The 144,179-nt window shown below is 44.6% G+C and overlaps 3 protein-coding genes across 9 annotated transcripts; 2 read left to right on the top strand and 1 right to left on the bottom strand.

Moving 5' to 3' along the window:
- Positions 1-45,400: 45,400 nt before the first annotated feature.
- Positions 45,401-49,209, top strand: GJA8 (gap junction protein alpha 8). Its single transcript, XM_074349076.1, has one exon. The coding sequence runs from the start codon at positions 46,065-46,067 to the stop codon at positions 47,406-47,408; it is 1,344 nt and encodes a 447-aa protein (XP_074205177.1). The 5' UTR covers positions 45,401-46,064; the 3' UTR covers positions 47,409-49,209.
- Positions 49,210-56,848: 7,639 nt separating this feature from the next.
- Positions 56,849-102,427, top strand: GPR89A (G protein-coupled receptor 89A). 3 transcript variants are annotated; one of them, XR_012501259.1, is made up of 15 exons: positions 56,851-57,072; positions 63,768-63,827; positions 64,822-64,925; positions 68,293-68,399; positions 68,981-69,082; positions 75,491-75,611; positions 76,246-76,326; positions 79,480-79,589; positions 81,508-81,602; positions 82,535-82,627; positions 87,289-87,384; positions 89,232-89,321; positions 90,234-90,299; positions 90,439-99,133; positions 101,653-102,427. XR_012501259.1 is itself a non-coding variant. In XM_045505273.2 (14 exons), the coding sequence occupies exons 1-14, from the start codon at positions 57,031-57,033 to the stop codon at positions 90,409-90,411; spliced, it is 1,170 nt and encodes a 389-aa protein (XP_045361229.1). In that variant the 5' UTR covers positions 56,849-57,030; the 3' UTR covers positions 90,412-90,581. The 3 variants fall into 3 exon arrangements, 2 of the variants coding, with proteins under 2 accessions (XP_045361229.1, XP_010966522.2); XM_045505273.2 differs by lacking the exon at positions 101,653-102,427 and having other exon boundaries at positions 56,849-57,072; positions 90,409-90,581; XM_010968220.3 differs by lacking the exon at positions 101,653-102,427 and having other exon boundaries at positions 56,852-57,072; positions 81,514-81,602; positions 90,439-91,084.
- PDZK1 (PDZ domain containing 1) lies at positions 91,653-121,422 on the bottom strand. 5 transcript variants are annotated; one of them, XM_045505264.2, is made up of 10 exons: positions 120,629-120,692; positions 105,378-105,458; positions 104,844-105,055; positions 103,815-104,061; positions 100,723-100,859; positions 98,813-99,008; positions 97,573-97,769; positions 94,681-94,917; positions 93,790-94,080; positions 91,653-92,154 (listed from the first exon to the last, which is right to left on the bottom strand). In XM_045505264.2, the coding sequence occupies exons 3-10, from the start codon at positions 105,051-105,053 to the stop codon at positions 92,101-92,103; spliced, it is 1,569 nt and encodes a 522-aa protein (XP_045361220.1). In that variant the 5' UTR covers positions 105,054-105,055; positions 105,378-105,458; positions 120,629-120,692; the 3' UTR covers positions 91,653-92,100. The 5 variants fall into 5 exon arrangements, with proteins under 5 accessions (XP_045361220.1, XP_045361221.1, XP_010966519.1 ...); XM_045505265.2 differs by lacking the exon at positions 120,629-120,692 and adding an exon at positions 106,443-106,477; XM_010968217.3 differs by lacking the exons at positions 105,378-105,458; positions 120,629-120,692 and adding an exon at positions 121,152-121,422.
- Between the last annotated feature and the right edge of the window lie 22,757 nt (positions 121,423-144,179).

Raw genomic sequence — 144,179 nt, forward strand, 5'->3', positions numbered from 1 at the left:
GTACCCCTTCACCTGCCGGGACACCCACTTCACTTGTGCAAAGGACATCAGCTCAGCATGAAGGGGCCTGCCAGCACCCCCCCACCCCCGCCACCACGTGAGACCCATGAAATCCCCTGTGCGTCTTGCCAGCGGTGCTCAAACTCACTCCCACCTGAGGCCACTTCGACTTTGAAGCAACAGTAACAACCCCTCATTGAGCTGTTTCTACACATACTGAGTCCCTGCGTGTAGCAGACCACACATCGGGCTGTGATATCTCAGTTAATCCTCATGAAAATAAGAGTCAAACAAATGTGCCCAAAGGCACAGTTAATCAGTGGCATGTTTCTGACCCAAACGAAGGCTTAACCCCTAAGCTTCTGGTCTCACCACTACGCACCCCTGCTTCCTTGCTTGTTGGAAACTGTCCATAAGTTTTATCATTATGGTGGAAGTTGCCGCATCCACCCAGTTGTGAGTTTGACCCTGAGACCACCAGGACATACCTAACTCACCTTTCACTTTGCAGCCCACAGATCATTCAGAGCAGGTGGCCTGACTCCAAGCCCTCCTGACACCCTTCAGCTGTTGTCTCTTCTACAAAGTGGCTTCAGACCCGCACCTCTGAGCGTGTCGCACTTTGTCCCCGTTGCTCTTCAAGGCAACACCCCGAAGCAGCCACGCTCTCCAGGTGTGGCCTGAGCAGCGGCGAGCCAGGCAGAGTTCTTGCGCCCTCGGTCACATCGTGCCCCCGCTCCAGGGTAGTTCTCCCTCAGCTGTGCTAAGTCACCGCCAGCCTCTCCGCGTTCAGCTGGCATCTCAGGACTAAGTGTGAGCCTTTCCACTCACCCCTATTAAACCCCGTCCCCTCATGTCTGGGCTGTCCTTCAGGTGGCTGAGCGCTTTCTAGATCCTGAGCTGATCGTCCAGCATGGGGGCTAGCCCTCTCAGCAAATTTGATCAGTATGTTCTGCGAACCCACCCAAATCCTTAATAAAAATGTTGACTGAGACCCTGCAGCAAACGACTGGAGACCCCCCTTAAAGCTGACCCAGATTCATTAATCATTAGTCTTTGTGTGTGATTGTTCAGCCAGTTACAAATCCACTTAACTGTACCGGCCTCACAGGTCTGCATCCTGCTGACACCCAGCAGCCTGGTAGCCCCATCGACAAAGGAAATGAGCTCAGTCTGGCAGAACTGGCCCTGCGTGAGCTCCTGTTGTTTTACAGAGATTAGTCTGGTGGGGTGGATCCTGAACCCACACGGCTTCTCCGGACGGTGCCTGTACACAAGCTGGGACTCGCGATAACGTGATAAATCACCTGTAATCGCTCCCAGAGCTCTTTAACAGGCCGGACCTCCCAATTACGTATCCTAACACAAAACGAAAAACACTTCAATGCAGAAGACCAGCCTGAAGTTAAGTTGCAAAATCTATCTTTGGTTCTCCGACACATTGCCCTGAGCCCTTTCCTGCTTCACGGCACCCTCTTTTCCTCACCCCGTATGAATCCTCTGACCTCATGAGACCCTCTGAGCTCCCCAGGCCCCCACCTTGATATCTCACTCCCGCCCTCTCTGAAATGCCCCACGTTCCAAAATGAACTTGTCCTGAACCCCCCCTCCTCCACCCCATTTTCTTTCTTTCTTTTCTTTTTCTTAAATTGAAGTATAGTCGATTTACAATGTTGGGTTAAGTTCTGGTGTATAGCATAGTGATTCAGTTCTATATATATATACCTTTTCATATTTTTTTCATTAGAGGCCATTACAAGGTATTAAATACAGTCCTGTGTACACAGTCGGACTTTGTTGCTTATTTTATCCTGTCTTCTTAACATTTTCCTCTTAGATGTAAGGGATAAAGCAGCTAGATTTGAAACAAAGTATGAATGATTAATTGCCCTGCAAGAATGTTGGTATTTTTGAAATAGGAACAGAGTTAACTCCAAATAATCTCTAGTAAGTGAATGAGAAGCCATGTGATAAAACTGGGGTAAAGGATTGCAAGCAGAACTGAAAATCTCTTTTGCTAGGGGAGCTTTTGTACTGGTCGAGGTTCTTGAATGCAAATAACAGAAACATACTCTGGTTCCCTTAATCAGAAAAGGTACTTAGAAAAGGTATCGGGTGTTATCCTCAAATGATGAGTAGGCTTGAAAGTCAGGCAGAACCCAGGCAAGGCTGGGTACCTGGGAACTCACTTAGATCAAGCAACGAAGACAGGTTACCTAGAAAGCTGTGGCAGCACCACTGCTGATGGACTCTTGCTTTTACTCGACCCTCAACCCCAAATCCCTAGGCATCTGAATCTCTGCCTCTGGTGCCTTAAACATTTTCCACTCCCCTGAAGATTCAAAGGCTTGGCCATACCCCAGCCACATAGCCACACCCCAGTGCCAGGGAGCAGGAAGACTTCCTTCCCCTCTGGCTTTCCTACTGGGAGAACTGGCCTTCTTAGCCTCCCCCTTATTTAGGATTCAGAGGTAGACTATCCAAGAGCATGAGGAATGCCCAGTATAGTTCCTAGAACTCCTTAGGTTTTACTATACACTTTAAAAATTGTATTTCTTTTGTTTTTATTGGGGGGGGGTGGCAGAGGTAATTAGGTTTGTTTGTTTGTTTGTTTGTTTAAATGGAGGTACTGGGGATTGAACCCGGGACCTCACGCACTCTACCACTGAGCTATACCCTCCCTACAAGTTTCACCATATAGCTTTACTGGGCATCTTGCCCTGTGATGGCCGTGTGTGAGGGTAGCAAGGGACTTGCCACCTTCAAGAGCCATTGAAGTAGATAATTTAATACATAGGAACATAATGTTCTCATTTCACATTGCTCCCAAGCACAGGAGCCAGAACCTTGCCAAACCACTTTTTAAAAAAACTTTTTTATTGGACTATACCACACATACAGAAAAGTGCACAAATCACAAATGTACAGCACTATGAAACTTCACAAAGTGAATATTCCTGTTCAGGAAATATTAGCAGCACCCACGACACCCCCATATCTTGTGTCAGTCACTGTCTCCCCAGGGTAACCACTAGCCTGACACCTAGCATCATCTTCCTGCTTTTGAATGTTAAAACATGGGCTCGTATGGCATTTTATCTCTTTCTCTCAATATTTTGTCTGGTTTGCTGGGCCCATATTGTTGGATATGGTTGCAGCTGACCAGCCACTTTGGAAAAATGACTATTGCACCAGCTGGATGTCCCCAGGGCCCTGGGAGCTGCTGACAGCATACACTGAGGTCAGCTCTGAAAGCAAAATCTCTAGACATTTGTTCCATTCTCAAGAAATGTGGATCCAACCACGGCTCGTCCGGGTGCACTTGAGGAAGACTGCCTTTGCTGCTCCAATGAACTAAAGCCAGGCTGAGCTGAGGGGTACTAGGAGGGGTAAGGATATAAGGAAACCTGAGATTTACAAACACTTCACGTGAGCGTAAAATATTCTAAAAAAGTGTCCTCTCAGCTCCTGAAGGTGCTTGCACCAGAACCAGAGTTCAACTTCACAAGCAGTTAGAGGACTTGGCTTATCTGGGAGTATTTGCAGTGCACGGCGTGTTGGGATCGTTTCCATGACAGACCAGGGATGGCTGTGCACCCGGACACGCCCAAGCGAGCCATCCTCATGCCCAGCGCAGCGGTCTCTCACTCATGGGTGATCTGGGGGTAAAGCAGGCTTAAGGAAACATGATAGCAAGGGAAGGGTTACTGGCGTGGCTAGAGATGAAAAGAGACGGCTGATGGAAAACAAGGGGACACATTAATAGAGTGTCAGGATAAGGAGTGCTGGACGATCAGACCTGAAACATCTATGGTCTCCCAAAAATGTGCTCCAGAAAAGCAATCTCCTTGGAGAAACAGGTTGAAGATTAAATTGCACCTCCCTGGGGTGCCCACAGTCATATGATAGTGCACTTGTGGGGCAGAGGGACCTGGAGGTGAGGAGCAGGGGGAGGAAGGGCATGGCCAGCAGGGCTTTGTGGGGAGCAGAATGCCTGATGCTCAGCTGTTTGTTCTGAAAATGGAAGAAGACAGTACTTTGCATTCCACGGGTGTCTGTGAACAAAGCCGTTGCTTTGAAATCCTCTCCATTCTTGGTTAATTCAGGCCAGCAGGACAGAGAGAGGTTGCTGCAGGTCTGAGGCGTCTGAGTTAGTGAGAAGGGCAGCGAGGTGACAAGGGGGAAGCCTGGCGCCACTGGAATGGATGCAAGGATGAGGCCCAGTGGGACAGCCTTTTGAGTCTGATTCTCTATGTTCTCACCCCCAGCCCAGCCCCAGACTCATTTACAACACTGGACAGTGATGGGGAGGGTGAAGCAAAGAGGGAAAGAAGAGGGAAAGAAAAAGAGAGAGGAAAGAACCTGAGTAGAAAGGAAAAGTTGAAAGACTGCCAGAATCAGGAAGAGAAAGGAGTGGGGTGGGCGAAGAGGTACGTCTCAGGGTCTCGGGTTCACAGTTTCCCCCCAGACAGTGAGCTCCCCCCAGGGTGGAGCGCAGGCCAGGGGAAGCTGTGAGAAGACATTGACAGGTGCAGGTGGGGTTGGGGGAGGCAGAGGGGGGCCCCAGCAGGCTGGGGACAAGGCTCTGACAGGACACCTCACTGCAGGATTCATTCACCTTTTGCCCTGGGACTCCACCCATTGAAGTCCTTTTGAAAATGCAACTTGATGTGGAAAGCTGAGTCCTCTTCAAGTCAGGTCAAGATTCCTAACAATTATGTGTCTTTATGTGTATGAAGCACTGTTTTTGAAGTTGCAGGATGTGTGAAAATGAGACAGAAGATTGTTTCTGCCCTCTCGCCTACTAGGGAATACAGGACTGGCTGTGTTAAGGCCCACGGGAGGGGCAGATGTGAAATAAGATATTGAGGGCCAGTAGAGGGAGAAAAGTCATTGTTCAGGTGGATCAGAGAAGCCTCCCAAAAGTAAAGTAGATTTAAGAAGAGCATTGAAAGATAGGAGGTGGAATAAAGCATTCCAGTTAGAAGGAAATATCTTAAACTAAGACCCACAAGTGGAAAATCCCTGGGCACATTTGAAACAATTAGAATTGGTTCTGTGTAGTCAGATTCTAGGGGGCTGCAAGGAGATGAGGCTAGAAGGAAGAAATGCCATTTTACAAAGGCATTTGCACGCGCGAGTTTGGGTTTTATTTGGTAAACAACAGGGAGCCATTGAATATTGTGCTGCAGGAGAGTTCCATGATCAAGTTGCATTTTAACCTGGCTAGCTGGGCCTCTGGGGCTCCGCCCACCCATCCAGCAGCAGTTAAGCATCTATCTGCCGGTGGGTGGGGAACGCTTCTGCGAAGACTAGCATGCATGGCGTGAGACTATGCCAGGGAACCCTGCTCCCAAATTTCTGGCCCCCACAGCCATCCCAACGTGTTACTTCTTTCTTTGAGGCCCCAGACAGCTTCTGTCTCTCTTCAAAAGGCCCCTATGAAAATGTAAATATTTCTGGGCTGTTAAGCCTATCAGCTAACACTTTCCTTATCAGCCACAGCACCTTTGTTATCAGCAAACACCTTGGCTTAAATTATTTGACAACTTTCCAAGTGTGTGTGTGGGAAAGAGACCCTGCTTTGCCCCTGGTAGGGAAAGGTGAAGAGTGGAGATAGGTTTAGGGAATGCAAGTGGGAGGAGAGAATTGTCAGAGGAGACCCAAGATAAGCCTGCACAACTTGACCACGCGCTCTACCTGCCGTATACTGTGGAAGAGGGGACGGGGGTGGGGGTGTGTGTGATGTAATCTGTGTAAGGACGCCTGGGAAGCGGACTGCAGGGAAGTTTGTGAGGCCTGAGTGGACCGTATAGGCTCTCAAGGGATGGTTGATCTGTTGTTTGATGGACTTACATTAAAAAAAAATTTAACAGCCAGCTGGTCTCCTAATACCCAGCTTGTACTTGCTTCCCTCCTGAAAGGCCATTTGAGAATTTACCCTTAGCCACTCCGGATCATGCTAAGTGCCCAGCGAGTAGTTATAACACGACAAGCTTGTTGACCTGTATGAGATGCTGCAGGTTCCAACCGGCGCCTGGTAGTTGGGGACAGTGAGCTAGGATGGATGCGGGAGGATGGGGTGTGCTGTTGTTAGGGGCTGACCGCTGAACCAGGCCCTGCTCCCCAGACCACGCTCCCAGCTCCCAGGTCGGCACGGATGGCATGCCCTCTCACCCTCTCCCCCAGCGAGACAGTCAGTGGTACCTGCAGGTGTACACTCCCCTACCTCTCAGCATCACTCATTCTGTTTTTCTCTCCTGATTTCTGCTAGGTTAATATGTTTTAGTGTGGCTCCAGGGACCATGAAAAAGGCAATCACTTATTAAATGTCATGTTTTAAAATAATATTTAATACTTCAGATAGTTGATCATAACAAGATAAGGGTAATTGTCAATATACAAAATTATAAACACAGTGTCATCCCCTCACTGTAAAAATAGAGTATTACAGATATGTGGGTATAGAAAAGGAAGACAGAAAGAAAACACACCGAAACAGTCACATGGCTAATAATACTAACAGTGGCTGGTTGTCTCTGGGCCCTGAAGTTGAGCGTGACTTCGATTGCCTTTCCTCAAATCCAGCCCATTCCCCGATTCCTTGCCATCTCTAGTCACGTCATTGCTATCCCTTTCTGGGACTTCTACAGCAGCCTCCTAACCGGACCCCCTGCAGCTGGCCTTGCCAACTCACTCACCACATAGAATGAAGGGCAAGCTTCAGTTGCGAATCTGGGGACCATGGAGACAGGGTAACAAACTGGTGCCAGCTGCTGGCTCCTTCCGTGAAGCCCAACCCTGGAGGTTCCCAAGAAGCAAAAGCGAGCTTGGTGACCCCAACACTCACTGCGAAAGCTGCTGGTTCGTTTCCATGCTTGTCAGTTGGGAGGAAGTCCGAAGCGCAGCAAGCGCAGAGGGTGGCAGCCAGTAGCAGACGAGGGCGACACACTTCCGGTGGGATTAGTCTTCTATTGCTGTGTAACAAATTACCACAAACTTAGCTTAGAACAACACACGGTATCGCTTGGTTCCTGTGGGCCAGGAGTGCAGGCGTGGCTCAGCGGGGCCCTCGGCACAGGGTCTCACAAGGCTGCAATCAAAGCGTCGGCTGGGCCGCACTATGTCACGCAGCGCTGGGTTTCCTTCCAAGCGCGTGTGGCGGTCCATGGAGTTCAGTTCCTTGCGGCTGTAGGACCGAGGTCCCTGCTTTCTTGCCCGTGGGTCTGTGGTGGCTACTCTCAGCTCCTAGAGGCCGTCCCAGGTCCCTGCCATGCGGCTCTCTCGCGGCCCAGCCGCTTACTTCTTCAAGGACAGCAGGAGAAGCTTATTCTCGCCAGTCTGCTAAGATGGAGTCTTGTAAAACACAAGGTAACCGCCACAGTGACTATCTCATCATATTCATCGGTCCCACTCAAATTCAGGGGGAAAGGATTATACAGGGTATATACCCCAAGGGGCAGGAATCTCGGGACCCACCCTGGAATTCTGGCTACCACAGTCGACCCCACAGTCCCCAGTGATTGACGTCCCTCCCACATACAAAATAGCCCGTTTATTATGGGCCGAGTTGTGTGCCTCCAAAATTCTTATGTTGAAGTCCTAACCCCCACCCCGTACCTCAGAATATGACTGTATTTGGAGACTGGGTCTTTAAAGAGGTAACTGAGTTAAAATGAGGTCACTAGGGTGGCCCTAACGCAATAGGATTGGTGCCCCTATTAGAAGAGGAAATCTGGGCACAGGCATGTACGGGGGAGACTGTGTAAAGACACAGAGAAAACAGCCTTCCACAAGCTAAGAGGAGAGGCCCTCAGGAGAAGCTGACCCTGCTGAGCCATGGCCTTGGACTTCCAGCCCCCAGAATCACGAGAAAATTCATTTCTGGTGTGAAGCCACCCAGCCTGCGGTGCCTGCGGGCCCCAGCTGACTGGTACCCCACCCCATGATCTCCATCCCACTGCATCATGAACAAGTCTCTTCATCTAAACTTTAATCTCATCATCTCAAAGTCCAAAATCTCATCCTTTAAACCAGGCGTCAACAAGGATCCTGGGTGTAACCTGCTAAGAACCTCTTCTGGGGCACAATTCCTCTCTATCTGGGACATGTGGAACGCAAGAGACAAGTTACCCGCCCCCAACACACAATGGTGGGACAGTCGTAGGATGATAGCACAGAAATTTTGGTTCAAAAATGGGGAAAACAGAAGGTGAAAAAGAGTCCCCGGCCAATCACAATTCTGACACAACGAAGAGGCCCCCTTGATTAGGTTTCAAGGCACAGGAATAAGTCCTTCACAGCCCTTCACCCTCTGGACTCTGTGTTCTGCCCTCCGAGTCATCCTTCCTTTTTCGTGAAAGGTAGCACACGTTTGCAGCTGAGTAGCTTTATCAGTCTCCTTCCTGCCTCAGGACTCTCTCCAAGCCTGGTGTGAAAAGCTGGGGTAGAGTGAGGGCAGCATCTTTGCAGGGGAGGGGAGGGCCCTGGAGATGGGAGACTGGTTTCACACAGAGGTATTGATCAAGTAATGAAATATGTTACAGACTGTGGAAGGCAGGTTCCCCATCGTCAGAAAACAGAGTTCTAAGTAAAGAAAAGAAGAAAATTAGAGCAAACTCTGTGATGTTGGATTGGAATTGGAGGTATAATTTGCAACATGTATAGCTATATATAGAAATAAATATAGAGTTGTGTGTGTGTGTGTTTGTGTGTGTGTGTAAAACCATGTCCATTGAGAGGTCTTGGGAGCAGCAACACCCCGACAGCAATAAGCACACCTGTTGCCCGGATCCTGGCTTCTAAATGTCATTCTCCACTTAAAAGCACCAAAGCTCCTTAGAGAAATGTCTGTGCTCAAGGCTGAGGCAGGGAAAGTATAAGTTGTGCCTGTAACATCTTTTTTTTGAAGAAAGTACTCAAAGAATGACAGGGAGCACACAAATGACAGCATGAAGAGCCTTCCAGTGGCCAAATTAGGGACAATTTGAGTATCAAAATAAATAATGACAGTAAGAAATTATAATTCATTTAATAAAATAAGAAACAATGAACCCTTACAGATATAAGATAATAAACAAATTGGAAGTCTGTTAAGGAATAGGATAGTTACATAGTTTCATTTTTCACACAAAATATTTCTTAGTTACAAAGAGGAATTAAGTACCTTGAGCCTGGAGAGCCTGGGAGACATCATCGAGACATCATCGTAAGTAACCGAAGTTCACATCATCAGTAACTGGAAAAAATGAAACTTTGTACCACCTGGTATGATGCACTAAGAAGAACACAGCATCACTTCTGCGTTATTCCTTCCGAAGATAAGTGACCCGAATCTAATCTGAAGAAACAGCAGACTAACCTAAATGAAGAGACATTCTACAAAGTAACCAGCCTGTAATCTTCAAAAGTGTCAAGGATGTGACAGTCAAACAAAGATTAAGGAAACTTTCCAAATGGAAGTTAACCAAAGAGAGCTGACACTTGCAACATGTGATTTTGAGCTGGATCCTTTTGCTATAAAGAAAATTACGCAACACTTGACAAACTTTGAGGTGGGTCTGATGGCAGTAACGTACTGAGGTTAATTTTCTAAAGGTTTTATGGATTGTATTGCTGGTATATAGAAGGTTGTCTTTATTTGTAGGAAATACATACCAAAGTTTTCAGGGTAATATGGAATCAGAGAATTATCAAAACTATTCCCAAGTGGTGAAGGAAAAATGGTTACTTCTACTATACTTGTAGCTTTTCTGGAACTTCATAATTCTTTCAAAAAATGTTTAATAAAAAAGTATGCCATTGAGGCAGGGAGTGGGTCTAGCTCAGAGGTAGAGTGCAAGCTTAGCCTGCATTCAATCCCCAGTACCTCCACTTAAAAAAAAAAAAAAAGTACATTATTGACAACGAGGCCGTGGTTCGCCTGCCCCCGGCAGGCTTGCGTCTGCCTTGCTAGTGTCTCCAACCTGAGGGGATGGGGAGACAGTTTGCTGCATCTCAGGCTGGGGAGGTGGGCTGCTCTGAGCGGGGCTCCGGGTTTTCCATCTGTCTGTATTTCTGCTTTAACTGCACTGAGAAGTCATTCTCACCATTCTCAAAATATTTGCCCTGTCTAGAATAGAGTCACCAAATCGAAGACCCAGGTCTGGCTCTCAAATCTCTCACATTCTTTTGACTACAGAACTCTGTCTGCCTCTGAGTCTTCCAAAACCAGCCAGGCACCTGGGGCTCCTCAGAACCAGATTTACTTGCTATTATATTCTGGGGAATGTTGCTGACTTTTGCATGAGATTTCCTGCTTTCTCTCAGCAAGTGATGAAACCAGTTGTAGCTAATTTTGCTGGGAGGTGACCAGCTGTTTTTGCACCATCCTGCAGCCATTTCCATGAATTTACTGGGGAGCACTGTAGACCCTGGGAAGTCCGCAGAAGGCTCTGGTACCTGACAGCTTTAGTAGGATTTAGCAGCCTCGGCAATGGACTGAATGTAAAGACACATCAAGTCCATTAACAGCTGCTCCTGAAAACGTCTATGCAGCCACGGGTGAGATAAAGAATCTCTCTATTCTTGTGGCTGGTACGATGATAGCACCTCTATTGTCAACCCACACCTATTGTCAAGCTGTATGTGGGGATAAACAGAGCGTGCTTGGAGGGTGTCTTGAGTTCTTTATTAAGAGAACGGAGTGTAGCCATATTGCTGTATTTACTCAGTGCTTAGTGGAAGGGAGCAATTTTAAACCCTAGCCCTGCAAGATTGTTATTTTTTTTTAACTTTTTCTTTTTATTTATTTATTTTTAATGGAGGGACTGGGGATTGAACCCAGGACCTCTTGCATGCTAAGCAAACGCTCTACCACTGAGCTATAACCTACCCGTCCCCCAAATTGTTATTATTAACAATCACATTATAGATAATAGTTTGTGTTTAGTCATTTGGTTATTTGTTAGACAAATACTCATTAAGCACATACACTGTACCAACCACCATCCTGGCAAAGGATACGGATGTGAACAGGACGGCATGGTCCCCGCCCTCATGCAGCATCGAGTCTAGTGGGGAAATACAGCTAGCCAGTCCTTGCATGTGTGATGAGTAACAATAAGAAAAAAAAAGTTCTAACTTTCAATGAAAATGGCTATTATTATTAGGTAAGTTAAAAAAAAAAATCAAAAATCACAGGTCTGGGAGTCAGAAGAGGTTTCTAAGAAACTTTCCCCAGTCTTCCCAGTTGTAATTAATCATTTTAAAATCCATTTTCCCATCGACAGACAAATGTATGTGAGTATGTGTGTGTGATGTGTGTTTGCACCTGTCTCTGTCTGGATGGGACTGTTCACTGTCTTGAATTAAATTCAGTTACCCTGCACCAACCAACTCTCTCGCCCCAAACTCAACTCTAGATCATAGCCTTTTGAAAGGCTATATGATCCAGGCCTTATACCTTGTGAAATCTTCAATTCTCTACCACAGAGATTTGCACATACTAGTTACTCGCAGATATTGGCAGAACTGAGTGGCTATAATGGAGCAAATGCTTTGCAGTCACACTGGAATTTGAGTCACTGTCTAGCTATTTACTAAGCTCCACCTAGTTACTATTCCTCTCTGAATTTTGTTTTTTTAATCTTTAAAATGGGTGTATAGTAACCACTATATAAGGGATTTTCTGACTACTAAATGCTAGCAAAATTCATAGGTTAAATAAATTTCAATTCCTGTCCCGTGTGACTTCTAGCTCATTGGCATTACTGAGGTCAGGAGGAGAGTTTCTTTAAGTGGAATAATAAGACAGCCTGGCTCTACTCTTCCCAAGTTCCTGTGCAGAGGTCAGATGTCGGTGGCCTCTAGTCCCCAGCAGCCCACGGTCCCTGATTATGCTCCCAGTCCCTGACGATGCTCCCAGTCCCTGACTAATCCCTGAGGATTACCTATGGTTCGTAGGAACTACGCTATGGAACAGCCCAGTTAATAAAGAACTGAGGGCAGCTTCTGACCCACAGCCAGTGAGGAACTGAGGCCCTCAGGTCAACAGCCCACAAGGACCTTAGTCCTGCCAACAACCACCAGGTGAGCTTGGAAGCTGACCCTCCTCTAGCCAAACCATGAGATGACTGCAGCCTACGAGACGCCCTGAGCTGGGGGACCCCTTTAAGCCACACCAAGATTCCAGACCCCCAGAAACTGTTAGATAATAAATGTGCACTGTTTTAAGCCATTAAATTTGGGGACATTTTGTTATGCAGCAACAGATAATTAATATATGTAAAAAGCATTAGACACAAATTTTGGAGGACATTCAGCAACAGACTGTTATCAATCTGACCGATGCCTGAGATATCTTGCCTACATCTTATAGCAACTGTGAAACATCAGAGGTTGTGAGTAATGATGCAACCAGAGGCAGGTTCTTCAAACACTGATCTGGCAGTGGTGCACAGAGGAGCTGGCAAATGAAGAGGGACTCCCAGGCTAAGAAACTCTACAAAACTCTTAAACAGCACGTGAGTCCCTGTTGAGGAGCAATGATGACCTGCGACAATGGAGTGAGAGGAGAGGGAAGACAGGGAAATATGAATTCAGCTTACCCGGTCCTGGCTGTGGGTAGAAGGTGAGGGTGAAGGAGAGGGGGGAAACTAAAAGAAAATCCCAAAGAATAAGGAATAGGAAGCTGGAAATATGGAAACATCATTTACAGAGATGAGGAGCAGAGAAAGAAAGGCACCAAAAATGTGAGGGAAAGATAATGAGTTCAGCTTCGGACCAGCGAAACATCCAGAAGAGTCTGATGCTCCAGGTGTGGAGGTGTGGGAGTCGCCCGCGTGGAGATCAGACTCTGCTTCTAATGAGGACCAGGGTGACAGGTCGGAGCTCAGGTGATCTATCAGCGACCTTAACACCCTGAGAAGGCCAGCTGCGGCTCAGAGATCACAACCCTTTTCATCTAAAATCATGGAGATCACAACCTGCGGGGATCACTGGCTTGTTGCTGGAGGTACCAGGGAGCCTGGCATCTTGCTGGGAGAACCCAGGGCTCCCTCAGCCCCGATTCAGCTGGGCCCTGACAAAGGTGTGTAGTTCTTGCATGAATGTCCCAAAAAGCAGCTCAGGGAGTGCCGTAAAGTCTTCAGGTCTCATTCCAGAGACCATTTAAGATGAATACTCATATTCATGTTATTTTTTTTTTAAAGGGGCTATCTCATAGCTTCAGAAAGTAGAATGGGAGTCTCAGGGGCTGGGAGGAGGGGGAAATGAGGAATTGTTTAATGGCCATAGCGCTTCAGTTTTGCAAGATGAAAAAGCTGTGAAGACTGGGTGCGCCACAATGCTAATATACTTAGCAATACTGAACGATACACTTAAAAATTGTTAAGATGGTGAATTTTATGTTAGGTGTATTTTATGTGATAGTTTTCTGATACCATCAGAGAATAGAATTAAAAAGCTACCATTTACTAACTACCTCCTACAGGCCATGTGGTTGTAAAGTAATTCTTATGAAAATTCATTGAGATGGTCTGTTATCCTGAGAGAGGCCAAGAAACGCGCCCGAGACGCGCGGCTGATGAGTCGCAGAACCAGCATGTGGGCTGAGAGCTCTGATTCCAGTGATGTGCTAGTTCCCACGCTACGCTGGCTGAAATGGAGGGAAGAACACGCTTCAGATATGGAAGACAGCTTTTGGTGGGGAGAACGAAGCTGGGAGGCTATCCTGCAGTTTGAGACCAGGAACCCCGTCTTACTGTTGTTCTAACTCCTGGAAAGCCCAGCACAACGTGGTGCCCTTTGATGCCTTCAGGATATGCTTCTGAATAAATGAGTGAATGATGAATAATCACTCCTTTAAAACACTAAGCAAAACAACCCTCCCCTTTACCTCTAAAAACTGAGGTAACTGCTTTCCTCTGGTTTTCAGACCAGCCAATCAAAAGTAAGTTCATTTCAAACAGGAAAGGCCCCGGGACTTCCAGTTTCTGGTCCAACGTGTAGAGTTTAGAAGTCATCACATGCCTCCTCGTATCACGAAAAAAAAGGCGAACAAAGTGAAAAATCAGTCCTTCTCCTTAGACCCATGACGGAATGAAGTGACAGAGCAAAGTGCTGCCCTGAAAACTGGAGAGGCCACCGGGCGGGCACAGACTCACCGCCTCCCGGGAGCAGAAGCCCCCGGCTGCAGCCAACGCTGAAATTACAACGGCTGAACTGCTGGGGGGTTAGCGAGGAACGGTGGGGAGTTAAAAACTGAAGGGATGTCAGTCTTACGGGGTCCCCCACACTTCCCTGAGTTTCACTTTCAGGAGCCCCACCAGGTTCTCACTGGGAACACTAGAGAAGACTCTCACGCTCCCAGCAAAGGGGCGGAGGGTGGCGAAAGCAGCCATTTCCACACGTGCCCAGGGCCCTCTGTTCTCCTTCCCTCAGGGAAGCTGTTTCACCAGAGCCTAACTGACCCGGGGAAGGAGAATGCCCCACTCTTGCCCCTTCAAACCTGCTATGACCTTATTTAAGAAAGAGTCTCCAAGGAAACCCAAAGACCATGGGAGACGCAAAAATAAGGACATTAGAGAACGTTTTATCCTCTGACACCAAAGCTCCAGCAAACAGTAAACATGGCCTAACTCCTGGCCAGATAAACATAAGGCCTCACACTGAAGACCCAGATGCCTTGTTTCTTTTTCCCCATATATATCACGTCCGACTTTCAAAAACAAATATTACAAGACATACTTAAAGGTAAAAAAAATCTTCTGTGGGGGGAGGGTGTGGCTCAGTGGTAGAGCACATGCTTAGCATGCCTGGGGTCCCTGGGTTCAATCCCCAGTGCCTCCATTAAAAAATAATAATAATGAATAAACCTAATTACCTCCCCTCCCCACCCCCAGAAAAAGAATTGGGTGACCACTTAAGTGATAGACCAGTTTGATAAAACAAACAACAACAAAAACGTTATCTGAAGAGACAAACTTTTAAGAAGTGTCAGAAACAGACTCAACACAGCAGAGATTCTGGAAAAGGCCTCTGAAGGGCCTGGTGGGCTCGGTTTCTTTGAGAGGAGAGTCTTCCTTCCCTCCTTGCCCCGGGGTCCCAGACAGGCTCCTCTAGAGCTGGTCCTGCTGATCGTTCCACCACAAGGGCTGTCACATCCACCCATTCCTTTTTGCTCTGTTGTGCCCTGAATCGAGGCCCCCATGCCACTCGGGTTATTGTGTCAGCTGCTAACTGTTCCCCCCGCCTCCCCTTTCTGGGCACCCTACATGCTGCTCCAGGCTGGTTATTCCCAACACCGCTTAGCACATCCCAGCTCCACCTTTAAGCCTCCACTGGTCCAGAGCCAAGTCCTGGAGGAGCCTCCATGCTGGTCCACCGCCTCCTCTGCCGCGTCCCAGAGGCGCTCATGATGTGTCCAGCACCTCACCGCTGCTTCTGCCCTCGTGCTGCCTTGTCCCCATTTACCCAGGTGCGGGGGACCTTCCAGGCACGGCTCAGCGCCTCCCCATCCCTACGCGAGCCTCAGTGCTCTATAACCACACCTTTCTCCATATTTCCGTAACTTTTTCCTCTTCTGCTCATTTAACCTTTATGATTCCTTATTAATGATACCAAAGATCTATGTAGGCTGTTTACTGACCACCACGTGCCAGGTACTTCACATATGTATACGCTTCACATACTCATTAATCCTCACAGAATTCCCACAGTGATGTTATTATTACCATACAGTAGTGTATTGTATCAGCAATGGTATCGTGATCCTCGTTTTTGAGGAAATTGCGACCCAGAGAGTTTACGCCCCTTACCCGAGGTCGCAGCAGTGGCAGAGCTGAACATCAGACTCAGGTCTGTGGCACCCCAGGGCCTGTGTTTTCTTCATACCGTGTGACTTCTCGTTCACTTGGTCATTACTAACTCTGCAAACCATCATAGTGCACCTGCCATGCGCCTTGTGTGTATGTACTGCAAGATGGTTGAAGTTCAATTAGACAAAAACCCAGCCTTCAGAAAGCTTTGCGATCTACTCCTTTTTGTTGTCACTTCTCTTTTTCTGTGTTTGCTGTCTTTCCACGCCTGGTATAACTACGCCTTCACACAGTGGAGGATCTTTTCTAATGGGCTACAATTGCACAAGGTCAAGGATGGGGGTCTCTTAAGCAATGCTGTATTTTTAATATTTAGCACAGTATCTCACACATAATAGATACTCAAGAAATATTTGTTGAACAAGTGAATAAAGGAGTGGATGAAAGAAAGAATATTTAAAGGGGATGAGGATGTGGAGAGAGGGGAGGGAGAGGAGGAGGCGGAGGATAAAGTCCTCCATTTCCATGTCCCAACGTTCCCAAGGGGAAAAGCATAAATATAGCCGTTTGAGAGCAAGAAGGAATTCAGTGCTATTGTCACTGCCGAGCTGATGGATGGGAGTCAAACTGTTCCCATGTTGGATATCTGGCCCACAGGGCTGACTGATAGACTGTACAATGTCCCTGCTCCCACACCAGGAAGAGAGGACTCCAGGTCCAGGGTTCCCAAGTTCAATAGCCTTTTCTTTTTTGCCTTAAAAAAAAAATTGCTGAGGCATGAGATACTTCCGTTCTCCACTGGCATCTTTTCACTGTGCCCAGAGAAACAATCATATCACATTCAGGAAGGCAAGGGCCTGCAAAGGCAGGGAAACAGGAACTGTCCCCACGGATGTCCTCCCTCGGGGAGGGCAGCCAGGGGCTGGGAGCAAATGCTGTGTGAAAAGGAAAGCTGGACTCCACACCAGAGGATCCAGGTTGAAGGGCTGGCCCTTCCCAGCATCCAGCAGGACCCTTGGCCACAAAGTCCAGGAACAGCATATTATTCTTAAAAACACACACTTTCCTTCCCTACCCCTAGTTTCACGCATTAAGTCCCGTGTGAAATCTGAACAGGGAGCTCTGTACTGGGAACTCCATCCTGACTCCTCAGCCCCATGCCAGGCCCTCACCAGAAAAGAATCCATCTCCCTCTCAAATACATCTCCGTAAGCCCTGCTCCAGCCTGGTGGCTCGGCTCACTGTCCCCAGACTTATGTGCTCCAAGCTGGTGGCTCAGCTCACTGTCCCCAGCCATGTGTGCTCCAAGCTGGTGGCTCAGCTCACTGTCCCCAAACATGTGTCAAGTCCAGTCTTGCTCCAATCCAACCTTCTCTTCCCCTTCCACCTACTCCCTTCCCTTCTTCTCTGATTAGCAAGTTCTTCCCCATGGGTCCTTGACCCAGAGCGTCTCAGCCGGAGTCCTCCACCTGCTCTCACCTTTAAATTCCAGCAGCACTCCCTGTCTCCGTCAGTGCTTCTGAATCTTTTTCATGGGACAGAAGAAAATATTTGTATAGGATTAAACATGTGGAGCCGATCTCAGCCAGGGCAGCTAGCCCAGGGACTCCAGATGCCGGTGGGACAAGGGGCTCAAAACCGTGGACACACCAGTAGTCCATTCAAAGTCACTGCACACAGGAGTGTGGGCCAGCCCAGGTCTGCACACGTCTGACTCTGTGACAGAGCATTCTGCAAGCTCGACCCAGAAAGTAGGAATATAGGAAAGCCCCTACCTTTGAAGAGCTTCCAAGTTGAAGAAACAGAACATGCCTGCATGTATAAATAATAAACACACATACACACACAATCATTTTAAAGTTCTTTACATAACAGAAAGATCTTGGCCTTTGGCATAAAAGACATATCGAAGTTTAAACGCTGGCTTTGCCACTTGCTGCATGAACTTAAGGAAGTTAATATCACCTTTCTGATCTCACTTTTCCCATCTGTAAAACAGGGATAATAATGCCAATCCTCATAAGATTGTGTTTTTAAATCATCTTTAGTGACGTATAATTTGCATACACAGTGAATTTCACCCACTGAAGCATACAACGGGCTAAGTTTCTGCAAGGGTGCAGTGTCATATAATCAGCACCACAATGAAGATACAGAGCATTTCTATCACCCCCGGAAGTTCCTCCAGTCCCTTTACAGTCAGTCCCCTCACCTGCCCCACCCTGTGGCAATCATGGACCCGATGTCCATCACTATCATTTTGCCTATTCCAGTTTTTTATATAAATGGACTCATGCAATCATAGTCCTTTGTGTCTGGCTTCTTTAACTTAGCATAATGCTTGTGAAACCCATTCAGGTTGTGCATATCTGTAGTTTGTTCCTTTTTATTGCTGAGTAGAATTCCATCGTATGGATGGACCACCATTCGTTTCGTCATTCTCCTGTTCATGGACACTTGGCTGTTTGTGGGTTTTGGCTTTTATGAATAAAGCTGCTATGAACATTCTTGCACAAGTCTTTTTGCCGACATGATTTTATTTCTCTTGGGTTAATACCTAAGAGTTAAACTGCTGGCTTATAGAGTAGGTGTATGTTTAACTTCTTAAAAAGCTTACGCTGCTGCAAAGTGGTTGTACCATCTGACACTCCCACCACCAACGTATGTGAGTTCCAGTTGCTCCACCGTCTTGCCAATATTTGGTGCTGCCAGTCGTTATAGTTTTAGTCATTCTGGTGGGTATGTGGTAATATTTCACTGCAGCTTTAACTTGCATTTTCCTAATGACTAATGGTGTTGAGCACATTTTCATGTGCATATTAGTCAGTTATACACCTTCTTTTGTGAAGTGTCAAGTATTTTGCCCATTCTATTTGTTAGATTACCTTTTTATGATTGATTTGCAAGAATTCTTTATATATGTTGGAAAGAAATTCTTTATCAGATACATGTTTTTCAGATGTCAGCTTTTCCTAGATTGTGGCTGGCCTTCTCATCTTCACGGTGCCTTTTGGCAAGTAGAAGTTTTGAATTTTGGTAACCCTAACTTATTAGCTTTTTTTTCTATTTGGCCAGTGCTTTTGGGGACCTCTCTAAGAAATATTTTCCACCCCAAGGTCACAAAAATATTTTCTCATGTTTTCTTCTAGAATTTTTATAGTTTTAACTTTTATGTGTGGGCCTATGATCCACCTTTGCTAATTTTATATGTAATGTGAGGTAAGAGTAACTGTTAATTTTTTCCATACATTTATCCAGTTGTTCTAGCATCATTTGGGAAAAGATTTTCCTTTCCTCTACTGAATTCACTTGATAATTTGTCAAAAATCAATTGACCATATATATATATGGGTTTCTTTCTGGACTCTATATTCTGTTCCATTGATCTATTTTTCTATGCTTACATCAATGGCACACTGTGTTAAATACTATAGTTTTAAAATATTTATTTAATCAGATAATGGGAATTCTCCAAGTTGGTTCTTTTTTTTCATATTATCTTGACTATTCAAGTCTCTCGCATTTCCATGTTTTTTTTCAAGTTTTAGAATCAACATGTCAATTTACACTTTTTTAATCCACTAGAATTTTTATTAAATTGCATTAAATCTATAGATCAATTTGCAGAGAAAGAATGGGCACCTTAACAATACTGATTCTTCCAACCCTTCCAATCCACGAACATGATACATTTCTCTGTTGGTTTGTGTCTGCTTTAATTTCTTTCAATGATGTTTTGTATTTCTCATTGTACACATTTCGCACTTTTATCAAATGTGGTCCTAAGCATTTGGTGTTTTTGACACTGTTGTAATAATATTTTAAAATTTTATTGTCCAATATTTTTGCTGCTAGTGGATGCACACATAACTGACCTCTGCATGCTGCCTTTGTATTCTGTGACTTTCTAAGTGCACTTATGAGTTCCAGTAGGGTTTTTTTCCTTTTTTAGATTCCTTAGAATTTTTTTTTTGCATACACGACAATCATGCCATTGGAGAATAAAGATAGTTTTACTTCTTCTTTTTCAAGATTTATGCTGTTTATTTCTTTTGCTTGCCCTATTGCACTGGCGAGGGCCATCGATACAATACTAACTAGAAGCAGAGGGCACATTTTTCTAATCTGAGGGGAGAAGCATTCAGTATTTTACTATTAAATACGATGTCAGCTGCAGAATTTTTTATTGTTGCCTATTATCAGATTGAAGACATTCTACCCCTACTGTGGTGAGCATTTTAATCATGAATGAGGGTGGGATTTTTCCGTTCTTTCTGTATTTATTGAATTGATCATATGGCTTTTCTTCTCTCTTCTGTAAATGTGGTAAATTATACTCATTGATTTGCAAATATTAAACTATCCTTGTATTATTGGGGTAAGCTCCACTTGGTCTTAATAAATAATCCTTAATAAATTTTTTAAGAAATCCCTTTCATACATTGTTGGAATTAGTATGCCAATATTTTGTTGAGGATTTTTTTTTTTAATCTATGTTTTTGAAAGATAACAGTCCTCTATTTTCTTTTCTTGAAAGTCAGTTTTCTGGTTGGAATCAGTGTAATGCCAACTTCATCACGTAATCTGGGCACGTGTCCTCCCCTCATCTATTTCCAGGAAGAGTTTAAGCAGGAATAGTATTTTTCCTACTCAGATGATTGATAAAATCCACCAGTAAAACCATATGGATTTGCGGTTTTCCTTGTGAGAAGGTTTGTAATTAGAGGACTTTTTTCTTTTTTTTCCTTTCAGTTTTTGGTTTTAAGTCAATTTTACTAAGTTATTTTTTCAATGAATTTGTCTGTTTTAATCTAAATTGTCATATATATTTATTGGCATAAAATTGCTTATAATTTTCCTTATTGCCCTTTTAATATCTGAAGCATCTATAATTATGTTTTTTCTTTTATTCCTAATTTTAGAGTTTTCTTCTTTGATCAGCCTTACCAGGGATTTACGAATTTCATTAATCTTTCCAAAGAAATTTTAGATTTATTAATTTCTCTATTGTTTATCTTTCTATTTAATTGACTTTAACTTTGTATTATTTCCGGCCTTCTGTTTCCTTTGTGTTTAATTTGTTCTTCTTTTTGTAGCTTCTTAAGGTAGAAATGTAGATCATTGATTTTAAACATTTCTTCTTTAAAAAAAAATGCTTTAAATTTCCCTTCAGGCACATCTTTAGGAATACGCCAACATTTTGTTTCATTCAGTGAAAACTTTTTTCTAATAACATCTGTGATGTCTTTTTTGAGACACGAGTTATTTACAAATGTGTTATTTAATTTTCAAATATCTGAGGATTTTTCTTGACATCTTTTTGTTATTGATTTCTAACTTAATTTTATTGTAGTCACAGAGTATATTCTGTGAGATATTAATCTCTTGAAAGTACTGAGAGTTATTTTATGGCCCAGCATATGGTCCAGCTTGGTGATGCTCCCTGAGCTCTTGAAGAGAGTGTTTATTCTGCTGTGGTAAGAGTGGAGTGCTCTATAAATGTCAATTAAGTCAAGCTGTTGGTTGTATTGTTCAAAGCTTTTGATCCTTACTGATTTTCTTATTTCACTCGTTCTATAAATTACTTAGAGAAAGTTATTAAAATCTCCCGCTACAATTGGATATGTGTGCTTTTTTCCTTTCAGTCCTGTCTCATTTTTCTTCTGTTATTAAATGCATTTATATTTAGGACTGTTATGTCTTCCTGATGAATTGACCCTTTCATCATTGTGAAATATCCCTCTTCATCTCTGGAAATACTCCCTGACTTAAAGTCTACTGGTACTAATGTATCCATATCAAATTGCTTATACTATTCTTTAATTGGTTAATCTTTTTTCCATCCTTTGACTGTGGGCCTCCATGTGTATTGTTTGTATTTAAACTGTGTCTCCTGTGGTATATGTAGACATCATATACACTTGAGTCTTGATTTTTTTTCTCATCTAAAAAAAATCTATCTTCTAAATAAAGTATTTAGTCCATATTCATTTAATGTAATTATTGAGAATGTTGATTTAAATCTATCATCTTTATATTTCTTTTCTATTGGTCCCATGTGGATTTTTCCCCCTTTGTTTCTCCATTCTTGCCTTTTAGTTTTTTTCTATTAATTGCATTCTTTGTCATTCCAACTTATTTCTTCTCTTGGCTCTTTGGGGGGCTTTCTTTTCTTAGTAGCTGCTCCAGATATAACCATAAGTATCCTTACTTACCACGGTCTACTTAGAATTACTATTGATCTGCTCTGCATGAAATGCAAGAATCTTACACCATTATACATCCATTTACTACCACATCCTCCGTGTGATTATTGTCATATATTATACTTTCACCTATATTATATACCCCACAATGTATTTTTATAGTTTTATCCTCAGTGGTCACTTACCTTTTAATGAAATTAACAGAAAAAATTAAGATCATATTCTATCTTTACCCACATATTTATGTTCTTCATTCATTCCTGTAGATCTGACTTTTCATATGGTATCATTTTCCTTCAGCCTAATAACTATCCTTCAGCATTTTGTATAATATAGATCCGCTGGCAACAAATCCTCTCAGCTTTCATTTAACTAAAAATGCTTTATTCCACCTCAGATTTTTGTATTATCGCAGAACATTGAATTTTGGGTTGAAAGGGTTTGTTTTTCTTTCCACCTATTACCTATGTCATTCCGTTTTCTTCCAGCCTCCATTGTGTCTTATGAGAAGTCAGCTCTGATTTGTCTCTTGGTTCCCCTGTATGTAATGTGCCCTCTCCCCACTTCTGGCTGCTTGAGAATTTTCTATTTATTTTGGATTTTCATCAGTTTCACTGTAATTTCCTGAACAGGAATTGAATTGAGGAACACTGAACTTGGGCCAGTGTGTTCAGATTGCAGATTAAATCTTCTGAAACATTTCTTATTATGCTGTGGACTGCTTCACGGCTTCTCAGCTAACGAAGGCACTGAACACCTTGGCGAGGATTGGGATTCGATATCCAGAATAAGGAGGTAGAGAAATAAAGCCATGAGAAAAGGTTAAAGTGTTTTCACACTAGAAGATAAGATGTCTGGAGGGACTCAGGACGAGAAAATATACAAATACGTAACAATAATTAAATAAAAATTTAGCTCCACCTAAGTAAAAGTCATTTAAATAATCAGAGTTGTTTAATAATGAAACAAGCTGAGTTAACTGTCACTGAAGTATTTTAAGTAGGGGCAGCAAAAGTCCTTACCAAGAAGCTGGAGAAGATGGTTCTGTCTTTGGCTCAGGGGTGGGGGGTGGGCGATGTTTTCATCAAACTCTGCACTCTAGTATTCTATAATTCAATTTCAGAATTTGGGGTTCTCATTTATTCAACAAATACCAAATGCCTATTATGTGCCAAGTCCTGGAGATATCATAGTGCGCAAAATAGACTTGGTCTCTGTCCTTAAGGAATTTACCCCTCTGGCAAAGTGAAGAGAAGAAATAAATCTGGGCTCCAGCACAAAGGTTGTAGGTTAGCTCTAAAATAGGGTTCGCTCAGTTGTTAAACACAGCAGTTTTGTAATTTGTATCTCTTTCCCGTAAATCTTGTAAAATATAATAGATTCTCATCTATCTGGGACATTTTAAAATGTAATTGGGAAATACTTAGAGGAATATAGTCACTTGAAATCTTTTCTATTCTTGTGAACCAATTATCATCTGAACATTTGGGAATATATTGTGTCAACTTAGAACATTTCATTCAAGATCCTCATGCTACTTCGCAGTCTCGATTAAGCCAAGCTTGGGAGGTGGACCTGTTTCTCCCTCTGTTTAGAAGGGAAACTGAGCAAGATGAAATGATGGCCTGAAACCAAAAGCCAAACTTAGAAAAGCAGACTTTACCTCCACGGGTATTTACTGGGTAGCTGCTGTGTGCCGTGCGTGCTCTGGCCTGGGTACCTCAAGCATATTAGATTACTTATACCTTCCAGCAACCTTAGGGCTGGGTAGTATTATTAACACTTCAAAATGAGAAACTGAAGCCCAGAGAGTAAACATAATTTGCCAGCGAGCAGCGGGGTCCGGACTCAAGCCCAGATCTGTCTGATTCTAAAGCCTCTGCTCTGAACCAGCGTACTGTGGGCTGATCACACACAAAGCACACGGAGTGACTGAGCTGGTCATTCTCCTGGCTCTGCTGGTCAGGAAACATCCATGGCCTGCTCTCTCACTCAGCGAAGGCGCGTCTTGCCCCAGAACCTGGGGGATCCTAGCTACACAGTTTGGAAAAGAGAACAGCAGAATCCAGGCCTCTGGGGCCAACAAGCGACATGTCCCCACGTGACTGAGCCGCAGGCCCCGATGAGGGGTGGATGCTACAGCCGTGGAAGTCTTCATTCTGGCTGGGGCCAGCTTCCTCCCACGGCTGCAAGCCAGCACATTAAGCCCCTGACTGGGGTGAAGCCAACTTGCTTTCTGATGCCAGGATTCCCCCAAGATAATTTGCTGGGGAAATTAATTTTTTAATAATTTTCCATTTGCTAACTGGATACTAAAGGGTTATCCTCCTCACCAATTCTATAGGAAACCACTGGCATGATTGCATTTATCAGACTCTTCAAAGTCTCCTGGAAGATACGTTTTACAGGAGAAGGCAGAAGTGGAAATCCCTCAGGAGTCAGATACCAAAGCATGGCTGCGTCCCTCAAGAAGCCTTCCCTAGTCCAGACTGTGCTCCGTTATTACAGTTAATTGTATGCTGGCTTATAATATAGCTAGTAGTATATGTTTCCCACCTACTCTACCAAAGTGCAAGTCCTGGTGAAACAGCCTTTGGAGACAGGGAGATCTGGATTCAAATCCAGACTCCATCACTTACTTATTACTTCTATTTGGAGTTGGGCAAGTTGCTGAATTGCTGAATTTCTCTGAATCTCCATTTCCTTGTGTTAAATTTGAGTTAGTAATATTCCCCATTAGAGAGTAATTCTTAGGACTAAAACAGATGATGTGTATAAAAAAAAATATGTATATAACTAATAGGCATTTGGCCCAGGTTTCTTTCCACCTGGAGAGCAGGGACCATATCTTTGTCATCTTGACATCCCTCCAAGTACCTAACTTAGCATCTTGAACTTGCAAAATACTCAGCCACTGTTTGCTGAGTGAGGCGAGAGCTCTGGACTTGTAATCGAAAGACGTGCGCTTTAAATCAGATTTACTGGCTGTGCAACCATGAGCCAGACGCTTTCCCTTGATGAAGCTCAGTTTCCTTCCTTATCTCACCTGGCTGTTGTGAGGATGACTGTGCCCAGTACAGTGGCTCTCAGCCCTGAGCATACGTCAATATAGTAACCGTTAATTCTGGCTCATTATTATATATTATAGTTGTCAGGTTAGTTCATCTTTGGCCAGGATTTGTTGATATGTTGTGATGACTCCGTTCTGATACATCTGAACATGCTTTCTCCAACACACTACATACAAATGTCTGTACAATTTTTGCCAACATAATTGGATGAATTCTGTGGTCCCAGAACCTAATAATATATGTTTAAAAAATAGAGGTCTGCTTTTTCTTTCATCATCATTTATTTTCTGCTCCTACCATCAGCCACGTTGGATGCTTTGGTACACTTTGCCCTGTTTCAGCATCAGTTATCCAATCCTGAGTCGCAAGCACACCCACCTTCAATTTCACCCAAATGCAAGCCTCCCTTTAAGCCAGAATTAGGCACAGTTTTAACTATGAAGTTCAGGCTGATCTGGTATATGTGCAATGCAGTTCTTTCAATTTTTTAAATCTAGGCTTACGAGTGGTCGTGGCACCTTAGTGGCCGGTCTGTACTCTAGATACTCAAGATTTAGCGGGACCAAAGGTTGATCTCTTTTATTGGCTGTTTATACCTTTTTTTGTCTAACCTTCAAAGAAGTTCAAATTAGTGCTTGGTGACATTGAGTGAAACAAATTATATTTATTCATTCATTCAGCAAACAGTTTTTGAGCTCCTGGTGCAGTAAAACTCCTGCAATGATGATGAATTAGAATTAAGACAACTGGACACTGGCTCCTGTCCCCCACCCAGCCCCCATTCTCACACGTAGCAGTCCATTTTGATTATTTGGGGTAAAAAGAGGGAATGCGGACGGAAGGTGAAAGCAGGATGGGGGAAATTGGGGAAATTGTGGACAAATTTGGAAGCCTTTGGAAGCAGAGATGTGAAGGGTGTATTCCAGCCTCCCCAGCAGCTTCTGGACCTAATTATTTGAATTGGCCAACAAATGGGTACCACTAACCAAAAGACTTCTAGAATTCTTGCTCTTGCCCTGGAAATTCCAACAGAACCCCAAAGCATCCCCATAAATATTTAAGGTCAAAAAGATAACTGCCACTAGGAGTTGCCAAAACTCAGCCGGGTGGTGATAAATTTGGGTGGGACCTGGCTAGCTATGCCGCCTAGCCCCAATTATTTCATTAAACTAATTAACTTGACCCTTCATTTTGTATTAGTGAATTTTTTGACACTATTTAATCAAGGATCAGCAAGCTGTTATTGACATTAATTTTAATTAATATGTCCTCAAGGAACTTAGGTTTTATTGGAGGAGCTAGCCAAGTTAACCAATAATTATAATGCAATTTAATAAATTCCACAGCAGAGGTATAGATAGGATGGATTACTCCAACCAAACAAGGGCATACTTCATTGTTTTTCTTTCTTCAAGTTTTTCAAGCAGCTAAAGTGATCATCTTCATCGTAAACGCTCAGACTTTGAACAGGTTGTCAAGAATGATGGGTTTTAGATCTTTGTTGGACCAACAGATAAGTGTGTTGACACGAATACGACAAATCATCAGTCACCCTCCCTACTGACCTACAGTTTTCTTTCATTGATTATATTCAGTGTTATCATTATTGTGGTGATTGTTTCTCAAGTTACAGTTAGAGCCGCATTAAGGCCACTCTTAAACTAAGCTAATTAACGCCTAAGCAGGTATAAAGACAAACTCAATTTGATGATGCTAGTGGGAAAAAGGCCAGTTAAAGAGGTTATAAAAAATGGCTAAACTTAAAACTAACATGAGGGAGAAAAAAAATCCCTTTGAGGCGAAAGCTTTTTTATTTCTAAGAATAAAAGAAATGGCAACAGGCAAAAACTCCTACAATTGGAATTTAACGTCTCATAAGGCAGCTGGAGAGCCTCAGAGGCGGCTGTCCAAGGTGGATTTCTTATGGACAGTACAAAATGCAGGAAGATTGAGACCAAAAATCCCCGGGGCACGGGTCTTCTCGAGGCTCCTGCCTCGTTCTCCCTACACAGCGCCTCTGCGGCCTCTCCTCCCAGTCTGCTCCAGCCGTCAGCCCACCAGCAGCCCACTGGTCTGGTGACAAAGGGAGTCCCCGCCCCCAGGGCTGGTTACAATAAGGTTTCAAAAATGCAATTTATAAGCAAAAATTTACAGCAGGAAACATGAAAGGGACTGGGCTATGCATAAACCATGAGACATATCTGCCAGAGCTCTCTTCCTTAAAAGGCTGGATCTAATTATACAGGGAGCCGTAAAGGGGATGGAGTTCGCGTGAATGAGCCCCAGAGCCTCACGTGCCCCAGACTAAGGGACAAGGGCTGGGGGAGGACTTCGGTGTCTAAACAGAAAGAACTCGAGCGTGGCGATGAGCTGTGTGGCCCTTTTGTCTGTGCTCCTCTGGGTCTTGGTCCCCTTTATGCTCTTTTACATTTGCCAGTTACGTGTCTCGGTTTCTTTCATCCAAGGCCCCTCCTGACTGATTATATCTTCTCTCCGGCTTTCACGGGCGTGTGAGAGTGCGAGCTCTTCCACCCCCACCTCCGGGCAGACGCCGTGCTTCCGAGCCTTTCACTCCAGGGCCCACCCAGTAAAACATGCTGAACTTCAAACGACGGGGGACCTGCTTCCACGAACCCCCAGCTTAAGGCTCAGTTCTAGACTCTTTCCTCCCCTCCTTGTCTCTTTATCCAGAGAAAGCAAACATTCCCACTAGAGCCTTGAACTCCGGCTGTTACCTGTCTCCACATTCTCCAAAGGAGAGGTACCACGTGATGGAAAAGACGCAGGCTTCAAAGTTCAGGGGGACCTGGGTATAAATGTCAATTCTGCCACTTCTTAGCACTGTGACCTTGGACAAGTCAATCAATACAGTTACCCTCCATTCCCTCATCTGTAAAATGGGAATAAAAGGGCTACGTTATAGGGCTTACATGATTAAATGAAATGATATATGTAAAGGTGCAAAGCATGTCATGTACATTTAGTAAGTGCTAACTGCTAGAAAAAAGATTCTTGAATTTTCGGTGTGTACTGTTTCCATTCTCATAATAACATTGACGTTCGCATCCACCTATGTCTAACTCTTAGGATGTTCTTGGCAGATGAAACTACCTTGTGTCCATTTCTGACTGCATGAGTGATGGACGGTGGTGATCTTCCTGTTTAGAACTTTGATCAACAAGTTGTTGTGCTCTCCTTTTTTGGATCCGATTTCCAACCCAGCTGGATGAAGACTTAATAGAGCTGAACCTGTCTCTCTGCTCCAGTAACTGACAGAACCATTTCTCAGCCTGACCCCGCCCAACCCGGGGACTTCTCCTGTTCACCATGTAGAGTTTGGAGAAGGAAGTTGGCCTCCTTCAGGAGAGAAAGTTCTGGCAGAAACAGCGGGCCAGACTTTAAGCAAGAGCACTCTTCTGTTCATTCAGAGACTAAGCATGAATCCAGACGAAGCAGACAGCAGGGGATTGCTCTGTCTGCCAGCTCCTAGGCCGGTGCCTGGCCCAAATTAGGTACTCAGTAAATATTTTGTAAATGAAAAGAAGTTACAGCACACGTATGCCTATCACTCTAATAAAACATCTTTAATCAAGCTAACATGTTGAGTTGGAAAATTAATTTACTGCCAAAACAAATGTCATGACACTTCCCAAAGTCCAAAGTAAGTAGCTTCTAGGATAATCCAGGCTCCTGCGCCACAGACCACCAACAAAGGACTGCAGACCCCCAGCTCTCTCTGCTACGGAATCATCAGCCCGTTTAAGAAGGCAGCAGAGTCCTTTCTCCCCAGTCCCCTTCTACCAGTTTTACTTAAACAGCTGTCAATTCTAATAGGTTGTTTCTCCAGATTAATTCTGCTCACTTTAGGGGAAAGATTGATGACACATCGCCCCCATTCTGATCTTTCTGTTCTTCAAGATCTTCCTCCTGGAAGACAGCAAGATAATTTAGAGATTACCTTAACAAAGTGGTTCAGAACCTAGAAAGCATCCTAAAAATTATAGTGTATGTTTTGAAAAACTAAAGAAAAATTTAGATTATTCTAGATTGATCTTTCCTGATTCCTACCTATAGCTTTTTCCTTTTTTTCCCCCCCTTAATATTTTCCTGTTGGAGACTCTCAAAATAAATAATCGGGCAGTGTGACAGAAGCCCTGAGATGTGCTTTGTTCCTGGCGTTACCCCCCGAGGCTGCCAACACAGCTGAATGACATGTCAAACACACTGTCCACGACCTGTCCTGTCAAGCAATGCCAAAAGCTGCTTTGATTAATTTTTATTTTTAAATGCGATTGGTGTGTGGGTGGAGTACAGATCCTGCCTTTGCAAGTTTGGGGCAAGACACATAATCTGACTTTCTCACCTATTTGTCCACTTGCAAAATTGGAATGACACCAAAATCTGCCCCTCCACGTTGATACATAGTAAAACAAACTCCAGGACCACTGGCTGAATGGCGCCCCGCAAGCACCTCAGCGTGATCTGCTTTCTGAACCCTCTGCACCACGTCTTGTATCTCCAACCAGCTTCCCTCGTCCGCGTTCTGAGTCCCTGGCCCCGGCATTTACCAGTTGGACAAGCAACAAGTACAGATTCATCGCAGTGCAAAGTAAGTCAGACGAGAAAATAATTCTCCTGAAACACACACCATAGCATTCCAGAGCCCAAGGCAGATCACTCTGGGATAATCGAAGCCACAGCTCCGCGGGCAGTGGGGGCCAGCCTCCTTTGGGCACTTGCCACGTGCCAGGAGCCGTTCTCGGCGCGCTACGTGCATTGGCTATTCGATCCTAACAAGTACCCTATGACGTGGGTGCTATTATCAAACTGCATTCTATACGTCAGGAAACTGAGGCACAGAGAGGTGAAATGGCTTGCTTGATATCACACAGCTAGTAAGTGGTAGAGTCCAGGTCTCAGCCAGCTGGCTTAGCCACCACCCTCTACTGCATTTCAAGATAGTGGCAGCAACCGTTTATGGGCCAGTCATTAGGCCAAGCACTTCGCAGACATTATCTCATTAAATCCCCATGACCATCATCCCCATCTACAGATGACAAAACTGAGACTTGAAAGAGTTAATCTGTCAAATATCACATAGCTAGTGAGTGGCTGGCTCAGAGCCAGGCTGTCTGATTGCAGCATCTGAGAGCAAAGAAAATACTAGACCACGCTGAGGAAGTCAGTGATGAACTCTAACTGCAGGGTCTTCTGTGCAAGACCCCCGCATCCTTCAGAAGGTCAGGAAAGCGAGCTTGCTGGGTCTAGTGAGGAGAGAAATTCCTCTGGAGTCTCCCCTCTAGTGGGTTTGCAGACAGGCCGAGGGGAGAATGAACGCCCAAGGAGAAGCCTGGAGGCCCTACTGATACAGGCTACCACTTGTGGTCAGCCAGCAGGCGTTCGGAGGGCAAGGCTAAGGGTGAGCAGCTCACGGCAGAGCAAGGCCCCTGCTAACCACTGTCCATGGCCCCAGGGCTCCGCCAGCCCTGCCCCTGGCAACAGAGGCTTCAGGTGGCATTCCCATCGGTGAGTTAAATTCACATTCAGCCATAACTCTTAGAACGGACTCTCAGTTGCTCTAACCAGAGCAGCCCCAGAATGTTTCTGTCTCCTGTGCCTCCAGTCTCCGAGACTGGGTCTGCCGTCTGATGGAGTTTACTCTCTGTTTTGCCATCTCATGAACCAACACTCTATACAATCTACTTTTGCCCTTTTATGCTCAAATATTGCCCCTGGTACAATCAGGGACACAGCAGCCTTGTGCAGGACCAGAGGAAACGGGGACAGGCCTGGGAGAGGGAAGGCAGACGGAGCAGAGAAACTCTCAGGTGTGGCGGTTTGGGGTTTGGGGCACTGCGGGACACGGGGCAAATATTTCAGTGATGAAAAGGGCTAGTGAGTAGGAAAAGGCGGGGAGCAGGGACATCTGGGGCATCCAACTCCACCAGGGAGGGCACAGGAAGACCAGCCCAGGAAATGTGGTCACACAATAAACAATAACGGCCCAGGTCCCCCAAATAATGGCTCAGGTCTTGCCCCTTTGCATTTCCCATCATCTCAGCCCCTCCCACTAGGCTGTGCCCACCTTTTCTGGTGTGATTTAAAAAAAAGCTTTCTCAATTGAGTTGCAGACCTATAATTGGCCTCTTCTTGACCCACTGTTTTGGCTCACTTGTCCTAAAAACCATGCCTGGAGCAAAAGGAAGAAATCATCGCCCCCTAGTGTCGCAAAGCCAATCTCGGCGGTGTTCTGGAAGCTTTCCTGGACTGCCCAGGCAGAGGCACGCCGCTGGAATGGAAGGGACTTCCTTAGACCCTCTGACTGTCAAATGACGTACGTTTTGCCTGAATGGTGAGGTCTCCACATGTCATCACCCTGCTCCCACTACCGTCCCAGCCAGGTTCCCGCACGGACCACCTAGAGCCGTCTGCAGGGTCTATTCTGAAACTAGGTTGCCTCTGAAAGAAAACCCGTGGGTTGGGCTGGGGAGGAAAAGAGCGCTGATGTCTTTGCTTCCATTTCGGTCCCTTCTGCCAGGTTGAAGCTGACGGATTCTCATTCAAGTCCAAAACAAACAAACAAACAAATAAACCTCTCAAATCAGACACCATCTCCTATTACCCCTAAGGAACCATGAATTTACCTTTTTAGGCAGAGGAAAGAAAGGCCCAGAGAATCCTAGCCAAGTCTAGGCTGGATGGAAGGAGGCAGGGAATAATTTTGGTGACTGGGCACATGTCTGGGCCTTGCGCTCAGAAGCCAGGAGAGGGGCACCGAGCCCTGGGCGCCCAGGTCGGTGCCGTCCCCTCTGAGCTGCCCTGCTCGTCTTCCCAGGAGCCCTTGGCAGACAAATACCCCGCCCGCTGCACCGGCTCCCCCGGGACTGTCTGAGGCTTTGCCGCCACCCTGAGGTCCCCTCCTCCCAGCATGTCCGCTGCCTCTGGTAGGAGGAGGGAGGACGAGGCTTGGAGCCTGGAGTCTAGGCCCCTCCTGGCCCACACGGGAGCGGGGAGTGAGAGGGGCAGAAGGCGCCAGTCTGTTTCCATAGATACAGATTTCAGTTGCGTTTTATGACAGCCATGCCAGGCGGCCTGGAGAGGCATTGTTTGGATGCCTGGGGACCCGCTCAGAAGGAAAATGAAGGAACAATTCAACAAAAAATAAATTCCAAGTGGCTCTCCTTGCAGTCTCAGGCCGAGAGCCCCCTGTGCCCTCTAGGGAGGTTCCCATTTGAAATTAAGAGAGGAGGGCATTTGCCTCCCTGGAGCCTTGGCTCAGGCGAGCCAAGCTGGCCATGAGCTGCACTTACAGCCAGCAGGATCCCTCCTTTTGAAGGATTTTGAATCCCATCTCTGCCCTTTCCACATGCTTCTCCATCCTTTGGCAGCTCTCACACCAAGGTAAAGCAGGACTTGTTACCCGGATGTCCCCCCTACACAGTTTGGGGGAGCAACAGACATGCCGCTGTGGGTCCCGGGGGCACACCTGAAGCCCTATGACGTGGTAACGCCGGGAGCCTAGGAGTTGCTCCCATGGGGTCCCCCACCTCCCTGGTACGTGTCCAGAGCCCCTTCCTGCCCGGGGTGTATGATCTGGCTTTGACTAATTTTGGCGGACAGACGACCTGGAGAAAGAGGACCTGTGCCTCCGGACATTGGTCTTGGCAAGTCATGTCAGAGGCACAAAAGTTGAGGGAAGTCTCGGCTTCCCCAGAAGCCTCAGTATCTGAGGAAGCACGGAGCCCTGAGGTAGCAAGCTTTCAGAAACAGGTCAGCCTCTTTCCCGGTGTCACCTTGGAGGGTGGGGCAGGGTACAAACTGGCCATGGACCCTCAAACTGGCTTTTTTCAGTTCTTCGGAACCTCACAAGTGTGAGCACGTGGAGACTCCAGCTTCAGGGGACAGACACTGTGGCACCATTCTCACCGGAGAGGCTCGGGGCCAGGCAATGGGAAGGCCACATGCCACCTCAAAAGTCCCACCTGGAACCACCTGGCAGAGTGAGTCTGCTGCTTAGGGAGCACCATGGTCACGGAGCATCACGGTCAGGGAGCATCACGGCCAGGGAGCATCTCGGTCACAGAGCATCACGGTCACGGAGCATCATGGCCACGGAGCATCACGGCCAGGGAGCATCTCGGTCACGGAGCACCATGGTCAGGGAGCATCAAGGTTAGGGAGCACCACAGTCAGGGAGTACAGCGATTCCATTGCTGTTTTTAGGGGGAAAGCTCTCTGGGTGTTTTGAAGGCTTCGTGCTTTACAGGTCCAGGGGCCAAAGGGTGACAGCTTGTGCTCAGCTCTCTTGCTCCCCTCCCACCATTGGCTCAGCACTGATTCCCAGATCTAAAATCACCAGGAACCAGAACCTCCTACTGCCTCTCTGTCACTCCTTCCTTGCAGGTTTTTCCTCCTGGAACCATACTGGCTGCTCCCCCTATATCAGCTCAGCACAGAAAGGTCACCTTCCTCACCCCAAGGGCCCCTTCCTACCCTTCTCGGGTGCCCTCAGTGGACATTGTCAGGTGTCTTCCTATCTCAGACGAAGAGGGAAAAGAGATTGTGGCAGGGGTCATCCCTGGCAGCGTCCTTGCCTTTCAGTGCTGCCTGTCCAGCCCTAGACCCTCAATCCCGGGTCCCTGAAGACCAGAGTCCAACGACTCTTAGAAGCAGGCCACTGCTGGGGCTCCCTCACAGCTGCCGCGCGGCTGAAGGAGGTGCAGTCCCCCAGCCCCTGGTGGCCCCTCCTGGGGCTACCGCTGGGGCTTTGAGAGGAAAGGGCTCACCCCGGTCTCCTGTGGGAGGCACAGCCTGGAGCCCGAAAAGGACTCCCCTTCCTCCCAGAGTCAGACCATCCATCCCTGAAATCATTTCCCTTTTCCACATCTACATCTTCATCTCTCCCATCTCATCTACCCGGCCTGTTTTCTCTCTCTCTGCTTAACACTCACTCACTTATTCATTTACCAAAAACCCACTGAGTTCTTTTATTTGCTCAGCCTTCCTAAAATACACATGAGTAAGACACATTTCCCGCACTCAGAAATCTCGTAGACTAGTGGGGGAGATATATACATAAGTGAACTATTAAAAAACAACCTAGATCGGGTCAGAGAAGAAGTCCTGGGGAAGGTAAAGCCCAAACTGAGTCCTAGCAGATGAGTCAGAGTTAGGGAAGGGAGGTTAAGTTAGAGGGAACAGCATGGACAAAGGCATGGAGGCAAGAACCAGGGTGACATGCACAGGGAACTCAGGAGATCGCGGAGGCTGAGGGACAGGTGCAAAGCTATGATGGCAAGGGATGGGCTGGAGTGAAAGGCGGGCTTCAGAGGGCAGAGGGCCCTACAGGCCTTGTTTAAGGCTGCAAGCGGCACCCTGAGCCTGGTTTCCTGGAGCTCCTGAGAGCTCGGGCTGACTGACTTGTTTTATATACTCAAGTCCAGAGCAAGGCTTAATAAACAGAAACGTTGAACAACAGCCCGAGTAACAGCAAGCCGCGGAGGGTTTAAGTGCTGGAAGGACAGGGTCCGGTCTGTGTTTCAGAAAGAACTCTCTGACGTCTGGGTCCCACTCCCAGCCATTCCTCAGGGCAAGTCTATCGCCTAAGAAAAGCTCTGACAGTAATAGATGACTTACAGCAAAAATGAAAAGTAAACTATGAGAAATGTTGCTAAACTTACTATATTCAGAGGGAAGGAAAGGAAGTGAGGCTCCCCTTTCTCCACTTTGACTTCAGACAGAACCATCTCGGCCGCTCGCTGTGTTGATGGCGCCATCTCGTGGTCTGAGCGCAGCATGACCCCAGAAGGAACCAAGCTTGCTTGCGAAGCATGACCTTTGTGTCACATTTATTTATAAAATTCTCTATTCTCTTACTTAACCCTCAGAACAAGTCAGCAAGGTGTGTCTCAGTGTTCATCCATGTTACAGGTCAGGAAACTGAGGGCTGGATGGGAAACCATACTTGTTTGGAGTCTCCTTTGGACTAGGAACCGTGTTAGATGATCTACATGGTGTTGGCATTATCCCACTTCAAAGCTGGAGAAACTGAAGTCCTTAGTGATTGAGAGACCAGCTAGACTAAGGCATAGACAATGAGGTTTTCCTGCCGCCAGAACCACGTTCTTCCTGATGAATCTGGTCAGATTCAAACCCCTTGCTTAAGTCAAACATAAATCAAGTGGTCAAGGAATACGTAAGAGGCAGGCTCTTTTGGAATTCAGGATGACCAGCTGAGATGATACCTTTCTCTGCCACACAAAAAAGGCAAAGTAAAAAGAAAAAGAGAAATCTCCTCCCCATAAAAGATTAGAAAATATGCCTGTAAAACAGAAGATAATAATATTGTTGCTCTCTCTTTCTCCACCCACACGTGATATCTGAATATAAGCACAACTCTGGCATCTAGAACGAGAAGGAGGCAAAAACAAAAACACCCACAGGAAGCAAAGGGCACAGATGATTCCCACGTTTCATTTTCCGATTTGCACATCAGAACAGGCCCTTGAAATGGTGATGGTGATGAAATCCGTTGCCAATTACAGCAAGCTGATGAAAAAAAAAATTGTATAATTCCCTTATTATTCAAATTAAAAGGCCAGCAGTGGGGAAAAAAGAGGCTAAAAACTAGGAGGAGAATCAGCAATAATCATAATGCTCTGATGATTCAGTTTTTCAAGGATCCAGGTTTAAATGCTGAGCTGCAACAGAATCTACTTCTTCTAATCGTTTCCTGAATTTTAATGAACTGAAGAGGCCTTTCTAAGCCAGGCATAAAATTAAGAAACCATAATTTTTTTAATGACAGATTTGATTAGGTAAAAATATAAATCCTCTGTATAGCAAAACATACTAAAAGCAAAGTTACAAGTGGTAGTTTGAAAAAATGTTACAACATACGATGACAGAGAAATAATAACCATAGTCTATAAAAAGAGTTTATAAATCAACAAGGAATAAGTCCACCAAGAAATGGACAAAGGATATGAGTAGGTAATTCAGAGAAAAAGAAATGCAAACGACTAGTAAACATGTAATGAGTCACTCCATCTGCCTAGTAATCAGAAAAAACGCAAATTAAAGTAAAAAAATATTTTCTGCCCAGCCTATTGTCAAAAACTGTGAAGACAGACAATAGCGAGTGATCGTAAGAACCTATCACGAAGGGCTCACTCACAAGCCGTACTGAGAGGACAGTCTGGTGCAGTCACTGGTAATCCCCACCAACTCAAATTTTACTCATATTTTGAAAAATCAGTTCTACTTCTAGGAATACATTCTACAAAAACATTCCTACATGGGCTCAAAAATATATACATAAGGACGTTTATCATTTTAAAATCTTGTCATAGCAAAAAAAAAAAAAAAAAAAAGAAGAAGAAGAAAAAGAAGCAACCTAAACACCCTTCAACAGAGAAGAGACTGAGCAAATGCACAGGACGTCCTTACGTCCTTATTACAGGGTACTACCGCAGACATTGAAAGGGTGCCACTGATCTGTGTGCAGACCACAAAGATAACACGATACATTAAGTGAAAAAGAGCTGAAGGGGTCTGGAAAAACACACAGCAAACCGTTCAGCGCGGTCACAGTGGAGACGGCACAGGAAGAAGGGGATGGGTAGTGAGAGAGCTTCACTCCCTGCTGCTGGATCGTTTGATCTTTTTTCCCTGCGCAGGTATTTGTGCCACACATTTGTAATTTTTTTAAAACGTGGATATGTGACAAGTGAATTCATCTACTCAGAAGGTATTTGCAGCTATGTTGGTTTGTCAGAACAAACAAACAAATTTTAAACACCCAAATGTTAACTGGTTAGCACAAAGACCGGAGTCCCCACCTGTTCTAAAAGGTCGGGGCTGCAGAACTGAGTCCCCTGATTAAAGGAGACAACGTGGGCTGCCAGAGCAAACCCTTTGCAGTCCAGCAGCTCTGGCTCCAGTCCTGGCCCTGCCCCCTTTCCTTCTGTGACTGCAAGCAAATTATTTAGCCTCACTGGGGCTTGAAAAAATGGAGAGAAAAGTATAGATTTTTTTCTCCCCTTCTGATTTATGATATGACAAATGTAGGATGGGCTGATATGGCAGCTGAGAGGCAGCCGGGAACTTACAAGGGTTGTTTGTTCTCTGGAGGGACCAGGGACATGTTTCTGGGGCCCTGTCTTGGCAGCAGAGTGTCGGGAATTGTGGGAGAGGGATGTGCTAGGAAAGTTCTGGACACCAGAGCCAGGGTGACCCATGCCAGTGGCTGGGGCTACCTCGAGGGGGGTCAGAATCACCTGGAGGGCTCGTTAAAACAGTATGTTGGTCTCCAAGCCCAACATACTGATTCCTGATTCAGTAGGTCTAGGGCAGGGCTTGGGCGTCTGCATTCCTAACAAATTCCCAGGCAATGCTGACGCTGCTGGTTTTGAGAACTGCAGTTTAAGACCCACTGACCCAGAGCATCAGTAACTGCTCCCACGCCAGTGCATTTTAGGCTGCAGCGGGCTCTTTCCGTACCCCTCTTCTGGGATGCTGTCGCTGCCCCTCCCCAGGCACCTGGAACGCCAGGGCGCTCCCCCCACCCCCTGGCCAGCCAGTGGCCGCCTCCTGCATCTGTGCTCCTCTAGCCAAGGTGACAGGGCCGCTGAGGAGAGCCCAGGACTTTTAGCAGGGAGAGGGGAAGAGCGGGGTGGGGGCAGGCTGACAGCCTGCACTAGCCCTGGCCTGGGTCCTGCCTGCTCTGTGTGCTCAGCACAGGGACGGGAAGTGTGTCCCCCTCCTGCCTAAGCAGATCGGGAAAGATAACTTTGTTAGCCGGAGAAGCCTGGGCCGAGGGGTCGTGCTCCACAGAGCTGGCATGGTCTGCTCTCACGCATGAGCTGCTCCGGTCAATAGAGAGCCCGGCCTCCTCCTGACAACTCGTCTGTGCGGGAAATCCTCGCCCCAGTCAAAGTGCCCCCCGATCCGCCCTCCACCCCACCCTGTGCCCCTGAGGGCACGGGAGCCCCTGAACCTCAGCCAAATGGCTGTGATGAAGAAGAACCAAGCTGGCCAGGGCGCGGGTGCAGAGGGCCAGGGCTCACCTCCTGGCCATCTCCATCTCTGGGCGACGCAAGCAAGAAGCGGCAAGGACTGAGCCCTGTGCTGCTGAGGCAGGGAACCCTTGGTCTCGTTCCAGTAGTCTCCAAACCTTCTTCCTAACAGCGGCGATAGCGGTCGCTGCATGTCAAGTGCTCCCTGAACGCCAAGCACGGCGCCCAGCTGTGCCCACGTTGCTCTATTTAATCAGGACAGCTCCTTGCCACAGATGCCGGTTCCCATTTTGCACAAGAAGAAAACTGAGGCAGAGACAAGGAAAGTCACTTCTGCAGGGACAGCCGAGACCATCCGTTCCAAAGCCTGGCATCGCCGCGTGGCTGTTCAGTTTCCTGCAAGATGGAGGTCCCGGCCCCGAGGCCAGATTCAGGGGTGAGGGGGCCGTTTGGGGCTGGAAGACCAGGACCCCCACCCCCACCCCGTCCCCCCTCTCCTTGAGCAGATGTAGCTATGTTGGCATCACACCGGGGCCTGGGCCTTGCCCCACTGTCGTGTTCCCAGCACAGCGCCAGGCACGGAGTGACGGCTGAGCAGAAGTGCGTGGTGGGGAGAAAGGGCCAAGTTGCATGTCGGCTGCGGGGTGGGGCTTCGTTCTTCATGGTATTGGAGTTTGAAAGACGGGAAGTGAACAAGCCTTACGTAGATAAACAATCAAGAGACAAAAGTTACATTTCCCAGCAGCCCCGGCCCTCGCCCTGTGTCGCGCCCCCGGCCGGCCTGTCGGCGGCTGAGAGCGTCCCCGGACACCCTCCCGCCTCACGTCCCTGAAAGTCGCTCGAACCTCACCTTCTCAGCGACGTCCCATCGGCACCACCTCCCTCCACGGCTCTCCCACCCCCTCACCCTGTCGTGTCGTGCTATTCTGAGTGGCACTTGTCACATCTGGCGGATGACTTGCGTTCGGTCAGCCTTGCCTGCCCCCCGCTCTGCTGTGGCGGGGGTCTCTCTTGCACTTACTCACGTGTCCCAGGGGCCTCAGAGGGCGGGCGCCTGACAGACCCTGCTGCATGAACCTCCAGACACGGCCCACTACGTCAGAGCCAGGCCCTAGGCACGCGGGGAGGGGACCCGGCTCACCCACAGCCCCTGGTCCTGGGTTTCTCGAAGGCCTATTCCCCTCACAGCTCAGCAGCGAAGAGGGAGACTCTGAGTCTCCCGAGTCCCGTCACTGGGACTGACTGAGGACGGTCCCCTCAGGCCCCATAGATCTGCCCGCCCTTCTCCTCCTGCCGGGGCTCACCTGCTCCCCCCTAAAGAACCTGCTGCTTAGTGAGTCCCTGCCCCTCCCGCCGCAGTGCCGTTCCACCCCGGGGCTGCGTTCCCTGCCTGTAAGATGGGGGGAGTGGAACCAGTGGTCCCTTCTGGTCTTTCCTGGCTCTGACACTCCCTATGGGAAGAGGGGAGTGTACAACCTCGGTCAAGGCATGCTTAGGAGCAAACCCAGACTCACAGACATAGAAAACAAACTTATGGTTACCAGGGTGGGGAAGTGGGAAGGGATAAACTGGCAGCTCGAGACTTGCAGACACTAACTACAATATAGAAAATAGATAAACAACAGGTTTCTTCTGTCCAGCACAGGGAACTATATTCAATATCTTGTAGTGATCTATAATGGAAAAGTATATGAAAACAAAAATATGTCTGTATATGTATGTCTGAGCCATTATGCTGTACACCAGAAATTGACACAACATTGAAAACTGACTATGCTTCAACTTAAAAAAGAAAAGAAAAGGAAAGGAAAGGAAAGGAAAGGAAAGGAAAGGAAAGGAAAGAAAAGAAAAGAAAAGAAAAGAAAAGAAAAGAAAAGAAAAGAACCTAACTAAGCTGTGACCCTGGTGTGCAGGACACTGCACCCATATTGCAGCCATACTGAATGTTGTCAAAAGAAAGAATGATGGGGTCTCTTTTCCTCTCTCCTCTGACTTCTGGCCTTATTGATACTGGGAACAAACTTGACCAGCTGTTTTTAACTGAGGGATTCCCTAGAGGGCATTGTCAGTGTGAGCCCTCAAAATCAGAAGTTCAGAAGAAATCAGAATTAAAAGTAAATAAGGCTGTTGGCTAGTGAACATTCTAATAAAAATGGAATTTGAGACCCCCACACGTTAGTACCATCCTCCTTCTAACTGCCACCACTGAATGGGCAAAAAAGGCCAGGAAATAAGGGGTGTGGCTGAGGCACGTGCCTTTTTTTCTGGCTCACTGTCAAAGTTGCCTTCGATTTAGTAATATGTTGCAGATTTCCTAAAACAATCCCAGTTTCAGTTATTTTGGCTCCATTGTTTCCACAAGCAAGCTTGTAGAATAAAATACCTCGATTTTTTGTTTGGAAAATGTGGTCAAAACAACCATTTTTTTTATACCAGTGCAGTAGACAATCCTAGCCAGTGGGGAGGGAGCAGATTCAGAGAGGCAGAGAACATGCATCTGTGCCCTCCACGCTAGCTTCCCAAGATCACCCCTCATTAAGCCATCCTGCTGTTTCATCCAAGAGCCTCTTGGTGACCAAACACATCCTACCCCCACTCCAGAGAGGGAGGCACTGACGTCTGTTACTGACATTGCATGATCCCCCCTGATTTTGTGTCTCTTCGAGAGTATTTGGAATTACGAGTGAAACAAAGTGGGGAATGTCATTACCTTGACAAATGGTGCCAGAATTCTTTGGAGTCTTAAGACTGCTTTTCAAGAGGGAGACTGCCCTGACGGAAGCTACGAGACGCAAGAACAAAGCACCCATGGAAGATGAAATACCATCCTCTGGCAGGGACCAGCCTTTCCGGGGTGACTTTGAGCCAGCTTGACTTGGGGCCGAGGGATGCACACAGGTGGCCTCTGACTGCCCTTTCATCCCTGAGACTCTCTAAGCTGATAACAAGGCACCGGGAAACCCCCCCGGGCTCGTGCCCTCCGGAGGGAAGCCGAAGACCTGTTGTAGAGGCCGGTCTGCGGCTAAAAGAAACTTTGGGAGGCTGCACGGGCCAGCTGAGCTTTCCCACATCAGCTTTTCCCCTCTCCCCTCCCGTCAGCGCCCAGCACAGCTCTCCCATTCTCTCCCTCCTATTGTTTTCCAAACATCCCTCCCTTCATAAAAGCTGTCTGGCTGGGAGCTTAAAATATTGCTGGACAGTAAAACCTACCCATCAGGGCCAATCCAGTCATATCTGCTCAGCCGTGCAGCACAGGAGGGGCGGGGTAGAGAAGTGGGAGGTGGGCTTTTAGGTGCCAAAGGAAAGAGGCCGAAGTTGCCATTTTGCTGCTGAGCGCCAAGAGAGGACGAGAGCCTGTATTTCTCCGGGGGACCCTGCTCTTACTGGCAAGTTCCTCCTGGGTGATATTAGTGTGTGGTCTGCCCCACCCTCCCACCCCCCACTTCCTTCCCAGCCTAATCTCAGGGCATATCTTGGCTCCTCCAAAAAGAAAAAGGTTGCCACTAAGGTTCGGTCCTCAGTGGGGGTGGCTGGACTTAGAGTCCAGTACTGAAAATCTCCTTTGAATTGGCCTAAGTTGACAGAGGTTTGGAAGGAAAAGACATGTAGGAATTAGCCGGGGGTGGGGGGTAGAGATGTCCAAATTCTAACTACAACTTGATTTTTTTAAGGCCTTTCATTTTCCCGAATGAATTAACATGCCCACAGGAATTCTGAGCGACCTCAACCATGTAAACTTGAGGTTTATGAAAGAGTTTTGCACTTTTTCACTCAAACTCTGCAGTAGGAGTAATGGTGGTGGTTGTCGGGCTGTGGTGGGGGAGGGGCTTCACATGCAGCATTTCGGTGTTGGGGCATCTAGTGCTGCCCAGGAAGGGCTCTGGCTGACGACCATTAAACTCTCCCTGGGAGCAGGCTCCGTGGTCCCTACCAGAGCCGGTGGTTGGAAGGGCTGCTCTAACACGAATGGAGGCACATTTCTACCCCTTGACCAACCAGAATGGGAAGCGGTCTAGTCCTCTTGGTGGAACTTGCTAACACGGCTGTGTATGTGCTGTTCTGCATCTTCAAAGGCGGGAGAAGGCTATACTCTACTGGAAATCTCCCTGGACTTGAAACTGAAGACCAGGGCTCCCACGGCTCTGTCCTCACTGGCCGGGCCCCCGTGGGAGGCTTACTTAACTCCCCAGTCTGCCTCCCATCCTGGTAATGGGGGCTGGTAATGCCTAGTTCACTGGTTCGCAAACAGCCATCTCTGGACCTGTCAGTTCTGGTCAAGATGAATTTTTCAGCAGCCTGCGACAAAAATGTGACAATAATGTAAACAATGCAGTGACTTTTTCACCAAGTTAAACATGTTTGCTCTAAAGGCCTGTCTTTTATTCTGAAGTTATGTCTTATCTATGTTTGTGGTATTAAAATTCCCCTTTTATGAAATGATGATGAAAACAGACTGCAGTCATAGCTAGTTTAATGGTTTGATAAGTTTCTTATTTTTGTGTCCTTGCTTGGCAAACGAAGGAGCTGGTAGCCCTATGAGGGTTACCCTGTTTTGTTGTTGTTACTGTACTGGGCCCTGAACTCTAAGTTGGAGAACCACTGGCTTACTTTGCAGGTTGTTATGAGGACTGAAATAAGATGTGCTACAATGTATCATTTATAAATAGATAAGAGTTACCCAAACACAGGTGTTATTCTAATCATTACCTAAGACCACAGTCCTCGGGGGAGGTGCACTGGTGGATGCCCTGGGGGTGGAGGCTTGAACTCCAGGGGTTTATTTTCCACCCGTAATAGATTTTCACAAGCAAAATAAAACAGGGAATTGCCTCTTTGAAGAAGAGATGAGAAATCCTTTGGTTTAGATGTCTCCCTGCTCCAGGGGAACAGCTGGCTCAGATATACTCTAATCTGACTTCCTTTAAATATAATTTTCAGTTTTAGAAGTCAGAAACCCAGGGCATCTTTCCTTAGCACCTCTAAAGTTTTTCTCAACAGTATAGTTGGCCTGTTTTGATAGCATGGAATTGGAAAGATTTTGTCCTAAGTTAGTTTCCCTTCTTCCATGATTACAAGAAACTTTGTAAGTAGACATAAAAAAAAGAGCAAACCACTCCAACAGTCCTAGCACAGCAGGATGGGGTGTGGATGGACACAGCCCTGTCTGGCTTTAGTTTGGAAACTACTAATTGGGTGGTTAGGAGGGTCTTCACGTGATACGAATGTGTGTCATGACTCTCATGTGTCAAGAATCATTGGCCTCCCAGTTTATGTCTTTAATTTTACACAAAACAACGCCTCAAAACACCTAATTTTAGATCAATTTACTGTCCTTTTTTGGAATTTACCATTTCTTTGCAAGTTCTCAATCTCCCTCCTGCCAGCTGAAGCAAAGAAGACTAGAGTTCCCTAGCCTGTATGTAATACTGGTATTACATGCACTCAGGGATCAAGAATTTCAGATTTCAAATGACGACCACTGGTCCCATCCACTGTTGTCTTGGAGCTTCTACTCTGTGAAGGTCTTTGTTTAGTGTCATGATAGTTCACAGAGGATGGAAACAAAATGGCCCCTGTCCTCCAAGAGCTTTGGATCCTAAAAGGGGGAAACAAGACTGGTAGATGTCCAGTCCTGAGAGCTTGTGCTCGCCACACACATTCACGTGGGTCCATGAGTGAAATACACCTGAAATTCCAAAGGGATTAATATGGTACAGTACAAGTAACATAGTAAACTGAGCTGATGTATCAATGGGGGTAAGACATTAGCAACACTACGTTTAGAGTGCATTAGAGCCAGACTTGATCTCATAGGAGTAAATTACACAAATTGTTGTTTTGACATGAATTTTAAATTGAACTATTTGATTAAAGAGAAAAACAAAACAAACAAAAAAAAAACCCTTGGGTTTACCTGGCTCTGCCACCAATCAGATTTATGCTTGGGCTGCTTACCTGATGGTGTTTCCCACCTTTTTTCCAGAAGCTGATGGGAATGGTCACCACTCTTAATAGGGAAAATATTAGATTTAACTGTAGTTTGAGGTCTGTTAAAGGTGGAAGTATAACTAGATACATGTGACTGGGCTTCTGAACTGCTGGGTTTGAGCAGAGGGCCCTCCCCAACTCTCAATTCCCCATTCCTAAAAGGAACCCTTCCTAATGGCGGAGGCACGGCTGGGGCTGCCACAGCTGCTCTCACCTTCCCGGGGCAGAGAAGCTGCTGTCAGAAGCCTGACATCATTGGGAGTTTCTGGGGCTGCTCTTCAACAACAAGAAGCAGAACTGAGAGCACAGGCTGGGCATCGTTCGAGCCTGCCTTCAGTATCTGCCACCAAATACTCTGGCCGGGCTCCAAACTGCAGGCTGGGAAGAAGCTTTCCATTTCATTTTGCTTATCCTTTCCTAAAGATGAAAACCCCACCTAACTGAAGATTCCACTTCTCACCGCTCATTCGGGTGTTTAGCAAATACCACCCTCATTAAATGTGGTGAGCAGAGTCCTCTGGCTCCACGGACTTCTGACCCTGTAGGGTGCGGCATGGCTGAAAGAAGCCCAGCCCAGCGCCCGCAGCACGCGCTCTCACCCTGGCCTGAGTGCAGGGACGAGTACACGCCACAGCACTGCAGAGTTGCCCAAGCTCGGGGAACATCTGTTGAGGTGGAGGCTTCGATCATGGTCTTTCAGAGATCACCAGCTTGCACTACAGGTTTGCCCTGGACAAATGACCCAGTTTGCACACATCGCCCCTGTCAGTTCAATCCCACGTCCATTAGTCATTGCTGTTGCTAGGGGCGTTATATACTATCATGTTTAATGGTATTTTTTTCCTACAGACCAAAATTTAGCTCTATTAAAATAGCCACATGTTACAGACCCTAAAACCTTTCCATTCTGTGGGACACTAAAACTGACTTAGTAGACTCTCCTCACCCTGTAACATGATTTCTTCCCAAAGCACTCTCCCCATTCTTTGAGTTTAAAAGAGTAAATATATACATCTCTCAATTTTTAAAGCTATTGAGAAAGGTTTCCAGATTTCACCCTAGAAGAGAGGAAACATAAATTAAGTACAGGAGTCCCAGAGCTGGATAGCTCCAGTCATGGGCAATATATCCCCATGGTGAAGTGGAAGGAACCCAGCCTTCGGGGTCAGGCAGACAGCACTGCTGCTCTCTGGCCGTCCTATCGCAGACAGCGCACTTCACCTTTCTGTGACTCAGTCTTCTCATATGAGGGAATCAGACTAGTTAAACACTTAACAAGCTCTCATTATGTGCTGGGCTCTGTGACAGGGGCATTAAGTATATAGCTTTATAAAACAGGTGTGGTCCATATCCTCATGGAGAGTGTAGTCTAGCAAAATCAAAAATTTTTTTAGCAGAATCAAATTTAATGAAAAAATGTAATGTGAAAGGTCTCACAAAATAGATATCCCCAAAATGCAAATTTCCTTCCACTTCCCTTCCAACATATAATCATTATACATCTCAACACAGTCAAAAGTAAGGTTGCTACAGACCATTTCATACATACAAAAATTTTGCTGGGGGCCCAGACACCCACGGTTTAGAGTATTTCTTCAGTGTTATGTCACCTGACCCTTAGTTCAGGCTGTGGTCTTGATCCAATTATCCACATAAACATGGGTTTCTCTTTGTGATCAATGAATCCTTATTTAGGGTGGAGTGCAAGGCTTGTATAGACACTGCCTCGTTTATTCTTGCAGATGGCTTGTGAAGTGAATGAGAACCCATTTCACAGAAGAGGAAGCTAGTGGAAGCAGGTTCTTTAATGCCTCTTCATCCCCTAGTACTGGTCTGCACGGAGGAGGCACCCCAGAGAGGCTGTTTACATGTTGGCTGTTCCAGCAACTCAGAAAGGAGAGGTACCCCAAGAGTTAGCACAGACAGACTCAGGATTGTACTGTGGCCGCTCAGTCTTGCCTTCTCCCTCCTCCAGGTGGGTAAGAAATGGGTGACTGGAGTTTCCTGGGGAACATCTTGGAGGAGGTGAATGAGCACTCCACGGTCATCGGCCGAGTGTGGCTCACGGTGCTCTTCATCTTCCGCATCCTCATCCTCGGCACGGCCGCCGAGTTCGTGTGGGGGGATGAGCAGTCCGACTTCGTGTGCAACACCCAGCAGCCAGGTTGCGAGAACGTCTGCTACGACGAGGCCTTCCCCATCTCGCACATCCGCCTCTGGGTGCTGCAGATCATCTTCGTGTCCACGCCGTCGCTGGTGTACGTGGGGCACGCGGTGCACCACGTGCGCATGGAGGAGAAGCGCAAGGAGCGCGAGGCGGAGGAGCCGAGCCCGCAGCCCCCGGGCGACGGCGGCGACAGCGCGCCCCTGGCGGCCGACCAGGGCAGCGCCAAGAAGAGCAGCAGCAACCCCAAAGGCACCAAGAAGTTCCGGCTGGAGGGGACCCTGCTGAGGACCTACATATGCCACATCGTCTTCAAGACCCTCTTCGAGGTGGGCTTCGTCGTGGGCCACTACTTCCTGTACGGCTTCCGGATCCTGCCTCTCTACCGCTGCAGCCGCTGGCCCTGCCCCAACGTGGTGGACTGCTTCGTGTCCCGGCCCACGGAGAAGACCATCTTCATCCTGTTCATGCTGTCTGTGGCCTCTGTGTCCCTGTTCCTCAACATTGTGGAGATAAGTCACCTGGGCCTGAAGAGAATCCGCTCTGCCCTCAAGAAGCCCACGGAGCAGCCGCTGGGGGAGGTCCCTGAGAAGTCCCTCCACTCCATTGCTGTCTCCTCCATCCAGAAGGCCAAGGGCTACCAGCTCCTCGAGGAAGAGAAAATCGTGTCCCACTATTTCCCTTTGACTGAGGTCGGGATGGTGGAGACGAGCCCACTGTCTGCCAAGCCTTTCAGTCAGTTCGAGGAGAAGATGGGTGCCGGGCCCCTGGGGGACTTGTCCAGGGCCTACCAAGAGACACTGCCTTCCTACGCTCAGGTGGGAGCCCGGGAAGGCGAGGGGGAGGAGCCGCCAGCGGAGGAGGGGGCAGAAGCAGAGGTGGGCGAGAAGAGGCAGGAGGCAGAGAGAGTGAGCACAGATGGGCAGGAGCTGGTGGCCGGGCAGGAGCTGGTGGCCGTGCTGGAGGGGGAGAAAGTGGTCGAGACCCCCGAAGTGGGGAAAGAGGCTGAGAAAGAAGAGCTGCAGCCCGAGAAGGTACCCAAGCAAGAGCTGCCGACCGAGAAGGCGCCTTCGGTGTGTCCGGAGCTGCCCGGGGATGACACCAGGCCCCTGAGCAGGCTGAGCAAGGCCAGCAGCCGGGCCAGGTCGGACGATCTAACCGTCTGAAGTGATACCAAAGAAAGAAAGAAAAGAAAACACCCGAGCTAACACAGGGCAAGGTGAAACCTAAAGATGCCAACATGATTTGACTCTTCTGTGCTTCCCCTGGCTCCCTCCCCTGGCTCCCACCCCTGGTTAGACAGGCACTGCACTAGAACGCGCATGGAAGGAAGCTAGGAAGCTAGGAAGCTGCCTGTCCCCTTTATAAAGGCCTCCCAGATAAACCCATTGTCCCTTTTGAGTTCCCAGTCTCATGACTGCCCTGCCCCTTACACCAACAGCCACGGGGAATTCTGCTTTCATCCCCATTTCCCCATAGGAATCCTTCCAATCAGAATTGGGGTTGCCTCATAGCTTTTTCCCTGTTTATCTCAAGCTCACAAACTCAGACAAACGTTATCAGCGTAGCACTGCCGTAGCAGACATCATGTGACCACATATCTGGGGTCTCAAACTTGAATGCCTGCAGGATCAGGCCTGTGGCTTACGTGGGTGAAGCGGGCCTGTTCTGGTCTCATGGCAGACTCAGCTGTGAGAACTGGACAGCACACGACAGCTGCTCCTCAGTTCCGGGCAGTGAGTACCAGGCAGCATTACCTGGCCATCTGATTTTTCAAGAGGAGCCAGAAATCCAGTCTTTTAAGTTAAACTTCCCCAATTTTGAATGTTGCCAACTAAATTTTAAACATGCCATGTAGGCCAGAGAAAACGTGTGCAAGCCAAGTTTAATGTGTGGGGCACCCATCTGCAAGGTCAACTTACCCCCGGGAGCCCAGCCTTCCTATGGAATCGGTCATATTATTTCTTGTCTCAACTCGTTTCTGTGGCTTCCAAACCTCGTTTCACCATTTTGGAGTGTTTGGGTTAAATCATCAGTCCAGGAGACGTCCGGAGTCCTCACTGGTCTCTCTTTGGGGTCACTGTGGCCCCTGGGTTCTGATGTAATTACATCCCTTGTATGGGTGGGAATTCTGCTCTGGGCAGCATCAAAAAAAGAGAACAAGACCCCAACCTTCCACTTACGCCACCCCCGACACCTGGGTCACTGAACGAAAAGGCTTCGAGGCCGGGTCTCAGTTTGCTTCCTGAAGCAAAGAAGGTCCTTTCCTTTCCTGTCCTCTTCCGACATCAGGTCTTAGCCTGATGTCTACACACCGTTCACCGGGGGCCGGGGCAAGCCCAGTTCTGAGCTGAAGGATGCCCGCCTGCTGGCCGGTCTTGAGGAGACTCGGCCCCCAGGCCTTGCTCAGGTGCAAGACAGGTACCCGAAGGGCCGCCAGAGAGGCATGAGGGAGAGCCTCTTACAGTTGCGGAACTCAAACAGCCAGAGTCCCAAAATCTAGCCCGAGGCCAGGCTTCATCCCTGGAAGGGACGCAGAGGCTAAAGGGAACAAGAGGGATCTGGAAGTTCTCCTGCCCTTTGTCTCCCCAGTCAACACTCCTCAAACACAGAGTCCAGGCTGGAGGAGACCGCAAGTGTAAGTACACATTTCACACTGGGAGCAGTTTTACCTAGAGGTAAATCAATTCCCAGAGCAGAGGGAGAAATTACTAACCAAAATGCTTCAGCTAGACCAAAGCTGTGCTTCCTGGGCTGCAGTGCCAAGGCTAAGGTAGGAGGGAAAGGAACCAAGTTGACACGGCAGGGCTCTGGACGGGAGACCACCAGGGTACCCAGAAAAACTGCCTTCATGCTATTGTCCCCCCAACCAGCACTGTCCCAGAGAACACAGATGCCTTGTGCTGCCCTCTGGTTACCACCTTTCTTTTAAGAGTCATTCTAGATATGTTTTTCCAGAGCAAAGCCTACTCTGAAACGATCCCTTCCCCGTGACAGTATTCCCATTCCTTGGTGCTCCATTCTAAAGCAAAATGGTCTAAAAATTAAATTCTTTCTAAGGTATGATTTTTTTTGATAATCACTCCAGGGAAAAGTTATATTTGAAAAGAGAAAGCCTCGAGTGTATTTTACCTAGATTAATCCAAAGTGACAAACTCTCAATGAAGGAATGTGTCAGGTGATGGACAACTGAATGGAAGAGGAGGTATATTTGCCTTGTAGACACGTGACTTGCTGGCTACTGCTTGAATCTTCCTTCTCCTTGCAGTCAACACTATTCCAGACAGACCTTCTTCTGTGCGGTGAGGGAAGTAACAAAATCCCAGGGCCTGAGAACCAGGCACCATCGCACTCACCCCAACGGCTGCACCACTGCTTCTACAGCTTTGCTCCTGAAGACACATTTTAAGAAGATGTAGACTCAGAGCCTGAGAGTAGCTTCATCATTACCAGAATAACATGTCTATCCCAACTAGGACCTCCTCTGAAAGAGGAAAGGAAAACCTGCACCCTGTCCTGAGTGGAAACCGCTGGTGCTCTTTGGGACCAGAGCAGAGGTGTAGGTGAAGTCCCCTGGTCTCCTTGTCTCGGCCAGGGCACAAGTGTGTGAGTGTATTTCCCTGAAGGAAGCAGCATCCTGCTTCAGTGTCTGTACCTCCCCCCGCCGCTGCCACCTCCCACCGCTGTGGAAGTTGCCACTTTGCCTCTCAGTCTTCCCAACAAACAAGGAAGCCTGTTTTGGAAAAAACAGACACAGGCCATCAAGGGACCAGGATTTTTTTTTTTCTATTTCAGCCATTTAGTAGCTGTGTTATTGTCATCTCTTAACCTCTCTGTACCTGTTTTCTGTCTACAAACTGGAGATGGCATTTGCCACCAACCTACCTCCAGGGGTACCATGAGGACTAATGAGTTGGATGCCATGTCTGGGGTCTGCTGAGCGGTGCCTGAGAGTGGTGCGGCCCCGGGGAGACCAGGAAGAAGAGCAGGTGGGTAGCTTCTATCTGACCCTCCCATCCCGCCCTGCAGTTACCTGGTGAGAGTTTTTCAGTGTGGAATAGACACTCTGGAGATTAGTTTTCTCAGAGAAGACTCCAAACAGACTCTTGACCTCATATGTTTAATAGGAACCTATTTGACCTTGAGAGATGGCTGGGGACAGACTGGCAATTGCTGTCATCCCGTGGAAAACGTCCCTTCATGCCCCATCTTAAGTTGCCACACAGCTGCCAGGCTCCATTCACAGGCAGCTGTGTGTCTGTGGAGGACCTTACTCTGGACAGCTGGGTCCCTCAGTATCTGAGGCAAATCATTACAACTGACTCAAGATGATAACTGCCCCTGGGCTCCGTTAAAGCCCAGCTTTAAATCCTAATCCTGGTCGTCCCCTTGTTAGAATAAACCTTTCTGGTATGTGGAACTACCAGTACTAAGAAGCCCCGGACAGCAGGCTACCACAAGTGCAGCTCTCTCCCGAAGGAAAGGGCCGCTTGTCCAACAGCAGCCATGACACCTCCGTCGAGGGAGATCTGTGACCAGGAGGGGCAGAGTTACTCAAAGTTCAGCTAGAAAATTTCAAACCTGGCTCCATAATCCGTAGGCGTCGCATTTGGGGTATCAGAAAAAGGCCTATCTGCTTTTCATCGCGACTTTGTTAGTTGGCACCCAGGTGAAGCCGGCAACACAGAATTGGACAAATATGCCTGAAGCTCAGTGAGACCTAGGGATCAGATTTTCCCACGAAGAACACTGAGGTTCAAAATCAGAAGTGCTGACTGCAGCTCTCTGGTGCTGGGAACCCCGAGATGTCATTTACCTGCTCCAGACAACAATTCTCCGTAGGTTAATTGTGAATGATAAGTTCTGCCCCTCCTTCACAAGGTGGATCAAATGACTCAATACGCAAGAAACACTAGGAGCATACTAGAAGAAATAAGTGGGCCTTTTTAAAAATTCGCTAATTTGGAAATTGAAAGGGAAGAAGGTCTTATCCAAATTTGTCCCAAGTCCTTATTGTAAAATGTATACTGAAGCAGTAACAGTCACCACTCTCAAATATGGCACAGATGGTTTCTGAGATGCTGATTAAAAGTAAGCCAGTGAGTAAAGTGAAGGAAGTAAGGGTGGGGCGGGAGAAAGGTCAATTTTTCTGTAGCCTTGAAGTCCTTAGAATTTTACTACAAAAAAAAAAAAGAATATATTTCATCATGCAAGAATTTATTGCTGAGAGTGGTGCTGCAGGTACTCGGCTTACTAGGGCTCGTGTGGAGAGAGGCTCCAGCCCCTGAGATGGTCTCTGACTCGTGGCAGAAGGGAGTTCATGGATCCTCCAAGAGCTGCATGGAGGAACGCTTCAGCCCAAGTCATGCAGAAGGTCTGAGGCAAGACTGGTGCAGACAGCTGCTCTTCCTGAGTTCCTGAGGAGGGTCCCTGGGGCTGGCGGGGTCAGGATGAGCATGCCACTCACACGGCAGCCCCCATCCCACTCCCCCTCATCCTCCCCTCCCCTGCTCCTCACCCTGAGTTATCCCTCTCTGCACATCATGTGCAAATGATCACACAACGCAGGTTAGCAAAGTTTAGATGAAAATGTTTCCCTAGTTGGCTGGAAACTCCTCTAAGCATAAATACAAACTGTAAAAGGAAATAAGCGTGTGCCTAGAAGTGATAGTGAGATAGGCAGGGAGACTCTCCCTTCTTGTAATTATAGTATCATAACTAAATATGTAATTGAGGGAGGAAGGGAAAAAAGGAAATAAAATTCTAGGTTCAGTAGTTAAATAAAAAGAAAGAAAGGTTTTTACGGAAGACACATCACTCCCACTGCCCTAGGCATTGCAGCTCCCAAAGCCAGGAGAGTGGAATTCCACTGCACGGTGACCGATGAGGTAGTGGGGTATACTGGAGGCTCCAGCCCCATGCATTCTGGAAGTTCTCCAGGGCAGACAGAGTCTTCTGGAAGAACTGATCAAGTCTCCTGGAGGGAAGAGTAGATGGCTTCATTGCCTTTTTCTGCAAATTTTCCATCTATGAAGCAGGATTAGTAAAGACTCAGCTAAGAGATATATTCATAACAAACTTCCTGGGGAGATCTCCGGCCGAGGGGAGCGGCGGTATTGGGACTGAGCCCTGAATTTCTCCAGCCTTCCCCATCTTTATGTCGGAGCTAATAGTCATGTGTTAGACTGTTACCAAACAATAAAACTAACTTGACTTTTCACCATCATTTTTTTTTTTCCTTTTGATCCGTCGGCCATGCTACCCCTTAAAAGACTCCCCCAGTTTCTGGTGTTCTTCATTTGAAATTAAGGGGTTGTGGGACAAGGGGGTTGGGGTCTGGGGAGGGGGGCAGTGGTACGCTGGTAAATGTGTAACAACCAGTTCTTTCTGGGGTAAAGAAGCCCTGGTTTGTCCCGTTAGCCAATTTCCTTGGCGTAAATTCTGCCACCATCACCAATTTCAACCCACCAATATAATGTCCCTGGACAGTGAGCCGAGAAGAGATATGCAACAGCACAACATTATAAAATATTTCCACTGTACGATAAATAACCTCAAGGGCATAGATAATAGTAAAATAATTAAGAAGTGATGAGCTTTGAGTGTTACCTTTGTGTTTCATTTTTGTTTAAGTTTATGTAGTTTAATTGTTTATAATGACTATACCTAACGACTGGGTCACAAAATTCCAGGAAATTTAGCAAATGACTCTTACAAGCCAGTACAAGCCACCCCCAGCACACCTTTGGGTGAAATGGTGGAGAATCTGATTCAGGAAGAACCTGAAAACTCTCCTCATCAATTGAGGTTTGGACAGTTTGTCCTCTCCCTTTCTCTGCACAAGTCTCTGGAAAAATCAAAGTACACTTGTTTGGCCTTTTGGGAAGAGACAATAAGAATAGGATTTGTTCTCTTCCATGTCATTGAAAACTGTGGAATGAGTTAAAGTTATTCATTACAGAGAAACATAGATAAAATTAGCCAAAAGATTCTGTCTGAGATTTTTCGTGTCACTTCTCTGCTTAAAATTCTTCAATGACCCAGTTGCTTACCCAATAAATTCTAAGTTCCTTACCATGACTTATAAAGCCTTTTTAACCTGCTTCAACCCACCTAGAGAGGATGTCTGTTTTTACCTGCCTTGAATCTATTCTCCTTTCTTCCATATTAATATCTCAGTTTTACTTTTTGGAAAATACTCTTCCTCAATTGGATATTGTCTTGGTAGGACTCTTAGTAATGTTTACCTGACTTCCCCTGGTCAAGAGTCATGGGTTTTTTTAAACTCATATGGGCCAACCATATACTCTCTTCCTGAAATGTGAATCTTGAGTGAAGTAATCAAGAGATTAAAACTTGGTTGGAATTTATTTATCTTGACAGAAGCCCTCAAAGAGACTCACAATTAGTTTCTGCTTACCTAGATTTCTGGAAGATGCTTAGTTCTTCTTTTTTCAGATCCTGGTTCATCAGCCTTCCTTTAAGTCACTAAACTACCCTCAAAGTTCCTTTTTTAAAAAATTTAACATAGCCAAAATTTTCTCTATTGCATACAAGCCCCTGACTGGTAGGTACAACACCTTTCTAGCCTCACCTCCCACATCTGTCCCTACACGCACGTGGCCCAGGCTTACTGAAACATTGGCTGGTCCCCAACATGGGCAGGCCTGGCACTGAGTGATGAATGAATTCCATGTTATTTCAGGACTCTGCCCTTCCTGCCTTTTTTCCTACAGTCAGCTCCTTCTCGTTCTCCAAGATTCAGCTCAGTTGCCTCCTTCTTTATAAAATTTCACAAATTCCCCGAGACAAAGGCAGTTGCTCCCTCCTTTGTGATCCCTCAGTATTTGTGAGCACTACTATTATAGCACTTATCAAGAGTGATTTCAAGAAGAGAATTCATACTATATACCTCCGAATATTCAGTACTTCATCACACAGTGCCTGGAACAGAGTAATGTCTGATGAATGAATGAATCAATGAATGAATGAATATTACTGAGACATCTCCCAGGGCAGGAGGGAGATAACTGGCTCAGCATTCCCCAGCACTGGAGCAGCCAACACTACATGGGAATATATCTGAGGAAGAGATTCCCTGAAGGTCCCAGGAATTCCGGGCTGAAGGCAGGCAGCTTGCTTTATCAGAAATAAAGGAAGGAGGAGGAATTTTTGTATGAATTGCTGGATGTCATTTCCCAGAGCAACTCTGGAAACCATATGTTGAAGATGGTGATCAGAGTCTTTGAATGATTGTGGACTAGAGGACCACCCACACTAGAGGTGCGCCTGTAACAATATCCTAAAGTACGTGGCTTTAGCTTAACAACTGAACAGTGAGTAGTGAAGAATGAAAATCAAAGGTTACAAGGATAGAGCCTTAGGCTCTGCCACGCAAATATTTAGTAAAAATGTTACCTGTGATGATTTGTGTATTAGTTACCTATTGCTCTGTAACAGAGCACACCAAACCTTAGTGACCTAAAACAACAATAAGCATGTATTATCTCTCATAGTTTCTGTGGGTCAGGAGTTCTGGAGCAGCTTGGGGTCTCTCATGAGGTTGCAGTCAGATATTGGCAGGGCCTGCAGTTCTCTGAGGCTTGGCTGGGGCGTTAGGATCCAGTTAGCTGAGACTCTAACTCAGTGTGTATAGGTCAATGCCTACATGGGAGCATCTGCATGGCCATCCACCTGTTTTCCTGATAGGTGTAGCCAGGGATGCAAAGGTCTCTGGTCTAAGACTCTCCCTTAGTAGGGCTGCCTCCACTGCTCCCTGGCTTTCTGGATCGGGGATTGGACATCTGACAGGTAGTTTTGGCTGCTTAATGTGGGCAGAGTTCAAGTCTAAGAAAGAGAGACATCTTCCCTCGTGTATACTAAGTCTATGAGTCTCAGTTACTCAGATTGCAGTCGTCTAAGCACCAGGTCCTAGACGCAGGTCCATTCAACGTTGTGCTTCCAGGTTTTTAATGCAGACTTGAATGCAGACAACACTGGGTGATTGCCCTCAGCTGGAGTCAGCTTCAGGCCGGTGAGACTGCAGGAGGTACAAGGACGAGCTAGAGCCCTGGTAGGAGAGGATGAGCCCCACAACGGTGCATTAAACCTCCAGGAAATGAGTATTGAATGGATGAAGTAGTGATTTAGTCTACATTGGAGCCACTGCAACATGGGTGGGGGGCAGGGGTGACATTTTCCTAAAATAACTCATTTTCAGACTCTTAAAGAATTGTTCCTTGTTTTGAATTAAATTTACTTTCATGTAACTTCCAGTCCTTTGTCCTACTGTTACTGAACAAAACTTGAGTCTGCTTTCCCACGCGCAGCAAAGCCAATCAACTGACACCAGGTTGATTGGAGACAGGAGTCTAGGCAGTTGGTCCTTAAAAGGCCTAAACTCCCCAAAGGCTTTCAGGGAAAGGTTGTAAAAGATGGGGGGAGTGGGTTGTGGGGTGTGTGATCAGCTTGTGGATATTCTTCTGATTGGTTGGTGGTGAGGTAAGGGGTGTGATCAGCTTGTGGATATTCTTCTGATTGGTTGGTGGTGAGGTAATCAGGAGTCAACATCATCAACCTTCTCATCGGGGTCTACCTGCTTGTGGGCAGCATACAGTTAACTTCTTCCACTTAGTGGGGGTTTCAGTATCTGCAAAACAGCTTAAAGGATATGGATCTGAATATTATATATAGCCCTTAAGGAGGAACTAAAGGTCCTTGACTTTGTTTAATGGCTAAACCATTATTATTTTGTCCTGCTTGATTGTTTTCTTTTCTCTCTGCATTTTCTCACTTCTCTGATTAAATTTATTCTTTGGAACGCAGGGAAGGCCTAGGAGGCTAAAGTTCTCTACAGACAAGAGGCAGACAGAGGACAGGGGTAGGGGGCGGGGGGCGGGGCAGGAAATCTGTCCAGGGAAGGCCCCATCTATTGGGGCCATATCAGTTTTATCCATTCTTTTACATGAAGACAGCTGTCAATGTTCCTGAGTCTTCTTCAGTTCTTCTGTGCTCATCTGGTGACTCACTTCTGACCGTGCACAATACAACTATTTGCTTCTTAAAAGTGAGGTACCGAGAGTGCAGCACTCTAGGTATGAGCTGATGGGCACCAAGCACAATGAGGTTGTCACTCTCTTGTTACAGGTAGTGTGCGCTTTTTGCTGTTGTTATCACATCACTAATTTATTTGGTTAGCTGTATTTGCTAAAATCTCACCTGCCTTTCCAATCTTCCCTCACCCATAATTATGTAGTTGTTTGTGGAGCCAGGTATACGTTGTAACATTTAGAATACAATGCCTGATTTATGGTCTAACTCATTATAATGATCATTATTATTAACTTCATCTTATTAGCTATGGCCATTGTGAAATAGAATTACCATTTAAAATACGGTGTGAGTTCAGGCCCCACCTCCTTCATCCTTAGAAATGGAAATACTAGCTTACATGACATCGGCTTTTGAATTTTCAAACATGAGCGTACCCCGCCCCTTTCAGCCAGGCCACCTCTAGTTGGGCCCCGCCTCCGGAACGCCCTCTCCCTGGCCCCACCCCCGGCCTTCTGCTCTCAGGCGCCCCGCCCACTCCTAGCCCGAGGCGGGAAGCGGGGGATGTAGCTGCTGATTGGCTGGCCGGCGCGCAGCTTGATGGCGTCGGGCTGCTAAGCCGCGGTGCCGGCGGCGGCCCCCGGGCGAAGGCGGCCTGTGTGAAGGGCCCGGCGGCCCGAGCGCGCTGTGGCCTCGGGGAGTGGCAAGTGGAGGCACGGGGCCTCCCTACGCTTCGCCATGAGTTTCCTGATCGACTCCAGCATCATGATTACCTCCCAGGTGAGCCACCGCGTCCCACCCCGGGACTCCTCAGCCTCCCGTTCCCGAGCCGTCTTCTCCGGGCCTCAGCGATGCGGGCTGGCCCGGGGCCTCGCTTTGCTTGCCCGCGGCCTGTGCCCGCCTCACCGGGCCTAGACCTCGGCGAGGGTGTGGGGTTCGCTGCGTCCGGTCCCCTCCGCCCTCGCTGTCAGGAGGCGTCCTGCGGCCGTCGGCGCCCCCGCGCCCTAGCTCTCCCGGCCGCGTCTGGCAGCCGAGGTCAGGTGGCCTCCGCGCTCCGAGTGCGCGGCGAGGAGGGAGCGGTCCCCAGAGCGCCCTGGGGCGCTGCTCTGGCCCCTGTCCCGCGGACTAAGGAACAGTGGTTCCGGGCGCCGAGGGCGCGACTCGCCAATCCGGGCTGGCCCCTGGGGACACGTGAGGGCTTTGCCGGGTAGTTGTCAAATCCTGAATCCGGGTGCGGAGGAATTTGGCGTCGTCACTTCAGAGATCCTCAAACTCTCAGGTTTCGTTTGTACAGTCACACCTCCATCCTTTATCCTCTGTTTGCTGCCCAGGCCCTTCGTATCTTTTTCTGACCCTCTTACCTTCCAGATTGACCAACTTCATTCATTGGTACAGTCAACAAACTTATATCGAACATTTATATAAAGTTCTGAGGATAAAAACATAAGTAAGACACTGACTGTCCCTGCTGTATAGAAGCTTCCTCTAGTGAAGCTCTTGCTTTTACCATGTCATTCGTCGAGTTACTCTATTTTCTTCACAGCATTCTTCATAGCACTGATATCATTTGTGTATTTATTTATGAATTTATTTTTTGAGATAATGGCTTGTTCATAGCTCTGTCGCCCCTCCACGTGCAAGCACTCAGATATTTGTTGGCCAACTGTTAAAATTTGTAGAAGCTCAAACTACCTAAGTACTTATCTTCCCACCCTCCATTTTTCCAGTAATTTATAGAATTTTTTTTAATTGGTCTTTTTTTTTCAAGTGGCACATGACAGAAACAGTTCCTTTGGGGGCTTAAAGTAAACTAAGTCTTTGGGGTTTTTTTTATTGTTTTTGTATTGCTTTAACCTAATGCTTCTGTCTTTGGAGTAGAGCATTATCCTTGTTTCTTGAAAAACTTTTATTAAAACATTTTTAGAGTATGAAACAAAGAACATCCAGATACAATAATTTTTTTAAAGTTTACCATTCTTTATAAGTTTTCATAATTACTATGTATATTGCCTTCATAGTATTCAAATGTATCGATCTACAAAATGCTGGACATGTAATTCTCTTGCTTTTCTAACTTAGGTCTAAGGCTTCCTGTTGCCCTTTATGACAGTTCGGAGTTATTTTTAATCCTAGTACCAACTCAAGAAAAATGACAATATTCAAGTAGCATTTTTTCACTCAGAATAAAAATAAGAAAATCAGTGAGGAAAATGGATTGCATTGTAACCGCTAAGATTTTTAACATGAATATTATTGATAAGTTGAACGAAGAAAGTGGTTTCTGATCGTGTATGCTATATAGTACTTTAACTTTCACAGATCCATTCACATGCAATATTAAATTTAATTCTTAAACCTGCTCTTTACAAATGAGGAAGACCTAAAGGATCCTTTGGGTGGAATATTCTTGGTTCAGATATGTATGTGGCTACTTCATTATCATTTAGGCATCAGTAAAAATGTCACTTTGGGGAGGCTTTACCTGACTCCCTACCCCCATAGTAGCCCCCATTTCAGCCCCGTCTATCTCATTTCCCTGTTTCAATTTCTTCTTTATATCTATCCTATTGTTTGTGTGTTTATCCCTAAGGTCCAGGTTACTCTCTTTCTTGTTCTCTGCTGTATTCCCCAGCATCTAGATCAGTTTCTGGCACATAGTGGAGGCCCAGTAAATATTTACTTAATAAAAAAACACCTTTCTGGAGAGAAGTGATTACCTTAGAAACACCTCCCTCTCATTTTCCTTTTTTCATACGCACTGAAAGATTTATTTGAAATGAAATCTGAAATCAGAGGTCACATATTGAAGCTGGTCCTCCTCAGGCAACATCTTGGTGTAGAGATCGTTCACCATGCCACAGGATAAAGTTCACACCCTTAATACGGTTTTAGGGGTCTCAAGAGACACCAGCTCTTAACCTCTTCAGCCCTGGCTCTCACCATTTCTCACTTCACTTTATACACTAGCCTTACAATACTTCTTTCAGTTCCTTAACCTAGCGATGCTATCATGCTTCCGGATTCCCGCCAGTCTTTTCTCTTTCTGGACCTTTTCCCCTTACCTCTTCAATTCTGTTTCCAGTCTGAACTAGATGTCTGCATACATGCTCTTCTAATACCCTTGCCCACTTCCCTTATAACAGCACCATCACAGTGTTTCATAGTTACTTGTCTAGCTCCTCCATAGATTATAGACTCCTTGAGAGCAGTATCTGTGCTCCCTTGTTCACCGTTCTACCCCTAGGACCTGGTACATATTAGATACTAATAAATATTTGTTAAATGAATAAAAGGGCAAATAAATGATCCAAGAAAGGGATCTTTTCCAGTCATTTCTTTAATAACTATCCTGCCAATGGCCATCTTTTTTTTTTTAATCTGTAGCTAATTTTCAATGTAGGAATCTTTTGTGTGTGTGTGTGTGTTTGTGTGTAAAAGCAACTGTTATCTAACCCCTGTGTTGAGCCTTCTCTACAGTCAAGACTTATCAGCTCCAAAGTACAATCTTAAGTCCCAAGGTCAAGACTCTGCACAATTTCAAAAATATTCTCTTTTTTGAATAAGAAGCTGTGCGCTTTCTGTTTTATTTGAAAAACTGTTTGGAATTTCCTTTTTCTTCTGTGTGCTTTTTAGATCCTCTATAATCTTGCCAGAATTCATATTTATCTTGGACTTAATGGATTCTCCTGGTACTTTTTTTTTTCGTATTAGTTGTGTAAAAGTCTTCTTAAGCTTTTTTGTCAACGTGAAAGTTGCTCACAATGAAATATGGATTCATGGATCCAAGCTACTTTCTCATACCCTCTTGTTTCTTTACCTACATACGGAAGTCCACACTTGGGTCCCTACTGTGTTTTGTCTACTACTAACTAACTCAGGGGCCTGAAGGCTGCTAGAGAAAATCACACAACTGTGCAGATTGCTGATGCCATGAGCTCATTGAACCTTTTTTTTTTCCTTGACTTTACCACCTGCTTCTTCCCTTCTCCTCATAATTTCTCTGAGTCTTTATCACTCTTTTCAAAGTTTCCTTTTCCATTTTCACCTCTGCCAGTCTTGGCAGATGACCTTGCCTCCTACTATATCAACAAAAGTGAGGCCGAAAGATGTGAGCTCCTTCTACTTCCTACATCTTAATGTAAACAGTTATCTCTGCCCACAACCATTCTCAGCTCCTTTCTCCCATGTCAGAAAACAAGGTGCCCCTGCTCCTGTTTGAGGCCATCCTTTCCACTTGTGCCATTGATCATGACACAGCTTATTGTGAAGTGGTTAAAAGCACAAGCTTTTGAGTCAGCCCCCCAGACTTCAGCTTGAATCCTGATTGTGACCCTTACTGTAAATGGATTAACTTCTGTAAGCCTCAGCTGTCTCTGTAATGAGGACCAGCAAACCTGCCTTATCAGGTTTTCATGATTAAATGAGATTACAAGGCTAAGTACCTAGCGTCCCTGGAATATACTAAATGGTCAATAAAATGTAGCTGCTACTAATAATAATAAATTAATAGCATTATTGACTCGCCTTCAGTGTTTCATGAGCTCCTTCTCATGTTTATCTCTTTACTGCTTTCCTCGCCTCAGCCTGTTTCTCTCTTTCCTCCACGTTCTTCTTGGGCTACTATCTGATGTTTTCTCTTTCTCATTCTAGGCTCTCCCTTGGGTGCTTTGTGCTGATTGTCTCTACTGCCTTAGTCCCCACACATCCCCAACCCACAGAGGTCTGGCTCCTGCCCCCAGCTCACTACTCACACTGTTTTCCTGCAGGTCAGCACTCACCTCCAAGTTACCAAGTCTTTTGAATATTTTTCAGTCCTCATTTTATTGCCAGTCTCTTCTTTATTAACACCCCTTTAAACTCTATTCCTTGGTTTCAGGATACCGCACTCTCCTGATGCCTATTATTTCTCTGATCCTTCCTTCTCTGTCTCCTTTTTGGTCTCTTCTTCCCATTCCCACCCTCTGCTGTTTCCTTCTTGGCGTGGTGCTCTCTCCACCCTACAGGCTACTCCTGCGTGATCTCATGTTCTTTGGTGGTTTCAGCTCTTAGCTGTATCTCAGCCCTGCCTTCATAATCTGTCTTCTTTTTTTTAATTTTTCAATTTTTTTATGAAGTATAGTTGATGCACATATAATCTGTCTTTTGTATCAACCTGGATGGCCCTCCAGCACTTAGCCTGCAGTGATGGAGTGACGTGAACTCATCGTCTTCCTACCTCCCACCCCCATTCCCAAGCCTTTTTTCCTCTGATATTCTTTATACAAAGTGGGTGGCCTCACTCTACATCCTGTATCCCAAATTAGTCATCTTTGATTCCTCCCTGCTGATTTTCCCTCCTAAGTACCCAACTCTGTTGCCCTCTCTCTAGCCAGTGGTATCTTAATTCAGGCCTTTATCACCTCTCACCTGGACTGCTGCAACAGCCTCCTATGTATGCATCTCTCTCTGCAGTGTTGATTCTTTCAAACACATCTTCCACATAGTGCTCTATAGAGAACAACCCTGGCCATGTCTTTTCCCGATTTAAATGACTCCTCATCACCTACAGACTATGATCCAAGCTCTTTACGGTGGCCTTCAGGGCTTTCAGTGATTGGTCCTCTGCTCCTCCTCTCTAGCCTCATTTTTAACCACTTCTTTGAATTTGACCTTCCAGTAGCACCAAACTGTGTGTAGTTCCCAGGGTATACCATACTATTTCTTACCTCTGTGTCTTTGTTCATGCTCTTTGCTGTCTGGAAAGAAAGTCCTGTCTTTCTACCCTCCTACCTGTCTTTTACCTGCCTAATTCTTTTTCATCCTTTAAGAGAGTGTTTTGTTTTGTTTTTAACATTTTTAAATAGTGGTGGAAACCTTTGAGTGTGCGGTGAATACCTTGGATCCTCTTTCTAGAAAAATGCGTATAATCCCCAAATTTGCACCTGATAATCAGGTTTTAACCCTAAATTAAAACCTCCTTCATGTAAGGTATTATCTTCCCCAGAAAAATCTGTCCTAACTTTCTACCAGATTGGTTTGGTCTCCCTCTTCCGTGTCCTTCTGCAGTATCGTGTGCATGTCTCTGTCACGGCATGTCCCATATTATATTGTGATTATTCAGTGTCTTCACTATACTTTGCATCCTTGAGGGTGATAACTGTCTTACTCATATTTGTTTCCCCAGCACCTAGCACAACACATAGAAATTATTACCAAAAAATTGAGGTTAAATGTTCCTGAAGAATAAACGATCTTTTATGTGGACCATTCATCCACTCAGCAAATGTTTATGGAGAGCCTGCTATGTACCAGGCATTGTGCTGCGTGCTGAGGATACACAGATTCACAAGACAAACATGATCCTGGATCCTTCAGATCCAGAACAGTCTAATATCTAAAAAAAAAAAAGTATGTATGTAAATTAGACATTAAAAAACTGTGTGGTAAGTGCTTTGATAAGGGAAATACAGGATAGAATAGGATTATATAAAAAGAACAAGTTACTTGTATTTGGAAGGCCAGAGAAAGCCTTGTAGAGGTAGTAATAAGATCTGTAGAATAAGTAGAGAGGGGACTGGAGAGAAGTTCCTGCTAGAGGACCACACCTGCAGGGGTCTTGGTATGAAAGAATGTTGTATCTAAAGAAGAAAGGCAGTTCCATGTGGCTTAAAGTGAGAGTGCGGTGGCTGGAGGGCCACAGGAGGAGGAGGAGGCTCTGCTTTGCCGTGCTCAGGAGTTCACACTTGCTCCTGCAGTCAGTGGGAAGGCATAAAAGAATTTTTTTCTTTGATAAAGTTCCTAGGCAATGTAAGAAGAAAAGAGGAGATGTGTCAGAGTGTGCATATACAGAGGAGGTTCTGTTTACCAGTGAAAAACAAATGAGCTTTAGAACACCCACCGGACAGAGCTGTCCTGTGGCTACTGTCTATGATGCCAGCTCCAACCAAAACTGACAAAGTGGGATCCTGCCATCTCGGCGTTACACTGGGATGGAAACCACTTTATGTGGATTAGGCAAGATGGTGGAAAGGCTGAGAAAGCTCCATGAAGGAAAGCATTAAAAAATTAGTCTTTCCAGGGCTTTCGTTTTTGTTTTTTTTAAATCTTAACTCCTTTCCCTTGAAGTTGTTTTGTTTCTTAAATACTTGCAAACAGGGATCTTCTATAAGAAGCAAGTTTCACTGACTCCTTTCTTATTTGCTAATTTGTCTGGGTCATAAAATGATTATCATAAGATTACAGGAAAAATACATACTTTAATTTTTGTCTAACTTAAAACATGTTCTAAAACAAGGATAATTTCAAAAATTAAAGAGCAATTCAACAATAATTCTCAGTGTTGAAGACTTTAATAAGTAGATCTTATATGGGTGGCTGTCATCTTTCATCTCTGAAATAAGCTGTTTAGTTAGCCAACTTTTTATCATAAAATAGTCTGTATGAGACATTTCTCAAAAGATTGTGCACATTGACCTTCTATCTTCTTTCTCCTCCAGATACTTTTCTTTGGATTTGGGTGGCTTTTTTTCATGCGACAACTGTTTAAGGACTACGAGGTAAGAAATCATTTTAATTACGCTAATGCTATGTGAATATAGATTGTTTTAAATGGGGCGAGAAAAATACCTCCATTAAAGAAAAATCACGTTCACTTCCAAGATGGTAAGTTTTTTCTACAATATAATTCTTAAATTGGAGAATATAATTAAGCTTACTTGATTTTTTTTTTTTTTTAAGGAAAGTCATGTATAGCCCAGAAGCCAGGAGCAAGAAATACATGCCTTAGTCATATCAGTATATATACCAACAGCAGACGGTTATTCTTTGGGAGAGAATTTAATAATACTGTCTCATAAATATGTTCATTCATTTGGGTATCTGGCCTTCAGTGTTAATTACCAATCTTACATCCTAAGTTAATACCAAAATCCTAAGGCTGGTCTGACCCTGAAGCCTTGAATTCAGAAAACACCAAACTACACTGGACATTAGGAATTAGGATTAATTCCTAATTAATCCTCCTTATTTAGTAATAAGCTCAGTGGTTGTGGACCACTTTGGGGTCATTTCTAGGATGTTCGCCATTAAACTTCCCCAGGGAGTTTGAGTTGTTGTCTGAAAGAGCCCAGAATTCTGGAGATTCTGTTCGGCTCAATACTTTAAGGCCTCCTAGGGGAGGTTCCAAAACTGGCCCAAGGCCTGCAATGTTGAAGAAACCCTTTTAGCCCTAACCCGTGTATATAGATGTGTCATTTTTTGTCAGTGTGCAGCAGGAATTCTGAGTGCTGCTTCTGACTCTGTCGCTTCCTCTTCTTGTGCTTTAAATCCTTCATGCACAAGAGGTTGGTGGTGATAGTGACCCATGATTCAGGAGCAGCACCTGCTTTGACCTATTTCTTTAGCTTCCGGCAAGTTACTGTCATGGACCTGTTTCTAATAACTTGAGAATTTCTTCAAAATAAGTTTTCTGACTTATAACCAGAAGATCATCAACTCAGTATTTCACACTGGAAAGGAAATGACTTTGAGTCTCTATTTGGCTTTTAACAGGTGCGTCAGTACGTGGTTCAGGTGATCTTCTCTGTAACTTTTGCATTTTCTTGCACCATGTTTGAGCTCATCATCTTTGAAATCTTAGGAGTATTGAATAGCAGGTGAGTAAGAGTACCAATCAGCTCTCCTCTTAAAGAGACCTATCTTACTTTCTTTATGGTGGAAGGGTTTACCAAGATCCTATAGCTGAAAAAAGCCACCATGTTGTTAGTTTAGTCTCAGTAACTGTAATAATCATAGCAAATATGGGTCCCAACCACCTAGTAACTGGTTTGACAAAGATCATGAGATAGCAGGCGGACAGGTCTGACCGTTCGTTCTGAGGTACTAACTGAGACTGAGGCTGGGAGAGCCCAGGTCCCAGGCTTGACTCCTAGAAGTTCTATTTTTCTCAGGCTACTCTCTAAATCCCGGTAATGACCCTTCACATTGTTCTGCTGATTGAAAAATCTCTATCTGAAAAGATCAGAATTCCTCAGAGCTAGTTAAGGGCTTCTGTGAAAACTGAACTCCAGTCCTAACTAATCTAGTTACTTCTGTTGATTTCACAGGCATGATCCAATCTGATTGAACTTAGAGTGTTCTTTAAAGCAATTTTCAAAGGCAACTCGTGTCCTCCTCCAAATAACAGACCTGCTAGTTTATTGAACAGTCTATCCAAAATATTCCTTGCTTGTTAAACTGCAAACTTGAGTTTTGGGGGCCCAGGGTTTGTGTGTGGAGTACATTAGCTGTTCTACAGACTTTTGCACTTCTTAATCAGTGCGTGAAAAAGTCTTTTAAGAATAAAGTGGCATGTGCTCTGTAGTCCGGACTCAGTGCTGAACTAAGCTGTGTAACTCATGGTAGACGCCTGGCACTTGAGGCTTAGAGAGAGACTATATTCTCAAATTCCTTTTTTGAAAATCAGAGTTGATAATTATGGTCTCTTGAGAGATAAATAAAGAACTTATATGGTAAAACAGGAGTATGTTCTGACTCCTACTTTTAAACGTTCTTTAACAATCCAAACCTTTCTTGGACGAGCTAGATGCAGATCTGTGACTGTTGAGACGAGGCGAGTGTTATTTTACACGCTAGTTACTGGATTTTATTCAAGAGCCCAGAGTAAACCAAAGCATATATTGTCAACTCATGTTTGACAAGGGAGCCAAGAATACTCGATCAAGAAAAGACAGTGTCTTCAATAAACGGTGATGGGGAAATTGGATATTCAAACGGAAAAGAATGAAACTTGACCCCTGTTTTACATTACTCACAAAAAATAACTTGAAATGGATTAAAGACTTAAATGTAAGAACTGGAACCTTGAAACTCCTACAAGAAAACAGTAAAAAACTCCTTGACATGGGTCTTCGTAATGATTTTTTGGAAACCACAGCAAAAGCGCAAACAACAACATTAAAAATAAACAGATGGGACTATGACAAACTAAAAAGCTTCTGCACAGCAAAAAAAAAAAAAAAAAACAAACCCATCAAAAAAAGAGAAAAACAACCTATGTATGGAATGGGAAAAAAATATTTGCAAACCATGTATCTGATACGGGTTAATATTCAAAGCATATAAAGAACTCATACAAACTTAATAGCAAAAAAAACCAAATAATCCAATTTGAAAATGGGCAAAGGACCTGAATAGACACCTCTCCAAAGAAGATTTACAGGTGGCCAACAGGTTCATGAAAAAATGCTCGACATTACTAGTCACTAGGGAAATGCAAGTTAAAACCACAGTGAGATATCACCTCATACCTGTTAGAGTGGCCAACATCAAAAAGACAAGAGAGAACAAATCATGTTGTGGATGTGGAGAAAAGGGAGCCCTTGTGCACTGTTGGTGGGATTGTAAATTGGTACAGTCACTATGGAAAACAGTGTGGAGGCACCTCAGAAATTAAAAATAGAACTACCATGTGATCCAGCAATTCCATTTTAGGGAATATATCCAAAGGAAATGAAACAAGACCTAAGTAAGTTTAAAATCAATAAATACAAAGGAAATCACCAAGAAAGTGAACAGATACCCCACAAATGGGAGAAAATTTTTGTAAATCACCTACCTGATAAGGGACTTCTGTCCAGAATATATAAAGAATTCTTACAACTCAATAATAAAAAGACAACACAAGTTAAAAATGGACAAAGGATCTGACTAGACATTTTTCCAGATAAGATATACGAATGGGCAATAAGCACGTGAAAAGATCTCAGCATCATTAGCTGTTAGGGAAATGCAAATCAAAACCACAGTGTGATACGGCTTGCCACCCACTAGGATGACTGTAATCAAGAAGACAGTGACAAGTGTTGGCGAGGCTCTGGAGAAATTGGAACATTCATGTGCTTTGGTGGAAAAGATAAAATGATGCAGCCACTTTGGAAAACAGTGACAGTTCTCAAAAAAATTAAATATAGAGTTATCATATGACCTAACAATTCCATTCCTAGGAGAAATGAAGGCCTATGTCCACACAAAAACTTGTACACAAATGTTTATAGCATTGCTATTTATATAGCTAAAAAGTGGAAGAACCCAAATGTCCATCAACTAGTGAATGGGTAAACAAAATGTGGTATATCCATACAATGATATGAATATTAGTCAGCCATAAAAAGGGATGAAGTATTGATAGATGCCATACGGGGATAAACCTTGAAAACATAATGCTAAGTGAAAGAAGCCAGTCACAAAAGATCAAAATTACATGGTTCCATGAATATGAAATGAACAGAGTATTCAAGACCATAGAGACAAGTCTATTGTGGTTTCCTAGGGCTGGGGAGGTTGAAAGGAAAGGGAGTAGCTACTGATGGGTACTAGTTTCATTATGGAGTGATGAAAATGTCCTAGAATAGATTGTGGTGATGACTGCATAACTCTGTGAATATACTAAAAACCATTAAATTGCACACTTTAAATGGATGAATTATATCTCAATAAATTGTTATAAAAAGAAAAAGTCCTAAAACTATTTTCATCAATAAATGAAATATATTTTATAAGCAGTAGTAAAATAGTCATGCAAATCTGATGTTTATATTGAGGATGCAGACATATTGGTGAGTCTTTATAACACATGTTGTTATTAACATTTATTTTCTTATAACTCTTATATTGAAATAAGACTCCCCCCCCAAAAAAAAGACTCCCAGTGGTAAGTGAATTCTATTAGTAATAGTATATATTGATATATATTATTACACTCTGCCTATGAATATAATTAGAGTATTGACATTCTCCATTTAATAGGTGAAATTCTTAGAAGGTTAAGATGGCCATACATACCTTTCAGAACTCTATAAATATAAGCTCTATAAATGAGCAGATAGTAACAGCCTAGTTGAATGATTAGCGGGGATATACTCAGCATTGAGTTTGAAGAGCAAGAGATCCTTTGAAAGACTAAAGAGTGTGGGAGTCACTGCCCTCTCCCCTCCTAGTGATGTTCTTCGACGTTTATTTCAGCTCCCGTTACTTTCACTGGAAAATGAACCTGTGTGTAATTCTGTTGATCCTGGTTTTCATGGTGCCTTTTTACATTGGCTATTTTATTGTGAGCAACATCCGACTATGTGAGTATCTTGCCCTCTGGTGTCGGCACATGGATTAAGATGAGTATTCTTGGGGGTTGAGGCTGTGGAGAGCTTCATTTCTGCATTACTTTCAGTAACTACCTTTGGGGGCACCTCACACACAGTATCTTTAAAAGGTTGGCACAAAATAAATGTGTGAATGATTAGGTCATTTATCCTCCTGCCACAGCTTTAGTTCTGTCTCTGCTATAATGTCTCTTCTTTCATTTTTCCAACCCAGGGTACTGTTTGTACTTTTTGATTTGTACTGAGGATTGTTATTGATACCTTATCAGAAAGTGACCTTTTTTTTTAACCCCATTAACTGTCATTTTAAAAGACTTCTTGCATTCTTTAAAAAAAAAAAAGCCTCCCCTAACTCGCAACCCACATCTTAATTTCAGCCAGATTTCTCTTATGATGGTAAGAGGTTAAGAAAGCAATTTCTAAATATTATATTGTTCCATCACTCACTCACCAAGTGAGTAGGCCAGCCGGATACTAATTAGCATGGTCCCCTATGTTTAAGTAGAGAAAGCTTTTTAGCATAAATCTGTTTCATCTTGTCTCCTCTTTCTTAGTGCATAAACAGCGACTGCTTTTTTCCTGTCTCTTATGGTTGACCTTCATGTATTTCTTCTGGAAGCTAGGAGATCCATTTCCCATTCTCAGCCCAAAACATGGTGAGTGTATATGTGGTGGGGAAGGGGAAAGGGTTATTTATAGTTTTCTGATTTTGAAAAAAATCAATTTTTTCAACTACTGATTGTGGGAAATATAGCAAGTTATTTCTCTAAAAATATGTCTGTTTTTGAACTGAATTTTTGTTTCATACTAGGAGGTATCAAATGCTGGTTTTCGAACAGATTTCCATCATTTTAGAGCAGAAGTTTTGACTTTAGTGAATAAACTTTAAGGGGAGGTGGGGTAGAGAAAGATATCCTTAACTTCAACCTCCTGATATATGCAGAATTATGGGAATATATTTGTATGTGTTTTTGTGTGTGTTTTTTTAAGTTGAAGTATAGTTGATTTACAATGTTGTGTTGGTCTCCGGTGTACAGCAGAGTGATTCAGTTCTACGTGTGTATGTGTGTGTATATTCTTTTTCAGATTATTTTCTATTATAGGTTATTACAAGATACTGAATATAGTTCCCTGTGCTGTACAGTAGGTCCTTGTTGTTTATCTGTTTTTTAATATAGTTGTGTGTGTATGTTAATTCCAAACTCCTAATTTGTTTGTGTATTCGGAGGCGAGGTATCCATAAGCTTTTATTCCCAAAGAGGTACGTGACCCAGAAGGTAAATGGCCACTGTTCAAGTGACAATAAAGATCGTCTTTAGGGAGTGTATACATTTGACAAAGAGCAATGACATAAAACACTCATAATTAGTAGATGAAAAGCTTTTTAGGAGTCAGTGCCTTTCTCCTCACACAAAAAATTTCGTTTTAAATACAAGAACAGGTCATGGACAGAGCCCGAATTTCTGCGCTTAAAACAATGAACAAAAATCTCTCAGCTAGCAGGTTCTTCTAGAACTATTCCAGAAATAGGTAGGTGGGTGGGTGGGTAGGTAGGTAGATAGATAGATAGATAGATTGATTGATTGATTAGAGAGCCCACCTGTAATAAATATACTGGAACTTTCATACTGGAGCTTTTAAAAAAAATATATACACGTCTTTTCATTTCACTATCCTGCTGTGTCTATCAAGATTCTTATAACGGAAAACAGAATCTAACTAGTTTAAAGCAGAAAGTGATTTATTATAGTGTATCAGGGAGTTTTTTGAATTTCTAGGCGAGCAGGACATCCAACGTAAATGCTGCATAGGAAAGAGAAACACCCAACCACACCACAATACTAAATTAGGGGAAAAATCATGAAAGTTGTCACCTGCCACTCAGGGCCTGTGATCGGGGACCTGACATCAGACCCTCTGCCCCATCTGCTCCAGCTCCCAAGTGCTGTCAACACTTCCACATTATTCACTTATGTACTTGAGGTCTGACATAGGCATGTGAATTTTGATGCAACCTAGGTAACATTCAAACCTTAGTTTCAAGGAAATCTGGGAAAGAGCTCTGGCTTTCCAGGTTCTGTAGTGAAAGGGCATTGGAATAAACGTTGAATGAACCAGTGTCATGAATCTGCCATACCTCCCATGCGTCCTTCTGAGTCTGCCCACTGCCTGGAGCGGGGATTTGGGGAGAGAGGTTATGAGAGCCTCCTGCAGGAGGATCAGAGGAAGTGTGCAGTTTTTAACAGCGTATGCAACATCCTAAATAGCTGTGTATTTAAAAAAACAAAAATAGCTATTTTGAAATTTCAAATAACATTAAAGAAGGTCCCAAAAGTTAAGAAACACGAGCCTACCAAAAACATTCAAACTCTTAACGTGGCATATAAAACCTTCCAAGGCCTGACAGCTGCTCTCTCTGTCAGTCCTCCAGCCCTACCAAATTACTTACAGTGTCTAGAACTGTTCCGTTAGTCTGGACAATCCTTCACCTCTTGTCTGCCTGGAAAATGCCTGTTTAGTTTCCCAATAGTCAGCTCTTGTCAGTTCCTCGAAGAAGACTTCCCTGGCCATCGTTAGGAGATGTTAATTGCTCCAACCTCAGTGCCCTTATATCACCTTTAAAACTTAACGATTACTTGTTTCCTTTTCTGACTTTCTCGTTAACCTGTGAGCTCCCTAAGGTCAGAAATTACATCTTATTTATCTTTGTTTCCCCAGTGCCTAGTGTGGAACCCAGCACATAGTAAGTGTTTAAAACATGCTTATTGAATTAGTGAATGAAAAAATTTTTTGAGTCTCTCCAAGGTGGTAGTTGAGCTCAAGAACGTAATACTCTAGATGGGAATTTAGGATCTGCTGATATGGTCGGCATTCCCATGCCAGTGTGTGGAAGGATTTGGAGCAGAGAGGCCCTGATAATGTAACTCTTACATACACCACTTCAAGTAGACCCCCAGACAGATTTGTTTGTGGTATTAGAAACGAGGGACGACCGTTACGAAAGGACCTCAGGGCTGCTTGCGGTGACAGTACAGCTCACAGGTGGCCCAGCAGTGTGACACTGGTGCCTTTCTCTTTTTGTGAGCAGTCAGCTCACGTGACCAGTGCAGCCAGACCATGCCCCAGGGGAGATGAGAATCATCACATTATTGTCCCTCCATTCATCCCTTTTAAAAATCCTATGGAAATATCCTGAAGAATACACTGAGTGGAAGAGCTAGGGAGATAGTTTCAGATTTAGTCCTTCCTTTGTGCTCCAGTAAATAAGCATTTTGGTTTTGTTTCTGAATGTTCAAGTATCTAATTAATTTGATCCTCTAGGGAAGTAAGTGGGAGGGCAAGGTTAGGCCCTGCCTGAGCAGTAGCCGGGCTTATGCTGCCTTTTCAGAGCTTTTCCAGGACAGTTCCAACAACCAGTACAACTTCTGCCAGAAACCTCTAAGCCTTAATCCCTACCTGCAATGGGGAAAAAAATGTCTGTAAAAGTACCCTTTGTGCAGTGCTTGAACCTAGGATGGGCAGAAGGCATTCCGTGGTGGGAAAGAGTGAGAGAGGCTGGGAAAGCGTATGAAGCTGCAGGGAGTCTGTGTGAGCCAGTGGCAACGGTGAGATGTCTTCTGCAAGCCGCCTCGTCCACCTGACTTTCCATTTATGAGCTGGAAAACAGGAATTCTAACGATTGACCTTTCTTCACAAAAATGCTGACATTAAGCAGATAGTGTCTACAGAATACTTTAAACCAAAAAAAGATATTTAATAAAGGGACACCACCTTAAAGAGAATAAAAGTAGAGGGGACATTTTTCCAGTTTTTTATTTTTGACAACCTGTATTAATCCCTTGGATTTTTTTTTTTTTAGTATTATTGGGTGATAATTATATAGCCACAGTCAACAAACATTTGTTGAATACCTTCCATGTGCCAGGCAGTAAGGAAAGCAAAGATCAATAAGACATGATTTTTTCATATAAAGGATGCAAATTCAAGGGGTATGTGGAAAGTAGCATCAGCAGAATTTGGATAAGGACTTATTCATTCATTGAACATGCCACAAATATTTACTGAGCACCTAGATCAATATGAAGTACTAGAGATATAGCCATGAACAGAATAAACTTGGTTTCTGCCCTCCTGAAACTTAAAATCTAGAAGAGGGACTGAACAGTAAAGAGGTAAATAGATAAACAAATAATTGCCAACTGTGGTCATTGTCATTAAGGAACAAACAGGTTGCCGTGATAGAGAATAATGCGGATAAGGGTATCACGTTAAATGCAAGCGATTAGAGTCATCCTTTCTGAGGAAGTGGTATTTCAAGCTGAGATTTAAAGGGCAAGACCAAAGGCAGACCCAGTAAGAAGGCACAAGAGACATAAACTCATGAGGTTTAAAAAAAAAAAAAAAGACTGATATATTCAAGGGGAAATAAGAGACAGAATAGAGGCTAATAGTATAGATTTTTTAATTTGGCTAAATATTTGATGGTGTCATTTTCTAAGGTAATACAGAAGAAGGACCGTAATTTGAGCTAGGATTATGTTGAACTTGAGTTGCATATGCACATCCAAGTGATACTCAGTAGGCAATTGGATACACAAATCAGGAACTTAGGCAAAAGGTATGGATTTATCTGTCTTCTTGGAGATAAGTCCAGGAATCTAAAAAATTGGACATCATCAGCTAAATGCCATTGGATGAAACTGGGGAAATAGGCAAAAATCACCCAAGGGAAATGTATAGACTGAAGTGAAAGAGGGAATCCTGGCCCATGCAAAGCAAAAAAAGATCAAGAAAAAGCAAGTAGAGAAGGAAAAGGGAAAACTGAAGGAAATGGTGGTATAAAAGGCCAAAAAGGAAAATAATTTTAAATAGGAATGATTCAGTGTCATTAAAGATTGACTAAAACCAGAATTGGAAAATGTTGCTGACTTTTGCAACAAGAAGAAAATTCATGACCATATTATCATAATGCCTAACAGCCCAAGCTCTGGAGCTAGACTGTTTGGGTTTGAATCATGACTCTGCCGCTCATTAGCTGTGTGGCCTTAACTAAGATACTTAACCTCTCTGTGCCTCCATTTCCTCATCTGTAGAATGAAATATTCAGTAATATCTACTTCATAGGGTTATTATGAGGATTAAATGAATTAATACGAGTAGAATATTTAAAACATTATCTGGTACATAACAGGTGCTTGGTAAATGTTACCTATTGCACTGCCATTATGATTATTAGTGAAAGCACTGCCTTTCAGCGTAGAGGAATGGGAATGAATGAAATGAAGATGAATTGCAGCCAGCTGAGGAATAAATGGAGGTGAAAGAAGCTTGACTTTTAAGGGGTAAATATAGAGGATTGGTAACTAGAGATGAAATCAAGACGAAGGACAGACTTTTTATCTCAGGAATGAGACTTGAAACGGAAAGGAAAGAACCAGCAAAGAAGGAAAGATTGACGATATGAGAGAGAGAGGACAGGCAGCGGAACAAGATTTTGGAGCGAGTGGAAGGGGAATTAGATCAAAAGTCTTCAGCTCTGGGTGCTGTCTTGTTCTGAGGGAGGCAAGTTGGGAGGATGGTTGCGGACATAAATATTTTCAGTAGAGTGAAGGTAGTTTATGTCTAGTAACTTCTTTCTTATGTAATAGGGGCATTAGCTAAAAAAAAAAAAAAGATTGGAAAAATGGATTAAAGAGTATCTGCTGAGGGGAAGAGGGAGAGATGACTGACCACGAGCAAAGACAGGATTCCTTAGCAGTGCTGTGAGCTCTGTGAAGTCTTGAGGCCGTAAGCCTGTAATGGCGCCAATGTCAGTGTGCTTCTAGCAGTGGAGGCAGCTCAGACACAGGCACAGGGAAGGCGGAGTGTTAGACTGACCCCGGGTTGGGAGTCTGCAGGGTCTCGGTGCTGCAGGAGGAGAGTAGGGGACTGAGAGTCCCGGCGAGAGAAGTTAAAGCGAAAAAGCTTTGAGTCCAAGCTCTGTGAAGAAGGAAATGGAAGGTGGGGAGGGGCCAGGAAGCGAAAGACCAGAGACCAGAGGCCGCAGTGAGCTCGCAAGTGGTGGAGTGGAAATAAAGAAGCAAGAGGACTTGAATATTGGAAGTTCAGATTCAAAGCTAACGGAAGTCCTGCATGGCAGCTCTGGTATTAGGCCATGGGAGTGAATGGCTGAGGTGGGTTCTAACCCAGAGCTAAGAATTGAAAACAGATTTAAACTGGGTTTTCCTGTGCTACCAAACCTCCTGCATTATCCTTAGCATTGCTTTCTCTCACTTACCCCAAATACATGAACAACAGCATTCATTTTAACTACTGAGTTGATTTTTAGCATTCTCAAATATAGGAAACAGTTGATAACTGGAATACATCTGAGTATTTACCTTTGAGTTGCTCATTCATCTATAAATTCAGCTCATTTATTAGATGCATTATGTGGTTATTGGTGGAAAAAATGAATAAGACATAGCTAAAGAGTTTATGACCTGAGGGGAAAGTGTGTAGATTGAAGGTAACTACAGTGAAAAGTGTTACTTGCTATTGATACTTTTCAAGAAGATTTACTTTCTTAATTTTTTTTGCAAAGCTTTTTGCTGAAAGTACTATGCTTTGTTAGCTTTCACACTACCCTGAGTGAACAGTCGATAAGTTTATTTAGCAGGGGAGGGTATAGCTCAGTGGTAGAGCGCGTGCCTAGCATGCACAAGTTCCTGGGTTCAATCCCCAGTACTTCCATTAAAGATAAATAAATAAATAAAAACCTAATTACCTCTTTCCCCACCCAAAATTTTTTTTAATTTTTAAAAAGTTTATTTATAAGTGTTGTTGCTATTTTAATATTACTATCACCAAATAATAGAGATGATTCTGGAAGCATATGGAATAAGAAGAAAATCAACAGACTTTTATGTATTTTTATATAAAATCTACATATTAATAATTAAAATTTAGCTTATGTAAGTTATTAAATGTAATGGTTGCCATTTGCAGTGACAAGTCCTTTTGCAGTGCAAATGAAAGCCGTTTTATCTATATCTCCTGGCCTTAATGTGTTTTGATATTTTTAGGGATCTTGTCCATAGAACAGCTCATCAGCCGGGTAGGTGTGATTGGGGTGACTCTCATGGCTCTTCTTTCTGGATTTGGTGCTGTGAACTGCCCATACACTTACATGTCCTACTTCCTCAGGTAATGAGAACTTTGTCTCTTTTCTTTTTTTCCCATTACTTCTTGAAAACATATGTCACATCTAGCCACCGTCATTAATGTTTAAGTGTTAGATCTATGACACTGCCTTTTTATTCTCTGTCCTTATGGGCATCGACCTAGGAGTCTTTCTAAATAAGTTTTATCACTTACATCGCTTGCACTTATTATTTGTCTTCTGTTTTTTAAATGGCCATTTCAGTCTGACCTTCTCCACTCGCTCCTTACCCCTATTTTTTTAAGGCACGTTTCTAGTGGACAGCAATGTCAACTAATCCCAACTTCAGCCAATCAGTCCTCCCAAAAGGAGAACAGTGGATGACCATGTGAAGTTAAACGTGTGTGTGTGCATGTATCCTAAATGTCGCTGGATCAAAGCTAAGAAAGTCTATGAGAGAGCTAGTTACCTTCCACTTCCCTGAGGCCCCAGAAGTATTCGCTATAAAAAATGACAACAAAAGCATTTTTGCTTATTATAGTCATTTTAATATTCTCCAGAAAGATACAGACCCTTGAACTACCAGGTAGCGGTTGAGATTTATGTGTTTCTCCAGCTGCCTTGTGTTATGCCCAAAATAGAACCCCAAACGTTGCTAACAGTTTGTGCTTATTATAGGAATGTGACTGACACAGATATCTTAGCCCTGGAACGGCGACTGCTCCAGACCATGGACATGATCATAAGCAAAAAGAAAAGGTAAGATATCAACACATTAAAAAACTTGTGATGTTAGAAGTTCTCAACAAGGTGATTTGACTATGAATTGGTGCTAACGGGGAATTTCAGCTCATGCATTTTAAAGTTAGGGTACCATCAAAGACTTGGTGTCTAATCTTGTGTGAAAGAAAATTTTCAAATTTAGCCTTACTTCCTGACTTTGGATAAGTTTTCTTGAGATAAATTATTAGAATAACTTTCATATTTGAAGGTATTCTGCATTGGATGTTTTAAAAGTCTATTGTCCTGCATTTTTACAAACTTATTTATGCCTGGTTTTAATCTTTTCAACTTCCTTTTCTCCAACTACTTTAAAAAATCCTTTAAGTCTTCCAGCTGTTGTTGTTGCTTTTATTATTTAGTAAATACTTTTAAAGTGTATGTCTTCAAAGTGACATTTCTAGAAATCTGTTACCACAGTGGGTAAAAGCATAGGCTCTGGATTCAGACGGTCTGAGTCTCAATCTTTGACCTACAACTCATGGTGTGACTTTACCGCTTTTTGCCTCAGTTTCCTCATCTGTAAAATGGAAATAACAAAACCCAGCAGTTGCATTCCTGGGCATTTATCCCAGAGAAATGAAGACTTAGGCTTCACACAAAAAAATTGCACATTAATGTTTATAGTAGTTTTATGCATAGTAGCCGAAAGTGGAAATAGTCCAGCTATCCTTTAATGGATGAATGGTTACACGAAGTGTGGTATATCTGTTCCACAGAATACCGCTGAGTAAAAAAAAGTCACGAGCTACTGCAACAACCTGGACGACTCTCCAGAAAATTATGCTGAGTGAAAAAAGCCAATCTGCAAAGGTTACATACTGTATGATTCTGTTTATATAACATTTTTGAATTGACAAAATGGAAATAGAAAACAGATTTGCAGTTGCACCAGAAGTTAAAGCAGGGTTGGATGTAAGAGGAGGGAAGTGGGCTGTACACGGGCAACGTGAGGGACCCTCGTGGTGATGGGAACGTTCTGTATCTAGTGTCAGTGTCAGTGCCTCGGGTGTGATACTGTACCATCAGTTCACAAACTGCGTCCCCTGGGGAAAGGTGGGAAATGGTACATGGTATGTCTGTATTTTTTTTTTACAACCACATGTGAATCTACAGTTACCTCAAAATGAAACATTTAATTAAAAAAGAAAAGTAATTGCTTACTTCCCACCAGAAGCAATGGGGGCCAGAAAACAACAGAATGGCATATTTAAACCACAGGAGACGTTTTTCAGCTTCTTCACTTGCAAACTACCACCAAACCTCCGCCAAGTACATATGTTTTTCCACAATGTGGATTTTTAAATGGCATGCAGCTAATAATGAGTAGATGATTCCTTGTCCTGGACTACGCTTATCATAAAGAGGCAATAGTGATGATTAATGACCATGAAGGCGGTGGTGACGACAGTGAAGAAAAGTTCAAGATAAAAGTCATCTACTTCTGTAGTACCTCACATTGTTTTTTATTCCTTTTCACCATGTCTCAGGAAGTTTGCTATTATTACCTTTTTTAATATGGGAATATTTATTTTTCATCTGCAACTTATTTGGTAAGAGCAAAATTGGTTTAGAGTTAAGTGGTAAAGTTTGAAAGTGAAGGTGAGTTGTTTATAACAAGGCCATGCTTGTCCGTGTGCAGCCAACCTTCACTTCTTCTAGTGATTCCATCTCTGCCTGTTGTGAGTCCACAATACAGTGTCCCCTACCTTTACACACTCAGCCAGTTCCCCTGCACTGTCATTGTGTTTGCTGTATTATAGACGTTGAAACAAAGGACGCCTGGGGTGGGCGTCTGTGCTTCTGCTCCCTCTGCCTCCCTTAAGTCCAGCAGAGTGGGCTGCTGTGCACTTCCAGATGAGTGGGACACAGCCTCTTCCTTCTCGTTCCAGCCTTCCCAACTGTGAGAGTAGGAAAGCTAAGACTTACGAGTCTTGCCAAGTCAAAATCTCCCTGGGTCTGAGTCTCTTCTTGGTTTTTAACGACATCTTCCAACAATGCTGAGTTACATTGAACACATGTGATTAAAGGAAAAGGCAGAGAGAGCTACAACTTGGAGCTGTATTTCATTCACTAAGTATCCAGGTGAATGTCATTTTAAGGAGGAGACAGTCAAGTCAATATGACCAATACACAATATTCTTTGTTCTTAATATCATTTTAGCCGATGGCTTAAATAATTTTGCCCACAGAAATATCATTCAGTATTTGGTACCATTGGTACCATCTGCATTGGTCCTAACAGTAAATACCAACGCTGCTTCTTCATCCTTACCGCTTCTGTCTCTTGTCACCCAAAAATAATCCACCTTGAGTTAAATTTTTCTTTAGTTCTACAGCTATTTTTGTTAGACTCATCCTGGTTTAAGCCCATAGGCCTTGGTCCATGATACCCTTCAGGTAACCGTGTATACACAAATGATCTTATTTTTCCTCACAAGGACCCTGTTCTTAATACCTACATGGTGGGCTGGACATGCCAGCCACTCCCACTGAGGCGGTGGATCCTGCGTAGACTGACAGGGCAAGAGGAAGGACAAGTTTTTGTTGGTTTACTCAGTCATGGGGGGAGATTGGCATTAGAGGGAGAATGATGTTTTAGAAGAGGCCAGGTTTATGTGATTTTCCTGTTTTTTTTTTTTCTTTTGTCTACTTTTATAAAGGAGGAAGAGAAACATTTATTGAGTTCCTACCTTGTACCTTATCCTTTAGCTAGACATGTGAGCTATTATTGTATTTCGTCCTTAAATGATAACAGTAATAATTATTAATATGTGTACAGCACTTTGTAGTTGACCACATGGGTTCTTATATATTATTTCATTGATCTTCACAATCATCCAGAGATGAGGAAATGAAAACTCTAAGGTCTCACAACTTCCAGGCAGCAGAGCCAGTCCTCAGATTTTTGCCCACTCCAACTCTATGCTCCTTTGCTTCGGCCGCCTTGCTTCTAGGAGTGGCTAGTCTGCCCTCAGTTGTCAATAGTGGAAAAGTGTGACTCCAGAATTTGATTCCTTCCCTGAACAGCTCAGCAGATGAAAGGGGCAGTTATGAGACTGGAAGGTGAATGAGAATGAACTATGAGGGTCCATGCTTCCCTTGCTGAGGTTTTATTTTCTTTCATTTCAGGATGGCAATGACACGGAGAACTATGTTCCAGAAGGGGGAGGAGCATAACAAACCATCAGGATTCTGGGGAATGATAAAGAGTGTTACCACTTCAGCACCAGGGAGTGAAAGTATCCTTTATCTCTGCTTGATTCTTTTTCTCAGCTCTGGACCAAAAGCAGAAGAAAGTTGTACTGGGCTAGTCTCTTCTGAGAGCCCTGGCAGCATCAGAGCTCAGCTGGCCAGGGCTAGGCTTAGGCAATACAGCGTGCACAGAATCATCTTCCAACAGCCACTGAAAATCACTGGAGCATAAAACCATTGTCTTTGAGCCGAAGGGGTCCTAACAACTCAGTCGTCCCATTTTACAGACGAGAAAATAGACCCATACGTCACACAGTGGTTTGTGGCAAAGACAAGACCAGAACTGTGGTCTCTTCTTAGTTCTTTCCACTACACTATTATATTTCCCACTGCAAAACGATGGCTCCCCAGAATGGATGGTTTGTATATGGGACTGTAAGGGCCCATTTCTAAAGCAGTCAGTTTTCCTGAACAAATTTTAAGCAATTCTGTATCTCCACTGACTTTAAAGAAGCAAGGAGATTGGGTTCTTGGTCCAGCTGGTTGCGGTGTTATGCTAATTCCCAAATTAAGTAACCAAATCTCTTTGCAGCTACCAGGCTACTAAGCCCAAGTTTGGGGGGACTTGGAGTGAGATAGCATATTCCTGCTTCCTTCTCTAGCCTAAGGAAGTACAGTTTCCATTTTGCCTCATTTGGAGTGAAAGAATGTAACATATTTATGCTATAAATAATGACATATCTTTCTGGTGTCAAATGCAGATGAGAATTAGACCAAAAAAAGGAGGGGGGAAAAAAGGGGTAGGATGACCACTGGAGAGGAGGGGGAAAGGATGCTTTTGAATTAATTTAATCAGGAAACAGTTATTTCACATCTCCTATTTCCAGGCAGAGTGCTGAGGGGTAAAGTGGTGAGCAGAGGACAGCCTCTCTCCTCAGGGAGCGCACTGCCTACTCATGAGGGAGGCAGACATGTAACTAGTTAAACCCTTTTTTTGGTTCAGTGGCCTGGACCCTGCCAAACAGCAGCCACTCACCACTGAGGAAGGACCTGAAGGGCATTTGCTGATTTGGGAAATAGTGGGAAAAATCACAGAGAGGCGGGAGGATTTGGATGAAAGTCCATGCTTTTTTTTAGAAGGAGCTATCTTTACTATTTTTATTACTTAAAAATTCATAAAAACCAATGCTTAGGTTTCAGCTATCTTAGGGACCCTAAGTCAAGTCAGCCAAAGTGTCAGGATTATTTAACTGCTCTGAGCCCTTTCCTACACGGAGAGAATAATCACACAAACGACCTCACTGGGTTCTCGGCAAGCGGCGCAGCGTAATGGAAAGAGCAGGCCTTGGAGTCGGGCACGTCTGACTTTGCTTCCGCACCTACTAGCTGTGTGACTTGGAGCAAGTTACTTGACTCTCTGAGCTTTACTTTCCTTATCTGCAAAATGGATAATAATACCTATCTCATGGGAGTGTTGTGGGAATAATAGGAGGCAATGTCTGTAAAGAACCAAGGAGGTAGTGTCTGTAAACCCCAGCCTGTGTTAGAGCTCAGCAAATGTTAGTTCCCGTTCCTAACATTGTTTCATTCAGCTAATTCAGGAGAAACCTTTGCTTTATTGTAGGTGTTTTTCTTACTGTGTAGCCATTCGAGATGTCAAATGTTACATTTGCCTTACTGTAAGTGGGTAAAGCAAAAAATGAACAGAGCCATCCACCTGAGCCACTTGAGCTAGTGAGAAACTGAGTGGTGGGTGTTTGGTGGTGATGCTCTTGGTGGCGAATCTTTTACACACCTGTGTCTGAGGTTGGGCAATCTGTTCTGTAGTGCTGCTGGCTGTGAAATGGGAAATTGAAACTAGGAGCAATTCCTAAGATCCACTATAGAAGAGACCAAAAAGCATATGTTTTCATCTTTGCTATTCCTTGAAACTTCTATGTGAGTTAAACCTTAATGCCCATTTCGTGCCAGATCTTACTGTTATTCAACAGGAAGTGGATGCTTTGGAAGAACTAAGCAGGCAGCTTTTTCTGGAAACAGCTGATCTGTATGCTACCAAGGTACAGAGCAAGGAAACCGAAGTGTGATTTTTACCAATATGATCGGAGAGAGAGAGCAAGACTAAATAGCTTTTCAGTGTCCTCTGTGGCCAAGCAGGACGAGAGACGCCTCATGGCTTCAGTGTTAGCCGTGAAGCGCTAGGTGTCTTCACTCTTCATGACATTGCCCCTCCCAGTAGCAAAATCCTTAATGGAAGACTCTCAAAAATAGAAATTAGTGGGATCGTCAGAAGAAGCTTTTCAGCATCCAGGAAGGTGGCCCACACCGCTCCCCACTGAGCCGAGACCAGGATGGTGGCTCTGACGGCAGCTCCTCTGATTGCTTCTTATTCCCGTATAAGTTAGTAATATTGTAAGAGCAATAAGACACCTACTGCTATGGTCTAGCCTTATTTTAAAGGATCCAGATCAAGAAGTGACCTAATGCAAGAAGTAACTTTCCTGTTTACGTCTAAAATGCAATATAATTTAAATATGCAAAATCTCTTAAGTTAAGATTGTCCAGACTATTTAGATCCTTTTTGAGAGTCACTTCACAGGGATATCCATATAGTACAGAGGTTCACATAGGCTTCGGAAGCAGACAGACCTGAGTGAGACCCAGCTCACTAGCTATGTGACCTTGGGCAATTTATGTAACCTCACTAAGCCTCAGATTTCTCACCTGTAAGATAAAGAAAACAGGACACATCTCACAGAAGTTGTTATGAAGGTTAAAGTAGATAATGCATATACGGTGTTTATCCTAATTTCTGGCTTAAAGTAATCAGTAAACGTTGCCCACTACTCCTGCTGTTATTTTAATATTATCATGTGTGGTTTCAATTGTTGGCTCAGCCTGAACGGTGATTCATAGAGGCAGGAATATTATTGTGGGGTATAAATTTACGTTTTGCTGAGACTAACCAGGTTTTGTGTTTGTTTTCCCTCAGGAGAGAATAGAATACTCCAAAACTTTCAAGGGGAAATATTTTAATTTTCTGGGTTACTTCTTCTCTATTTACTGTGTTTGGAAAATTTTCATGGTATGTATATTATTAGTTGTCAGGGTTTAGGTGATTTTCCCTGATAATGGCAGAAAAAGAAAAGTGGGTTTGGTTGAGGCATTGAACTAAATTCCAGATCCAATTGAGTCAACAGAGAACGTGATCTTTCACATCTCTGAGCCTCGTTCTTTCCCCCTCCTTCTTTTCAGGTCACCTAGAAAAGGGAGGTTGCATTTTTCTTCTGTCAGAGATCATTAGTAAAGTCTTAGATTATGGAATATGTGAAGTGGACATAAAAGTTTCTTATTTTAACCCTGCGTTCCATTTTACCCATGAGTGTATGACTGTATGTAACACAACTCCTCCCTTCAGCTTAGAACAGAAACTACCTGTCCTTTTTAATAATTTGTGTATACCTAAAAAAATAAATTCTGAAACATGTTTGATAAATCCATCTTCTGTGCTCATAGCTCGGAGTCTTTTGTAGCTCCCCCTTAACGCTCTATTCTTTATGTGCATTTTGTGCACCGCATTATTTGTCTTTACTTGTGACTCATCTGTAGGTATTAATGGATTTCAGTGTGATTATAGAAAAGGCTGATTTGACTTTCTGGTTTGGTGACTTTCCTACTGGGGCTGTGTTTGCACAAAGAGGAGCTTTGTCAGCTTTTTGGTTAATTTTGATCAATGTAGATAGATGGAGGTTTCTGGATTCAACAGATCTAATGCTCGAATAAAGTGATCTTAATATCCTTTCAGAAGATATTTTAAAATCTTGACTCCTTCAGTGGGAGAGCATGGATGAAGACAGTATATTCAGTTAGCTAAGCTACTAAAAGGTTTTTCCTGAGATGCAGCCTTTAGGAGAGCGTATCGTTTTTAAACAGCTTTATTGAAGTATAATTGACATTCAGTAAACTGTACATAGTTAAAGTGTACAGTTTGGTAAGTTGACACAATCAAGATAAAGAACATATCCATCCATCACTTCCAGAAGCCTCCTCAAGGCCCTTTGTAACACCTCTCTCCCACAGCCCTAGTCCCCAGGCAGCCACTAATCTGCAGTCATTGTACACTCTTATATTTTCTAGGATTTTCTGTAAATGGAATGTTATCGTACGTACCCTTTTTCTGTCTGGCCTCTTTTACTCAGAACTTTTCCACATGTAGATGTCCTTTTGATGTGTTCTTGGGAGAGAGTAAGCTCCCTGTCCTCCCTTGCCACCATCTTGAAGCCCCTCCCGACTTCTTTTACTCAGCATAACTATTTTAAGTTTCATTCATGTCACTGATTGTACCAATAGTTAATTCCTTTTTATTGCTGAACAGTATTCCATTGTATGGATATGCCACAATCTGTTTACCTGTTTCCCTGCTGATAGATACTTGTTTTCAGTCTGGGGATATTACAAACAAAGGTGCTATGAACATTTGTGTGCAAATCTGTATATGGACATATGCTCTCTTTTCTCTTGGGGGAAAACACGGAGGTGTAGGATGGCTGGGCCATGTGGCAGATGTAGGTTTAACTTCTGAAGAAACGGCCAAACTTTTCCAAAGAAGTTGTACCATTTTTCGTTCCTGCCTGCAGCGTTTGAGAGTTTCAGTTGTTCCACATCCTCGCCAACACTTTGTGGTCAGTCTTTTCAATTTTAGGTGTTTTGATAGGTGTTGGGCAGCACCAAATCATTTTAATTTGCATGCTCCTGATCTCTAATGATGTTGAACAACTTTTCATGTGCTTATTCACCACCTGTATATCCTCTTTGGTGATGTGTCTGTTCAACTTTTTTGCCAGTTTTTAATTAGGTGTATTTTCCTTTCTGTTGGGTTTGAGAGTGTGTCAGAATGTTTTTCTCCCAGTCAGTAGGTTGACTTTTCATTCTCTTAGCAGTGTCTTTCAAAAAACAGAAATTCTTAATTTTGATGAAGGCCAACTTGTCTTTTTTTTTTTTTTTTTTTCCTATTATGGGTTATTTTGGTGTTGTATCTAAGAAATCTTTGTCTAACCCAAGGTCACAAAGATTTTTTTTCATATGTTTTTTTCTAGAAATTTTATAGTTTTAGGTTTTACATTTACATCTATGATCTATCTTGAGTTAATTTTCTAATATGAGATTGGAGTATGAATCTAAGTTCACTTTTTTTCACATAGGTATCCAATTGTTCTACGACCGTTTGTTGAAGAGTGTTCTCTCTTTATTGAGGTGACTTTGCAATTTTGTCAGAAACTAATTGACCAAATATATGTGAGGCTGGCTCTGTACTCTGTTCTTTTCTGTTGATAGATATTTTTTGCCTTTATTTTTCAAACTTGTTTTAGCTATTCTATGACCTTTGCATTTCCATATGAATTTTAGAATCAGCTTATTAATGCCTACAAAAACACCTGATGGAATTTGCGTTAGAATGTCACTGAACCTCAGATCAGTTTGAAGTGACATCTTAACAAAATTAGTCTTTGAATCTATGAACATGATACAACTCTCCATTTATTTAGATCTTCTTTAGTTTCTCTCAGCAATGTTTTATAGTTTCTAGTGTATGGATCTTTCACATCTTTTGTCAGATTTATCTCCTAAGTATTTAGTTTTTTCATTGTATTATAAATAAGAATGTTTAATAATTTCAGTTTCTGAGTGTTGCTAGTATATAAATTTACAACTGATTTTTATATATTGATCTCTTATTCTGCAACCTTGCTAAACTCCCTTATTAGTTCTAGAAGCTTTTTATAGATTTCATAGGATTTTCTACATAGATAATCAGGTCTCTAACCTTTTAATAAACTGCTATACTGCCAAGCTGTTTTCCAAAGCAGCTGCACCAGTTTCCATTCCTGTCAGCATGTGCGATGGTTGTAGTTTCTCCGTATTCTTGCCAACACTTATTATCTTTTTGATTATAGTCATTTTAGTGGATGTGAAGTGATCTCTCTCATCGTTAATATTGACAATTTTCTTTCCTCTTTGAAATTAGCAATTTTGTCTTTTCTCTTTCCTCCTCATCAGTCTAGATAAAAGTTTATCAATTTTATTGAACTTTTCAAAGAACCAGCTTCTGGGTTAGTTGATTCTCTCCTTTTTTGCTTTCTATTTCATTGATTTCTGCTCTGATCTTTTTTATTTCTCTTTTTCTGCTTTTTGGGGGTCTTCTTAAAGTGGAAGTTAAGATCGTTTATTTGAAACCTTTTTTGATATAAGTGTTACAGTGCTATAAATTTCTTGCTAAGCACTATTTTAGTTGCATCTCACAAATGCAACTTTTTTGATATATTGTATTTTTATTTTCATTCAGTTCAAGATACTTTCTAATTTCCCTTTTGATTTCTTCTTTGACTTGTGGGTTATTTACAAGAACGTTATAAAGCACTTGAGGATCTTCTGAGTATCACTCTGTGATTGCTTTCTAATTTAATTCCATCTGATCTGAGAACATACTTTGTATGATTTGAATCTTTTTAAATGTATTGAGATTTGTTTTCTGGCCTGGAATATGGTCAGCCGTGACGGATGTTCCATGTGCACTTGAGTGGACATGTATTCTGCTCTTGTTGGGTGGAACGGCCTATAATTTCAGCTAGTTCAGGGTGGTTGATCGTACTGTGAAAGTGTCTGTACTCTCACTGGTTTTCTGACTACTTATCAATTATAGAGGGGGAGGTTGAAATTTCCACCTATTGTTGTAGATTTGTCTATTTCTTTTTTTAATTCTACCAGTTTTTCTTCATGTACTTTAAGGCTCTGTTATTAGGTATATACACATTTAGGGTCATTATGTACCCCATGTTGAAGGGATTATTTTATTATTATGAAATTAGCTTTTTAATCCTTGGCAGTATTTTTTGTTATGAAATCTGCTTTGATAGTAATATAGTCATTCCAGCTTTCTGTTGATTAGCATTAGCATAATACATCTTTTTCCATCTTTTTACTTTTAACCTATTTGTATCTTTGTATTTAAAATGGGTTTCTTTAAGCAATATAATAGTTGGGTCTTGCTTTTTTATCTAATCTGCCAGTCTCTGCCATTTGATTGGCATATTTGGACCAGGAGTCAGCTATCTGCAGCCCACAGGGCAAATCCAGCAACCACATGCTTTTATTGAAAAAGTTTTATTGGAGCACGGCTGAGCCCATTTATCTACACATTGCTTGTGGCTGCTGTCATGTGACAGTGGCAGAGCTTGCTAACCGCTGGTTTGGACCATTTACATTTCAAGTGACCATTGATACCTTGAGTTTAAAACAGTCATGTCGCTATATGTTGTTATTTGTCCCATGTGTTCTTTTTTCTGCATTCTTTTGTGTTATATGAGGTATTTTTCATAATTCCATTTGATCTCCGGCTGTAACTATCTTCTTGTTTGAGTGGTTGCTCCTGGAGCTTTCAGAGAATAACCACGGGGAATGACCCTGCAAATTCCTTGATTCTCTTACCCTGACTCTATCTACCAGAGTGCTACCTTTCTGGCTCCTGATAAATTAAGTTTTCATGTTGTAGCCTTATTTCCCTTTACTCTGTATGGAAAAGAAGTATAGGATAGTTATATCTTATATATGATTTAAATTGAGAGTAGAATTGCACTTTTAGGAATATCCACTTGCAAGATACATTTGGTGATTAATTCATTATTTTGAATCATTTTTTGAAATAGTGATTACTGAGACCCGCTAATGTAAAAGGGTATGTCTCTGCAGGCAACCATTAATATCGTTTTTGATCGAGTTGGGAAAACTGATCCTGTCACAAGAGGCATTGAAATCACTGTGAATTATCTGGGAATCCAATTTGACGTAAGAATTGTATCAAAATCCTAGTTTGTTATTTCTTTCTATTTTACCTGCTATAAATTACAATACTTTAGATTCTAACTCCTTACTATAAGTCCTTGTTTGTGCTTCTGTTCTTCTCACTCACCTCTGTGTATTTTGTCATATTTATATGGCAGATTTGTAAAGGGCATAAAACCATAGGTAATGCCTGGGACTTATTGTCTTGGATGCTGGACATCTCTGCAGTTCCTCCTCTGCTCTGTAGCCAGCTACCCTCACCAGCTACCCCCCACCAGCTATCCCCCACCAGCTACCCCCCACCAGCTACCCCTCACCAGCTACCCCTCACCAGCTACCCCTCACCAGCTACCCCCCACCAGCTATCCCTCACCAGCTACCCCTCACCAGCTACCCCTCACCAGCTACCCCCCACCAGCTATCCCTCACCAGCTACCCCCCACCAGCTACCCCCCACCAGCTACCCCGCACCAGCTACCCCTCACCAAATACTCACATACTTCTCTCTGTGACGCTTAAGGTCTTCAAACACACAGCTCACCTTTGATTCCTCTGGTAAAAAATTAACTACTAATTAGTGTTTTGTGTTAGAACTGAAATGATTTGTGCTGTAAAAATTATGTTTATCAATGGGACTTTGAGCTAAAAATGGTAACTATAACCTGTGTACAAAGTTTCTTTTTAATCATCTTTCTACCTGTCTTATAATACCACTGTCATTAAACACACTCTTTGTCCCGATTTAAGTTTAATGTCTTATTTATAGACTAGTATATATAAGGGCAGTGATCCTAGCTGATTAGCAGTTTGATAACAAGACCAATGTCATGTCCTTCGTCCCTGCGAGGGCCATTTAGCTGTGCTAGGATCCTGGCCACAGACTGCATGCTCCCCCAGCCATCCGTCTCAGCTCGACATGCCCCTGGTAGCTGGACAAAATGAAAATATACCAGAGCAAATTGACCTCCATTCCTCGAGAAACAGTTGAAAGTGTACGTTTTGATGATGAATCGATAGTGTACCCTCTCCATGTGAAGAAGCATGGTGTCTTTCCTTCAAGTGGTGTATAAAGTATACAGTGAAGTATGTTTTACTGCTGTTGCATATGTGTTTTCCTCTTTTAAATTTTTTGCTGGGGCGAGTTTTTAGAAACGCTCTTCCTCATCAGCATGGAGGCTAGTTGATGTGCATGTGTTTGCCTCCATCTGCACCTCAGTACATGCTCCACATTTCATCATCCTGAATGAACGTCTCCTAGATGTTAGCAGTGCAGCTCCCCTTCCCATGCTTTTCAGCCCTCAATCAGGCACAGGGTACCGAAGCTCCCTCTCACTCTGAAGCAGTCCAAGAGGAGAAACAATTATCATGTGATTCAAATGGACGTCAGCTAATTCCTAGACTGTAGCTAAGACTGTCTGTATATTCTTTTATTATAAAAAGAAAAATTCTTTATAAAGTTTTGGGTGAGCCGAGGACTGTCGTTCACATATATTAAAAATTACCACGCTGCTATTCGGTTTCCTTTTAATTCGTGCCTTTCACTTACTGTATTGAAACGGCGTCCTTAGCTCTGTTTCTTCTGGTTTATTACTGTTATTTTCTTCCCTTCGTCTGCTTTCTTCCCCCCTTGAGTCTTAAGTCTGCTAATTTTAAGTCTGCAGTCTTCCTACAGGTGTTGCAGCTGCCACTTACTCATTTTCCTCCCTCCCTAAGAATTATTTTAAGATCAGGTAGGGGCTAGTGAAGTTTCCTCTTGTAGCCACATAAGCAGTCAGAATGCATCTGCTTAGTCTTTTCATCTCTCTGGACAGAGATTTAACAAGTATTTTTTCTTCCTGTGATGGTGGCAGGTGAAGTTCTGGTCCCAACACATTTCCTTCATCCTGGTTGGAATAATCATCGTCACATCCATCAGAGGATTGCTGATCACTCTCACCAAGGTATGTTGTATCACAGAGTTAAAAAGTACTTTATTTAAGTACATGGGGCACCGTGAGATGATTTTACCTGATTAAGATATCTGCCTTCTGAGATCTTGAAGAGCAGTCATAAATATTTAAAAGACATACAGCGGAAGAAAAGAAAAAGTTAAACTAATACAAAATAGGCGATGATGCATTTACGTCATGCACCAGTCAGGTCAGTACGTTTACCGAAGGTGACAGAGTGAGTCACCGGCAGTTTTGTTAGCCGATGTGTCACCAGCATCTAGAACAGACCCTGGCACTTGGTAGGGACTTGGCAGGCACTGGAGTGAATGAGCGAGAGCGTGGGAATCCCTTGTCAGGAGGATATGGAAGTAAGAGGAGCAGAGTGTTCAGCTGTTTTCTGATCAGCACAGGAAGGCTTCATGGAGCTGGAAGGTAACTCCTCTCTGGTAGAAGAGGTAGGGACTTCAAGTTCCAAGAGTTGCTTAAATGAAAGGAGAGCAGAGGTTGGGAGGGCAGAAGGGATCTCCAGGCACCTAGCAGTTGTAGAAAAAGCTCAGGAGCCTAGTAACAGTTACCAGGGCTTGGAGTGGCCTGGAGTAATTTGTTTTAATGTTTTATCATGATGTTAAAGTCACATGTATCACATAGCTTCTGAAACGTTTGATGGCAATTGGAATCCTTTCATGTTATGATTCTTAAAACAACCAGCTGTCCGTCTGGGAAAACTATGACTGGACCCTTTTGGGGCAGTCAATTTAAACCTCTGATTTATAGCCTTAATCACAGGAATCGTCCTATACAGAACTGTGGCATGGAAGAGACACTTTTAATTAAACGTTAGCCATACTACATAGTAAAATGTTTTTGACACAAGACTCTAGTAGTTCTGTATAAATTCATCTCTCCTCCCTTTCTTGACAGTTCTTTTATGCCATCTCCAGCAGTAAGTCTTCCAATGTCATTGTCCTGCTATTAGCACAGATAATGGTGAGTTTAATGAACTAGCTTCATGTTTACAGCCGTAAGATACCAGAAATGTGTTTCACACATTTCAATATTTCAAGTTCCCTTGGCTTGTCCCTCACTACATTCACAGTGACTTCTGGGTTAATCCGTGTCACTTCAGGGCATGTACTTCGTCTCCTCCGTGCTGCTGATCCGAATGAGCATGCCCCTGGAGTACCGCACCATTGTCACTGAGGTCCTTGGGGAGCTGCAGTTCAACTTTTACCACCGCTGGTTTGACGTGATCTTCCTGGTCAGTGCTCTCTCCAGCATTCTCTTCCTCTACTTGGCTCATAAACAGGCACCGGAGAAGCATATGGCGCCTTGAACTCATGCCTATTACAGACTGCTACCAGCCAGTGGAGTCTGAACTTGGATATAAGAGGGAAAAGATGGAGGGGACCAGGGCCCAATATCTTTAAAACAAACAACATGCTGTGGCAGCACGTTCTACCTCCAGCTGACATCTTCCTTCGCAGATGATACTGTGATCGGCAGTAGCATCAGCTGGAACACGAGCGAGAGAAGGAACTCAGGTAGTGCCTGGCCCGGAGCGCCCGGCGGGGGTTTGAGGATGGTGCACACAGGAGGTCGTGGGGGTAGGAAAGAGCCAAGAAACCAGGGGGGGAGCACCCTGGAATTCTGGATAGGAGAAATCTAAGGCAGCTGGTCAGGCACACAGGGTTTCTGTTTAAGTTGAGGATCACATAGAGAAAGTTACAGCTTTCCCTTGAGATTGACTATCATTAAAATCAGAGGTGGTAAAACTTTGGCCTTAGTTTCATTTTATCAAGGATAGCTTGGAATTATGCTTGTGTAATCTCGCGTGAGCTGACATCCCACCCCTCCTCTCCCAACCACTGCCCCATTTAATTAAGCAAGGGGTTATCTGTTCTGGGGAAGGAATGATGGCGACGGAAATAGGGTCCACGGAGAGAGACTTCGAAGTACATCATTTTTCTTGATTTCCTTTCAACTTAGTATTATTTAAGAGTGAACTACCCTGCGTTCAATTCAATGATGACGTCTCTTTCTTTCCATCTGCTCCTCGTGTGGGGTGAAACGAGGAGTAGCTGTTAACTGGAGCACGTCGCTTCCCCAGCCTCGGACTCAGCTTCTCCATCTGTAAAATGAAGCTGTTGGAGATTCTGTAGGACACTCAGAACTGCAATTTTAAAAAATCTTGAATTTTATTACCAGAGAGTCTCTTTATTGCTAGGATATAATTCTGAGTTTTATTTTGTTTGAGGTTTCTAGAGGCAAAATTAAGGTTAAAGCATAGGAAGTTTATCAAAAACAAAAGCTCTATTAAGGTTATATCAGGGAAAATTGAAGCATATTTAAAAAGCATTTTTAATGGCATTGACATTAGCAATGACAGCAGTCTTAGAAAAGCATGATTTTAATAAGCTGGTCTACTGGGACACTTTAACAGCACCTCTCACATACATAGATTTATGATTTATGAATCGTCGTCAGTGCTCTAGGGGCCTGTAGAAGGGATAACACCACACAGAGAAATGCAGGTAACCTGAAGCTTGGAAGAGATCACATGAAAAGCACCTGGCTCCTGCCTTCGCTTTTCCCAAGGTGACCATAAATAAGCCGTCTGCAGTAGCCGCCCTAGGACAGGCGGCAGCAGGAGACAGTCCGACGTGATGAACTGCTTTCCAGTGGAGCTCTTCCCTGACAGACAGTAAACGGGTGGCAGCTCGTTCCCTGGGAAAGGACTCCTATCAAATACCCAGAAACAGCCATCAGCCAGAACCGCTGCTTGTGCTCATCACATCTCCGTATCTTCAGAACTGGAAGAAGAGTGAGAGGCTGTACTGTGGGCCTGTGCGAAAGGAAACACAGGGTCTGTGAGTGGTAAGAGTGCACATCAGGAGCTGGCGGTCTGTTCTCCTGGAGCTGCCTGGCTTAAGTCGGGGGTAGAGTCGCTCAGGAGAAGCCCGGTGCCTGAATTCTACACTTGGCTTTGTTTCCTGCTTATTATTTAGCACTAACAAAATTTTTTTTTAATTTTTTTTGGGGGGGTGGTAATTAGGTTTACATACTTTATTTTTTAGAGGAGTTACCAGGGATTGAACCCAGGACCTTGTGCATGCTAAGCATGCGCTCTACCACTTGAGCTATGCCCTACCCCCTCATTTCTTCATGTCTCTCTGTCTCTCTCTCTCTCTGTCTCTCTGTCTCTCTCTGTATATATACACACACACACACACACGCACGCACACACACACGCGCACACATTTCTTTCCTATAAAGCTAGCTCAGTACTGTAATCGACCTCCTGTAGAGAGATAATAGAATTGTAGCAGACAACCAGAATTCTCTCTCTGTGAAACAGTCCAGACTACAAGGCCAGTGACTGTCATGTGTGCTGTGGTCTGCATGTTTGTGTCTCCCGAAAATTCGTATGTTGAAATCCAGTTCCTTGAGGCGATATCACTAGGAGGTAGGGCCTTTGGGAGTTGACTGGGTCATGAGGGCAGTGCCTCCCCGCAGCCATCAGCCCGTCCCCCCGCATGGAGTTACAGCAACAGCCAGCGGTCCGCGTCCTGGAAGAGGCCCCCCCCCCCAGGCGCGGGTCTGTCGGGGGCGCAGCCGTGGCCCTCCCAGCCTCGGGGCGGGAGCAGTGAGTGCTTGTTGTCTGCGAGCCGCCCAGCCTGTGGCATTTTGCTCAGCGGTCCAAGTGGACGGAACTAGCATGTATTCACTAAGAGTGAGTGTTTGTGTTTTACATTACCAATCAGGATTAATGTAACGGAAGTAAGAATAGAAAACTTAGTGTCTTGGCTTTGCCAGACATTTGCTCTTTGAACTTGGATGGCCAGTTTACTTTTGGACCTCAAGTTCATCTATGGAAAGAAATTGAGACGTACCAAGGAATTTATCTAATCCAAATACATGCAGAACAATGTTTACTTTTACCCGGTAATAAAACTTGAATGCCTGCCAGTTATTTAAAAAAAACAATACTTTCTCTAACCACCGTCATTCATTTTCATGCTTACCATGAACCAAGCACTGTTCAAAACACTTTAACAGCCTTAGTTAATATAATCCTGAAAACAATCCTACAAATTATCCTTGTTTGATATGTGGGGAAACTGAGGCATAGAGAATAAATCCATTTGCCCAAGGCTGATAAATGGCAGATCCCGAATTTATACGTAAATAGTTTGGTTCAGTTTCTCTGGGTGGTTCCCATTATAATTTTGATAAGCTGCCTTTATTTCTTGCTTTATCAATTCTAGACAGTTACTGTCAGCTCCATGCTCTGAGAAAGAAGCCTGTTGTCCTCAGGCTGCTTCCTCTCCCTCGTGGTAGCTGGATTTGCTAGTTGTCTACACTGTCATTTCCTAGCATTTCAGGAACTCTGTGGCAAACGTAGACACGTGCTGCGCTTGCTAAGGGCTTGCCACGCTCTGATTAGTTACACCGCTAAGAGTAGCACATCCGCACTCACGCGCTCCCTTGCCAGGTGGGAGTCGTGCTCGGGTTCCGCCGGGGCTCCTCCTTCGGAGTCGGGGATGTCGTCCAGGGGATCAGCCATGGAGGAAACAATAGGGATCTTCTTAGCCTGGAAGTAATCATAGGCCTTTTTCCCACAGACTAAGAGCGTGACACTCTTGCCGCTGCTCTGGATTCTGTCCACCACCTCCTCGTAGGGTTCCTCCAGCACATTCACTCCATCCACTTCAATGATGGTGTCCTCGTCCTCCAGCCCTGCCAGGTCGGCAGGGCCGCCCTTCTGCACCTGTGAATAGAGCTTCTGAGTTAGGACTTTCAAACATGGTAAAAGAATGTTAGCCTAGCTTTTCTTCAGAGGCAAGATGGGGAGTTGGAGAACTTACTCTTAATTATGTTATTGCTCCTTGAGGTGCGGAAGTTGGGGGTGGTGCTGCCGTGCTTTTTTGCTTATGAAAGCTACAACTTCCGTGCTCAAACGAGCAGTGTCACAGCGGCTGACTTCCACTGTCTGTCTTATGGGTTGAAGACATGGGATTTTATAGGTCCCCCTCCTTCATTCCCAACTTGAGAGCTATGGAGAGAGTCTTCTGTCGACCCCTACAGGGCAGGGGCATTATGCTCAATGCACGGAAGCAAACAAGAGTCACTCCCTGTCAGAGCTGATGGTGACTGTCAACTACAGTCATGCCACTCATTCTGTTTATCTGATTTCAAAGTAAAGAGACAATTAGGTGGAGCAGATGTTTAAGAAACAAAAGGTGTGAGCTTAGGATGTACCAGTAGCTATCTTAAAGGGTGCGGGACCATAACAGCATTTATGTGAGCCCGAGTGAGACCCTCCTGATCGTGGCTGTGTTCGTGGGCTGCTGGAACCACATCAGCATACCTCTTTGACGAATGAGCCTGGCCGACCCTGAATCGCATTTAAGTGAAAGCCATAACCATCTTCACCTTTCACCAGCCTGCAAAGTTTGGGCTTATGGTCGCCTGCTTCCTCTGCAGTGTCTGGGCTTGAGGCCTCCAGAGGGGCAGCTGGAGGAGCGGGAGCAGGAGCGGGAGCCTCCGTGACAGAACCGTTAGGCAGTTCTGGACTTTGATAGTAGAGAAATGGAGAAAAGCGAGCCTTTTGAAAATAAAGGGAAAAACATTAATTGTAAGTATGAGTAGTCACACTTAATTAAATGAGCTGTTGTAGTTTACAAAGTACTGCATGTTCCACTTCTCCTTCAGATACATGTGATTATGGGCTGTCAAATTCTCTACTACCCAAAACAGAACAGGTCTAAAGGAAGACTGAGCTTGGTTATGGAGTAATGAGTATAAACATGTAACCACGTCTAAGTGTGTCCTGGGTTCAATCCCTAGTGCCTCCTCTAAAAACAGATAAACCTAATTACCTCCCCCACCAAAACAAATTTTTTTTAATTCATACATATGCCAGTTTTTTCATCCATTCATCTGTCAGTGGACACCCGGGTGGTTTCCGTCTTTTGGCTACTGTGACTTAATTTGCAGCCTAACGTACGGTCTTTCCTAGAGACTATCCCATGTGCCCTTGAAAAGAATGTGTATTTTGTTGTTGGCTAGAGTGCTCTGTGTCTGCGTCTGTCTGTCGGGGCTAGAGGGCCTGTGCTGTTCAAGTTCTCTGGCTCCTCCCCTGTCTTCTGTCTGGTTGTTCTACCCATTATTGAGAATGGGATATTGAAGTCTTCAACTATTGTATAACTGTATCTCTGTTTTCAGTTTTGTCAATTTTTGCTTCATATTTTTTCTCAGCTTTAATGAAGAATAACTGACAAAATTGTATATATTCAGAGTGTACAACATAATGATTTGATATACATATACACTGTGAAATGATTACCACAATCAAGTTAACACATCCATCACCTCACATAGTTACCATTTAGCCTTTCAAAGTCTTGAAAATATTCTCTCTTCCCCGAAGTCTATGCTTATTCAAGCTAAATATTCCCACAGTGTCTTTTTTTAATTGAAGTATAGTTGATTTACGACGTGGCGTTAGTTTCAGGTGTACCCCAAAGTGATTCAGTTTTGTAGCTAGCTAGCTAGCTAGATAGATAGGTAAAGTAGATAAACAACAGGGACCTACTGTATAGCACAAGGAAGTATATTCAATATGTTGTAATCACCTATAATGGAAAAGGATCTGAAATACATATATGTATGTACAACTAAATCATTTTGTTATACACCTGAAACTGACACAACATTGTAAATCAACTATACTTCAATATAAAAAATAAAATTATATTTAAACAATACCATTTCCATGTGCCAGGGATTTATTCTAAGTGCTCTAAATATTACCTCATTTAACACTCATGGCCACCCTTCACAGTAGCTACCCCCATCTTACAGCAAAGGAAACAGGGTCAGGGAGGGTGACTGACCCAAGATTACATTACCAGCAATTTCAAGTATAGTCTGACCAACTCAGTACAGTAATACTATTATCTCCAAAAGCCAAGTGCCAACTAATGTAACCTTAAGTTGCCTTTCTTGGGTGCGGGCAGCTATTTAGAGTATCATCAAGTTTCTGCTCTTTTTCTAAAGTCATCAAATCAGGTCTCACCATTTGATATTCATAAAATTTACTTTTAAGCTAATATAGTACTTGAAATTTATTCCTGTTTAAACTTAAGCTTAGTTTTTATTCTCCTTTCTATCCTGACTGGATATTTTGAATATAAATTATAGTGTCTAGTAAATTATCCATCAGCACATTGTTAAGTACATCCTCCATATCTCTGTCCACATCTAATGATAAAGTAGCTCAGGAACAGGCAGCCCGCCATGGGAAACGTCTGTTCAGGCTGACATTGTTCCAGTATCAAGGATGCTTTAGACACGGTTGTTCAACCAGCTAAAAACCCATTCTTTTTTCCATCATCCAGTTCATTCTTTAATCTACTTTACACAAATGTCTTAAAATATTTAATCGAAATGCAGTGCTGAGAGGGATGCATTAAAACGTGGATTCAAATAGTGGCTTCTGTCTTTCTGAAACTGGGCGACGAAGCTCAAGTCACATCTACAAAAGGGGTCACCACCACCACCACCACCCGTAACATTCCTCCCTCTGTATCATTTCTATACCTTTGGATGCTTCTTTTATAGTGTATCACATAGAACAAGTTCATATTTGTTCATTTTTGTGACCAACACCTGGCAAGGCAAAGGGTACTTTAGAAGGTCCCCAAATGTCTGCTAAGTTAGCATGAACCTCAGTTCTTGTGATAAAAGTGTTATAAAAACTGTAAAATATGCAGACAATAGCTGTTTTTAAGAGTTAAGAGGCAGTAAGGTATTTTGACACAGCTTGGTCTCGGTGAGTCTGTTTACTCCCTTGCTAAGGGCTTGTAAGCCGTTTCATAGCCCTTCCTAGGCTGTGACTTGGGATTAATAGGATTTACTGGTCTAGACTTTAAAATCCAGTCATTCCCTGTGTGGGAAAAAGTCACAGCTACACCTTATTTCCAGGCTACTGTTCATAGATTTTCCTTAGATCACCAAGAGAAATTCTGCAATTATGTTGGCAAATTCTTTCAAAGTCTTGAATCTAAAGACTTAAAACTCATGTACTAACCACTTGGCATTCTCCTTTGTCTACCAGTTTGAGCTTCAGTGCAGCCTTAGTGATGATCGTTATGCCCTTTCCAGTTTGAAAATCGAAGTGGTAACTTAGCCAGTGTTTGAGGGCCTGAGTGAATGAATCCAACCTTAATTCATGAATATATGGCCTTGTATTACTTACCAGTTTATACATGTTGTCCGTCTCTTTGTCTACCACCAACAGTGAAGTCTGGTCTCCACCCTTTCTAATCATTTCCACCACACTGTCATGATCAAGGGACTCCACAGACTCGCCATTGACAGCAACTACCAGGTCATTGTTCTTCAAGCCAGCCTCTTCCGCCGGGCTTCCGGAGTCTATGTCCTTGACGATTTGACCTACCCCCAAATAAATAAATAATCAGACTGCTAAAAAACAAGCTGTGAGACTTCTGCTGGAGCCTAAGACCCCTGTAAAATATATATAAAAGGCATGCTGAGTACAACTACTGCCCTTCCCACTGGCACCCCAGGGCGTCCATTCTATTCCCATTACAAAGCCTGCGCTCAGGTGCTAGCTTCACTATGAGGCCTTCCAGGACCTTTTTAGTGAGAAAAACTTGCTCCAACCTTGAACTTCCCCAGTATTTTGTTTGCTTCTGTGTTAAGGTGCTTCTGACCGTCTAGCTTCGGTCATAGGCACACATGTCCTGTCTTCTCTACTAAACTGGAAGCTCCTTGACTAGAGAATTTTTGTCTGATTCATTTGATATTCTCAAAGGCCTCAAGGATGTTTCTACATATTATGAACCAAATTAATAGTTCATAAATTAATAGAAATATATATATAGTTAAAAGAAAACAGCAACTTCTGGGTGGGTAACAGTTTGCATGGCCTGAACCTACATTGTTTTCTGTATTCTGCTTCCATGGAAGGACCTGAGTTCTTTACTTGTTGAATTACAAGGTCTCAGGAAGACTCCTGGTTCTATTCAAGTCCCAGACCCCAGTCCACACCTCTGCCTCAGACCTAGTGGGGTGTTGGAGCTGGTTCCTACGAGCTCATGAGAACCAGGCCTACACAGTATTTCTCAGCTTTGCATCCTGTGACAGCATGTGGGTAACTTGAAATCAGAGATGGGGGGGTATTTATTCCACACACACACACACACACACACAAATGCTACAAATCAGGGCTTCCCCTCCCCCAGAGAGCCAATTTACCAGCATATCACTGCCCAGATCCCAAATTCTGCCGCCTTATGCTTCTGGAAACCTAGGAACGCCCAAAATCAGGCTGCCATATGACACGGAAACTGGCCCAGCTCTGCCTTTTAGTTTCTCACTGTCTCCATCATGGATCTGATGGGGAGCTGGGGGCCTGCTGGGACTCTGGAGTCAGACTGGGACGAAGAATTGGATGGTTGCCTCGCCAACCTTACCCTTCTCTTCTGGGCCTGCCCTCAGATAGAAACCATAGCCATTGCGTCCCCTCTTCATGTCCACAACCCGGGGCTGGTGGGGCAGCAGTTTCAAACTGGCTGTTTCTCTCTTGAATTTTATCTTCTGCTCACTGTGGTGCTTGTCAGTTTCCTTGTCCACCAGCAGGAACATGACGCGGCTTCCGGACTTCTTCACCTGCAACAGCATGCACAGGTGAGGACCAACATCAACCTCCAAGAAGGACGCTGGGAAACGGGAAAGTTTCCACACAGAGGCACAGTCTCTGGACTCAACAGGATGTTCGGGCTGTAGGCCTGAGTGTAAGCCTTCTACAGTTGCCGTTTCCCTTTGTTAAGTATGACGTCACACAGATGCTAACTGAGCCCAAGATGAGAGAGAGCTGGAACTCAGGAAACCCAGAAGGGTGGGGGGAGGGAAGAGCTCAAGTGGTAGAGCACATGCTTAGCACACACAAGGTCCTGGGTTCAGTCCCCAGGACCTCCTCTAAAAGTAAGTAAGTAAGTAAACCTAACTACCCCTGCCCCAAAATTTAAAAAAAAAAACCCAGAAAGATACTTGGGTGAAAACTGGAAAAGAAACGAAAGTAAAGATCTACCTGAAAGATCCTTCTACCAGGAGAAGGTAAAGCTGGTCAATTTTCAAGGTTCCACATGACCTCAAAGGGAAACCTCAGAGTGCCTTCTGTGTCTCATAGAACCACTCTGAGACATAAGATTTGGGGTCTAAAAGGTCCTCCATCGCTCCCCATGTGTAGCTGGACATTCATCACCACATTGGTTATCTACCAGCTTGTATTAGAACAGCTTAGTAGCACTGGCACAACAATCAATTTATTATAAATTCAGAGGGGGAGTCCAATCAGTTACAAATAAGACCCAAAAGATAATGGTTTTTTAAAACACTTTCTTCATGACAACATAGAACTAGCAAAGACTATTCCAAAACCTATATTAACACTGCTTATTTCACACAGCACTATTTACACTAGCCAAGACATGGAAGCAACCTAAATGTCCATCGACAAATGAATAAATATGTGTGGTGTGTGTATGTGTATATATATATATATATATATACACACACACATATATAGTTCATACATACATATACACACACACACACACACACACATATACCCCCAATGGAATATTACTCAGCTATACAAATGAAATAATTTGCAGCAACATGGATGAACCTAAAAATTATCATATTAAGTGAAGTCAGAGAAAGACAAATACCATATAATATCACTTATATGTGGAATCTGAAAAAAAGATGATACAAATAACTTATTTACAAACCATAAATAGACAGACATAGAAAACAAACTATGGTTACCAAAGGGAAAAGGGGTGAGGGGAAGGATAAATTAGGAGTTTGGGATTAACATACACATACTACTGCATATAAACAGGTAAACAAGGAGGGGTTATAGCTCAAGCGGTGGAGCGCATGCTTAGCACACACAAGGTCCTGGGTTCAATCCCCAGGACCTCCTCTAAAATAAATAAACCTAATTACCTGCCCCCCGCCGCCACCAAAAAATAGATAAACAACAAGGACCTACCTTATAGCCCAGGAAACTATATTCAATCTTATAATAACCTATAATGGAAAAGAATCTGAAAAAGAATATATTTATATATGTATGTATATGTATAATTGAATCACTTTGCTGTACACCTGGAACTCATAACATTGTAAATCAACTAAACTTCAGTTAAAAAAAACACTGCTTACACCGCTGGTGAGTCTGTTCACTCTTAATACAAAGGGTTAACTCCTCACTACTGTGCTCCTCCCATCATAAACCACCACTCCGGGCTTCCTGTCACTCCCAGTAAGTGGACTGAAAGACAAGTAAGAAGGGCCCTCCTTTGGGACGTACCTTTTCAACCACCTCCTCGTGGCTGGCATCTTCTACATTCTCGCCATTCACTTCCATCACGTGGTCATCAGCCAGGACTCCAGCTCTCATAGCCACACCCTGAGGTGTTATATCAGTCAGGTACACTCCCTTTTTACCTGAGAGGGAGAAGGGGGTGGACAGGTGTCACCACTCCCTCACACACAGTCCAGCAATAAAGGGTTTTCTCCCAATAATATAAAAGTAGAACTTTCTGTTTTAGGGCTAACTCAAATAGACTTTGGCTTCTGACCTAGAGTTACAGTGACAGCTCCTAGCACACAGCTTAACACAGCCATTACTCGTTGGTTTTTGTCAATGTGAATAGGATTTCTGACCCCAACTAAATGCAAAGGAGGACCTCAGGAGGCACTAGCCTCTGGAACAAGGAGGCACCAGGTCACGCCCATGCTACGTCATGGGGTCTCACTCCCTCTCTTCACGTTTGTAGAATCAGAGGCATCTGCTCCATTCTGTCCTCTTTAATTAATACCATCTCCAACCATCACATCCCAGTGGAGTCAGCAAATCTCACTGACACCAGCTAATGAGGACAGAGGCACAGGACGGGGAGGAAGGCACACACACACACACACAGGCCGTTTGGATCAGTGGGTGGTATGATCTAGGTGCTTCTTAAAAATACCACCAACTCTTTCAAGATACTCATATCTCAGCCTGGACAAAGGGTAGCTTCATGATGACCAGATAAATCATTTGTAAAAAGTACCAGTAATTTAAACTCTGCTTCCTTAAACACATAACATTTCTCCTGTTACCTTGTTACATATTTGTCATGAAGAAAACATTTTCTTCATAGAGCTAATCTCCACCATTCCCCATGTACATTACACCAGGGCCAAATGAATAGAATCTGAATTATAATTTCTTTTTTTTTTTATCATTTTACAGATAATGAGCCTCTAAGAAATGCTAAGCTTCCCTTGGCCACCTACGTCACTGTTTTAATAGCTGACAAACTTGAGAAACACCTCTTATAGCCAGTTTATTTCTCTTGCTACACGTTAAATAAGCCTTGGAGACTATTTTGTGTTTGCTATTGGTCTGCTGTTTATCACTGATCAAATTATGACCCAGCACCGTGCCTCTCCAGTACCAGACAGGACAGGGAAGGCACAACGTTAGAGGTGGGTCTGAAGGAGAATTAATAAAATGGCCGCACTTGGGCTAACAGATGGCTTACTTTTATGCTTGCCCTTAAAACGGTCAACTAACCTGACTGACTGGTTGCTACTCACAGCTCCAGGCTAGAACTAAAGCTATTAATTTTACTGTTTCTACTTTATTCTGGTAATTGAAAGTAATAATCATGCTTGGTTTTTGAGTCGTTCTCCTGGGAGAAGGTCGTGGAACTGTAACCTTACAAAGTAAAGCTAAATTACCAGAAAGACCGCGCTGTGGGTGCTTACGAGATAAAGAGATCGAAAACGTGACAACCAACTCTCTAGCCTCTATAGAACTGGTCGCCTGGAGACATCATGACGCCACTCTCAGTCTTATGACAAGAAAATGATTCTTGACTGTTAACAATGTTTTATTGTTTGAGCCATGGCTGTATAACCACCCACCCCATCCCCAAAGGGGGCTCACAGTGTTGAAGGCACCAGCCTGCTGTGAGCCCCCTTTGCTCGGCAAAGTCATAAAGCTGCCTCTTTTCTCCTATGCACTAAGAGCTTCTCTGAGTTTCACTTCGGCTCATCAGGGACGGGGGCCTATATTTCAGCAACAGAACCAAAAGTCTAACACAGCTATGGCTCCAACCTAAATCCCAGGGAAACCATTAGAAAACCCTGGTCAGCTGAGGGCAGGTCAGCCTGATGCTCTGAAATTCCAGAAGCAGAGCTTCCACTGCTTCCTGATGGTTGGGGTTTCTCAAATCACGATGGAACCCTCAGCTCCATCTCAGGGAGGCACCTCAGAGCGTGGCCACAGCTGAGGGTGAGACAGGAGGAACAGGGCCAGGGCACAGCCGCTGGAGGAATGACACAGCAGTTGAGGACAGGACCAACGGGTTAGAGCCAAGATGGCGGAAGACGCGACTTCCAGGAGACCTGGAGCCTCGTGGCGCTCCCACAGGTGCCACGACCGGTTCTAGGCTGACCTTAAAAGGTCAAAAAGTGGGCAGGGGCCTGATTCCTGGAATCCCTGCCCCTTCCCCAGAGCGGTTGGAATAATCGTCCTACTCATCAGCATGTGAAATTACAGAGCCCACAGAGCCTAACAGCCGTTCACCATGCAGGCGCTCGCTCTCGCCTCCAAGACGGCCCGCGCTCTGTCCGTGGAGCATGTATCTACTTTTACTTTAAACTAAACCCCCCACACCTCTCAGGCTCTCCCTCTCACCTTTCTGAGATGGCCCACGTTCTGCCTATGGAGTATGTTTCTCCTCAGCTGTTTCCCCTTCTGAGTGAGACAGGCTGCACTCTGTCTATGGAGTGTGTGTATCTCTCTAAACAAACTTGCTTTCACTTTGCCTTGTTCTTGAATTCTTTCCTGCACGAGGCAAGAACTATTCTCCGACAACAAGGGTACTATTTAAATGCCACAGGAGAGTGGGGACTTTTGCTGTGTCCTCAGCAAGTGTAACAGTGTCTGATACTTAAATAGGGGCTCAAGAATTTTTTGAATAAATGACCACCTGGGCACTCTGAAAGATGAAAAGAGATATCATTCTTATTAAAAGTAGCCATTATGAGGAACCTCCTTTTTCTTGCCTCTGATTCTCCAGTCTCCCCTCCACCTTCACCCTAAGGAAGCTAGAAAAGAGTAACAAAGAAGCATCAACCCTCCAACCCTCTGGCCTCAAAGCTGCAGCGTAACAAACCCCGGAGGACAGGAGTGCCCAGTGTCCCCCACGGTGCTGCTGTCCAATGTCCTGACCCCTCTTTGCACAGCTGTGCAAAGCAAAGGAAGGGCCAGGGCAGAAGGGAGAGAGAGAAGCTGCTGTTGCATACCCACAGCAACTGAAAGTGAGTTACAGGAGCCACCAGCAGTGTCGTAGCAGTATCTTTCTTCTGGAAAGCTGTTTGTCCATGCCCCGCCCTCAAGCTCACCTTGGACGGTTTTCAGGGAGAAGCCATAGCTAGTCCCCTCCTTCACCAGGTAGCAGAGCCGTGGCTCGGCCCAAGTCGGTGCTCCTCCGTTCATCACGGACAGTGGCTTCTTATCACTCAAACTCGACTCCTGACTTTGACTCAACTCTTTCAAGTCCACTTGTTGTTTCACGGCTTTTTCATAGGAATCTCCATCCAGAACTAGTAAAGTCACTGAATTTCCACTCTTTCTGACCAGATCCACAACCTAGGAGGAAGAAAGGAAAAGATAACTTTAACCAATAACCCTCTACCAACCGCCGGGGTGGGGGTGGGAGGGGGTGCAGGGCTCACCATCCGGCTCATTATCTGGCTCTGGAGGTCCCACTGGCGGATCCCTGACATCCAGTGAGCAGACAGTGCGCAGCCATCTCCAGCTGGCCCCTCCCGAGACCCAGGCACAGCTCAGGCTGGGCCTCCGTTGGAATCTAGACTGCAGCCCAGCCCCACCCAGGGGACTCTTACTAGGACTGCTCCTTTCTAGGGAAGCACGCTGCCCCTGAACACAGCGGATCCTCCTGGGTCTGTGTGGAGACAACACACCACGGTGAAAAGAGCGCCTCCGTGGAGGCAGGCAGAACTGCGGCCAGGTCAGACCCTCCGTATGTTTGCTGCATGAACACCTTAGCTAAGTTGAGCCTTAGCTAGCCTCACCTAGCTGAGCCTGCACCCCCTCATCTGTGTGATAGGAATACGTACCTCATAGGTTATGATGAGGATTTCACAAAACAGTGAATGTGAAATTGCCTAGCATAGTTCATGTAGCAAACATGCACCGCATATTAGACCTGACACTGTTCAAATCCAGGGATAATTTTTACAGTTCTTGGTTAATTGTAGGAGACTTGATTAGCCAGCAGAGAGTATAGCCATAAAGGTGTCCTGTCTTGCCAGTGGCAGCCAGGAAAGCTCCACTGACCCCAAAAACTATTATCAGCAGAGATACGGGGACTGAAGAGACCCTAGAAGCAGCCCAGATGCCCCGTTTACCTGCATGTGCTCTTCCTTGTCCACAAACACACCATTGATCCTGAGAACCCTGTCTCCGTCCTGGAGGCCCGCCTTCTCTGCTGGGCTGCCTTTCTCAATCACCCGGACCAGGTGGCCATCGGTGTCCTTCTCAATTCGCAGGAAGAAGCCATAGGTTTGCCCTTCCTGTTTAGACAGTTTACATTCTCGGGGGTTGAAGGTGGAGGCCATTTCTGTGATGAAAAACAGATGTGTCAATGCATGGGAAAGAAAATCTAATTGAGGTGAGAAATCTGTCCTCATCTCCTACAGCTCTGTTCTTCTAATCGCACCAAATCTAGACTGTTTGGGTAGCAACAGTGAGGGTACAGGAGGCCACCTTCTAGGACTTGCTAACAATTTCCAAATTTAGTTCCCCCAAAGATGACCTTGCACTTGAGTTTCAGACCCATGTGTTTGGCTGGGTACTGAACATAGTTGCTTCAATTTCAGTAGCTCCAAAACCAAATTCCTCTCTGTCCTCTGACCAAAAGAAATTGGTTCCAAATACATTACCTCGAAATTTTAAGAAAATCCAAGTCCACTTTCATTTAAATATTTGAAGAGCTTGCCAAGTTCTCGGTACTGAAGGTAAATCTGTGGACAAGAGAGACCTATACTTTGCCTCTCATATGAGGGAAACATACGTTCACAGTAACATGTGGTGGATGACCTGCTAGGGGAGACCCGAGTGACAAAGGAGAACACAGCAAAGGGTCTTAGGAGTGGGGACGGGGCTGGGAAGAATTAAGAACGGCTTCCTGGAGAAATGACTTTTCTAAGACCTGAACAATTAGCAGGAGTGGTCAGGTAGGACAAGATAAGGAAGACATCAAAGAATTAAAAATCAGAGGAGCCAGGCCTCAGAGCTGACCTGATGCACTAGAAGTGAGACAGAGAAGTCAGAGCCGAGCAGAGATGCCCCGTAGAGAGAGAGTTCCCACAGCCAGGTCAGGTCTCTCCCTCCTGAAGCCCCTTCCATTTCCAAACGTGCTGCCCCTCCTTTGCCCCATCGCAGGAGCCGGGTCCTGGGCCATGGAGGAGGAAAGGAAAAGTCTGAAAACCAACAGCTTGGGGCCCTGGCACCCAAGTTATTAAGGCCAAGATTCCTGCCAGGGGTCCCCAGCCCTTCCTGGCTTAAGCTATTTTTTTCATAGGGGATTGAGAATGGAGGCCAGGACGGCTGACGTAAGGGGAGGCCTGAGAGCAGAAGGCTAGACTTTGCTGGTTCAGCTGCCTGCAGGGCAAATCCTTGTCTTCAACCTCCAGTACCTCCTCTGTCTCTCCTGGAGGGACAGGAGTAGACGACCATACAGGGTCCAGGGTAGAGGGTGGAGGGGAGACGACAAAGTGCTCCGGGCTCCCTCAAAGCCACGCCATGGTGACTGGAGAGAGCCATCTCTGACCTCCGCGCCCACAGAGACGGACAGTACAAACCGGGCAGACAGCCTCCCACGCCCCACTCGCTTGCCTGTTTCACAAGTCTCAGCCAAGTCTGGCAGCCAGGCCACCAGGGACACGAATGACTAAGCAGCCAAGGAAAGAAGAAACAAAGAGACAATGTTTCAAGTGATCTCTCACCAGGGCCCGAGGCCTGCGCCCACACTCCTGAGGATCCAGGGAAGAGAAAAGTGAAGCCACGATCCCGTGGTCAGTGCCCACACCTGGGAGACCGTAGCAGCTCCGCCACATCATGACCTAACGCCAGGAAGACGCTGCTTTGGGAGGAGAGGGGGCGAGTCAGGGGAGAAGAGGGCAGGACCAGAGTGGGGCTTCCCCACGGGCAGGCGCCGCGGCGCAGCCCCTCGGACTCTGATATTTTCCTTCTCTTTCTGCTGATTCCCTAGGCTGTAAGCGTCAATTCCACCCCCAGCTTGAATCCTCATCTATGTCCACACTTACTCCTAGATCCCTAACAGCTCTCAATTTCATGGGCCTGCAAAGCCTTGAAGGGGGGAAAAAAAGCCCTCTGACCTCATCCAAATCCTACAGAATTCAAAACATGTCCTTATAATCAAAATAAAGGCCCTTAGATGCTATGTTTTCATCAAGAGGTGAGGCTGTTTGTGATCAGCGTATGAATGCTCTTTTCTAAGGTACCCCCCCCCCAACAGTCAGCAATCTCACGCTCTCTGGTGTCAGCCATGGGGATCTTCTTTTTCTCAAGGGTGGAACGTGAAACCTCCCTGCTAGTAAGACGGTCCAGTGTCTGGGGAGAGAAGAGGCGAAGATGCCCCCTGTCTCAATAGAGACGTGAATACCTGATATAAAGAAAACACAAGTCACCATTTCTGGGCAAAACCTCAAGCTGTCTTTTTACTTCTTTAAGAATCCCAGCGGCCAGACAGCGATCACTCTGGTCTACACTTACGGCTTTGAAGCCTCAGGTGTTTAAAGTCAGGGTTTATTTTCACATCTATGGCTGAAGCCCAGAGAGTTAGACAGAGCCCATTCACACTGACAAACATGCTGACAGAAATGCTCCCAGGCTGCCTGGGAACCAGTCACTGCTCCCAGCCCTAGATTAGCTCCTTCCACCGTCTGCACCCACCACAGTTCAGCCACTGAAGGATCAGTGCTGGTGCCCACACCAGACTGATGAAATATTTAATACCTTCAACTATACCAATGGAGAAAGCTGATCAAAACCTCAAAGCCTGGCCTTACATGGGACCCTGGGGGCCCTAAAACTATGTGTTTCCTGTGCCATCTTGTAGAGAGATGGTCTGACCAGGGGGCAGCAGGGCTGGCTCTGGGCCAGCTCCAGCCCTGGGTCTGTCTAGGCCACGTCCTGGGGTTACGCTGGTCCTGGAATCAGAGCTGGGATCAGTCACTGTAGCAAGGCTGTGTCATTGCTCCGTGATAAGGATGCCTGGGACTATGGACCTAAGTAGGAAGGGACTTTGTATTTAAGGATAGTGTTTCCGATTTCTTCCTCTTCTTTCATATCAAAACCACAAGGAGATATCACCTCACAGCTGTCAGAATGGCTATTATCGAAAAGACCACAAATAACAAATGTTGGTGAGGATGCAGAGAAAAGGGAACCCTAGTACACTGTTGGTGGGAATGTAAATTGGTGCAGCCACTGTGGGAAACAGTATGGAGATTCCTCAAAAAATTAAAAATAGAACTGCCACATGATCTGGCAGTCCCTCTCCTGGGTATATATCTGAAGAAAACAAAACACTAATTCAAAAAGATACATGCATTCCAATGTTCATAGCAGCACTATTTACAATAGCCAAGATATGGAAGCAAACTAAGTGTCCATCAACAGATGAATGGATAAAGAAGATGCTGTGTACACACACACACACACACACACACACACACACACAATGGAATGCTACTCAGCCATAAAAAAAGAATGAAATTTAGCCATTTGCAACAACATGGGTGGACCCAAAGAGTATTATGCTTAGTGACACAAGTCAGACAGAGAAAGACAAATACTGTATGGTGTCACTTATATGTGGAATCTAAAAAATAAAACAAACAAATGTGTAAAACAGAAGCAGACTCACAGATACAGAGAACAAACTAGTGATTACCAGTGGGGAGAGAGAAGGAGGGGCAAGATAGGGGTCTGGGATAAGAGGCCCAAACTACTACGTGTAAAATAAGTAAGAAGCTACAGGATATTTTATCCAGCACAGGGAATACAGCCAATGTTTTATAACAACTTTAAATGCAGTACAGTCAACCAAAATGTTGAATCACTACATTGTACACCTGTATAAAGTAATATAAATCAACTATACCTCAATTTTTAAAAATTAAAAGTAAATAAAGTAACAATTAAAAAAAAAAAAAGGATCTTGTTTTCTGTTTCTTCAGCCCCCGGCCCCATCTTCAGCTTCCTGAGAAAATCCAGAGACCAGAGCCCTGCGGTGGACAGACACAGAGCCAGTGAAGGCCTGTGGGTGTATACAACACAGCAGCGGTCATCTGAGCTGGAGTCCTTCAGATCTTCTGTAGGCTTTGTTCCCCAGGTCAAACAGCCAAAATAAAATACTGAGAATGAAAGAAAGCCATAACCATTTCTGAGCTCTGAGGAAAAAAAGTCAATTCTTGGCAACAAAGTCGCTTGTCTGTGGGAAAGAGAACAAAGTGCTGGCCGTGGGCGGGAAAAAATCTGGGGTCAGAGCCAAGGAGGTTTTTTTAATCAACCTTAATCTTTACCTTTTTTTTTTTTTTCTTTTTTTCTGGCGGGAGATAATTAGGTTTTTACTTATTTATTTGTTTTAATGGAGGTACTGGCGATTGAACCCAGGACCTCGTGCATGCTAAGCACGCTCTCTACCACTGAACTCTACCTTCTCCCTAATCAACCTTAATTATTAATCGCAGCTTTGGACCCCTACCTTCTTCCAAAAGGATTAGATTATTGCTACCAAGAAAGAGAATAGTACATCCATGGTCAAGAGGGAAAAGCAGGTACAGTTTAGAAATCAGGAAGGCTAGATAATGACAAAGGAGGGCAGGCCTGGACCTCTGAATGTGGCCGGAGAAGAAAGAACTGAAGCCACTGGGCTATTTTCCACAGGAAAGAAAAAGCTGGGGGGACCCAGGGGACTCTCCAAGTCCAAGGTAGCCCAAGGTTCCCCAGCTCCCAGGCCGCCACCAACATGGGCCCGGATTCGGTCCCCAGTCAACACCCACCGTCCCCAGCAGCTCCACTCGAAGCAGGAGCAGTCCCTGAGGCATCCGGGCTACACCAGTGAGACTCAGAAGGCCAGGAGGGTCCAGCTTAGTTGGCCAAGGCTGAGAAGAAGCCTCATTTTCCCTCAGTCTGAGTGTGTGGGGCTGGAGCCTGCAGGACTTGTCTGAGCAGGGCTAACTGGGGAAAGAGACTCCGTTTCAGCTGATCCTCGTCAGCGGGACTTGTTGAGAAGCGTGTCTGCCTTGTTACCCAGCACGTCCAAAAGTCCCCTGTCCCACAGTAATTGCTACATGTGGAAATGTCCAATTAAAAATTGCCGTGGGCTCAGATGCTCATAAGCCTACCCCACTCAGGGGACAGGGCTGGGAGGGAAGGCATCCTGAAGCCACTGAATTCATCAAAAACCCATCATCTCCCGAGGAACACTGGGACCTGACAAGCGCACAGAGCACTTCCCAGTACAGAAGGGAACACCGTGTGCTCCAAATTATTTTCTTCTCTAAAACAGAGTTATTTGCCTAACTCCTATAAGCTTCCAGGTATTTTGTAAAAGAACCCTGAAATTGCTACCCATCAGATAAAGCACAAGCCAGGGGAAGAGCAAGTTCTTCTCAGGAAGGAAAAGAAACGACGACTCCTCGAAGAGCGAAGCCAGCAAGAACCGGAGGCCCTCCGTTCAGCCCCTCGGTCCTGGGAGCTGTCGGGCCTGGCCCCAAGGCACCAGCTGCTTTCACCTGAGAGAACAGGTCTACTTAGCTGACAGTGTAAATCTGACCATCAGGTGCTGCCAGCAATAATGAATCATGTTACCACTTAAAAATTCACCATGTCAGGCATGCTACATTATCTCATTTAATTCACAATCACCTCACAATTTTAATTCTCAATCCTAGCTGGCCCTCAGAATCACCTGCAGAGACTTACAAAAAATAAAAATTAAAAAAAAGACACTTAGGCCCCACCTCAGATCTACTGTCTTAGTTTCCAGGCTTGAAACCTGATCATAAGCATTTTTAGATTCCCCACTAGTTTGAGAAACTAGTGCTTAAAACCACCCTTGGCTGCTCGAGGGCCCCACCTCTCCCCTCAGTCTTGGGATGACGCCCTCACAGGTCAGAGAAGAATGTCAAGGTTGGGTGAACTATTAACAGCTACCCTGAGCTCACCTTTACTCAACCTGAGAACCAAGGTGACAGCCTGGTTAGGAGAGGCTACTGGTCACCCCACGCAGTCCTCAGGATCCAGCTCTGCCCGCAGGCCTGCCTGGCCAACAGCACGGGAGTGGGCGGCAACCTGCAGTCTGAGCCTCAGCCTCCCTCCCCACGCTCTAGTTCTGAACCAGGCGAACAGGATCAAGCAGATGCAGACAACCTTTAACAGGCGCCGTGGGTGTTAGGATTTGCAGGCACACACTACTGTATACAAAACAGATAAACAACAAGGTGCTACTGTACAGCACAGGGAACTGTATGCAATACCTTGTAGTGGCCTAGAATGAAAAAGAATATGAAAAGGAATATATACACGTATAACTGAATCACTACGCTGTTCACCAGAAATTAACACATTATAAACCGACTATAATTCAATAAAAATTTAAAAGATGAAAAATAAATTTTAGAAAACAGTTCCCTTGGGCTCTTTATCTTATGAATTAAGTCTGAGGGGCCCTCCCCACCCCCCAAACCTAACCACGTTAAGAATTGAGGCCTTTTCTCCTCCTCCATCACCCTATGAGTGGAAACCCAAGTTCCATTCATGTCTGGGGCCAAACAATGAGATTCCTCAGTTAGCACCCTGGAGTGGGTGAAGCTGGTTTAGGATCACAGACATAGGCCCCTCAACTTTCTACTGAACATCAAGAAGACATATTACCCCAAACCCAATTCCACTTGTCCACACCACAAATACTTGCCTCACACTTACATGCAAAACACTGTTAAATGATTGATGGAATAAAGTAAAACAACACGTCTATTCTCAAGGACTTCACAGCTAAATAGGGGTGCAGGGAAAGTTGTAATACAAAAATAGCTACCACCATGAGCAGAGTATAAATACCATAAGACCTACAACATGAGGCAAATTAAGGCAAGTTTCACATATTAGGGAAGATTTGATTTGGACATTGACAGCAGATGGATAAGATTTCACCAGGCACAGAGGTAGGAAGAGGACACTGTAGACACAGAGAGCAGTGGGGACGTCGGGCACAGACGTGGGGACTTCTTGGGTTTGGTCAAAGAATAGCTGGCAACCCAGTGAGACTGAAGAACAGCCAAGGAAGGAGGGCCAACATGTCACTGGGAATGGGTGACAAGTTAGACCACAAAGGCCTTGAACACCAGCCCAAGGGATCCGACCTTAGTTCGGTGTCAGCAGGCACCGCTTGAGGCTGAGAATCAGAGGAACGACAGGATCAGAGCTGGGCTCCAGAAATGGCAGGAGGGATGGACTGGAGCGAAGACACACTGGAGGTAAGCCAGGTCAGAGGCTCCTCACAGGCAGTGAAGAACCTGTCCCAGCATGGCAGCCATGAGGGCAGAGGTGGAGGAACTACGTGACATACTGTGTTAACTCTTCGATCCTGCTCTCAGATTTCTCCACGCAGAGATGGCCTCAGACAGGACAGGTGCCCAAAATACTTTCTTACACTGCCCGTGACTAGTGTCCGGGAGGTACAGCAGGTCCTATTACTCTCCCTAGTTACAGCTCCCCTCACTCCCACGCAGCTTCCTTGTGGGTTCACGATCATGAGCAAGAGGCCTCTGTTGCACAGAGCAGGCCACGCGCGACTCAGCCTTCTGAGGTCGCAGCTCAGTCAGAACACAGCTGTGCTTCCAGCTCCTCTCAGTTCTGAGTTGCAGGGATGCCCTAATTCCGTGGGCCTAGAGCTCAGGAGAGGGTGGACTAGAGGCTGCGTGGCTGTGCAAGGTGACGCCCAGGAGTGAGAATATGAGAAGAAGAGGGCCAAGGATAAAGCCCCGGGTGGTGAGGCCTGTATCTAGGCAACAAGACGACAAAGCAGAGAAGGAACAGTCAGAAGGCCAAGACTTTTGAGTGTGGTCCAAACCAAAAGAAGAGTTTCAAGGTAGGCTAGTTAACGCGAAATGATGCTGAGAGGTAAGGAGAATGAAAACAGAAAATGCCACTAAGTTTAGAAAACAGAAGTTCGAGACAGATAAAAGACTAAGGAGCAAGTGATACTAGTAAGTAACAGAGGCAGTGAATACAGACACATCCGAAACACAGCAGTGAGGGAGCCGGGGCAGCCACTCGAGGGGGAAGCAGGGCGGGTGCATGGCTTTATTTTTAATGTTGGCACAGCAAGGGATGACGGAGAACACGGGAGAGGGGCGTGGCCTTGGCGAGTCGGAACACTTCTCCTGAGGCAGGAGAGAGAAGTGGGAAAAATGAGATGAATAGGACGATGAGGTCAACTCACCTCATTCCAATCACTCCTGCAAAGGAACTGAGACAAATCGGGAACTTTGAGAATATGAACCAAAATATCCACTGGGCTCAGACTGATAAGCCTGTGAAGCTGGCGAGGAGAGGCCTGTGGGTCCGCTGCTCCCTCCCTCCCTCGCAGACAGCGGCTGGGAGGAAGTGAGACCCAGCGTGCAGGGTCTTCCGACTCCTCAAGAGAACCAAGAAATCTAGATTTATGTGAAATGTCCCCATTTTTTTAAAGCTGGCAGCTATTTCAAAGTTTTAAGAAACTTCAGGTAAACTAAACAGGACTGGACCCTGGGGCTGGCAGGTGGCAGGGCCGTCCAAAGCCACAGCATTGCTTCCCTACGATGAGTCAACAGGTCGAGTCAAAATTTCACAGAAACTAACACGACGTTGTAAATCGACTAGACTGCAGCTAAAAAAAAGAAGAAAAATTCTAAGAAACAACTTAGATTAAATACAACTTTTTTCATTAGACAGAGAACTAGACCTCATGAGTTTACAACAGACCAACCAGCATGGGCTCCCGTGGCTTTTTCTCACCCTGACGCACATCAGGAGTAGAAGGAGGAAGTGGTGACTTTCACCCCAGGCTGGAGCACGACGCGCGTAAAACCAGAAGGCTGGGAGGCGAGAGTGCCTCTGGGTACACCTGCTGCCGGGGGATAGGTTCTTGCCTCCCGCGGGAAAGAATTCAAGAGCCAGGCGTAGCAAGGTGAGAGCAAGTTTACTTAGAGAGACGCCCCCACAGGCAGAGCGCGCGCCCGCGCTGCGCGGCTGTTAGGCTCTGTGGGCTCCGTAATTCCACACGCTCATGAGTAGGAGGGTTATTCCAAATACTTCGGGGAATGGGCAGGGATTTCCAGGAATCAGGCCCCCACCCACTTTTTGACCTTTTAAGGTTAGCCTAGAACCGGTCGTGGCACCTGTGGGAGCGCCACGAGGCTCCAGGTCTCCTGGAAGTCGCGTCTTCCGCCATCTTGGCTCTAACCCGTTGGTCCTGTCCTCAACTGCTGCGTCATTCCTTCAGCGGCCGTGCCCTGGCCCCGTTCCTCCTGTCTCACAATGAGCACAGAGCTCATTAGAATGTTAGACTGTGGGGCCAGTGTGACTTGCGGGGAAGAGAAGCCAGAGGCTAAGGTTGGAAAGATGGAGTGTTTCAGGGCCTGGCTTAGCAGGGTGAACGGTGAAGGGAGAAGGGACTGATGGAGCAGTTTCAAAAATAGAGGGGCTGGGGGGAGGGAAATAACTCAGTGGTAGAGCGCATGCTTAGTATGCCCGAGGTCCTGGGTTCAATCCCCAGTGCCTCCATTAAAAAAAAAAAAATCAATGGGTTGACACAGGAAAAGTCATCTTAAATGATGTTCAGAACAGAGTAGTTTCCTGTAACGAAAAGTCTAAAGCAGCCATACAGGTATGTGGCTGATGTGAAGGGAATATGGACTTTTAGTTCCGTCTTCCCTCAGCTTTCTAGTCTGGGTAAAGCACATTAGAAAGAACGGAGTTTTAAAGCCAAACCCAGTTTTTGATTCTGGTGTCACCACCTGGTAGCTGTGAGAACATGAGTGACTTCCTTAATTTCAAGCTGGAGATAAAAGTACACCGAAAATAGGAAACGCATGTGGACAAGGCACAGACTACCAGAGATGAAACATGTAAAATTTCTCAGCATGGTATCTGGAGCAGAAGAGCCCGCTCCGCACACACCGGAAGGCCTGCTGCAATGAGAAGCCGTGTCCTGTGAGACCATTTGAGCCGGGCTCCTGGTTTCCCTTGTGAAGCAGCCAGGAGACTGACTGACGGACGAGGGACAGGCAGGCGTCTTGATCATCAGTTCAGGGATTCTCCACCTCCTCACTCTGGACCACCTCTGCAAAGTTTGTTTCAGTTGCTGAAAAGTCAGGACTGAAGATTCTGTTCCCCAAGAAATCAAGCTCGAATAACGAACTCAGATTTCCCTGAATCCAGAAGTATCACGTAGTCTGAAAGCTAGGGAATTACAAAAGTAGAATCCAATGCCACATATCCAGGAGGTAGAGGATTCCCGGGAGCTTCTATAGAACTAAGCTGGCCAGAGAGTCCCAACACATGGAGAGACCAGCTCTGACAGACGTGAGTACAAGGTACACCAGTCAAGAGACCCGAGGGACAGACGAGGGTGGAGAAGACGGAGTGAGGGAAGCACCACCTGAGACACATGTCTGTATGCATAGATCCCGGTCACCAGGGAGGAACCAGTGAACAGGTTCTCTCACCAGGGAAGACAACGTCACTGGATTTCCAAAAGATCAGAGGAAGGATGTGGGATACAAAACATTCTGCTTGGTGGGGAAAATCAGAAGGGGTTGGTCACCAGTGACAGCCAGCTGCAGTGACTACCGTAAGGGAAGAAAGAACCCCAGCACTGTCTTCTTTGCCTATCTCCTCAAATCTAGGATGCCGTAGGATCACGGTATAAATCCAGTAACCCACAACCGTTAGTCACGAGTACTCTGGACCCACCACCATCTTACCTAATAGTGAGGAATCAATGATGCAGTGAGCATCGGACTACAAAGAAAACATAGCCTCTCCTCACAAGGCACTTATGCAACCAACACCCGAGCCATGAAAAACTAAAAGCAAAAACTTAGCAAGACAATGTTTAACAATATTTAACCCTAGGGACTGCCACAGGAGAAGGATATTTGATTGTACAACCTGGGATGTAACCACAGGGTAAATTGTTTCTGTTTCATCCAGGCACGAGGGGAAGAGCACGCAGGAGCTGTCGGGTAACGTTCAACCTGAATGTTACTCGCTTTGCACTGAACTCCATGCTGGTCTAGAAAACACCTTGAACTTCAGCGAGGAGAAAGCAACACTCCCCAGAAGCCCGGCCAGGCGCCTCGGCACATCAAGCCCCGCAAGGAACGCAGCTTCTCCAGCAGACACACACCTGCTCACTGAGTAACACAAAGACATCACTAGGCTTTTGTTGGAAAAATACAGTTGCTAGAGGCGGGATGTTGCTGTGCCAGTGGATGCCCTTCAAAGTCCGACAACCCCCACTGGGCTCTCAGATGTCTGACATTCTTTGCTGGGCGTGTTTCCCCTAACAAACTAATAGCCCCGGGGAATGCTCACCTTATCAGAGCCATAAACCCCACCGCACCTCACCCTAAACCTTTCACCTCACCCACAACCAATCAGACTTGCCCACAAGCCGATCAGGCACCCTGCGACCCGACCTTATAAAACCCCCAGTGACAGGCCCTCAGGGCTCACGCAGACCTCTCTCGTCTGTGTGGCCCACTGTGGGCTATGGCAGTGTTCCCTAATAAACTCCTTTCTACTCCCATACTTCATCTCTGGTAAATTCCTTTAGCAACCCACATGTCACTGGCTCACGGACCGGCCGCCCCCTCGTGGCCCACAACAGATGTTAAGTCGGCAGCTATAGGCGGAGTTCCCCGCAGCCGTCAGCCCCGACCGTGGGCTTCCTGCCTGCGCCTCAGAGCCTGGGCACGCGCTGTTTCTTCCAACATCATAAAAGAAACCCTCCTGTATCTCAGCTGCTATGGGCAGGTGTCTTGAACAAGGAGGAGATAAACGCAATTCACTTTCATTCTTCTTCAAAAATACACTACCTTCAAAAATGTAGAGCAGATCCTGTATTTTTGCTGCAGATAATATTTAAGCCACGTGGATTTCTCCTTCGAAAAGCAAGAGGTTTGGAAATTCAAACGCTCAAGTATATTTGTTTTAAATTAGTATCAAAAATAGAAAAAGTAAATAGGGCCCAAAAATATGTTTTTACTAACTGTATTTCCCCCTGTGACGGTTACTGTTTGGCCTTAGCCAGCAGCCGATGTCAGGTGTGGGAAATTAATGACATGTGTTCCAATGGAATAGAGAGATCACAGGCCCAGTGGGTAGTTCTTATTTCTCATTTATGATAGAGTGGCATCTGCTTACCTCGCAGTTCGTGTGGACTGCTGGTACTAAATGCCGCTCCCCCTGACCATCCATCATGATGACACTTTGTCCCCTGTGGCAGGACTCCTGGTTGGAGCTCAAGGCCTTCCCCACTTTCCTTGCTTACCTAAGGGTTCTGCAGGCTGGGAGAGAGACGGAGTCGACATCGCGTGGAATCAGACATGCCCTCCGAGGAAGGTCACCCTTGTGCTGCTGACAGAGCCAAACCATCCCGCGAGGGATTGGGGGGGGGGGCGGAGCAAGAGTGTCTCCTGAAACTGACGCCTCATTTTACAAGACCCTGTGAACTTGCATTTCTACTCCCTCACTTTTTCCCGTGTCCCAGAGTCCTCCAGCCCCCAGTCTTCCGCAGTCACTGCCTCAAGACAAACTTCCTCATCTTGCTCTCACCATGTGAGTCTCTAAAAATAACTTCAAGAAGTCATTCAAGAAACTGAAGTCCAGACTCCTTGCTCAGTCTTTGCGGCTCAACACAATCCCCTCATTCCCCTCTGGCTCCCAGCAGGCATGAAACCAGCCTATGTGTGGTCACCCCCACCCAGCCTGCCCTTCGCTCACGCCACATGCTCGGCCGGAAACACCCTCCTTTGGTAACTTATTCATAGAAGGGCCTAAGCAAACACTTTTTCCAAGTGAATAAATCCAAGACCTACCCATGTTCAAGGCTCAGCTCAGATGTTAGGTTACACACCAACCCTTTCCAAGTCAGCGCCGTCTGAAGGAATCACTCCATCCTCTAAATGTCAAGGATCATTTATATAATCAATAACTCATAAATCAGTCCCTCCTGTGAGGCAGATACCGAGGCTCAACCCAGATTAGACATTGTTCTGCCCTCATAGAGCCCAGGGCACAGTGAAGAATGTTTCAGACACAACTACCCAATACAGGAGCTGGAATCTTGAAAAGAAAATCTTTGCTACTGTTATCATAGGTATTGAGCCTAGGCACCCTTTATGAGTTCTCATGGAATCCCAACGGCCCATCTTCAAAGGAAGAAAAAGGCTCTAAAAATTTAAGGGGATGCTGAAAGTTTCTGAAAGCCCAGAAGCAGGCATATGTTGACAGTAAGAAGCAGGTCTGGTTAGACCGAAGCACCTTGGACTCCGTTCTGCAGAGGAGCTGCAGGGTTTACAGAGCCTCAGGAGCTGGTAGCCCTCTCAGACCAGGGTGAACCTCCCAGAGACGCCATTGAGTAGACTAGGGGCTGTCTTTTTTGTTTTTAATCTTTTTGGGGGGCAGGGGAGGTAATTAGGTTTACTTATTTATTTATTTTTAGAGGAGGGACTGGGGATTGAACCCAGGACCTCGTGCATGCTAAGCACCCGCTCTACCACTTGAGCTATACCCTCCCCCATAGGGGCTATCCTTTGTGTTTATCACGACCCCTTGCCACTGCCTGGGCGCCTTCCCTCCCTTGGCTCATGCCCATCAGCAAGCTGCCTGAAGATCATCAGAACAGGAGTGCTGAGCGTGCACTAGGCTCTCTGGGCATCGTCCCATGGACTCCTCGTAACATCGGGAATCAGGTTCCACGATGCCCATTCGACTGATGAGGAAATCGAGATTTAGTGAGTTAGTGCTCTGGGTTTCAGGCTTTTCATTCTCAATCATTTAGCCGTGATACCCACCAGGCAGAGAGATGAAAGAGATCTGGGGAGACCCTCATGAAGGTCCGAGAAAGAGAGCTGCTGAGATCTTCAGGAAAATACTCGAGCTCTAACTTGCTACTCTCATCAAATTCCCATGCAACAAATGAGAAAATCGTTTAATCAAGGTGTGACCATAGATGCCCACTCCCCCTCCATCAGACTCAGGACCTCAGGGGCCTGAGAGAGTATCAGAGTCCTTCAGCCTTCTCTCTGGCAAGAGCAGCTTATCCAAACATCCTGGTTCTATTCTTGTAGCCCCTTCCCTGCGACAGCAGCTTCCACTCATCAGAATATCTAAGCAACCCCTCTATGCCAGGGGCCCTTCTAAGAGCCGGGATCACAGGAGGTAACACAAAGGACAAGACCCCTGCTCTCTTGGAGCCTGTAACACCTGGCAAAGATGACAAAAAGTAAACAAGATGATTGCTGATGACAAAGGCTACAAACGATGCGATATGGTGTTGAGGAGGGAGGAGGAGGCTGAGTTTCAAAGCCATTCCTGGGGAGCTCATTTCTGAATTCAGACCCAGATGAGAAGAAGGGTCCAGACTTCAAAGCTCCAGGATCTATAATACCTGGTGGGCTGAAAAGGACCTTAGCGATCATCTCATCCCAACTCTTTATTTATATGTGACTAAACAGAGGCTCAATGAGATTAAAAGACAAGACAAGATCTCCCTGCTGACCAAAGGCTGTTCCTTCCCACTGTTCCCCAAAGTCTTTGGATCCACACATTTGCAATGTAAGCACATTTGTGTTTATGCTCAAACACATTTATAATTTCATTTTCAATTCAGCCTTGGGGAAAAGACGAGAGGCTTGATAGACAATGGAATTGAAGCTGCATGTGACGAAGTGACTTGTCTAATGGTCCGTCACTAACAACTCAGTCAAAACCCAGGTTGTTGTAATCCGCTGCATGGTCTTTCCCCGGGAGGGGAAGAGCAGTCGCGCCAGGGGCCTATGAACATAGGGCATCATTACCAGCAACTTCATGGTTTATGGTGCAAAGAATAAATAAGAGTCAAAGATAAGAACAATTTACTCTGTCATAACACACAAACTCAAAGTCCCTGAGTTATTTGCTGCAGGAAAGAACATGTGACTCCAGATGACTAGACAACCGTGTCCTGAGACAAAGAGCCCCTATGACTTTTGGATATGGGACTGAGAGCTCGTGGGTGCAACGCTGCAGGGACTGTAGCAGGAATGTATGCTTACAAAGCCAGCCCAGACCGGGAGTCTCCTTAAGCTGGGAAGCTGACCTCAGATGACAGTCACATTTAAGTCCCTTGACCCCTCCTCTGTGTAGGAAATAAGCTACTAGTGGCTCCCAAAACTACCTGCACCCAAGAATCACCTGGGCGGGGGAGGGGGGAAGATGTCAAAAGAAAAAAAAAAAAAGAAAGGATTTTTCAGGACCTCACAAGAGCCAAAGAACCTGACACTCCAAAGGGTAGAAACTGGGGATCTGGGTTTTAAAATTCAGCCAGCCTAAAAATCCATTGTTTTTCCTCAATTCTTAGTGCTACAACGTGATGAAAAGAGGAGAGACCCCTGTCTTTATTATCCAGTGAGACAGTATCTCCTTTAAGGGCTGTTTCCATAAGAAAATCCCTAATTCCAAAGCCTGTGTATAGTGGGAAGTCCCTGCAAGTAGCCCCCCAGTGACCCGGGAGGTCTGTTGTCACACTCCCTGTGACTGCACATCAACACCCCCCCCCCCCCCCCGTGCAATCCTGGGAAAGCTTTTTCTGAGAATCAGTTTATCAATTCCTTCCTGAAGCAGACCCTAACCCGCAAGGGTCGGGGCATCTCAAGCAGAGGGAAACTCAGAGGGCAGCAATCCTTCAGGCCTCGACCCCACCACCACCAAAGGGGCCTGGCTCCCTACCCACGAGCCTCTCTTCTGACCTGGACAGCCACTACTGCTTAGAAAAGGAAAAAGAAAAACGAAGGTGGTTCGGGCCCAGGTGGCCAGTGCCCTCAGTTAGGGGGACACAGTCAGTTCCTACCTGGATCCCGGAGGAAGACGAGCTGCGGGGTTCACTGGGGAATTCGCTCTGCTGTTGAGTCTAGTCTTGGAACTCACTGGACTTTGAACAAAGGTTGATTTAAAAGCTGATGTATTTAACAGGGACTGTGGTCTGAGTTCAAGTGACCTCTGTCCTGCTTCCTGCTAGCTGAGCGGACCTGAAAAACCCTCAGTGAACCCGACACTCTGGCCCACCTGCCTAACGATGCAGGGGGCCGCCCATGGCCGGCCCCTCCCGGAGAAGAGGAGGGGAGAGAAGCAGGGAGGACAGGCGCCTTCCTCCGCAGATGCCTGGGTCACACCCAGCCAAAGCCCACTGCCTGAGGGTCCTCCCGGGCCCCCAGGCCAAGGGCCTGGCGGAGGACCATCACCTGAGCATCTTCCCGCCCTGAGGTCTTCCTGCGGAGCGGTAACCGGTGCTGCCCAGCCAGGAAGCCCCATGCAATGGAGCGAAGTCCCCCAAGGCCCACCCTTCCCCTCCCGCTGTGAGCTCGAGCTCTTACCTGCGGGCTCCCCAGACGCTGAGCCGCTGACGCCCCAGCCCTTCCTCTTGTCTTACACCCTCTGCCCCTCCTCCTCTCCCACCCGAGGGGGCTCTGTGTCTGTCCTCCCACCTCTGGACAGTTGCCTTCCCTCCCCAAGCTCACAGCCTCTCGGGCCAGCCCAGCCGCGTGGGTGGCAGGCGCGTCCCCCCCACTGCCGGGCCCCCAGCCCCGGGGCAGGAGCAGCGCCCACGCAGGCGGAGAGCGCTGGGCTCCCCGCTGGCCTGGCTGCTGGGCCCACACGGCGAATCGGGGCACGAGGCTGCTCCGGCAGGGAGGACGCAGCCGCCTCGCCCTCCTCCACCCACGCTCGGAGGGCTTCCTGTCTTCCCCGGGAAGGCTCTGCCCAAGTCCGAGGGTAGACGGTGGAAAATGACAAACATCTGAGCCGCTGACCCCAATCCGGGAGTCTCCGCCTCGAGCCCAGGCCCCCGGGCCTCCGGCGGAGCTTCCGCAGGGGAAGGGTGGGTGGGAGGATCTGGAATGAAGATCAGAACGCTGCGGTTCACATTCTGACTTCGCCACGTCCCAAGTGCTGGGTCTAGAGTAATTGATTTTTAACTCTGCTTCTCACTCACCTTCACATCTGTAAATAGTTGTTATGTTGTTTTTCGAAAGCGTTTTATGTTGAAACAAAATATCTCTCGCTTCTGCCCCTAAGCAGAAGCCCCCTATGAGCTACGCTGTCTCCCGTTTCTTCTGCACAGCAGCTCCTCAAATGTCTGAGCGCCGTGTCCCCTGCAGACCTTCCTTCCTCGGTGAGTCAGTGGAGGCCCCTCATTCCTTGAGGTGACCGGCCTATGCCAGGACTTCAAGACTTCTCACCCTGGGTCCCAGCCAATTTGCCAATGTCCCTCTTAAAATCAGAGGCCTAAAAGGGAAACTTTTAAGGTGAAGGATTTGTTCTGTATCTTGAGTTTGGAGTGGCTGTGCAGTTGTCTGTGACTACCAGATTTCATCAAACCCTACACTTAAAACACATGAGTTATATTGCACTTAAGTAATTCCTTCAGTTTTTAATTAAGGAGCCTAAGTCAGTAAAATTTATTCTTGAATCTGTAAAATAAAAAAGTTGGATGACCAAAAAAGAAGTCAGACAGACTTCGCAGTGAAGCTTACACTTAGTCCCCAGTTAAGGCTCTCAGACTCGCCCTGCATCCCATCCCAGATGGAATAAATAGCCACAAGCTTTCAAACCCGCCACAGAAGAGGCCTCAAAATGCAGAGATGGTGTGGGTTGAAAATTAAATAGAAATGAGCAATCGTTTGTTTGTTTGTTTTAATGCAAAACTCTTTCCCACTGTCATGTTGAACTGAATGAGAATTGCCCTCCCTAAAATTTGAATTTTAAAAAATCTCATGCCTGTAAGTGGATCTGATCTGGCTCGTGCAAAGCAGAGTGAGTCTTTTCACTGATCACTTACAGACATTAAAGAGAGGGGGGAATAACATTATCTGTCGTGTATCTACTGCTCTGTTAAGCCTCAGCACGATCTTCTGAGACAGTACCCCCATTTTACAGATAAGAAGGCTTAAGTTCAGCTGGTTAATTATCCTGCCCGAGATCTCCTGGCCCAGAAGGACTAAGGAGCCTGTCAGTCTCCTTAGGTAGAATTGTTTGGCCTCTGCAGTGAGACCTCCCACTCTCCGGGGAAGGAATGTACGCTCCTTCCCTGCAGGTGCTCAGCAGAGGCTGATGGTGATCTGTGTCATGTTACAGAAAGATGTCCTGCATTGTCAGGAGATTGGAGTAGGCGATTTCTTGGGTCACTTCCAACCCTAAGGCTCTGTGAGCCTACATGCTGTGGGTCTGGCCCACAGGATGTGTGGTAGAAGTCCGGGTGCCTCTGCAGAGGGCATGGAGATAAGGTATGAGCATGGGATTTGGGATCAAACAGACACTGAATTGAATCCTGAATCTGCTATGAAGAGTTTTTTATATTTTTCATCGTGAGCTCAATTTGGGCTTTGTCTGGAGAACCCTTGGCAGCCTGGGTGGAGGGGTTCCTTTTGTGTTCGTCAGGCAGTGCCTCTCCATACCCCTAGAATAATGTGGAAAGGCACCAAAAACCTAGGGCCAATTTATGTTCCTTACTTGCCTTAGTGTTTTGAGGTTCTGCAAGTACTTAATGTCAGTTAGCACAAAAGTGCCTCCTAAAGGCAGATCTGTGGCTGAGAATTCGCAGGAGAGGGTTCTTTCTCCCCGGAGTCCAGGCCAAGGTAAGTGATTCCCTTGTTATTCCTGATCCATTTCTCCCCGCTTTGTTTTTTTCAATAAACGCATCTCCTTTTATCATGCTTACCTATTCTGTTTATTAATTATTTTGTCCCTTCCCCACCAGAATACAAATTCTCCAGAGGCAGGGATCTATATTTGTGTTGTCGCTGTACCCCAAGTGCCTGGAACACAAGCCCAGCATTTATAGCAGCAGGCTTTCCAAAATGTCATTGAATGTGTGAGCGAATAAATGACTCTCCTTTTGCCAACAAGACCGGATCTGACCCCAAACCTTTCCCTGAGAGTGTAGCCTCCTGAGGGTCGGGCTCTAAGCCCTGTCTCAGTTCCTGGGCCTTCTCTCCTGTCCCAAAGTGACCCTGGGAAAACAAACTGCTTGATAACTGGTTTTCAGCTTTCTCTTCACTTAGAGAAGATCTTTCTCTGGACCTTAGTGATTTCTTTCCTTTCTTCCAAGTTCAACAACCTATTTCAAAAAAAAAGTTTGCTCTAGTTTCCCCAGTGTTTCTGTGAGCTTTGAAGAGAAAGTGTTTTCAGATGATCTAGTTGCCATGTTCCCAGAAATGTTTCTACCACTTAGCAGTTCCTCTGCTTCTCAAAACTCCAGCTTTTTCTTCTGTGAAACAGAATACTAACAACCTCAGAGGATTTCTTGGAGACTTCAGAAGACATTTGTAGATCACCCAGAACCTGGTAAATGCTCAGTACATAACAACATTATTGTTTTTGCAAGACTATACCCTCTTAACTTATGGGCACACATTGTACAAACCAGCTCATGGAAACAAACGGGCTGGGGCAAATGGTGGGCAGCTCAGGGACTCAGGGGGTTGGTGGGTGTTATGGATGGCATTCTTTCCCGCACACGACACGGCAATTTATTGTAAGTGGTCAGGAACAGAAAACTAGAAAGACGTCCCAGTGCTTCCCAGTATTTCCCCACCTGTCATACAGAGAAACTGACAATAGTTGTCTAGTTCACTGGGGTAAACAGACGAGGCTTTTCACAGCTGGAGTGACCTGCCTAGGGCCAGCTGCCCCAAGCTCAGCCCAGACTCCCCCCAAACTGAGGGGACCAGTATTTTGCATACCGGTAGAAAACCATAAAACATCCTTGAGAGCAACTAAAGAAAACATAAGTAGATGAAGATTTTACCATATCCATGGATTGAAACTTCAGAACTGTTAAGACGTCAATACTCTCCAAGTTGATCTACAGATTAATGTATTTCCAATCAAACTTCCCATGGGGATTGTTTGGTTATATGTTTGTTTGGGGGTGAAACTTGACGAGCTAGCAATATTTATACAATGGAATACTACTCAGCCATAAAAAGAATTAAACAATGCCATTTGCAGCAACATGGATGGACCTGGAGATTGTTATTCTTTTTTTTTTAAATTGAGTTATAGTCAGTTTACAATGTTGTGTCAGTTTCCAGAGTAGAGCACAATTTTCCAGTTATACATGAACATATATATATTCATTGCCACATTCTTTTTCACTGTGAGCTACCACAAGATCTTACACATTATTTCCCTGTGCTATACAGTATAATTTTGTTTATCTATTCTACATATGCCTGTCAGTATCTACAAATTTTGAACTCCCAGTCTGTCCCTTCCCACTCCCCTCCCCTGGAGATTGTTATTCTAAGTGAAGTAAGCCAGAAAGAGAAAGAAAAATACCATATGATATCACTTATATGTGGAATCTAAAAAAAAGACAAATGAACTTATTTACAAAACAGAAACAGACTCACAGACATAGAAAACAAACTTATGGTTACCAGAGGGGGGGAAGGGGTGGGAAGGGATAAATTGGATGTTTGAGATTTGCAGATACTAACTAATATATATAAAATAGATAAGCAACAAGTTTATACTGTATAGCACAGGGAACTATGTTCAACATCTTTTAGTAACTTACAGTGAAAAAGAATATGAAAATGAATATATGTATGTTCATGTATGACTGAAGCCTTATACTGTACACCAGAAATTGACACAACATTGTAAATTGACTATACTTCAATTTAAAAAAAACTTATCATCAAAGTTGGTATAGAGGGAACATATCTTAACATAATAATTCTTTTGCTTTGGAAGACAGATAGCTATATGTAAGAGAATGATACTAGAACAGTCTCTAACACCATATAAAAAAATAAACTCAAAATGGATTAAAGACCTAAATGAAAGACCTGAAACCATAAAAATCCTAGAAGATAACACAGGTAGAACACTATCTGACATAAATTATAGCAATATTTTTTTTTTGGATCTGTCTCCTAAAGCAAAAGAAACAAAAGCAAAAATAAACAAATGGGACCTAATTAAACTTAAAAGTTTTGCACAGTAAAGGAAAATGAAATGAAAAGACAAACTACTGAATGGGAGAAAATATTTGGAAATGATGACTGATCAATGTCCACAATAAATAAATAGCTTATACAATTCAATATCAAAATCAGCAACCTGATTAAAAAATGAGCAGAAGACCTGAACAGACATTTTTCCGAAGAAGATATATAGATGGCCAACAGGCACGTGAAAGAATGCTCCACATCACTAATCATCAGAGAATTGCAAGTCAAAACCACAATGAGATCTCACATCACATCTGTCAAAACGACCAACAACAAAAAGTCTACAAATAATGAATATCGATGAGCATGTGGAGAAAAGAGGCCCCTAGTGCACTGTTGGTGGGAACGTAAATTGGTGCAGCCACTACGAAAAACAGTACAGAGTTTCCTCCAAAAAACTAGAAATAGAACTGCCATACGATACAGCAATTCCACTACTAGGCATACATCTGAAGAATATAAAAACATTAATTTGAAAAGATACGTGCATCCCAATGTTCATAGCAGCCTTACCTGCAATAGACAAGATATGGAAGCAACCTAAGGGTCCATCCACAGATGAATGGAAAAAGACATAGTATATACAATGGAAAATTACTCAGCCATGGAAAGGAGTGAAATACACCCATTTGCAACGATATGGATGACCTAGAGAGTATTACGCTTAGTGAAATAAGTCACACAGAGAAAGACAAATTCTGTGTAGTATCACTTATATGTAGAATCTAAGAATTAAAACAAATGAATGTATAAAACAGAAACAGATTCACAGATACAGAGAACAAACCAGTGGTTACCAGTGGGGAGAGGGGAGGGCGAGGGGCAACATAGGGGTCTGGGGTTAAGAGGTACAAACCACTATGTAGAAAATAAGTAAGCAACAAAGATACATTTTACAGCACAGGGAAATATGGCCATTATTTTATAATAATTTTAAATGGAGTATAATCTATAAAAATATTGAATCACTGTTATACACCTAAAACTAATACAATATTATAAATCAATAAAAGAAATTCAAAGTCTAATGTCCTTCCGACTACACCAGTCTGCCTGGCTTAGTACAAAATTCCAGCCTCCCCCCTTCACATTTGAGGCCTATTCTTATATGCCTAAATTTTTACTCCAGCTTCAGATCTGATAATGGTAGCATTGCCTTGTCTTTTTAGTAGCTCATTAACTTACTCAGAGCCTTGCATTTTAAGCTCCAGTGGTTTTCTGTCCCTGACCTGAGTCAATGTTTATGACAATCTCCCCTTTTATTCCCTATGTTACCCTGGCCTCATCCAACACCTGAAGAAGCAGTCTGTGTAGTCTGCATACCTTTGGAGGAATTTATTAGGCCAGGGTCCAGGTGCAGCCCTGAGATAAACGTGCCACAGCAGTACGAGGCAACGGGCAGGAGGAAGAGCAGAGCCAAGCTCCTTGGCTGCTTCCCACATTGTGGCCCCACACGACTGCTGATCTAAACTTTCTGGTTTTTTCAGGAGGCAGGTAGCAGGTCAGGGCAGGCCTGAGCACTCCTGGAGAGCTGTGACTTACTAACACTTGCAAGCTGGCTGCAAGGATGCTTTAGTAGTCATTCGCTCCCTCTTCCTTTTCCCCACCGAGGGGTGAGAACACACAGTATTTTTCCATTGAAAGAAAAGCTGAGGTGCAGAGCAAAAACAGGCCATGTCAAGGGTTCCTGAATGTACCGAAGTCTGGGCACTCTTGGTGCAGGGATTAGGGTCTCTACTTGCCTCTTCTGAAAGACACAGAAATGGAGGATTGATGGTCCTTCAGAAATGTGGACCTTGTCTTAAAGAGTCAACTTCTCAGGGGCCCCAAAGGGACAAGCTTGGAGACAGGAGAACAGCAAGGGAAGTGCCAGGATCTCAAGGCCGCAGACTCAACCTGACTCCAGCCTCCCACAGAGGCTGGGGACCATCTCATCCAGGGGTGAAGGGTCACTGAGAGGGAATCAAGAGTGGGAACGGCCTAGGGAGCCCGGGTCTGTGGCAGGACACAAACGGCACCCCCACCTCAGAGTGTCGCCTCCCTCGGGGCAGACTGATCCGCCCGGACGCTCTAGTTCACAGAAGAACCGAGTCCACATGCACCCTGATGTTCCCCATTGCTTAGATTCCAACATGCCAGGAAAACCCCACAATGTTTGCCTTCATTCTCCACTAAAGAAAGTACGTCTTCTTCTCAGAAGGCCACGTCAGCTGAAGGATAACCCCATCGGGTCTGCCTTACGGCGAGGACGGCGTCTGTGCCCAGCCAGCTCCGCGAGCGCCTGCAGCCGCCCCAGCGGCGGAGTCTTTGCTCAACTCTGTCTTTTCCTTTCCCCTGGATCAGACAGGAAATATTCCGGGGAACAAAATGTTAAGTCCCGGATTCAAAGACTTAGGTAGTAGGAAGGCCTGGGGTTCCTAGTGGCTGTGGGAAGAAGTTCGGGTGTCACAAAATGTGGGAGGCTGGTTTGCTCAACTGCTTCAGCCGAAGACAGAGCTTGGCAGGAGCCTCAGAGGGGTGCTCAGGGCTGGAGCCCCAGGCCTGCAGCTTGTGGGGCGGCTCTTGAGGAGATCAGCCCGGGAGGACACGGACCTGCAGCCACAGAGCCACGTGCTGTGTGACTTTGGCCTCCGAGAGGCAGTGAGCTGCAGAGTGGAGTCGCCTTCCTGTTTGTTCACACATCACAGTGTGCCTCTGAGGTGGTGGTGAGGGGACACCCCAGCCCAGAGGGCAGACAGAGCTGTGACTGTAGCCATTCCCGCCACCAGGCTGTTGTGTCCCAGAGAAACTCAGGTTATCCCCGTGTGAATCGGTGTGGAGCAGAGGGCAGAGCTCGGGCCGCTGAGCCAGGACTTCTGCAGGAGGGAGGCCCGGCTGCGGGGCAACCTGGTGTCCTCAGTGACCAGGGAGAGATAAGACAGACTCTCCAGGACACCACGGTGACTTGGGCAGATTTTTCTCTGCCTTCTTTTCAAAAAGACAGAACTTGAGGCCAATTTTCCCTGTAAGCCACCTATTCCAAACTGGAAATTAGAATTGACACTGAGAGGGGCCTGTTTCCCGGGGCCTCTGCCCAGTCACCCTGATACCCACACCCTGGCCCCACAATAAAACAGTCCTCATATGACTCCCCCCTCATATGATATTACCAAGAACTCTGGGCAAGAAGCCAGCGGGGACAGTGGCTGAAATGCCTACACAGCTTTGCTCTAAGTGCCCTCTGGCCCTGAGGTTTGGCTTCCTTCCAGAAACTGTTGGCCGTTCCAGAGGGGTCAGTTCACCCTTCCCCAGGGAGTACACTGAGTCTCCTACCAGGCCCAAGGAGCCAGGAGGGGCTGAGGCCAAGGCAGAGAAGGGGTTTAGATGCCTTTCCTCTGTCGGCCTCTAGTGTGCTTCCTCACATGGGCTGTCACCTGGACTGCTGACTGTCACACCAGCTGCAAAGCAAATGTAAGCCTCAGATCAGGCCAAGGATCACAGGTGCTCTCCCCAACCAGTGCCCCGCAGACTCACACACAGGAGGAGCCATGCATGGATACAGCCAGGCGAGCTTCAGGGGGGAAGTGTGACACAATAACAGAATTTTCTCTACATGCAGAAGTGCCCTCTGGCATCTTCATTGCTTAAAAACCTGAGCTGGTGGAGTGAAACGTGGGAACTAGTCACAAAAGCTAGAGACAAGGTTCTGACTCTGCTGAGGCAGGTGGCGGGTCTGAGCTCCATACACACGTGACATGGGGACTGTACAAACCAGACTCTTGCTGGAGGAGAGCGACAAGCATGAAGGAAATATTGACCCTGTGCCAGAAGGAATAGTTGAAGAATCTGAGGATATTTAGCCCAGAAAGGAGAAATGTCAGTTAGAATGATTAGCTTTTTTCAGAGATCTAATGGACTCCCATGGAGAAAAGGAAAACAGCCAACATTTACTGACTACTTACCACGTGCCAAGCGCCGTGCTAATTGTTCTACATACATTTTCTCATTTAATCAAGCATCCGTGCTATTATTATTCCCATTCTATAGATGAGAAAAATTGAGTGACTTGCCCCAGGTCACATCATTAGTGGTGGAGTTAGGAGAGGAGCCGGGACCTTTGATGTAACCACCATCCAAAGGCAGGTTCTGTGTGGGGCCCTGGACAGAATTAGGAGCAATGGTTGGAAGCTGAAGGGAGACAGGGCTGAAGGCAACAGAAGAAAAAATGTTAAAGAACTTGAGGGTTCAACAAAGAATGTCAGGCGGGTGGTGTGGGTGGTGATGAACCACACGCCACTGGAGAGAGGAATGCAGGATGCACGAGGTGTTGCACGAAACAGTTTGCAGGGACGATTACAGCGGCGGCAGCGCCTGGGGACTTATATGGAGTGCGTACACACACGCACGCACGCACACACCCCGTACACACCACGTGCCCCGTCATAGGGACCGAAGCAGAAACTCTGTGGCTGGGCCCAGTCACCCGGATTTGAACAAGCCGCCCTACACGCTCAAGTCTGAGAACTGCCTGCGTGGAAGTTTCGGCGCCCTGCCGGGGTCTGGGCTAGATGACCGCTTTAGTCCCTTCCATTTCTAAGACCTCACGGTTCTACAAAAGTAAGCTACAAATCTGGCTCTACTTTACGTAAGCTGGGGTTGTGGTGACTGATGAATGCCCTCTCTGGGCCTGGGGCATCTTTTCCAATTTTGGTGGGAGGTCTGCAAACAGAGGTATTTGCGGAGCCGATCGCTAACCTTCCAGCTCCTCTGAGGGGCTAGATCTGGGCTTTGGTAGCAGATAGAATAGAGCCTCTTCCTTTAAATCTTGTCCCCACCAGTCACAGCCCACACGCCCAGAAAACCTTGGGCACAGCTTCATGTGTCATTTAACCATCACAACATTCTCAAGAGGGAGCGTTAAACACAAGAGGAATGTGAGGCTGAGCATGGTTAGTAACGTGCCGGAAATCACGCGAAGCTTGGATCTGAATGCAGGGCTCCAGGCGCCTCACACTCTAAGAGGTCGGGGAAAGGACGGTGTTTCCCGCCGGCTGCGAGTTCACGGGCCCTGGGCAGCCAACTAGCTCAGAACCCCCGGGGAAGGCTGAAGGGTGAGAGTGCCCACCTGGTACCAACCTGGTCTGTGCTCTCATCCTTACCCGCTCCGGAGCTCGCCACGTTTCATGAGGGAGAGACGTGCCCCTCGTAGTGGACCCAGAAAAGCCCCAGACTTCCCACCGCCTCTCTGCTGTGGAGGCTGCAGACCAGGACAGCCTGTGTTCCCAGGACCCACCAGCCCTGGTCTTGCACCCCCTCCCCCACACCTCTACCACTAGTTTACGTTTTCCCTGGCCAGCCCGCATGCTCCACCTCGCGTCCTGGCGGCTCAAGGGGCCAAAGGCTGGGGTCAGGAACTGCTGGGAGAGGTGGAGAGTCATCTCCGGCTTCAGCTGGAAGACAGCGCTCTCTAGCGGTCAGAGTGCAGAACCAGCAGGGCCCTACCGCATCACACCAGGGTGCTCCCCAAGCCTGAGCACCAAGGTCACCTCTTTCAAGAGCATCCTTGGCCCACGGCCCCCGCCTGCCCACAGCCCTCCAGAATGGCCCACGACATACTTACACGCTCGGCTCCAGCTCGGCCCTAGGCACCGCGAAGCCCGGCCACTCTTGCATCGGCGCCTGCGAGGCAGCAGCCAATTGGGGAACCAGCCCTGTCTGCCGCTCTCTTCTTGGAAGCGGTCCCTACCCTGCCCCCTCCCATCCTGCTGCACCAGTCCCTCAAGAAACACGCCTAGAGAAGAGATACGACCTTCTCAATGTCTCACAGCTAGCTAGTGCTGAGCCAGGACTGGAAGCCAAATCTCCCCAGACCGCTCACCGCTGTGTGCGCAAGGCACCGGCTCTCCAAAGTCCGCAAACATCTATCAAGGCCTAACTCTACTGCAGCCTTCCAGACCCCTCATTTAAAATTTCTCCTTCCCAATTCCTTGATGTACTTTGTGACATTACTGTTATCACTCTCCTCCTTGCGTTGCGGCTGTTCCTGAATGGCTGGATGGGTGTGAAAGGAAAATCCAAGGAAAAGACCCCATAACTTGGGGGTTTGAATCCTTCCTCCCCAACTTAGAAGCTGTGATTTTAAGCTAGTCATAATGCCTCTCTAAGCCTCCATATGCTTAGTTCAAATGACAAATATTTAAATAACCATAATAGCTCAGTGTTTTATAAGAACTAAATACAATCGTGTGTGTGTGTGTGTGCTTGGGACAGTGTAAATTGCCTCAAATATGAGAAATCATAAAAATAATCATGGCTAACATTTAACTCTTACTCTACGCCAGGCGCTATACTGAGTAGTTCACACAGATTTCTTCATTTAACCCGCACAACAACCCTGGGAAGAAAATGTTAGTACCACCATTTTATAGATCTATAATAAGTTGATTTTCAGAGCGGTTAAGAAACTTGCCCAACACTATACAGCTAATAATTGTCAAAGCCAGATTACAAGCCTGTCCTTCTGACTCTGAAGGCTCTGTCTAACCACTGAGAAAGTCTCTCTCTGCTGTTTTAGTTCTCTCTGTGCCCTGTGTTGTCTGACACACCATAGTTGCTCAGTGTTTGTCAAAGATTTTCATTTATTAAGGGTGAGTGTAATGCCTGTCCCAGGAGCCTAAGAAACTTGCTTGTCACACAACAAGGAAGTTCACCAACGGAGTGTTATTCCTCTGTCACCCCATCTTTGTGGCATGCCCTCAAGAGCCAAAGGCCTGATGGGAACATCTCATTAGCCCAATTCCAGCTTTCAGGAGGTGGGAAGAAGGCGTATCTGGCCTTTGGGGCCCCTGGAGAGAGAATGAGGGCTCATTCTTCCACCAGCACTCTCACAGGGAGACGTTTATTGAATAAAACGTTTACAATTAAAAGTAATATATCCATAAGATAAAATAAATCAAGCAAAAGAACACACAATGAGAAAAAACTTTCTTTACACTTACCTCCCTCCCTACCCACAGAATCCCCCCAAAAGTTCACTGCTTTTAATATTTTTCATTTAATCTGAGGGTTAAGGTTATAATTTTAATTATACACCTTTATGTTCTGATACTTCAAAGAATATCTGTTGGCCCTCTTTCATGAGGAATTTAACACCCTTACATCACCTCCTGTTTTCTAGTATTTGTTAGGGATATTTAATGTTTTAGTCCTTCTAGTACTCATCTTCATAAATTTAAATACTTAAATCTTTATTGTTTTATAAATTTTACATTTTTTTTTTTACTCTCCTCTGAATATTGAGGAAACCGTAGACTTCTTTCCTACTCTCTTTTGACTCCAATGCACCTAATTTTTTGTAAAATTTCTACATTGTCAGTGTTTATAACACTGTTATCCCTCTAAGTTTATTCTGTAAGTTGAAAACCAATAAGGAACACTAACAATATTACAATTAGGTAAATAAGAAATCAATTAAATCAAGCAGTATGATTGGATCCAAAGAAAAAGAAATATAATCCTGTAACATTAATTCAATCTTTGCCTCAAAGAGAATGTAACAAATGTCAAGGTCAAATGGATTTCTTTCCAGATGTCCTCCATTCTTCAGGCCATATTCAATGGCTGGTGTTTCTTATATCTTAGGTCATACTATGGTTTGCCTTCCTTTTTGGCTATGTAGTTCCTCTTTGAGTATTTTTCTTCATAAATGGTGAGTAGGTGGTAAACTTTCTCAAATCTGTGTTCTCAATTTTCTATACATGGTATCGTAGTGTGTATATACATATGTATATATATATATATATGATTTTTGTATTTGTTATATATTATGTTAAATACATCATTTAATATGTACAAAATATATAACATATATCTAAAAATATAAATCATAACAATATAATCAAGCCCACTGCACAACCACAGAATTAGAACATAACCAAAAGCACCCTCTGCCTATGCTTTCCTCCCCTATACCATCCTGCTGACAAAGACTGACAGGCAAAGAAAATGCAATTACGAAAAGTAGGATTTTTAATGTATTTTTGACATCTATGCCAATTGCATTATGGCAGAGAATATGATCTTTATGAAAGACTCTTTTAGACTTGCTTTATTGGCTAGTACATGATCAATTTTGTAATTTCTCTCAAATGTGTTTGAAAAGAATATGTATTCTTTAGTGGTTAGTTGGAGCTCTCTGTATGTCCATTAAGTTAACTTGTTTATTATTATTTAAATCCTCTATATCATTTTTTTGTTTATCAAAAATTGAGAAAGGAGTTTTGAAATGTAGCTTTTATTGTGGACCTTCCTGTAGTTTCCATTTCTTCTTACAATTCTTTCAAACTTTGCTTCATATAATTTGAGATGATTCTATTAAGTACATGCAAGATTAGTACTGTATCTTTCTGGTGAACTCAATCTTTTATCAGTAACTTTTTTATATCTAAATAGTTTGTCCTTTTTTTTGCTGTTTGATTTATGTCTAATTCATATCTTTTCCCATCCTTTTATTTTCACTTTTTCTGTCTGTTATCAAACCAAACTTGGGTCTGCTTGCCCATGTGCAGCAAAGCCAATCTACTGACACTGGGTTGTGGTGAAGGAAAGTGCAGTGTTTATGCTCATACTCAAAATCTCTCTGATGGGCCTCAGGGAAGCATATTCAAAGGCAAGGTGAGGGAGGGGAGTTGCAGAGTATGTAATCAGCTCATGCACAATTCTCTGATTCATTGATGGTGAGGTAACAGGGCGGTGTCACAGGAGATAATATTATTAATCCTCATACTCCAGTAGGTCTTGGGGGCCATGTGCTCATGGTCATCAAGCAGTCAACTTCTTCCATTTGTTGGGGGTTTTAGCATCTGTAAAACAACTCAGGAAATGTGCATCAGATACTGTTATCTAGGTACTTCAGGGAGGAACTAAAGATTCTGTGACTGCTACATGGCTGATTTACTGTTTAAATTTTTACCAGTTCTCCTGGTCCAACTGCTATTTTTGTCGCTAAATGTTCACATCCTTTCAATCATTAATTCTTGAGCCAGGCTGTTGTGGTCTGGGAGACTATAGCTTTCCCACAAACAAGAGTTAGGCAGAGGACATGGGAGAGGGGCTGTCTTAGAAAGGCCCCACAGGGTCCTGCTCAGTTACATGTCCTTATTCTTTAAATATGTCTTTTGCATACAGTATATTGCTACATTTCATTAAATCTTATCTGACAATCTGTCTTTTAACTGGTTTATTTGCCCTGTGTATATTTATATGGTCATTAATATATTTGAATTGGAAGTATTTTTTTCATTTTCTTTTTGAATGTATTCTTCCATTCCACCTCTCATACAAACTTTTATCTTAATGTGATATATATTATAATTGAAAGTATTCTTTGAATATCCCCTTATACATCTCTGCAATAAAAATATATGTAAGTAAACTGAAATTAGATGTTTTTAAACTTCCTATGACCATGAAGTTGTAAGTATTTTAAAAAAAATTTCCTCTTACTAATGTGTGATTGATCAAACAACAAATTTTGGTAAACAATTATTAAATGTAATACTTCAATCATTTTATACTCTCTTAAGGTGATGCACTGGCTTTTTAAAAAATTTAGTTCTATCTGTGGATGAATATTATTTTTTATTGAAATGAAAAAGGATTCAGCATCATTTCTATTTTTCTTTTTTAACAGATGTTTGTGTTGAGAGATAACGTTCACATAAATAAGTAGATAAGAATGAAAGGAAATAACTTTAATAGCAATATAACGCTACTCTTTGAAGTTCTATGATAAACAGCAAAAATCACATGGTAATCTATCATAAAAATACATTTATTGATCAACTTAATGATTTCTTAGCTCATGTACTACTTAGGTACAGTCTAAGCCCCTCTTGCAAAGAAATGCAGAAAAAAATGCACTGGCTTAAACAAGGCGGAGTTTTATTTTACTCTCACATAGTGGTCCTGAGTGGTCAAGGGTAGGCAGGATACTTCGTTTGCTCCATGACGTTTTCCAGGAACAAGGTTCCTTTCGTGTTGTTGCTTTCCCATTTCTTACAATATGGCTCGTGGCTGAATGGCTGAAGCCAATTCACCAACTACCTACATTCCAGACAGAAGGAAATGAAAACAAGAAAAAGGAGTCAGTCACTTTGCTGCACGACAAACCACCCAGACTTAGGTGGCTTAAGATAATAATCATTTGCTAGCTCACAGTTCTGTGGTTTGGCAGTTCGGGCTGGGCTCACCTGGGCTCACTCACCTGTCTGCAGTCAGCTGGAGGTCGGCTGGGTGCTGATTCGTGGTAGGTGGCCTCACTCACAGGTCTGATGCCTGGCTGGGGTGACGAGAGGAACTTGTGTCACATGCTTCTAGCATCTAGCAGGCAAATGTAAGCTTTGTCACAGTGGCTGGGTGCCAAAAGCAGCAAGAGAGGGCAAACCCCAACGCATAAGCACTTTGCAAGATTCTGCTTACACCACATTTGTTAATGTCCCGTTCGCTAAACCAGTTGCCTTGGAACACTTTAATTCTGATTGGCCTTCTTGTTTCTTCTTATGTATCATCCAGCATTTTAGTTCTGTCCTTTTTATTGATCCCACAAATAGACACATTTCAAAATTTTGACCTCACATTACAGTTTGACTAGGATTTTTTTTAAGTTGTCAATGTAAAAATAGAAATACAGTATATAAAAGACATAACGGAAGTCCCTTTCATTGGTCCCTAAATTCTTCATCTCATTCTCAAAGTAAACACCTAAAATTTTGACATATTTCGTTCTAGGTGTGTGTGTGTGTGTGTGTGTGTGTGTGTGTGTGTAGACAGAAAGACAGATACACAAGTATGCAGACCCATGCATCAATTCTGAATGCAGTATGCTTTAGTGAGAGAAGTATTCAAGGCTCACCTTACCAATTCAAACAGCTTAAAATAGTATAGAGAAAAGTGGATAAGCTCTCCCATTTCTCTCACAATACACTTCTCTGAGGTAAACAATATAAACAATTTGCCATGTGTCCTTGTACTCTGTTCTCTGTGTTCTATACATACACACAAGAAATCTCTAACAACAGTGCAGTAAAACTAGCAACTAACAACAAAATCAGGAAATTTTTTAAAAAAGACTATCATCTCAAAACCATAAAACACTCTTCTGGTGCAAAGAGGAAATAAAAAAGGAAAGTATGGATTATCTAAGAAATGGAAAATGAAAAGCACCACATGTAAAAACCTATGGGAATTAGTAAGAAGAACATGTAGTACTTTTTATATTAACAAAAAGGAGTGAAAAGAAATTAAGTCTCTAACTTGGGAAGTTAGAAAATGAGAAATAAATCTAAGGAAAGCAGAAGGAAAGAATTAATAAGGTGAAATGTGGAAATCAATAAGAAAATAGAAAATGATAAAACTGATAAATAAACCCACAGCTATTTATTCAGGAAAAAAACAAGCAACAAAACAGATAATTAATATAATCAAGAAAAAAGAGAGAAAGCATAAATACACAAAATAAAAAATAAAAAGAAAGAACTACGAATGCAGAGGAAATTTAAAGAACCGTAAAAACCCTTTCTCAATTTTATGAATATAAATTATGTGTAAAGCTGATAATTTTCTAAAAAAAAAATACAATGTACCAAAACTAGTTCCAGTAAAAAGAAAATACTAAATAGAATAATTGCCAAATAGGAAATATGGAAAATTTATCACTGCCTAACTTTCCCCCTAAACATTTGCCCAGATCGCATCAGTGGAGAATTTTACTAAACCTTTAAAAAGCAGGTTTTTCCAATGCTACTGAAATTTTCTCTGACACTAAAAGAGAAAAATTTCCAAATTCTTTTTGTGAAGAGAGCATATTTATTCCAAAAACCAATGAAAGTAACATAAAACATTTCTTAAATAAATCTAATTGAAGAATATTAAAGCAGAAGTCTTAAATAAAATATTATGAAACAGAATGTAGCAGCATGTTAAAAGACTAATATGCCAAGACCAAATGTTACCTTTGTTTTTTAGGACTGCAAGGATGCACCAGTTTTAGGAAATCTTTTAACATAGACCATCATACTAATGTATGAGAAAGGAAAAACCATGTGATCATTTTCATTGGTATTTGAAAGGTAATTAAGCTGGGGCAGGTGTGGAGAAAAGGGAACCCACCTACACTGTTGGTGGGAATGTAAATTAGCATCATGGTGTTGGCATGGATATGAGGACGCATGTCACACGTGCCAGTGGAAAAGTATGCCAATACAACCCCTGGGGAGGACAACATGGCAACACCTCTCAAGATACCAAACACATATACCCTTTGACCAGCAACGTCATTTCTAGAGATTCATCACTTGCAAAATGATGTATGTGCAAGGGTATTCAATGCAGATATGATTTGGAAAAGATTAGAAATAATCATAATGTTAATGGGAATCTATGTCAATAAATTCACATAATTATAAATACTGTGCAACAATTTTTAAGGGAAAGCTTTTCATGTACTGACATGGAATGGCCTCCAGAACCTACTGGCAAGTGAAAAAAGCAAAATTTAGAACTTCATTTGTTGTTGCTATTGCTTTTTAAAAAATGAAAAATATGGAACAACTTATATATGCACAGAGTATCTCTATAAGGACTCACAGCAACAAGGCAATAGTGGTCAATAATAAATAAGTCACTGGGTGGGGGTGGTGGGAGCAGGAAAAAAACTTAACTCTACACCTCTCTCTACTCTTTGAATTTTAAACTCTGTGAATGTAATTATCTATCTAAAAATTCTATTCTATTGTAGTTTTGATATAAAGTACAAAAGTGTTTAAATATATTTTTAAGCATCTACACAGGATTTTTTTAAACAAAAATATTTATATACATAGCTGTGCAATTTGCCTATTTTTGACATAATGGTATATTACAGACATCTGCCTTCAGGCCCATATTTATAGAACTCAATTTTTTTAAGTACATAATATTCTATTGTATAAATGAATCAAAATTTACTCAACCATTTCCCTTTTGATGAAAATTGAGGTGTTTCCTTGGTTTTGGTTTTTGTTCAGTTTGGGTTTTCTGATATGAGAATAACCCTTTTAGCTAAAATTAGAAGATACAAATATAAAAGGCAAAACAATTAAAATGTTGGAAGAAAATTATAACCTCGGTGTGAGGAAAACTTACTTAAACAATAAGGAAATACAGAGGGCAGGGTATAGCTCAAGTGGTGGAGAGCATGCTTAGCATGCACAAGGTCCTGGGTTCAATCCCCAGTACCTCCACTAAAAATAAAGACATAAAACTAATTACCTCCCTCCCCACCAAAAAATAAAAATAAATTAAAAAAAAATAAGGAAACACAGATGACATAGAAAAGATAAACATATTTAACTACACACAGGTATAAATCTTCCTTATGGAAAAAACAGAAGTCAAGAGACAAACAATAAATTGGGAGAAAATATTTGTTAAAAAAAGAGGGTAAAAAAAAAAAAAAAAGAAAAAATGGCAGCAGGTAATAGCTCTAATATAAAATTCCTAGAAGTTGACTTTTTTTAAAAACATGCGAAAAATATGAATAGGCAATTTATAGAAGAGGAAATACTAATGACCTGAAATAACAGAAGTAGTTATTTCAGGTCCTGGATAGGCAGTCTCCTTGGAAAAGAGTCCCTCCCATTACAGTCTTTTTCCGTTACTCCGCCTGGCAAGTGCTGCCTTCCCTCAAAGCATGGATACAAAGGTAATCTCATTTTGTCTTTGAAAAGTCTGAGGTAGCTACCCCATTTTTATTGGCAAAGAGACTGAGTCGCAAGCAGGTAAAGCAACTTATCCAAAGCTACTCACTGACCAGTGCCAGGAAGAGCAGATAGAGGTCTGGAACTCAGGCCTCCTGATTCCCAGCTCAGAGCTCTCTGAGACGTGGCTATATTTCTAAACACAGGCACTGAGACTTCAGGCTGGGACAGGGAGACGGACTTGAGATAAAATGGATGGTTGTCTTAAAGAGCACTTAGTCGTAAGAAACAGAAACCCACTCAAACTGCCATAGATTAAAAGGGCGAAAACCAATAAAGCAAGAAGTATAGCTAGCCCTTTGAGTTCCAGTTTTTGGAATCAGAAACGAGAAAGCCAAGAGAACCCCAAACAATCACTGTCGCAGTCTCTCTGGGGAGGAAGGCCTCTCATCTGTATACTGCATTCTGTGTACGCTCCCCTGTTCTGTCACTGTTACAGAAAAGACAGGCCCGTCAAGAAAAAAGCACCACTCGGAGGGTTGGAGTACTCAGATGTATTACGCCAGCGGGCTCAGAGGGGCTTCTGCTCCGAAGCTCTGAGCACCTTCAAGATGTGCACATGAGGTTTTATAGGGTAAAGTACAAGCTTGGGGTATTCGGCCAATAGGCATGGAACAGCTTTAGCGGCATTATCATCACAAAAGTGGAGGCAGGGAGGCAGCAAACCAACATTCCAAAGCCAGATATGTATCTTTGAAAACCCAGCTGGCTAGCAAAAAACATGAACAGCAAACCAACACTAATTAACTTAGATTTACAAGTTAGTCTAGCAGAACTCAGATCAGTGTTCCAATACTTAGATTTGTGAGTTATCTTGTTAGACCAGCCCAGCCTCTCCTTCACATTCCTAGACTTGTGAGTTATCTTGTTAGACCACCCCGGCTTTTCCTTCACATCACTACTTTGGCACCGTCTAAATATGGTCACTCCAGCCTCAGCTTTATATATATGACTTCTTCATATGCCCAGCAGAGAGTGACTCTGTGTTTCCATATTCCCAGACAATGGAGCAAGTCTTCAAAACTGAAAATTATATTCTACCCAAAATTCTACACCCAAACTACCAATCAAACATGAGGAAGGAATAAAGACACTATCAGACATGCAATGATTCAAAAAAAAAAAAAAATTGCCTTCTATGTGATCTTTCTTAAGAAGCTACCAGAGGATGTACTTCAACAAAATAAAGTGAACCAGCAGAGTGGACACAATGGGATGCAGGATAACAGAGGAAAGGGGATAAGGAAATTCTGGAATGGGAGAGGGCCAGAAATGGCAATTAGCCCTGAAGAGAGCAAGAGAAAGATCTCTAGGGGGTGAAAATGCAGTTGGTAGATCATCCTTCTGGAGGCCTGCAACAGACCTGATGAAGGATTAAAGATACGGATACGGAAAACTGCCTTTAAAAAAAAACTAAGGTGATCATTATCTCCAGGGAAAACACTACCTTTTACAAAAGGAAACATAATCGTAGCACACAACTTGGTTCTGTAATAAGTAACATTTACAAAATCCAAATTATGTAAAAATTAGTTTAACTGAAATTTGTGATATAATGATTTTTGAAAGACACAGAGAAGGGTAGAGCTAACAGCGGCTGTGTCTGGGGATAAAAGGACACTGCTTTTATTCTTTATGAATTTTCAAATACTATCTTACTTTTTGACTTTATGAAAAATAGATATAAATTACACCTACTTCCCACAATAAAAACCTGGCCTTTTTAAACAAATATTTTCATCATCAACTATGGTTAGTTAGTAGTTAATCCAAATGATCAAACTCTCATCTTTACTGGCTCCTGTGACTCTGGTTTTTCTACCTTTCTGGCCGTTCTTTTCTTCTCTGCCTCTGTTTCCTCCTCCCACCTCTCAAATATGAAAATTCATTCCCCAAGACTCACTCCCCACTCCTTCAATCTTTTCTCTCTAATCTATCCCCCAAGTTCTCATCCACTCTCACACTTTAAACCTGTGCCTCCTTGCAAGTGACCCACAAATCAACTTCTCCAGCTTTAACCTTTCCCAAGTTTCAACTAAACATGTCCCCCGACGATGGGACTCCTTGCTCCCGATTGCCCTACCAACTCCTCACTCAGAATCGGACCCAACCTCCCAAGACCCTACTTCTGCCCACGATTCATGGTCAAAACCTCGACTCCTCCCCTTTTCTCTTCCCCTAGTCAGTTATCAAGTACTATTAGTTCTTTCCCACACTCATTCCCTTCTTCCCAAAGGTGTTTTCCAGGTCTCCATCATCTCACTTAAAATACTCCAATAGTCTCCTCAGTGAGAAGCCCCATGAGATCCGCCCATGTCTTATTCATCTTTATGTCTCCCACACCTACCTCAGGGCCTGGGACTGAGCTACTGGCCTAATAAATGGTCCATCAACTCTAAACACTGTCTCTGCCTGTAATCCAGACTGCCAGTAGGCTTCTTTTAAAATACTAATTTGTAATGCCACATACCATTCAAGGAGTTTTAATGACTTTTCATTGTCTATGTAACAAAAGTCTAAATTACCTTAGCCTGGCACTGGAAGCTCTCCATCAAATTTCATTCTACTCCTTATGTGAATATTCTGTTCCAGTTTGTCTCACTAATGGAAACTCCTTTCATTCATCTAACACATACTGACTGTGCACCCCAGGAACAGTGCTAAGCCGTGGAGAACAGAACGGGAGTACAACAAAGCCTTTACTCCTTATAATCTAGTATTCATGTTTTCCTAACACACCCTAAGCATTTCTCCTTGTGATGGTTCTCCCGGGAGCATTTCTCATCCTCTCAACATGTTTAAGGATTAGAGTCAGTACGTGTGGATGCTCACTAAATGCAGAAATGGGGTTCCTTTGGGATGGTGAGAACAATAAAGCCAGACAAGTAACAGATAATATCAATAAACAATGTCTACCATTTGCTGAGTGCTTGCTGTGTGCCAGGCATTGTGCTAAGTGATGTTTTAGTTCATTTAATCTTCATGGTCTTTTGAGGTATGTACTATTCTTGTCATGGGATAAATCAGGCTCAAAGATAATCTGTGTTGTTCATTCAGCTAGTAACGGTGGATAAAAATCCAGATCTATTACAAAACCCAAGATTTTAACTTAGGGAAACTGTTTGACCCACTCCAGAAGATGGTTTTCAAATGAGATCTGGGGACACCCAATTCCAAGGTAACGAAGCTATTTTAGCTGTCTCTTTGGCAAGGCTTTAGAGTTCCTTCAAGGAAGGCCTATTTGCATCCACCCAAGACACACATAAATTCTATATTTATTCACTGCTGCCTAAGTCCGTCGTCATCATCACCCACAAATGTTAAAAAAATACTTACGTGGGCAACAAATTATACTGCGAGGTATCCTTGGAGATCATCAGAACGATGTCCTGAGATGATGCAAATGGAGGTATTAACAATTCCCCAAACTCTCCCCTAACCCACTGATTCCCTTCTGAACCAGAGACAGGAAACTACACAGTGATAGGATTGAAGCAAACAGGACACGAGTTCAGCCACAGTGAAGGTACCCTCAGATCAGGCCTTCTGCAAGGAAAGGTCTGGATGGCGCTGGTCGCCGGCATGGTGGCCCTTCAAGATATGTTCAGAAGAGCCTTGAGCACCCCAACAAATGAGTGTGCTGTACCTTTGACATCTTGGTTATTCTCTAGGTGAAGGGTAGAAAGGAATCTGAGTGGGACAGGGAAATGCTCCTTAAGTTCTGGCTGTCGACAGGAAAATATTATACCAATAAGAGGGGAAAACTGGTCCAAAGGGACTGAAGACTTCGTAATGAAGGGAAGATGAATGAATCAGACTTTCCACTGGGTAGGAGGTCACACCTGTTAGGAAAGCCTGTGGTAGAGGCAAGCAAATACAAATGCCTCTACCTGCTGAATGAACAGAGGGCTACAAGTTGAGGCAACAGATGTTTGGCTACAAAGTGCAGATGACCAAGACAAGAAACAGACTTGGTCTGGAGGTGGGTTTTAAACAATACAACGCTTCAGCAAAGACTGATGGCCAGACTGAATATATTAGACACTTGTAGCTGAGTCCTCTCAGCATCACTCATCAGTATGAGTCAGTTTTACCCACTAGATAAAAAGAAGAGATTAGAACTTGCCATGACTTGCCATTACATGCTTGCACGATCAGTACCTGATGCAGGTTTGGCCTCCCCTTGGCATTCTTAATTCCAAGCTTTATTTAGGCTTTCCTCAAGTCAGTAACTACCACTGTTTGAGTGCCACCGGAACATAAGCTCTATAAATGCAGGACTTTGTCTTGTTTACCCCAACAAGACAGTACCAGGTACATAGCAGGCTCTTAATAAATTTGTTTAAAGAATTTGTATGAGGGAGTAGGCTCTACATATGGTGATTCTCACCTCATACAACCCTTCCAAGTAAACGTTCTCTCATTACTCACCGGCAAATAGGTTTAAAGAGGTTAAATGTTGCTCCAGGACACAGGAAATAATATAGGACCTTTTCACTCTAAAATCTGTGCTCTCAGTAATTAATTAGTTGCTTGCTATACACTAAGCACCTTCTGTCTCAATCCTTCACCAATTCTGAGATTGCCTCCTCCCATTCCCAGAAACCAG

Source organism: Camelus bactrianus, chromosome 21, assembly GCF_048773025.1.
Source record: "Camelus bactrianus isolate YW-2024 breed Bactrian camel chromosome 21, ASM4877302v1, whole genome shotgun sequence".
Classification (NCBI taxonomy): domain Eukaryota; kingdom Metazoa; phylum Chordata; class Mammalia; order Artiodactyla; family Camelidae; genus Camelus; species Camelus bactrianus.

Bases quoted from the DNA above. Each gene is read 5' to 3' on its own strand.
- GJA8 (XM_074349076.1), top strand. From the start codon at position 46,065: ATGGGTGACTGGAGTTTCCTGGGGAACATCTTGGAGGAGGTGAATGAG.
- GPR89A (XM_010968220.3), top strand. From the start codon at position 57,031: ATGAGTTTCCTGATCGACTCCAGCATCATGATTACCTCCCAG. The intron at 81,603-82,534 runs GTACAGAGCAAG...GTTTTCCCTCAG, and splicing joins CTGATCTGTATGCTACCAAG to GAGAGAATAGAATACTCCAA. The intron at 82,628-87,288 runs GTATGTATATTA...ATGTCTCTGCAG, and splicing joins GTGTTTGGAAAATTTTCATG to GCAACCATTAATATCGTTTT.
- PDZK1 (XM_010968213.3), bottom strand. From the start codon at position 117,107: ATGTCGACTCCGTCTCTCTCCCAGCCTGCAGAACCCTTAG. The intron at 105,056-117,067 runs GTAAGCAAGGAA...TTTTCATCACAG, and splicing joins CCAGCCTGCAGAACCCTTAG to AAATGGCCTCCACCTTCAAC. The intron at 94,918-97,572 runs GTAAGTAATACA...TATTTTCAAAAG, and splicing joins CGGACAACATGTATAAACTG to GCTCGCTTTTCTCCATTTCT.